Here is a 140238-nt window from a genome sequence, read left to right as displayed (position 1 = left end):
CCCCTCACGCCAGCCTCCAGGCGCACCACAAGGAAGAGTTCTGGAGGCTAGATTCGGAGACCAGCTTCCTTATTGCTCACGGGGCTGTGTGGCGCCCCCTGGCCAGCCTCTCTGTCCCTGATCTGTTCCCGCTGACCCTTCTTCTGCTGTGGCCCATAGAAGTCTCTTTCTGAAGTCCCTCCCCTGGGCCGACCGCGGCCAGGTCGAGGTCCAGGCTCCTTAGCTGCCCATCAGACTTGTCAGGAATGGTCCCTCCTCTCCTCCAGCGTCTCCAACGCCTCCCCAGTCTCTATGACCCCAGCTTGGCATCCTGGGGAGCTGGCCGAATCCCAGGTTCCCTTTCTCTGGCTGCCCAGGAAACAACATTCTTTCTGAACCCTAGTGTTTGCTGCAGTGGAAACCGTTCCTTTTCAATCTAAGTTTCCTCTGCTTCAGATCCACCCAGGCCCCCCTGGTTCCTCCCAGAACACAAGTTCTCTCAGTCCCAGAACCTGGGCAGCCAGAGCGACCCTGCTCTACCCAACAGCAGTGGCCTAGGTGCTTGTCCATCCATCCTAAGAGCTCCTTTCTCCTGCTCAGATATAAATAAAAACATCTCCACCCCCACTCCACATTCACAGGAGACCAGCATCACTCCGAATCTCCCAAGATTCCCCGGGGGGGAGGGTTGTAGCCCCATGGTTATGTCGGCTTTGATCTCTTGGGTCCACTGAATTCATAATCTCTCTCCCAATTGCCTCCTACGGCTAATCCCTTCTCTCTAACCTGCTTCAGCTCAAGGGAACAGATACTTTCCTCGATTTCCCCCAAACATCATTCACATAAGACAGTTGTATGTAGAGGAGTTATTTTTCTCTTTCTTGGTGATTTTTTTAAAAAATGTTCACACTCACAAAACAAAACAAGATCTTGCTTTTTTCTTCCCAACTTATTTAGCTGATTTCATGTATTTTTGACAGGTTCATCATGTTTCCGGCAGTTATAAATATTTTCCCCTCTGGCTTCAGTCCCTGACACTACATTTCTGGGCCGTGACTCACCCTAAGTTGTCCCACAGCTGGGGCTTGAATCCAGCCTTTTTTCTTCAAACTAATATCCCCCTAACCGACCCCAGGTCCCCAAAAAACCCAGGCCAGAAAACATGAAACTATAAAATATGGTATCTAATGGAAAGGTCATGAGCAAACAGGGCAGCTGACTGGGGCTCTCACCCGCCCCCTCAGCTGAGCAGGTATCCGAGGTCTTGCTTCCAGGAGGAGAGATGCACACCCTGGAGCAGCCACATTTCTCCCTTCAGGCTTTCCTATAACCAAGGCATGTCCAAAGACAGCTGACTGACAACACCATCAGGAGCAGGGGACAAGACAAAGCCTGCCCCCTCCCCCAAGAGGCAGACAGAGCCCTGAACTTAGCCCTGTGCCAAGCCCACACCCCAAACCACCTTCAAAACCATCTGGCCCACAGACAACAAGCGTTCATCCTCTGGGGTTTCATTTCCAGCTCCACACCAGAAGTTTCTAGAGAATTTCCCTCTTGTACACACATACATTCATGCAACACACACTTGTCTTTTTTTTTTTTTTAAATAAAGAACTCAAAATGCTTCCAAGTCCCAAGAAAGAAATCTCCATTTTTGGAGAAGAAAATAAAACAAAAAGGCAAGTTTTTTGGGGTACACTTTGGGGTAGCTCTGTTGACCTTAGTTTTCTAAATAAAAATCCAGGTTTGACAAAGTTTTAGTGCCTCTTCCAGGTGTGAGAGGCAGCCTTAGAAGCCAGATTTGTTATTTGGGGAACAAGTCTATGATGAATAGGACTGGGCCTTCTAAGAACAAGGTGTTCGATGATCTTCTCCATCGGGGGCCCCTTCATAAGGGTTCTGAAAAGTCCTGCAGTAGGAAAACATTCAACTCTGAAAACCGAGGGCTTCTCCAACTTATTTTGGCACTTATTCTTTAAAAAAAAATTTTTTTTTACTGTTGCAAAATATATGTAACATAATATTTGTCATTTTGACCCTTTCTTTAAGTTCACAATTCAGTGGCATTAAATAAATATACGCACAATGTTGTATAAGCATCACCGCGATCTGTATCCCAAACTTTGTCGTCATCCGCAACAAAAACCCTTCCCCCCGCCCCCGGCCCCTGATAGGCTCTATTCTACTTTCTGTCTCTATGAATGTGCCCATTCTAGGGACCTCACGTAAGTGAAATGTACGGTACTTGTCCTTCCCTATTGGGCTTATTTCACTAAGCATACTGTTTTCAAGATCTGTCCGTGTTGCAGCATGTACCAGAACTTTATTCCCTTTTATGGCCAAATGATATTCTATTGTTTGTATATACTACATTTTGTTTATTCATTCTTCTATTGATGGAGCACACTTAATCTTTATTTCATACCCTTATCTCTCATGGGACACTAAGGGGGTTCCTTGGAACACAGTTTGGTGACTGCTGGTATATGGAGCCACTAGAATGTTTGGATTTGGGAATGGGCCAGGACTTTCTTACCCACATGGTTGCCCCAGGCACTGCCAGAGGGGCTCTGGTCTGCTCAGTCTCCAAACTCAAAGCGGAGCTGAAGCCCCGAGAGGCGAAGCTGTCTGGAAAGTACCTTGGAGGGGTGGTCTGTGGTTAGCGCTTGGGGAAATGAGGGAGAGCCTTGCTCTCCATCCCTCAAAGGACACATGGCCCTGCTGTGCTGTGGGGACCCACTGGGATGACTGACAGCTCAGTGTTGGTGACATCTGTCAGGGCTGCCTTCCCTGGCTTTGATGATAGGCCTGGACAGGAGCCAAGATTGAGGGGAGCAGTTGCCTGAGAGGCCCCGGCCCCTTCTTGGCAGCCTCACAGGTGCGCCCTGTCCTGTTCCTTCAGGGAGCTGGACGAACTGTTCTGAACCACAGCCCCTCCCGGCCCCTCCCTGTCAGCACTTTCCACAGAGACCTCTCTCCAGCCGCAGACATGCTGGGCTCGCTCTCCCTTTCAGAGGGTCTTCAAGGCAGCTCTCTCCTCCCCTGGGAATGGGAACGGGTCTGGGAAAGGCAAGTGAGGCAGCACCCAGAGTTGAGTCCGCAGGAAGAACATGGGCCCCTCCAGGAACCCAGAGGCCTGGAGTCCAGCTTGGCCTGAGCTCTGACTCCATGAGTCGCCTCTCTTGAGTACAAGTAGCCGGTGGCCCTGTGGCCTCCAGGGTCCCTCACAGCGCTGTCCGACCAGGGTCCCAAACTGAATGGGTTCTGCCTGTCTGCTGGAGGTCATGGCTCAGATGACAACACCCTACACTGCGAGGAGCTGGGAGTCCTGCCTTGGTCTTGCTAGAACAGCTGTATTTCTCCTCCTGAGAGATGATCTGTTAAACCAGAGAATTATTTGAAGGAGCAAAGCCCTTCCAGAGCTGTGAAACAGATCAAAAAAGCAACAGCATCTTTAGAGAAAATTACAAATAAACGAGCGTTCATCCTTCTAATTTGGGTACTCACCTCCCCAGCCCCGCGCCCCCAAGTGAAGGCCCTTCACCCTTGGTCCAAACTCCCCATGGCTTGGGCCTGCCAGGACACCTCCTTTCCCCTCACGACACTGGTGCTTGCCTCTCCCTCTATGTTCCTGGCTCGGTCGTGGGCTCCAGGAGGGCAGGGAGCGGGTCCGGCTGTCTTCCCGGGGCAGGACAGCTCTCAGGACCTGAGGCCTTAACAGAAAGCACTGCTGCTCTGGGATGGGAGGGCTCCTTGGGGTTCTTTGCCCTGGTGAGGGGGGCTGCAAGGGGAGCCCAGAGGGTCCTGCGCATCCCACTCCAGCCTGCAGGTTGTCCTGCAGAGCCCAGCAGAGGTTCAGGTGAGGGAGGAAAGCATCAAGGAAGATGAGTGTTCTCGGTGTGCAACGAATAAGAAGCCCTAGCCACAGGGAGCACGCAGTGAGGGGAACCAGTGCCTACTGAGCTTCTCCAGCCCAAAGCCTCTCAGAGGATTGGCGTGAACTAGCCTCAGCCACAGGACGCGTGAGGGGTGTGTGTTCGTCTTTACCAGGGCCTGTGTGCACCTGCCTCCCAGGCCCTGAGCCCACCTTGGGACCTGCATTCTCACAGAGCTCCATCTTCCTCTCCCACCTGAGCCAGTCTGTTCTCAGAATGCCTTCTCCCCTGCTCACAGAGCCCAGCCCTGCCAGGAGAGGCCTGCCTCTCTCGGTTCTTCTCTGTCCTCTGTGGGAGCCCACTGTGCCTCTCCTGGGTACTGTTTGCCCTTTCCCAGCCTGGTTTCCTCTAGGTATGGGTTTTGGGGGCAGCTTCAACTCCATGAGTCGCCTCTCTTGAGTACAAGTAGCCAGTGGCTCTGTGGTGTCCAAGGTCCCTTGTGTCCCCACCCCAGGCACCTCCTGGCATGCAAGTCATCACGGGTACCAGGGGCCCTGACACTGGTGCTCAGCCCTGCTGCTCGCTCCTGTGTGGCCCAGGGCACATCACTCCTCTCTGAGCCTCAGTTTTCATCCACAAAATATGTGGTTGGAGGACATGATGACTAAAGCTGCTTCCAGCTACATAATTCTATCGCCCTAGAAGGTATCAGTCAACACCAGGCTGAGGTAAAAATCTACTTAAATTAAAAAAGAAAAAATCTACCTAAGTTCTATTCTAAATTCACCGTTTTAAGCCTGCCTGCCCCACCAGGCATCCCCCACCGTAGGAAGGAAGAGGCATTTCATTCCATCTACTTTTCTCACTCAGGACTGGCCTTGGCTGGCCTGTCCTCTCCCCTGGCCCTCTGGGTCCCTCCCAAGGCTGCGGCCTTCCTCCGGCCCGATCCTCAGTCCTCAGTCAGGGGCTCATTTCCTCCCCTGGGCCTGAGCACTTTCCCAAGGAGCCAGTGCCTGTTCCTGCTGCCTGGACACTTCCCCAGAGGCAGGGCGTGGGTCAGCGTGGCAGGCACCGGCCTGCTCTAGATGATACTTCATTAACACAGAGATCTGCTTTCTTCTGGCCCTGGGTGAGAGGCACCTCGTCAGGCGCTCAAGGACACAGCGGTGTGGTCCATTGCTGCCTGGAGAAGCCCAGCTGCCTCCAAGGCCTGCACCACCTGCCCCAGTTACCAACCTGACCTCACGGCCCACTCCTCTCCTCTCTAGTTCTTTGATAAACCAGCCCAGCCTGCCTCCGGGCCTTTGCACCAGCTGTTCCCCCACCCTGGAATGCTCTACTCCAGAATAGCCGCATGACTTGTATGCTCATCTTCTTCAGTTCTTTGATCAGATGCCACCCACTCAGTGAGGCCTTCCCCTATTACGCTATTTCAAACTGCAGCCCACCCACACTGCACTGCCCCTGGCATTCTCGGTCTTCTTCCCTGTTTTATTTTTCTCCCCAGTACTCTTCACTGACTGACATGCTATGTCTTATAAATGTATCTGTTTGCTTATTGATTTTTTTCCTCCCTCTGAAAGGTCAACTCCATGGGATCAGGGATTTTTGTTTGTTTTATTCAATGTATCCCTAGTGTCTAGAACAGTGCCTGGCACATAGTAGTAGAACAACAAATGACTTGGGAGCGTTAGCAGATGTCCTTGCACATATATCACATATATCTTCATGTTCTGGGCTTTTTACTTCTGCAGAGTAAATCCTGGAAGTGAGGTTGTTATGTCAAATGCACAGAGTGTGGAGTACTTTTAATTGTAACAAACAACTTTAGATTATTTTCCCAAGGGGTTGTAGCAAGTCATGCCCATTTCCCTGCCTGTGCTGGATGTCGTATGACATTTGAATTCTTGCCAACGTGCTAGGGAGGGGGAAGGCATCTCATTGTTTTAATTTTCATTTTCCCAACTAATTAGAGAAGGCTGTGTTTCTTATTTATTGACTACTTGAATTTTTCTTATTTCTGTTATCTTGTTCATAACCTTTACTCATTTTTTGGTGTTGCTTGGGGGGGAGTGGGGGAAAGGTTTACCTTTTCCAATGAGTTTTTAGAGGGAATCCTCGTTTCTTTAAAAAAAAAAAAATCCCAGATAATTCTGACACTTATGAAGGTTCTAGGGCTATTGCCCTAGAGTGAGTATCCTCCTGATTTGCCACAGGGGTCCCCTGGGGGTTTTAGAATTAAAGATTTTTTTTCTTGTTTGTTCTGCATATTTTCTACAATCCACTGTTGTTACTTCAAAAAAAGACTAAAAACAATCATAGGAAAGTCCTTGTGCTGTCATGCCAAGTAGAAAAAGTATTTACAATTAAGATGTACGTTTTCTTTTAAGATTTTGTTTATTTGACACAGAGAGAGAGAGAGAGTGCGTGCACACAGGCAAGTGGAGCGGCAGAGGGAGAGGGAGAGGCAGGTTCTCCGCTGAGCAGGGACCCCAACAAGGGGCTCGATCACAGGACTCTGGGATCATAACCTGAGCCGAAGGCAGATACTTAACCGATTGAGCCACCCAGGCGCCCCTATACACATTTTAAAAAAGATTTTATTTATTTATGAGAAAGAGTGCGTGAGCAGGGGGAGGGGCAGAGGGAGAGGGAAAGCAGGCTCCCAGCTGAGCAGAGAGCCTGACACAGAGCTCGATCCCAGGACCCTGGGATCACTACCTGAGCCAAAGGCAGACCCTTAACCAACTGAGCCACCCAGGCGCCCCTAGGATGTACTTTTTGATGACAGTTAAATAAAAAGGCTCTCTCTATGTAGAAACTCTAGCAGTGAATCAGCCGAAATGAAAAGGAGGGAGGATTATGGATAATTTTTCCCTATGACGGGAGGCAGGGAAGAGGTGATGGTGAATCCTTAGTGGAAAAGGATAAGCTGTTGCAATGACGTCACTCAGTCCACAACACTCTCTGCTGTACCTTGGCAGACATCACTAATCAATCACTTCAGTTGTTTCACTGAGGTCCAGATTCGGTCTTAGAATCTTTCTCAACCTGGTAGGCCAGGAGCTACCGGCCCCAGATCAGAGTTGGCTGGCAAGATTTAACCCATTCATCCATTCTTGTCTAGGCAGGAGGCCATGCAGTCAGCACCAGCCCTGCAGAGGCCTCTCATGCTCCCCAGTTGGCTGCTTCTGCCCAGAAGGGGCCCCTAGGGCTTTACAACCTGCACTGGCCCCCATCACCGGTACCTAGCATCATTTTCTGGAATCCCTTTTCCTCTGGACCCTGGGACTTGTTGGAACTGGGAACACTGTCCTCAGCTTGGATGCTAGGATTGTGACTTCGTCCAGACCCTGGCACTTCCCCTCGGGTACCACACCTTGGTTGCTCCCACGATTGGTCTGACTCTCTGGCCTCTGATGTCTGTTCTCATGATTCCTGGCCTGCCCCCGACTCTACCCCATGGTTTCTGCTATGATTCCCTGTGTCCACTGGCACATCCTGACTATCTAAACAGGCTCTTAACCCTGCCGGCCTCTCCTTCTTGTTCTGCACTTGACTTGCCTCGGAGCCGACAGTTTCACCAAGACTCACTGCAGGATGCCCAAATTCCTCACTGACCCTCCTCCTCTAGACCAGGTAGGATGATTAGAAAGGATTGGAGGAAATATTTTTTACAGCTTTTTCTGTTTGGGGAAAAACACTAAATGATCTAGAAAAACTACATAAAAATGTGTGGGAAAAGTTGGCAGTAATTTAACCACCTGGAGATAAGCACGGCTATTGAGCAGGCAAACACCTTTCCCAGTCACCTCTCCACCTCCACACCCGCCGAGATATGTGTATATAAATCGTCTTAAATGGGATCATGCTATTATTCAACCTGTGTTTTTCACTCATCCATATGTCATGAACATCATAAAGGATGCCACTGATGAAAAACATGCTTTCCCTCTCCTAGAATGTAAATTATATTCCACCGGATTCTTTTTTTCACCTGGCACATCTGCATTTTTGCTTCTTTTGAGGCAGAAAATTAATTTATGTCCCATTTCTTTCCCATAGTAATAGACCATCACTTTCTAGTTGGGTGTACAGCCACTACAATAAAGACAATACGTCTTTATACAGTCTCCCCCTGGACTATGTGTGGTCATGTGACTGAGTTCTAGCCAATGGGGTACGAGCTGAAGAAGTATACCTACAACTTCCCAGATGTGTCCTGTGGTGGTTTTATATATGTCCACAAATTCTTTGATGCTCTTTATTCCGTGAAGGTGAAGCCTAATTCCCCTCTCCTTAAGTGTACGCTGTACTTTGTGACTTGCTGCGAATGAACAGCATGTGGCAGAAGTCATTGTATGTGACCTGCAAGATTAGGACAGAAGAGGCAGTTGGCTTCCTCCTTGCTCTGTCTTGTGATAACCACCCTGGGGAGGCCAACCGCCAGGTCAGGAGGACAATCAAGAAGCCCTATGGAGAGGCCCATGTGGCGAGGAACTGAGGCTTCCTGCCGACAGCCACACGGGTGAGCCTTTTTGGAAACACATCCTGAAGCTTCAAGCTAGCCCTCAGATGACTGCTGTCCTGGTTGATATCTTGACGGCAATCTCTGAATTCCTGACTAATGGAAACTGAGATGATAAAAACTGTTTATTGTTTTAAGCAACTAAGTTTTAGGAGAATTTGCTATGCAGCAGTAAGCACCCAGTATATACCCTTAAGAGGACGGGCAGGTCTTCCCTTCCTCTTTACCCTCTCTCTGGATGGAAGGTGGATGTGTGGAGTGCCATCCTGGATCTTGCAAATGAGAGCAACATGCTGGGGATGGAGGAGCAACAACATGGATGGGGTCTGGGCCCTCGACGGCTTCGAAGAGCAGAGTCAGCATAACAACTCACTTGTCTATCTGAGAGGGAAATCAATAGCTGTAATAATACAGCCAGACCTTCCCAGTGTTGGGCCTCCTGGTGTGTGTAAATGAGTTCCAGGTGTGTGAAGCTACTGACGCCTCCATCCCTGGGCCAGTGGCCTCTGCACACCAGCAACCTTGTTCTTTTACACCACTGAGCTATATAATTGTTATCATTTTCTGTGTGTGCCATAATGGAAATAAAATTTGGGAAGCTTTGGATCTCTGTGACAACAGCCAAACTTTATCCTAACAAAGACACTCTGCAAAGTGAGATGTCACTCAGTATGTTTAACATGCATTCTCCGTAATAAGGCCCCATGGGTAGTCATGCCCTGAAGTGTTCTGTCACACCTTGGCAGGTGAGGCTGGTGGGTGTTGCAGGTGGTCAGGCTTTCCCTGGGTCCAAGGGGCCCACCGCCTTGGCGGTCGCTCACCCTGTCTGGGCAGAGGGCCAACTCTGCAAACAACAGGAACGACCTGTCTTTGCCAGCCTCAGAGAATCACTTTCCGGCTGCCTTTGATTCTGGCTCTCTTCCTCCTGACCGCATCCGTTCCCCAAGATCCCTTTTCTTCTTGGGCTCTGCCCACATCAGGAACAGAGGTGGCGGCAGATCTGAGGTGGACCTGCTCCTTCTCATATACTATTTCATGTCATTTCTCCCTGATGACGGTCATGGGTCACACATCCTGACAGAATCAGCCTCATTTGGACAGATCCTTTTTTTTTTTTTAAGATTTTATTTTTTTAGAGAGAGATAGAGAGTGCAAGGCGGGGGGGGGGGGGGCAGAAGGAAAGGGGGAGAGAGAATCCCAAGCATGGAGCTGCGCTGAGCATGGAGCCTGACATGGGGCTCATCCCAGGACCCTGACATCATGACCTGAGCTGAAATCAAGAGTCAGACACAACCTACTGAGCCACCCAGGTGCCCCAATTCAGACAGAATTCTGTTAAGAGGGAGGGGACTGGGGCTTTCCTGATTTCACCTACTCGGAACAGCAGAATCTCAATTTTAGTAGCTAGGTAAGGTTCACCTGCCCCAGGTAACCAGCTAAAGGGTCTTCCCCTGTGTTTAAACTAAGGACTATAGGAAGTCAACAAAAGGATTTGTTTTAGGATGAATGACCTCATGTTGTGAAGTGAAAACCATATACATCTTATGGTATTGCTTATGCAAACATAAACTCAAATCTACATGACTGTATGGCATTCTGGGGTCACTGCCCAGCGGGTCCTCACTCATGACTGATGGGAACTCCAAGCAGTGTGACCAGGAAAGGGTGCTGGTTTGGCCCTGGTGAGCTCCTCTCCAGCCAAGCCCTGCTGCTCCCTTAGGCCATTTCCACCCTCTCTCTCTATTGCTGCTCTTGAGACTGGGTCTTTTCTTGTTTCAGGGCCCTTATTTTCTGATTAGTTTCAGGACCTGCCAAGGCGATTGCATACCATTGGCTTAGGGCCATAGAAGTTTGTTTTTTTCCCCTTCTTTTTTGGGAGATTTTTTTTTTTATTAGTGTGGTAAAATACACATCACATAAAAATTTACCATGTCAATTATTTTTTTAAAAAGATTTTTATTTATTTGAGAGAGAGAGAGATAGAGAGTGAGAGAGGGAACACAAGCAGGGGGAGTGGGAGAGGGAGAAGCAGGCTTCACGCCGACCAGGGAGCCCAATGCAGGGCTCGATCCCAGGACCCTGGGATCATGACCCGAGTCGAAGGCAGATGCTTAAACCCAGGCACCCCTATGTCAATCATTTTTAATTGTACAATTCAGGGGTATTAAGTACCCTCACAGTGTTGTATAGCCATCACCAATCTCCATCTCCAGAACTTTTTTATCACTTCAAATTGAAACTCTGAACCCATTCAACACTAACTCCCCATTTTCCCTTCCCCCAGCCCCTGGTAACTCTATTCTACTTTCTGCCTCTATGAATTGCCTATTCTAGGTACCTTAGATAAGTGGAATCATACTGAACTTGTCCTTTTGTGTCTGGCTGATGTCACTCGGCATAATGATTTCTATGTTGTAGCGTGTGTTCAAGTTCCATTCCTGCTTATGGCTGAGGATTAAGTTTCTAATCAACACCAAGTTTTGATGTTTCCAATACAGTCTGCAAAATTCCCACAGACATTTATTAAACCTGGAATTGTCTTCTCTCTTTCCAGCATCTTTGTTCTCTTTATTCTCTACATGGCGTCTGACATCTGGTAGTGTCTGGGCAAGGTGTTTCATTCGGTTCTCTTGGATGAGAAGAGGTGTTCCTAGGTTGGAGGTCTATGCTGGGAACAGATGTCCTGTGGCGTGGCACCAACAGAACACATGAGAAGCCTCTCTCTTGGGTGACAGCTCAGGAATACTCGCCATCACATACCACACCCACGTTCTGTGAGCCTGTGTAGCATCATGCTTTGGTGTGTTCAATGTGGCTTCATGTTTCTTATTTGATTTAATCCAAACCCCATGATGTAGGCTGGGTGTCAGCAACCCCTTTTTACTCCGAGGAGACTAAGGCCCAGGGAGGTGATGGTTCTTGCCTCCCCAGGAGGTCAGTGGCTTCCTTGAGACTGGACAAAGGCACTCAAGTCCAGGAATTCTATTACCTCATGGGGCATCTCGAAGGCAGCAAAAGTTTTAGCCTCCCTTTCTCTTGCATAATCCTTCCTCCTCCTGCCTTGCGGGGTTTGGATGGAGTGACAGGGTTAGGAAAGCATGAAGAAAGAAGGAAGAATAAACACTGGCCCTTCCCATTCATTCCTCAGCTTGTAGCAAACCCAGCTTTTTTTTGTGCTCCCGTTAGGACTGAGTCTGGCGCCCTCAAGAGGCAAGGGCGGGAAGGTGGCAAACGCGTCTGTGTCACCTCCTGGGGACTCAGGGCTGAAACCATGGGGCTGGGAGCCTTCTCCTTACTTGTGTGGCCTTCCTACAGGAAATGCCAGTAACTACAGCCGATGTGAGGATAAATGATTCATGCAGTGGTTCAAATATGACGAGAAGCAAAGGGAATGCTGTGAAAAATCTCTCCTGTCACCAACACCCACTTCCTTCCTTAGGGGCATCAGTGTTTTGTACTTTTCTCTATCTTTCCTGAAGAATGTTACATGTACATGCGAGTACGTATATGCATGTATACACACATATCGATGTCTGCATGGATGTGTGTGCATGTGTGTATATATGCATATTCTTGCCTGCTTCCTTTCCCCCCCCTTTAATATATAATAGTAATAGCAATAAGCATATAGTAAGTGCTTACCAAGCACTGAGGACTGTTCTAAGAACTTGATATGTATTAATTGTCTTAAATCATTTAATCCTCACCACAACCCCATGATGTAACATTATTTTTTCAACACTGCTCATAATAAAAACCATGCAAATTAAAACAACACTGAGATACTGCTTTTAATCCATTGTGCTATTAAAGATCAAAAAGCTTGCTAACACACCATGTGGGGAAGGGTGTGGGAAAACTGACAGTCCATAGATTGTTGGCGAGTAATTTAGCAATATCTATCAAAATTATAAGGGTACATGACTTTGAGCTGGCAATTCCACTTCTAGAAATTTTCCCTACAGATATACTTCACAAGACACTGAATAACTTGGGCACAAATTACTCATGCAACATTGTTTGTGATAGCAAAAGTTTGGGGGGAAAATGCACATCAGTTGAGACTGGCTAAATAATTATGGTATATTAACATCCATTCATTGGAATATTAGGCAGTTATTTTTAAAATGAGCCAACTTTTTATGCACAGAAGTGGGATACTCTTCAAGATGGAGAGTGTCTTAGTCCTTTTGGGTTGCTATAACAAGATACCAAAAGCTGGGTAGCTTATAAATATACAACAGAGATCTATTTCTCACTGTTCTAGAGGCTGGGACGTTCAAGAGCAAGATGCTGGCAGATTCGCCCCCTGGTGCGAGACTGCTTACCCGTTCATGGATGGCACTCTTTTCCCTGTGTTCTCACATAGCATAAGGGGTGTGAGATCTGTCTGGAATCTCTTTTAGAAGGTCAGTGATTCTATTCATGAGGATTCCACCCTCATGATTGAGTCACCTCACAAAGGCGCCACCTGTAAATACCATCACGTTGGCAATTAGGTTTCAAAATGTGAAGTTTGAGGGGACAAAATCATGCAGCCTAGAGAAGAAAGGTAGTGCAAGATAACGGTTAAGAATCCAGACTGAAGTCAGGCACCCTTGCTTTCTATTCTGGCTCTGCTCCTTGTCAACTGTGCAAACCTGGACTATTACTTAACTTCTCTATACTTCTGGTTTCCCCATCTGAAAAATGGGGCTTGTAATAACACCTTGTAATACTCCCCACCAACCCAAGGACAGGCAAGAAATAAAGGCCCATGCGTATACGCCATTGGGATTTTTGTGGATATTTGTTACACAGCACATAGCTAACTGATACAAGCACATAGTAGGTACTCAATAAATATCACTTAAAAGGAAACTGAGTAAGCCCTTTCCTTATAATGAGGAACTTCACAAGTTACCTGAAGAGTGGCTCCAAATAGAGCCCAAAGAGGAAACTCAAGGTTACTATCCAAAGTATAACCAAAGGCACTGGGGTTTTATTTATTGAACAGCCTATTTTTGGAGTCCTAGCTATGCTGGAAGCTGGCCCTTGTCGTCAGAGCTCACGATCTTGGGAAGGAAAGATTTGTAAACAAGTAATTACAAGGTAAAGTGTCACTTGCTGTCACGAAGATGTGCAGAGAGTGCAGGGGAGGGAGCAGGCCTATCAGCCCATGGTGGACGGTGGACGTGGTGTGACAGAGCTGGGCTAGAAGATGGGGATAGTGCCTAGTGAGAAGGATGGGGATTTAGAGCTACAGAGGTAAGCTGAACTCAAGGTGGGAAGGGCCTTGAGGACTTGGGAAAGGATCTGAATGCCATTCTTAAGGTCTGAGGGAAACTAATAGGATTTTGGGCAGCAGAGTGCCATGTTCAGGTTTGTGTTTTGGGGAGATAACTCTGGAGTTGATGTGGAAGATGCCAAAGGCTCCTGCTGCAGAGCTCAGGATGTGGGGCTGCTTAAATCATCCCTCCTGCTGCAGGTCGGAATTGATCTAGGGACAGCTTCTGGGGACGGGATTGATCTGGGGGCCATACAACCCCAGACGGGGAAAGAGGAGAAGTACAGGATAATCAGGAAAAGTCATTTCCTCTAACTCCCCTGCTAGAGATTGTACCAGTTAGGAAGGCATTTGGCCACAAGTAGCTGGAAACCTGGTTATAGAGGTTTAAATGCACAGGGGAGTCTTTCTCTCCTCACAAGGAATCAGGAGGTGGTGGTTGTAACGTTGCAGTCTTAACTCAACAGCTCTGAGATTCTTTTGGCCTCTTCCTCGTGGTTGGCACAACTTTAGATATCATGCCCACAATCAAGAGGAAATGAACACAGAGAGATGGACAGAGAGGGGACACACCAGCTGAATCTGTCTCTTTATCAGGAAAGCAGAAGCTTTACTTGACTTGATGTACACACACACGTGCATGGGTGCACACTGTCACCTATGTCTTCTGGTCCAATCCTGGTTGCAAGGGGACTGGGAATAGAGGAATAAGATTGTCATGCCTGCCTTAGACCAGCCATGGATTCTGTGCTTGGGGCTAGGTGTGTTTCTTTTTTCTTTTTTTTAAGATTTTATTTATTTACTTCAGAGACAGAGAGAGAGAAAGAGCAAGCAGGGGGAGGGGCAGAGAGAGAGGGAGAAGCAGACTCCCCACCGAGCAGGGAGCCCGATGCGGAACTCGGTCCCGGGATCGCGGGATCATGACCTGAGCTGAAGGCAGATGCTTAACCAACTGAGCCACCCAGGCGCCCCTAGGTGCGTTTCTATCTCCAACAAATTGAGTTTAGCAAGGAAGAAGGAAAAGTGGATGTTGGTAAACAAAGGCAGAGTCTGCTACAGGGACTCAGGCACGTCCTCAAGACATAGCCTAAAATGATATTTTCTTTTGTTCCTTTTTTCTTTTTCCCTGAAATGGAACCTCTCACAGGTGACAGGGCAAGGGTTCAGAACCCCTGCCTTGTGGACTGGGCACTGTCAAGTCGTCTTTGTCCCCCGCTCCCATTCCAGGCCCTCACCTCAGTGGGGCCCAGTTTGTCCTCATCGCCCTTCGAAGCAGATCCAGTCCCTGTGTTGGGGGGAGTGACCCGTGTTGCGCAGAATGGGGATGGCTCCATGGGTTGCTGGGAGCACCACTGCTGAATTTCCTGAGGGCCTTTCCCGAGCCCAGATGAAGCAGGTGCTGGAGTCTGATGTTTTAGTAGCAGAGAGGGCTCCTAGAGAGCCATAAACTCTCTTGCTGGTTTCCCCTTATAACAAGCACATAGTGTACTTACCCTGGGTGAGGGGACATGGATTCTTCTAAAGTCCAATTTGGTGGCTGTATCGGTCAGGAGGGGCTGAGTCATCCTGTGGTAACTAATAGGCTTAAAGTGTGATGGCTTAAACACATCGTTTATTTCTTGTTCATTCTAAATATCTGCATGAATCCACTGGGGCCTCCATTCCATTTCTCCCCACTCTGGGACGCAGGCTGATGGAGTGGCTGCCATTTTGAACTTAGTGGTTGCTGGGACAGAGAGAAAGAAAAGATCTGGAAGGTCTTACAGCAACATTTAAATGCTCCAATTTGGGAGAGACTCCTACAATTTCTACTCACAGCTCCCTGGTGAGGACAAATCACCTGGCCCCACCCAACCACAGAGGGGCCCAAAGGTGTGATGCTGCCATGTGCCTGGAAGAGAGATAGCAGGAAATGTTTAGTGAGCAGCATTCATGATGACTACAGTAATTTTGGGAAAGTTGCCTAATTTCTCCAGGTCTCCTTTATTTCATCTAAAAGTAGTGTTTCTAAGGCAAAAACTGGGTATGGTCCAAGTAGCTCTTTTAATCCCTTTTGCCACTGGATATCCATAGGCAGAAAAACAAAACAAAACAAAACAAAACAAAAGAACCTCAACTTAACCCCACACCTTATACAGAAATTAACTCAAAAATGGATCATAGACTTAACTGGGCTTGAACACAAACTATAAAACTTGAAAAACATAGGATCTAGGCCTATGCATGATCCACAAAAGGAAACATTGATAAACTGGACCTCAATAAAATGAAAAACTTTTGCTCTGCAGAAGATCCCATTGAGAATGTGGAAGACAATTTACACAGAGCTCCACATGATAAAATTGCAAAGAGCCATGCACACAAATAAATACATGTATATCTGGTGAAAATCCAAGTACATTCTAAAGATTGTACCACTGTAGGTTTCCTGGGTTTGATATCCTACTACGGTAATGCATGACCTTCACCCTGGGGGAGATTGGGCGAAAGGTGCATGGCACCTCCCCACACATGTCTTTGCACCTTCCTGAGAATCTGTAATAATTGCAAAATAAGACTTAAAAAACATCTCTTCAGCCACCCATAAAGAAATGTGCTTTAGGAGCCATATTATCCATAACATCTATGTATTTAAAAACCACTCGTTCATCTACAAGATGCTCCCAATATGGTGGGACGGAAGTGTCATTGTTGGGAATGCACGACAGAGCCACCTGAATCATTCCTGCTACCATTCCTTTCTCCCTGTCTCTTTGTTTTACGGCGTTCACTGGTCTACAGCTTTTTATGGGAAACCCTTGGGGCCAGGAAGTTTTTAAGGTTTTTTTCGAGGGGTTTAGATAAGTAATATAGTGCTGTGACATTTCTCATGTAACTCCCCACCCGTGGGGTGGGGGGGCGGCCTCCCTTAACCAAGCACACACATCAATATTCATGAATGCGTTGTATGAACTTTCCCAGAAAATGGGATACACACAGACTAAGATTGTCAAGTGTCAGTTCAAGTCACCAAGGAGCCTGTTCAGGTCCAATTTAGCCCCAGACATGACATACCCTGAGAGGGCACACACGTTTGGCCAGAACTTTGGGCCTTGGGACCCACAGAGCAGCAACAGTGGCTGCTGTGACTTCTCCACGTGTGCAGCCCTTTGTGACCTGGACTGTGTCCGCAGAGGCCGCTGTGCTCAGGGTGTGCGTGACCCCGCCCCCGAAGGTCCATGGCCAGTGCCCGAGTGTGCGGGCCCTCCCGTGCCTCTGCGTGGCCCTGAGACGCACGCCTGTCCTTACAGACCGGTCGTGCAGGTCACAGCCACTGGAGGAGAGGCCCCCTTGCCTGCTTCCCCGGGCGGCTCACAAGCTCCTCAGACGGCTGGAGCTGGAGCCCGGGCTGGCGGGGGTCTGCGAGCGAGCCTGCCGGTGCCTTCTTACAGACGACAGAGTGGAGGCCCAGAGAGGGTGAGGGACTGGTGTAGACTCACACAGCTAGCCAGGGAACCGAGACGGGGAGGGGGGGGAATTCAGACAGGGCAGAGGTGCTGGGGGCATGTTTAAAAGCTGGGACTAGACAAGCCTCCCACCCCGGCTACAGACCTCAGAACAGCCCGCTAGCAAAGGGAGCACCCCCGCCCCAATGACGTTTGAGAGGTTCCCCCCCATCGCACACTTCCAGGTGTGGGGGGAGTGTGGAGGGTGGGAGAAAGGGTCACTCAGTCACGCCTGGCGTCCCGTTAGTGCACCCCGTCCCCAGGGGTGCTGGTGGGCGCTGCTGGCCCAGGTGGGGTGGCCTGACCGTGGGTGTAGGCACCCCCTGCCACCCCAGGCGCCCCTCTCCCCCCCGCGGACGCCCCGTCCCTGTGTGGGCTGCTTTGACTCCGTGCCCGAGCTGAGCTTAGGCAAACCACGCCGCACTGGACGCCATTCAAGCTTTTACAGGCCCTCAAATTGGGGCTGGAGCCGGAGAGGAAATACTAAAATCCTGTGTGCGCAACTTCTGTCTGTGCGTGCCGGGCTCCAGGAGCATCGGGCGCACGGGGGACACATTTGGACTGTTTAAGGGCTCCGCTCCTTTTGCCGCTCTGTTTTTAATGGGATCACGGATGTGTCGCCCAAACCCAGGGCTCCGGGGCGTGGGCCTGGGGAGGGGGCTGCAGGCCCAGTGAGCTGCTGAAGGACGGATCGTTGGGTGTGGGACTGCCTCTGTCTCCCACCCCCAGGCGCCAGCACACAGAACTGGGTGCAGAATCCCTGTGATCCCTAAGCCACACATGCTCATGGCCCAGGCCCCTGGCCCCTCGGGCCCAGCAGACTGGTGCTGCTTAGAGGGCCTTCGGAATCAGACAGGCCTGGTGGGGGAAGCCAGCTCAGCACTTTGCAGCTCCCGGACAATTGGCCAGGGCCTCCCTTTCTGCATCTGTAGGATGGGCGCAGTAGTGGTCAGCTTCCTCAGGTTTCCTGTGAAGACTCAAGAGAGGACGGTGATAGGGAAACAGCCCAGAGTCTGGCACATCATAGGTGCTCACTAAATGGTAGCCCTTGTTATTATTTGTGTGAAGTAATAGTAATAGCGCCATTAAGATCCAGGCAAACGCTAAATGCTACGTACAGTTTACATTTTGTGGGGGAGAAACTAGAACCTCAAGGAAATGCATGACCTTCCTAAGGTCACACAGCCAGCGGTTGCTGGGTCAGGATTTGAACCCAGGCAGTCTGTTTCAGAGTCTTAGGTGCTTAGCTATCCCTCTCTGCCTATGGCGTCCTCTGCCTGGCACGAAGCTCCCCACACTTGGGCCCCAGCCCACCCGCCCAGTGTCACCCCTGCCAAGGGCTCTCAAGCACCTCTCCTGCTGCTGCCCAGTCATCTCCCGGGGTTCTGAACCAGGGCTCCCCCCCCAGCTCGCAGCCCAGGCTCAGCTCTTCCTAGTGCAAAGCTCTGTCTGCTGCCTGGCCCTCCCACCAGAGAGATCCGCTCCCTCTCTGAGCTGCCCCAACACTACCCCCACCCCTAACATGTGCACCTTCACGTCTCCCACCCCTTGACCTTGGGCCACTTTGGTGTGTGGATGTGTTTGTTCTCCTTGTTTTTGTCCCTCATTAAGATCCCTGCAGGTCTGGCCCAGACTCTTGGGCAAAGCAGGGTCTCCCATTTGGGGAAATTGAATTTTTACTGATGGCAACTCTGAGCTGATGGGTGACATCACACCGGTGTCCTATGTGAGGGAAACAGAAGAGGGGCCCAAGCCCACTTGCTTTGGGGAGGTGAGGGACAAGGTGGGCATCAGCCCCATCTTTCTGGCATCTGCTACCAGACCAAGAAACATCCAGGACGGTGAGAGTGTGGTCTGGCTCCCCTGTCCACAGGGGTTTGTAGGGCCCTGCCCACCCCTGCCTCTACCCCCCCCTTAATTGTCCTGTCATTGGGCGTCTCAGGAGCCCTGCTCAGTCTCAGGTAAGGACAGATGCCTCAGGGGTCCGAGCTCCTTCTGGCTGGGCTCCCCCAAACAAGCAGCCCACAAAGGGCATCTGTTCTCCAGCCTGTCCCCAGCTTGAGCCAAGCTGGCCTGCACCTGCCTGGTGGGGCTTCCGGACTTCTGCGAGTGCCCCTGCCCTGCTTCCCCCAAAACAGCCTGAACCCCCAGTGCCCACACTCAAGAGGCTCCACAGTGTTGTGGAGATAGCATGGCTTTGGAATCTGGAGGCTGGGTTTCAGTCCCAGCACGGTGGTTCCATGAAGTCTTGGGCATGCCCTTTAGTCTCTCCTGAGCCCCAGTTTCCCCGTAGGAGTGATAGCATCTGTCTCATTTCCTTGGTATTAGGTGGCATGAGAGGTGTGAGAGGACCTGGCACACAGCGGGAGCAGAAGTGTTGGTTGTTTAAGTAGGAGTCACACCACTGGGGTGACCTGGACCCTCCAGGTGGTCTGGGAGCCCAGCTGGAGGGGATGACCCGGTGACCCGGCCCCCCCATGAGAAGGCAGGAGTTGGTCCTGGGGAGAACCGTGGCCCCTGCAGGACTCACAGCTGAGTGCTCCCTCCTCCCACAGAGAGTGGAAGGGGTGGTTTTTGCCCTGAGTACCTCTCAGCTTTGACCCTTAGGGGTGGTGTCCGTGTACAGGTGGAAGCTGCTGCAAGTCTGGGGGTGCCACGGGTGCCATGTGGGGACCCCCGCAGAGGCCTGGCAGAGCTGCAGTGGTGCCCTGTGAGTGCAGACTGGCTTGTGACCACACATGAGCCACCCCAAGGGCTTCCAAACAGGGCACAGTGCTCAGGGGCTGAGGATCTGCAGGTGGGAGAACCTGGGTGCCTATCACCTTCTGCCTACAGGCTGGTGAGGCCCGAGGGTCCGGGCGTCTGCACCGCTCCTCTGAGAGGGGGATGGATGCCGGACGCCACATCCTGCTCATACAGCCCTGAGAGCCGGCGGAGCACGGTCTGCGTGGCGCGACACTGCCCTCTGCTGGCCATGCTGGGCTGCCACCGGCGTCTCGGGGCCAGCGCCAGGGGGACGTAATGCCCGCGTGAGCGGCGCCTCCGCAGCCCCGCAGGTGGGAGGCCTGGGAGAAAGCCTGGTAGGTGGGAAGCTCATTCCCATTCTACAAATGAGGAAACTAAGGGTTGGAGAAGTGGAGCAGTGGAGCTCAGGAGTCCACAGCTATTGAATGGCTGAGCCAGACCCATCCGTCAGCGCTCTTCCTCCTACTCCTGCGAGACTCATCTTGTGTGAATGTAACAGAACTCGGGCATGCTGGAAAGACCACTCTTTATTCATTATTATTTCATTAAAATCAAATTATTTATTATTTGTTTCATTAAAACCAAATTAGATCTGACTCCACCTCTGCCAGGACTACAGAAAAATGCATTCTTCCTTGCTTTTGGAAATGGAAGTGGGGCCCCTCCTCCCCAGGCCTGGGCAAGAAGCTGGAGCCTGACATGATGCTAGAAATAGGAGTAGGGTGGGGAGGTTTAAAATCTGTGTGTCAGGACCGCTGTGGAAAGCTTCATGTGGAAGCCTCAGGGAGGCTCTGTCGCTTCCCTGCCAAGGTTGGCAGTCCTGGAGCTCGGGCCCGTGCTCACTCCGCCCCCTGCTGCCCTACACAGCCAGCCCTGCCACCTGACGTCCTGTTCCCTCCATGGGGTGGGGGTGGGGGCTCATATCCTGGCCACGGGATTCTCCCAAACCACCTCTTTCTCCTCTCCCCAACTCCCACCCAATCCCCTTAAATTGCTCAAGATCCTGAAAATAAAAGTGGGAAAGGCAGGTTGAATAGGGGAGAGGAAAAATCTATCAAGAGCAAAGAGCAAATGATTATCTCAAGACAAGTGCCTGCTTCACTAAAATCAGCTGGGTAGTAACATACGCCTATGGGAAAAAGCTATGTCCTTGGAGTGACCTTCATGCTGCAGCTGAAGCCAACAGGACATGACTGGAACAGTGAGTTGGTTGGTTGAATCCAGTCGGAGAAGTGTGTGTGGGGGAGTTGAGCACGGGGAATGGTGCATGCGGACTCCTCAATGAAAACAATAAAAATGAAAAAAGAGGTTATGGGAAAGTGGGTGAGGGCCTGAACGTCTAGAGAACATGGGTTGCAAAGCCAGTGCTGTCTGAAAGGAATAAATATGGGGATGCGGAAGCAAATGAAATTTTTACAACCAAACTGTCACGTTAAGTTTAGGAGTAACCGGTGCATAGTTGTTTCTTTAAAATATTGTAATAGTTATGAGAATCTTGCATATAAAGACTGACGTATTAGCCTGATGCTTCCAGGTTTAGATGTGTGATAAATATAGGCCTGTGATTTTAAGTTGGAAGGGGAATGAAAACTTGACTTTATTTTTTGTGAATACTAACAGGATTTTAAAGAAAACTGGTGTTTCACTATGTTAATACATTTTAATTTTTCTTTCTTTTCTTTCACTATGTTAATACACTTTATTTCTTAGGCATATAAGACTTTATTACTTGCTTGTTAGAGTCGTTAGTTTGCTTTGTTAGGCAACTGCAGTGCTTACGAAGGAAATGTAATATATTAAATTTATAAATGCAGTTCAGAGTGTTTAGAGGAATTTAATTAAGTTTACAGATGATCTCTAAAGGGAGCTTAGGGTCTTCAAGTTGAGTTAATAGATCATTAATCAAAAAAAAATTGAAGGTCACTGTTCTTATCTTGCCATTTTTATAAACAGAATAACAAGATTTATAAACTGAACATAACAGCTTAAGGATAACTAGGTTATTTCTATTTTAACGAAAGGAACATTAATTTAAAACCTAAGTAACTGTAAGTAGTCTTTTCTGGACTGCCCTCCAACATAAAAAAAATAATTCACTGTGACAGCTATTCATACTAATAGCTAACGTTTATGGAGTGCTTTACACTGATTTTCTCATTTAATCTTCCATTCCAGATGGGAGACTCTGGGAGGGCAGGAATTTGCTCAAGGCCACGCATTTAGGAAGTAGTACAAGATGGACGTGAGTTGGCTCTTTGAGTCCAGAGACTACATGATTAGCCACAGTGTTGGATGATCTCTCGGGCCCGGGTTTCTAGGATTTGCACTGAGCTCCCTGGAGAACGGGCTTGCTCTCCCTAACTGATACCAGTGAATGTTGTCTTGTCAGCACCTGCCCCTGCCCAGCCACTTCAGTGCTCACCAGAAATGGGGAAGGGACTTCTGAATGCTCGGATTTGAACCCCAAAGTACCATTTGTAGATATTCGTGTCCTCCAACACACACATTCTGATACCAGTCAAGGCCTCGTGACCAGTTCCGGGCATGAAGTATGGGAGCTTGCATATTTTCTTCCTCATATACATTCGACATTTTCCCTCTTGTCTTTCCCCTAATGTTTTATATAAGAAGTGCTGGTGGTGTTTCACATTACAATATGGTTTCCAGGTAACAAAGTTCAGGTGGGATGGGTGACTGAATTAGAAGAGGAATTGACCTTGCCCAGAGAAGGAGGCTGTGGCTAGTGGGACTTGGTGTCTAATATTTTGCGGACAGAGGGAGCACGTCCTTATTTGTATGAGTAATGGTTGCATCCTTTATCGATTTACCATGAGCATTAGGGATAATGTTTGTGAAGTGCCTAGCCCAGTACTCGGTAGAGATTTTAATGGCTGATAGGCACAGTTTCAGTACTATTCCATCTGCCTGATCTTATAAACCACCAAAATGCCTGGAAATTCTGACTGGTTGGCATTTCTTTTAGGTTCCTGGACCCAATTTCAACACTGGGTGGGTGGAGGGGTTCCTCCCACATGACACGAGGCAATTCTCAGACACCAAGAACACAACTCAATTCCAACACCTTCTCTCCGGAGACTGCATCCGATTCCACCGGTTAAGGGCTCAGTCCCACAAGACTGCCCTCCACCCCCCACTTCAGATGCCAGGCACAGGCCCCAGCTGTTACCAGTGCTTTTGACCAAACTGCCACAGACTGGAGGTCCCAAAAACCTCCTCACCAGGTTCTCTTAATTTGGGGGCTAGAGTGGCTCACAGAACACGGGGCAACACATTGGCCAGTTTATTAAAGGATGTGATAGAGCATACAAACCAACAGCCAGAGGAAGAGATGCAGAAGGCAAGGTATGGATAAAGGGTGCAGAGCTTCCATGCCCTTCCAGGACAGCTAACAGTGCCAGTCTCCACCTGTTCACCAACCCAGAAGCTCTCTGAACCCTGCATCTGGCATCTGAATGACCAAATATATATTTTCTATAAATCACTCTATCACAGCATCCAACCTGCACACTGAAAATAAGGTGCCCAGAGCCCTCTCATTCTTATGCCCCAGGATCTGTCCGAGTCTGTAAACCCTCTTTCAGAAGGTCGTGTGTGAACACCAAGGCTGTTGTCTGTCCCTGGTACTGGGGCCACTGACCCAGGGTCCCCTCAGAAACTTCTTCCTTCTTCTCTGTCCCTATTTCTAGCCCATCTTTAGTTTCCATACTCAAAGGGCAATCTCTTTCCTCTCCATCATACACAGATGAAGACATTTCATCTACATACGTTCCCAGGGGTAACTGGGAAGGGGCTGTCTACACTTTCACACCTATTTAACTCCTTCTGGCTCAAAAAAGTAAATCTGGGGAACCCCTGTTTCCGCTCCAACATGTAAAGAGCCTGGAAATTTTCATTCCCATCCTAACACGAAAAAAGCTGAACAAACTGACAGGTCAAGGAGGCAGAAAATCAGTAACTAGATAGTTGAACTGAACAGCACTGTCCATTGTCTGGATCTTTGACACTTAAGAGGATATTTCATCCAACATGAGCAGAATGCACATTCTACTCAAGCTCACACCGAACATTCACCAACGGTTTGTGTCCCCTCCCTGAAATTCATATAGGGAAGCCCTAATTCCCAGTGTGGCTAAATCTGGAGATGGGGCCTCTAAGGAAGTAATTAAGGTTGATGATAATAATGATGAGGCCCTGATCTGATACAATTAGTGTCCTTATGAGAAGAGACGTCATGCGAGCACACAGCAAGAAGGAAGACCTTGGGAGGCCAAGGGGAGAGCCCACACCAGACACCTACCCTGCTGGTCTTGGACTTCCAGTCTCCAGAAATGTGAGAAAATAGATTTCTGTTGTTGAAGTCACTCAGTCTATGGTATTCTGTTATAGCAGCCCGAGCAGACTAAGACCCCAAGGGAGATCACAGTCTGGGCAATAAAACACACATTAACAAATGTTAAAAAATAGAAACCATACAAAGTACAGTGGAATTGGAAAAAGCCAGTACAAGTGAGGGCCCTGGACCCTAAATTCCACTGACTTAAGGCAAATCTCCTTCTGATGGTGACCCCAGTTCAAGCAGGCCAGGTCAGCCTCCCTGTGCATGGCTGTCCTTGGCAAACCTCTCTCCCTCTCTCTTTCTCATTCTCAGTGTGTGTGTGTGTGTGTGTGTGTGTGTGTGTGTGTGTGTGTGTGTGTGTGTGAGTGACTATGCTCCGGGACATGAGAAGGACATTCTGTAGCTATGAGGATCTGATGAGGCAGCTGAGCCAGGCTTCAGGGTCCAGCCAGGTCTGTTGCTGGATTTGGTGGCTGGGTAACAGAGATTTCTGTAGCTCCCCGCCCCCCATCATCCCAATTCTAGGCCACCATTAATCTAATTTTGTCCCTATAGATTTGCCTATTCTACCCATTTCATATAAACTGAGTCATATAATATATGGTCCTTTTAGACTGGCTTCTCTTAGTATGTTTTCAAGGTCTATCCATGTTGCATCACTACCTCAGACCTCATTCTTTTTTGTGGCTAAATAATATTCCAACATATGGATATGCCGCGTGTTATTCATCTATTTGTTAGTTGCTAGAATCTGGGTTGTTTCCATGTCGTGGCTAATATGAATAATGCTGCTGTGAACGTCCACATGCGAGTTTTGTGTGGACCCATATTTTCATTTCTCTTGGGTATGCATGTGGAATGAAATTGCTGGGTCATATGATAACTCTCTGTGTAACAATCTGAGGAACTGCCAGACTGTTTTCCAAAGTGGCTGCACCATTTAATATTTACACCAGCCATGTATGAGGGCTCCAATTTATCTGCATCCTTGCCAATACTCATTATTATCTTTGTAATAATAATAATTTTAAATTTTATTATTTTTATTATTACAGTCATCCTCGTGGCGTGAAGAGGCATCTCATCATGGTTTTGATTTGCATTTTTCTGATGGCTAATGCTATTGAGCATCTCTTTGTATGCTTATTGGCCATTTGTATATCCTCTATGGAGAAATGTCTATTCAGATCCTTTGCCCTTTTTAAAATTGGGCTATTTGTCTTTTTGTGACCAAGTTGTAATCATTCTTTACATATTCTAGATATAAGTCCATTATTGAATATATATTTGTAAAAATGTTCTCCTATCCTGTGGGTTGTCTTCTCACTTTCTTGACAGTGTTCTTTGAAACACAAGTTAGTTTATGATTATATCCAATTTATCCTTTTTTTTTTCTTTTGTTGCTCATGCTCTTGATGTCTTATCTAAGAAGCCAATGCCAAATCCAAGGTCAAAAAGACTTACCCTCGTGTTTTCTCCTACAAGTTTTATTGTTTTAGCTCTTATGTTTAGTCCATTGATCCGTTTTGAGTGAGTTTTGTGTATAGTGTGAGGTAAGGCTCCAACTTCAGTCTTCGGCGTATGGAAATCTAGTTGTCTATCTTCTGCCCAGTTGTTCTATCCAAGATTGAAAGCGGGGTCTTGAAGTCTATTATTATTGAATTGTCAATTTCTCCCCTCAATTCTGTCAGCCTGCCATGAAACCTCATCACAGAATGGGTGAGCTGGGGTGAGGACGATTGCGGCCCCGGTATCCTTGGCCTGTCACGCCTAGGGTCCAGCCTCCATCCTATGGCTAGGGGCTGGGTAGAAGAAAGGAAGCCCCAACCTCTTGGCTACACTCGCTTCTTTAATTTAAAGTTGAAGGGGACGAGAAATGCTGATAGCCTGTCCCTACTGGTGAGATAAAATAGCTCTTAATCAGCTGCTGAGGGGAGAAGAAGCCTGTCTTCTTGGCCACACCAGCTGAAATGGAGCTTCCATCAGGTGGAGACGGTTAGGGGTGGGGAAGGAGGAAGAGGGTGGTGGCTCAAATACTCGCTGTTTTTACCGAGTGTTAGCAGATTTTCTTGAAAAAAATCTTTCTTCATTTGCTATATGTTCTTAGGATAATTTCCAGACACTTAAACTTTTTAAAAACAATTTTAGCTGCTTTGCTTGTGTCACTGGGGAGGGGCTCTGTGCAGCTCCCCATGCTTTCAGCTTGGAAGTAGAACCAAACTTTTTTTAAACATATAAAGAATTCTTGTGAAATTATTAGAAAAAAATGAACATGCCCCACAGAAAAATGTGCAAAGAGCAACAGGCAATTTACTTTAGAAAAAATACAAATAGCCAATTAGAAAAATATTGAGCCTCTCTAGCAGTCAAAGATATTCAATTCAAAGTAACACATTGTTTTTTTAATCATATTGTCAAAAAAGAGAACAATACTCAGGATTATCAAGGCCATGTGTAGACAGACACTTTCCCACATGGTTGAGGGGAGTATAAATTAGGGTGACTCTTTTGGAGAGCAGTTTGACAGTACACACCAGGATTTTTTTTAAAACATGTGTCCCTTTGACTTAGTGATCCTATTACAAGGAATTTACCCAAGGAAATTACCTAACAAGAATTCAAATATATATTATTTATAATATTAAAATTAAAACAACTTAATTGTCCTTCCTGGAGAGGGTGGTTTAATAAATTATGGTGTATTCAAACATAGCTATAAAAAGGATGAGGTAGATCCATATGAATTAACATTATTAAAGGTGGGGAAGATTATTACAGAGAAGTATGGCTTATATAATTCCATCTGTAAAATCTAATCTACCTATAATCATTTATGTATGCACATGCATAGAAAAAATTACCCTGGAGAACATATCTTAAACTCTTAACGGGGCATACCTCTGGATGGGAACGTGGTTGATTTTAATTTTTAAATTTTTGTCTTTCTGTGAGTATGTATGTTAAAATGGATCTCCAGTGGACATGTGTTATTTGTACCATAAAGAAAAAACCCAAGTTGGGTTTTTTACTGATGGCAGGCGAAGGAGTCAGGGGCTGTAGGTAGGCAGAGATCCGCAGATCAGGAATGTGTCAAGGCAGTGTGGGCTCTGCAGGGTCTGTAGGAGCTCCATTGCCTCCCAGAACCTCACTCTTCTAAACCATCCATTTAACAAATGACAAAGTTGGTTGTAAGAGACACCGCAGAGGGACAATCCACCTGGCCTGCCAACAGCTGGACAGGACTGAGTCATGGCACCTGTGAGGTCCTGCCTGTCAGTAAGCTGATCAGTGGAAGAAGAGCTTCAGTGTCAGGACAACATTTTCAGCCCTCGAGTCTGAGGTCCAGGATAGCCTGGTAGCCAGGGAGGAGGTAACATCCTGAAGAAGGAGGACATACTGGAGGCTTGGTAGGGAGGTCCCCCTGCAGACCTGGGAATGGAATAAAAAGAGGTAGCATCAGATCTATGGGAATGGATGATCTTGCAGGAAGAGATCAGTGAGAAAGGGAGAGGAAAGAGGATGGAGGGCAAAAGCATGGGAGGAGGTGGGGGAGCCCGAGAAGTGGTGAGAGAGAGCAGGAAGAGGGGTAGCGCCCCGACAGCCAACGGGGCAGGGGAGCCAGCAGGCCAGACTTCTGAGTACTGGGCTCCACCCTTTGTCCCCGGGGGCCGTCTGGAAGCTCCGCGTCGAGAGCTGTGCACACACCTCATGGACACTAGGCGGCGCTGTGGTCCACTCTAATGCCACACCTTTACAGTGGCAGTTTTCTTTTCATTAAAGAGAAATTAATGTGTTCTGGGGGCCCGCCAATGCCCTGTTTAACAGATGAGAAGGCCAGAGAGGGGCTGTGACTTGCCCCAAGGCATATGCGGGTGTTGTAGCAAAGGTAGGCTTACCTCCCAGCCTCCTGGTTCCTATCCCAGGCTCTCTCCAGTCACACCCCAGAAACAGATCTAGAAAAGTGGCTGGCAGAATCCTGGGTCATGAGGCTCACCAGGCGCAGAGCTCCAGCACCACCCACTTTTCAGTCTTGCTCATGGTGAAGTCACTTCCCCTGGTTTTCCCATCCTTTCTGTTTCCGGTACCCCACCCCCCACACCCCTCATCCTCTTTCCCCTGCGGCCACAGGGATGTTTCTCAATGTCAGTTGGATCAAGTCACTCCCATTAACACACTTGGTGGCTCCAAAATGCTCGTTTACCTTGACGTTCGTCTTAGTCTGGCCTCTGGAAGCTGTCTGACAAAGTTGTGTTGGGTCCCTTCCATATCTTGGCAAATCCTTTCCCTCTGCCAGGAACTCTCTTCCCCGCCCGTCCTCTCATTCTGCTCATCATGGCTTTGGCCTCAGGTTGACTTTCCCTGACATTCTCTCATCCCGTCCATGGTGCCCTTGCCCTTTGCTTCAACACATACCTTTATCATTTACTTCTTTAAGAAGTTTTCCCCTCTTGGGGCGCCTGGGTGGCTCAGTCGGTTAAGCGGCTGCCTTCGGCTCAGGTCATGATCCTGGAGTCCCGGGATCGAGCCCCGCATCAGGCTCCCTGCTCAGCGGAGAGCCTGCTCCTCCCTCTCCCTCTGTCTGCCGCTCTGCCTACTTGTGCTCTCTCTCTCTCTGTTAAATAAATAAATATCTTTAAAAAAAAAAAAAAGAAGGTTTCCCCTCTAAACGGAACTCCAAAGCTGTAGGACAAGGTCCATTTGGTTTGCAGCCTGTCCATCAGGGTCCAGCCATGGCTCTTGGAAGGCTATAGACATGAAGGTGGCCGTGGTGGCAGAGCGGGCGAGGAGCTGGGGCCTGATGGCACAGGGCAGTATCTTTAGGACACTGCTGCTCCGTACTAAGATACAGCTGGAATGTCCGTCAGGCATGGTGCACAGAGTAGCAACTGTTTCAGCGTTTGAACAAATGGTGTTCAGGACAGAATGGTCAGCCAGAGCTACAGAACTGAACGCCTGACACAAGGGCCATCCACTGTTCGTTTCACTTCCATATTCTAAGACCTGGTATATTTTAGTGTGTTTGAAAATAAAGCAACCACTGGATTCTATTTCAGTTGCAAGTTTTGGAAAATGTGGGGGTGTATCTGGAGCAGGTAGGTCTCAGCATGGCCTCTGTTCTGACCTGGTCTGAGCTCTCCCAGAGTGGGACCAATGGACCCTGGAGCCAGACAGTGACAAAATGTCACAAAGCTGATGGTGGACAAGCACCCCACCATGCCATTCCTGTGGATACACCAACTTTGGGCTGTTTGTTCATAGGATGAACTCTTCAAAATATTTCCCTCTCCTTGCTCTCTTGTAACAAAGTTGCATCAGTGGGTCTTAATAGAGGTTTTGTATTTCTCCAAGGCATAGGCAGGACTGCCAAATGGCTACTTGAATACAAGTTTGTGACAGAAAGGAGGTCATGTCTCCACTACGTGAAGACTTCAAAAAGGCTAAAGAAATGAAAAAATTATTGAAATAAGCTTTTCTTCTGTTTCATATTTCAATTTTAAATAATACTTAAAATCTTATTTTAGGAGTGTTCAAAACTAGACAATAAAAACTGGACCGTCCTTTGTTCCTGCAGGAAATTATGACATCTGACAAGTAGAAACAAGGTGGTTGTCTTTGCTCCTTGCCCCTGGCCAGAATCTCTTTGATTGTCAGCTCAATTTGCTCTCTTCCTGAAAAGGGAAGATTCTTTCTAGTTGGAGGAAAGCCAAATCATTGTTGAATACAGGACATAAGCAGTGGGTGGGGATGGACAGAAAGAAGGGAGTGGGAAGAAAATCAGGACTGGCTCTTTAATGGAGAGAGGCCCGGGGAAGATTCTGGAGAGACTTTGATATAGCTGCAGGCTGAGATGGAAGCGGTCAGAAGTCACCCCTTCTAAAAGTGGCTTCAAACATCCTGGGATATACACTTTAAGAAACACAAAATAGGTCTCTAGGAGTAAGTATTTAAAACAATAACTATGGTGATTATATTGTCCAAAGTAAGAATCAGGACATTTGACCTGCTAACTGGACAGGACAGCAGGACTTCCTACCCCTTCCAGATGAAGGGTGCCCAGTCGGCGTGCATGAACCCTACAGGAGATGCTCGTCTGTGAAGCCATGGGGTGTACTGGCTATTTCCTCACTCCCTGTCAGTCTTCCGAGGCACTAGTGGTGGCTGGGTGGGGACAGTGGGTGAGGTCAGCAAGAAGATGGGGGCCTGTCCCTTCTGACCTCTCCTCAGCTCTCCCCCAGGGTTTGCAGTGCACCTGTGTTCTTAAACTTAGGTCAAGTGACGTAGATGAGCCACAGGCAAAAGGTGGGGAGGGAAAGGCCACTACTGTGACATTCCACTCAACCTTCCATTTTAGGACAGCACTCTTCGTTTAGACTAGAATCTAATTTTGCTTGCTTGGTGTGTGTGCGTGCGTGCGTGCTTATTTTGAATCTCACTCACTCTTCATACTAAACATCACACTGGAAGAGCAAACCACTCCAGCGCAAAGCCTCCGTCAGAACACCTTTTGTTCACCATTATTTTAAAAGCAAGAGTACATAACTCAAAATGATCAGATCTTTTGTAATTATGTCTTTTAAAAGTAGTCTATCGTGTAAATGATGTATAGCAAGAGAAAAAAATGGCAGACAAGTATGTACATACATACAACAGAGGTAGATCATCTTGGCTTCCAAATTCCATATAATAAACTATGACTGCCTTGACTACAAAACAGAGAAACTTTGCCACAGGACCTTCCCTATTACAGTCTGAAACACCAACCCCTATATCCACACTTTGATACACTTTGGCAGGTCTTTTGTGTTCTAAGCACCCAAATTCAATGCGTGTTGCGGGGGTGGGGGTTTCCCCACACCTCCAACAAGCAATGCTCTGACACCCACAGGGTGTGCGAGAATTCAACTCAAGTCTGACACCATTCACTGGAAGATAGACTCGGATCCCAGAGGTCTTGAGGGTTCAGTCCTACAAGCACCCTCCCTACTTGTGACACCAGTCCCAAGCTCAGATTGTTACCTGGGCTTCCGCCTTACTGGCTACAGATTGGAGGTTCCAGTGAACCCCTCCAACTCAGGATGCAAATCGTCAAGCCCCAGTGGTTATCTGTACTTCTGACCGACCGGCTAATAAATCAGAGATCCCCAAGGGCCCCTCCTCAGGTTGACTCATTCGTTAGAGTGCTTCACAGAACTCAAACATTTTACTTACCAGATGGCTCGTTTATTATAAAAGGATAGAACTCAGGAAGAGCCAGATGAGATGCAGAGATGCATGGGGCAGGGTATGGGTACAGGGCTGGGAGCTTCCATGTCCTCTCTAAGTGAGCTACTCTCCCCAATTTCCATGTGTTTGTCAGCTCAGAAGCTATGTGAACCCCATCCTTTTGGGGTTTTGTGGAGGCTTCATTACATAGGCACAGTTGATTAAGTCATTGGCCATTGGTGAATGATTCCAACCTTCAGCCCCTCTCTTCCCCAGAGGTCAGGGGGTGGGACTGAAATCACTTGGTTAGGTCCTCTGGTGACCCCGTCTTCAGGTGCTTTCCAAAAGGGATCTCATTACCATAACACAAAACATCTTTTTTTGTTTGTTTTTTAAAAGATTTTATTTATTTGACAGCGAGACAGCGAGAGAGGGAACACAAGCAGTGGGAGAGGGAGAAGCAGGCCCCCCACTGGAGCAGGGACTCCGATGCGGGGCTCGATCCCAGGACCCTGGGATCATGACCTGAGCCGAAGGCAGGCACTTAACGACCGAGCCACCCAGGCGCCCCAACACAAAACATCTTAATCATTCTCAACACTTGGGAAATTCCAAGGGTCTGGGGAGTTCTGTGTCAGAAACGGAGATGAAGATATCCATATACTTCCTATGATAAATCCCAACAACACAGCAGGTCTTTGAAAAGATAAGGCACACACTTATTTTGGAAGCTACAGCGATAAGTTGGTTTTCCACAATGTATGGATATGTATATAGCCACTAAACAGGCCTGTTCAGCTTCTGGCGTGTTAAGATTCATTTAAGTCACTAAGACAATGACATATAGAAAAAGTGATTGTGTTCATTTCCTGCTTTAGTTACCTGTGTTCTGTAATAGGCAAGGCCTTGTTATAGGAGCTACCAATGGAATAAAGTACAAAATCTTGTCACTAGAGAGTTCATCCCTTAATTACAGAGGTCCTCTCGAATTCTCATTGCTCTGGGGGATTTTTCTTCCCACCCCAAATGAGCCAGCCTGGTATCTTGATGTTACCAGTCCATTCAAAATGACTTTTGCATTTGATTACTGTCCTTACTCGCCCCAACTGGCCCTCACTGCCATGCTGTCATCACCTGTCACATTCATGCTACCGCCTGGGAGTGTAGCGTGGTCTTTCCTATCAAGGACCTAACCAACATTTTAAATGAACTCATCATTTTAAATATCAGTTTTTCTTGGAACCAATTTTCTTCAAGAAGTCAAAAAACTAAGTCAGGTAACAGGAGAGTGGAAACATATTACTTCTAGAAATTACAAATTTCTGGTGTATATATAATCCGTTACAAGCATTGCTTCTGTGGCGTATCTGGTGAATATTTGTTCGGTGTCTTTGATGTCCGCACTGACAATTCACTTCCTTCCATTTCCAGGCCCACAGAAGGCTGGCATGGCTACACCTGCAGTGTCTTGGGTCCGCGGCCTGACGCCAGCTCAAAACCTGACAGCCCACTTCTTCCCCCAGAGAAAATTTGTCAACTTGTCTCCCTTCCTACATGTTTCATTGACACAGCTCACTGGAGAGATCTGCTTTTAAAAAAGAGCCAAATTTCCTAGCATGTTATTTACTTTTGGTCCACCATAGCCCTCTAAAGATGATGCTTTTCTTCTCTGCTCAATGGGTTGAAATTTAATATTGGGAATTGGTCAAATCGAATCGTTTCGATAATGAAAGCTGAACTACCAAGACTGCAATTTCCTTTGTGGGGGACGTTAATTTCTAGTCCATAAATATGAGCGTACATTTAGACTAGTTCTCCTGCCCAATTTATTTGAGTCTTATATTGGGTGTTTGTTGTAGGTAAATGCAAATACCATGTTTTGAGTGCACAAATCCATGCTGTCTACTATGACCTTGGGAAGTGGGGAAGGACAGAGACAGATGTGTGTTCCGGTGCTCTGTGTACTGGAACCCGCTTCCCTTTGTCCTTTGTGCTACAGTCTGAGAGCCAAGTGTGTGGTCATCTGGGCATGCCCTCACGGAGGGTCAGTGCCTGGGGAGAGGGCATTGGTCCCATGGCAGGAAACACAGGGTCCTTTGTTTGAGAGAAGCATTTTGTTACCGTGTGTGAATGGAAGGAAGGCCGGGTGTCACACGGTTCCTTACTAAAAGCTCACTGGATTCCAAGGGCAATTGTGCTAACTCACAGGAACTAGTCTTTTTCTTCCGGCTCAGTGGACTTTACTGAAGTGTCCCAAAGAAAAGATGAAAAGGTAGTCCACACTTGGATGCCGGAAACCCGCCAAGGAGGAGAATAAGTTGCCATTTCTTAATTTTCCTACGATGCTGGTCTAAAAGGGTCTCCTGAGACAGTAACAAGGCCAAGTCAACAGTCCCTTTGATAATCAAGTCCCAAAGCACTGGAGTTGGAATACAGCTACAACAAAGTGGTCCTTAGTTTTAGAAATCTTCAATAACCTGAGGAGACTGGGGCGTGACCACCTTTTTTTCTTTTACAACTGAGCCTGTCTGCCACGCAAACCACACTGACCATCGATGGCCAAGAGCTCATCCCCCTTCAACACAAGCAGTTGAGTCAAAAAGCTGGTCTGACAACTTAACTAATGGGCCCAACAAGTGATGACACCCTCCAAATTTGTGAAAACATGCATCGTCAATGCCTTATTGATACACTCTTGGGAAAGGAAAAACCCCGTGCAACACAAAAGAAGCCATGAGGAAGGGAAGGGGACACCTAGGGTACATGAAGTTGTCTAGAAGATGCCAGTTCAGCTTTGCCTAAAAATATGACACACATCATCAGAAGATATTCATCCAGTTCCCAAGCATTTTCCTAAGGCCGGCCCAGGTTTCTGGAGACAATCTGCTCTCTGTAGGACAGAAAAAGAAGAAGAAGAAGAAGAAGAAAAAAAAAAAACCCAAACCATACAACTCACTGAAATTTTCTGTGGCCCAAAGTTCCGGTAAGATGTAGGTTACAATACAGAATGCGTAGTTGTCCTCGGTTGCCTCAAAAGCAAGGACCACGGCCACGTAAGAGGGATGTGCATGTGCCTACAAAGCTCTACACATTTGGAGGGGCGACATGAAGCCTCTTACTGGAGATCCACCTGTGACATCAGAAGCACCTAGAGGTGTGTTCCCCAAAGAGCGAGTGTGTGGGGGGTCAAGTAAGGGAGGAGTAACTCCAAAGCCCAGGAGCCACTTCTAACAAATAGCTGCCAAAGTGCTCAAAGTTCTTGAAGACGGTCTCTGATCAACTCTGACCAGCTGGGTGGACTCCATAAAATGGTTTTGAAAAAAGTACACCTTTTTATGCACTTCGAGCACTTACTCTCTGCTAGGAATTCAAAGGCGAGAGGCCTGGAAAAAGCAATGTAAGGGGACCAGGCCTGACATGGGCTGGACACTGCCAGGTGCTGGGCCTTGAGCCACATATTTCCCAGTGGCCCAGCAGGGCAGCAGCACCTGAGTCCACGTGAGCCCATGGGGAAGTTGTCTAAGGAAGTTCCAAACCCTGGCTTCGGTCAAATTGTTAAAAAAAATAAAAAAAAAATTCAGATTTCAAGTAGCCCCTGAAGGACAAGGGGCTGAAGGTGGGTGGTGTAGGGCTGGCCTTCCCTGAGTCACAGGACAACCGTGGACCATCTTCCCGAGTCTCAAGTTTCAACGCCAAGTCATTTAGCCGGTGAGCATTTCTAAGCATTTTCTCTTAAACAGCACTTTATAAAAGAGAAAGCAAAATCCATAGAAAATGCGAAGTCACCAATCCAGAGAAGTACTATTTGGTGATGCCGGCGACTCTGAGCTTGACCCCAGTGCCCCGGAGATCCAAGGGCCCTGTGTGCACTCTGTGACAGGCTCCCTGACTCGTGTGCTGGGAGGGGGCGGAGGCCAAAGACATCAGAGCGGGCTGGGGGTCAGAGCTGCAGGGGACCGGGACCGCAGAAGTGGCGAGCACAGGTGAGAACCGGACAGGGCGGGAAGGGAGCAAAGTGGCTGCCCAGCCTCTGATGACAAAGACTAGAGCAGTTAAGAGACAGAAGCTGGAACAAGCCTGTGTTCCAGAAGGAAGTCACTGACACTTGACGTCTCTCGAAGAGTCCCGAGCTGTCTGGGGTGCGGCCCCTGGCAGGACGAGGCACCCCCCACGCTGTGGCTCACTGCCGGCATCCCCCACTGAAGTCTCCACCTAGCAGCATCCAAGGACATTCCAGGGAGATTACAGACTTTTTTTTAAGTGCTCAAATTAAGTAGACTATGAGAGCTCCTCAAAAGCTTTTGTTTTTTTTGACCAGCACACTGCCTGGTACACATTGCCAGGTAGGCATTAAAAAAAATTTCTTTTTAAATAGGCAATTTATAATACTGGGAGGATTTTATTTCAATGTTTCGGAAAACGTGACTATTATTGGAAAGGGTTTGTACTTCTACAACTCTGGAGATCGGAGAGTGTGTCCTCATTTTTATAAACCACCTCAGGCAGAGGAACACCTCCGATTAGGTAAATTTAAGTGCTTTGGAAGGGCAGTGAAAAAACTCAAGAAATTCAAGAATTGTCATCATTTCAGGGGAGAGAGTGGCTTCTGCAGCCCAGGGTGGCTTCATATATTCAGAGGACACAGGAAATGTCTTCTGTGTCCCTCCCCGGCCAGGGACAGCCAGGACGGGTCCCCTGGTTGATGGCTGCGAGGCTGGCAGAAGGCAGACCAACAGAGAGGGGCCGGGAACTTCTCCGACCAGCCCAGGCCACACGCAGCCGCACGGCCGACCCAGTACCCGTGGTGTGGCTACTGAGTACGTTATCCCGGAAGCTCCTCGGACATATGTCCCGCCCAACAGTGACAAGGAACCAGAATCTGGCATTCAGGGCTCTCATCGAAGGAGTGACCTCCATTCTCCTTCCACTCAATTACCTGGTATTCTCTGTGCTAAGTAGACATGGACAGAGTTTTTATAAATTAAATGACGTTCTGAAAATACAATAAAACATCATCACATACAAGTCTCTTTGAAAAGTCTTTCCAATTCAATTCTCAAAATTATCTTACAAAAATGTTGTGCAAAAACACTGACCTCAAATAAATAGGGGGGACAAAGTGGGAAGAGCGAAACTTGTTTTTCGTTTTTTAAATTAAAAGTTAAAAACACCAGCTGCACTTCAAAGGATTTGCAGGATGTAATGCATCAAGAAGGCTGTGAAAACCAGCCTTCAGAGTCAGAGTTGCATTGTCAGATGAGGTTGCTCTGTGTTCAGAATTCACAATGGATGCCTCCGCTGAGATCCTTCACCACACCCTCTTTGACCAGCTTGAGGAGGAACCTGGTCTCCGTTGTCACATTATGCATGGTCTGAAAGTTCATGGCAGCCATGCAGAGATTGTCGAAGTAATGCAAAGGTGTTTTGGGTTGATTGAGGTCATATCCAAAGCCTGCCAAGCTGACTTCATCACACAGATGTGTGGCTAAGACAACAGCAATGACACCAATGGTGGGCACGTTCTGAAAAAGAGGAAAAGACAAAACAAGGCTTAGCACCACTCACTGCTTTCTAAGTGCTACACATGCTCTGCTAAGTCACAGACGCTTGCCCTGGGCGCTGCGATGTTATACACCGCGTAGTTTTATGGGTCACAGAATTCCTGAAGTCTGAATCTAGACTCCAAAACAGGGTCTGTGATGTGAAAACCTCTTAACACACTTGGCAGGTCCTCTTACACCAAATGAGAAGGTGTTCTTTGTAAAACTTCTACCTCCTGGTCCTATACGTGATGACCAGAACTGCAAAGCAAGTCCATTTCCTTTCTTACACAACAGAAGTCTATAAGGTCTGCCCTGGAATTAGGAAAATCCCCAGGACCTTCCACCATCGCTCTTGGGACCTGCTTCTGGAGGCCGGCCCCTCCTTGCTGGCTCCCGGGGACAGTGTCGGCCTGAGAAGAGAGCACCCTCCGCTCCCACCAGCGAAGACCATGTTCACTTCTCACCTGAACTGCATCCCACCGCGGACCCTCATTTGCTTTTCTGGCAAATAATGCTTCCAGGCCATTTTCACACGTACGCTGCTATACCAGTTTCTGCCCACCCTCTGTGTGAGCAATTTTTAGGCCCAAATTAAGAGTTTCCACATTTGTTCCTTCTAAAATGTATCCTACTGACTGTGGCCTAAGGTGCCAAATGTCTGAACCGTTCTGGATTCTGATGATATCACCACTCCCTCCCTCGTGTCCGCTATCTCGCCACTTGCAAATCTGGAATCATGCTTTCTGGATCTCTGTCCCAGTCTTGAGCAAAAACAGCACACAGGGCAGAGAGAAATACAGAAAGACCTACAGTGGTCTAAGCACTCCCTGAAGGCCCCTGCTGATCTACTAATGACATTCTGTTATACAGTTTTTTATGTGTAAATGTGCCATTTTTCATCCTACTTGAGTCTGTGGCTTCCAGAAACAACTCTCTTTGTCTGTCAACTTGAACAACAGTGAACCCTTCAGAGTTGACAGTTTAAGTGGATTAAGGAACCTCTACAGAACTCATTTGTTCAAAGCCACCTATGCTCCTTGATGTGTGGCATCTGTGTCACTCATCACTCGGTAAAAAGAAACTCAACAGTTACTGAAGACAAGAGAAATTAACCCAAAGAAAGATTTCTGCCTGTTCAGCCACAGGACCCAAAGAGTGTCCTGTCTTACCTGCAGCCAGCTCCGTACCTAGCATATCGGGAAGACTCAGTGTTTACAGAAGGAGTACAAGAAATCAGCTGCGCATAGGGGCAATGTATGGAGAGAAACTCAGCAGCTATGAAAAACTGCTCAGAGCATGCTATCTCCAGAACACATCCCCTAAGATCACACCTCCTCAACTACCAGACTTCCCTCTCCGCTGGAAGGACGTGTCACCAGGCCTTCCTGACAACAAAATCCCAGTTTACTGTTTATTTCCAAGCTTTGCCCTAGGCATCTCTAGACACGCATTTTTACTTTTAAATAAAAACGGAATGGTATACATGCTCGGTAACTTGATTTTCTTGTTTATTACATTATGGAGGTGTTTCCATATCCATTTGTTTTCCTTCATCCTTTAACAGTCACAAAATACTGCATCAGCTTTATGTAATATGTTTAAATCATCCCCTAATGAGAAATGTTTAGGCCGTTTTTAAGTCCTTTGTTATTAACATTATGGTAAACATCCTAGAATAGCCACCTTTGCAGATTTCTCTTTTCTCTCTCTCTCTTTTTTAAAGATTTTATTTTTAACTAATCTCTACACCCGACGTGGGGCTCAAACTCACAATCCCAAGATCAGGAGTCACAAGCTCCACCACTTGAGCCAGCCAGGTGCCCCTCTAATTTTCTTATGATAAAATTTTTAGAGTAAAATTGCTGGGTCAAGACTATTCACATCCACATTTAAAGCTGATATATATACTGCCAAACTACCCTCCAACTTATAATTCTACCTGTATTCCTGCCAGGCAAGGACATTATCAAGCCTTTAAATCTCTGCTAAGGAAACAGGAAAAAATGTCATTGTGGCTCTAATTTACTTTTGATTATTGGTGAAGTTGAACATTTTATCATGTATTCCTTGGCTGTATTAATTTCTTCTTTTGTGAAATGTCTGTTCATATCTTTTCCCCATTTTTTTTTTATTGGCCCATCTTTTCTTTTTGATTTAGTAAGATCTCCTTATACTTTAGGAGTATTTGCTATTATATATATGATAAAATTTCCCCTGCTTATTTTGTATTCTAACTTTGTTTCTGATATCTTTTGCTGTTCAGTAACTTCATATTTTATGTAATTAAATCTGCTAATTTTTTATAAAGGTTACTTTTTAAATAAGAATCTACCTACAGGGCGCCTGGGTGGCTCAGTTGGTTAAGCGTCTGCCTTCGGCTCAGGTCATGATCTCAGGGTCCTGGGATCCAGTCCTGCATTGGGCTCCCTGCTCCGCGGGGAGCCTGCTTCTCCCTCTGCCTCTGTCCTCTTCTCTGTTCATGCTCTCTCTCTCAAATAAATAAATAAAATCTTAAACAAAAAGTTTGATTCATTGGGCAAACGGAAGAACCTGCTAATCTGCCTACTGGTTACTGGTTAACCATATCTAAGACTCTAATAACTCAATGTTTGTAAACTGTGACCCTGACAAGCTCCAGGTATATGCTAGGCAGTATCTCATGCCCCCAGTGTGAGCAGCACCCCACCCCCATTTCTAAATTCCTGGCTTTCCTTTATATATGGAGATTTTGCTTAAAAGTTTAAGAATGTGGTGCCTGGGTAGCGCAGGTGGTTTAGCATCCAACTCTTGATCTGAGCTCAGGTCTTGATCTCAGGGTCATGAGTTCAAGCCCCACATTAAAAAAAAAAAAAAAAAGTTTAAGGATGATTTCCACTGCTTTTAAAAAAGTTATCTTTAAAGACACAGGCTTAGCTATTCGGCTCATAAAGAAACTGATAATAAAGGCATCACCACCCTCCTGGTGTTGGCACAGGGTTTGCAGGTAAAGAATTTCTATTGCAGTGAACGAACTAGAGAGAGCACAAAGGTTCTCAAGTTAGGCTACAAAATAAAATCACCCAGGGGACTTTGAAAATCCCAATATATAGACCACAGCAGAGAACAATTAAATAGAAAGTTTGGGATGGGACCCAAGGGTCAACTGAAAAGCACTGCTCTAGGGGGCGAACTTTACTTACCATCACCTATAAAGTGATGATAAATGTCAAGTCTGACCTGAGTGGCCCACTGAGTTAAAAATGTAAAGAACTTTCCAGACCACCAAAGTGCCTTTCACTCTGGAGTCCCAGAGTCAGAATACTTTAAATAATATCTCAGTGACCTAAATGTTAACATGTGGACTACACAAAAGAGATAAGTCACCAGGGGAAAAGCCAAGTAAACAATGAGGAGCCCTGAAATCAAGATGCAGAACAGCAAACACGCACGGGGCCTGTAATCAGTGACTACATTTCTACACTGGGAGATGCTTCTGGGGATACAGCTGAGCCTAAGTGAAATTTGTACAGAGATCTCCCTTCCAACACGGAGAAGAACAGTTAACTTTCAATTACAACAAAAATACCTTATCTCGGCCCCAGAACCTTGACTGGGGCTCTGAGTATTGAAGGATGTCAAAGGCAGTCTCTTTGATAATAACTGGATTCAAAATCCTGAAGTGTTTTGGCTGTAGTGGGATTTTTTCCGCCACCTGCTTCCAAAAGAAGAGCCGCACCCAAAATGGCTAAGGGAAGAAAGCAAGCAATCATTAGGCGGACTGAATAAAGTTATCATGCCATCAGAAGGCAGGAACGTGCACACCTGCTAAGCAGCCCAGAGCCGTGGGCACGACCCCAAATGGGCTGGGGTACTGCAGTCACTGAGATCAATGCCAGTCCGATGCCCCAGCTCAGAGTAGCAACCCCAAAGGACCTAACTTATGAAGGTGGCACTGGACAAGAAGAGGAACGGCAGAACCAGCTCTGGTTTGTTTGGGGAAGAAATTCCCCAGGGAATGACCTGAGAGGGGAAGCCTTTCTAAGACCGAAAGGCATCACTTGTCCCCGGGGAAGACCAGGCGAACAGATCCGATTTAAGGGTATTAAGGGCCATGAGTGCCCCACTTGGATCAGGCCCTCCCCCTGCATCCTCCCTCCACTGACTTGCTCTAGTTCCTAGTCCTGTGAAGTCTCCTGGTAACCAACTGTAAGTCATTTCCTATGTGCTTCATCTTCCAACTAGACCAACTTCTACCCAATGGAAAATCCAGATCATGATAAGCTATACAGAATCAGGCTTTGCAGACAGAAATTCTCCATCAGATGGTGCTTATGTGAAAAGTCTAATATATCCTATTAATTTTGCAGACAACTAGCTTTTATGTGTGTCTATAAACGTTGACAGTTGACCTCTGAAATTTATTTCAGCATAATGGGTGGGGCCATAAAGTAGTATGATCAATTATTACAACAAACAAAAGGGAGTTCATGAGGGCCATTTCCTCAACATCTGCCCCTCTGGAATTCTGTGAATTTACTCCAACAAGGGGACTGCCAGCAGAGCATTTTTAGACAATCTCTTGGGGAATATTCCTCAGAGGTTTTATATATATATTCTTTTAAAAATCCTCAATAATGGTTTATATTCATCCAAGTAAGTCTAATTTCTGGATTAGCCAAAAGATATGTAAATTCAAGCCTGGTGAATAAGGTAGGTGATCAGTAATAACAATTTTGGTCCAAAACCTGATATTCTCATTAAGTAATGATTGCAATTAATCTTAAATTCTGAAAGTCATTCCCAACAAGGAATACTGATAGTTTCTACAAAGGCAGTAGCTATTTGAAAGACTACACAGGGGGCGCCTGGGTGGCTCAGTTGTTAAGCATCTGCCTTCAGCTCAGGTCATGATCCCAGTGTCCTGGGATCAAGCCCTGCATCAGGCTCCCTGCTCAGCGGGAAGTCTGCTTCTCCCTCTCCCACTCCCCCTGCTTGTGTTCCCTCTCTCGCTGTGTCTCTGTCAAAAAAATGAATAAAATCTTTAAAAAAAAAAAAAAAAAAGACAACACAAAAGTACAATTGACCCTTGAATAATGTGGGGGTTAGGGGCACCATCATCCCCTCCCCGAGTAACTGAAATCCACAGATAACTTCTGACTCCCCAAAAACATAACTACTAATAGCCTACTGCTGACCAGAGGCCTTACCGATAATATAAACAGTTAACACATTATTTTGTATATGTATTATATGTTGTATTCTTACAATAAAGCAAGCTAGAGAAAGGAAAACGTTATTAAGAAAATCATAAGGAACAGAAAATACCTTTACAGTACTGCACTGTATTTATCAAAAACAATCTGCGTACAAGTGGACCCATGCAGTTCAAACCCATGTTGTTCAGGGGTCAACCGTATACATTCCACTGTGTTTGTTTAAAAATAAAAGTCTGTAATTACAGTTAGAGACCCCTCCACTTTTTACGAAGGAACACTGGAGAGCTGAATTTCTAGTGCTTACCAGGGTTTCATTTTTTACCATTGCTTGAAGCCAGTTGAAGTCAACACTCTTAAATAAAACAGCAACAAACAAGTCATTGGAATAATATTCAAGGTCAGACAGTGGCGCGCCCTCTGGATAAGTCATCCTGATAGTAGTTTTATTACCAACATGCTCGGAATATCCCTCAACTGGTGCACTGTTTAACCTATTTAAATAAAAAGGACAAAGATGAATTGACAAAGCAAACCATCAACTACTGTATCACATCATACAAGATCTCTTTGTTGTGTCCCACACACGTTTATAGGGCTGGGAGTAAGCTGTGGGTTGGGAGTAAGGCCTCCCTCCCGGCAACCTCAAGTCCCCAAGGGACGCCCACACCTCCTCTCTGAATGTCAAGCAATTCCATCCAGTCCTACCATTTTAAGCCAACCCAAACATTATACTTCGGGCTTTCTCTGGGCATCAGTAATGTTTCCTCGAAAGCTTCCCGCTGTGCTCAGATATTAGGAGATCTTGCCAGAATTTCAGAAAGGTAATCAGAAAGGAAACCAGGAAACCAGGGCGAGGCAGACACAAACCACAATTATACTGACAGGGTTGGGACCAAGGAGGGCACTCGGCCCAGGTGCATCCTTAAAGCAAGGACTTGGGACACTTAAAACTGTTAGACCAACAAAGGCTCTTACCAGCGTGGTTGTTTTAGGGCAGATTCTAAGAACTCTTCTGAAAGCACTACCACTCACCCAGTTAAGAGTTTCGTAACCTCAAAGTCTGTTTGGTCCTTCCCCTATATTACCACACCTCTATCTCGGGTTTCTTCTCTATTCCACTGCCACTTCTAGATCTGATACCTACCCCTGGATTATCAAAAGATAATTATTACACATGACAACCAAATGCAAGGCGTGCCCCTGAGGCAGTTATCCACCCCCCCTTTCTTTTCTTTTTCAAAATAAAGGACATTATCAGGGTTGTTGGTGAAATCTGGATAAGGACTAGATAGGGCCTATATTTTCTCAGTGTTCATTTCCTAGTTCTGCACAATGTTCTGTGGTTCTACAGTTCTAGAACAGAATGTCCTTGTTCTTGGGAAATGCACACTGACTTATTTAAGGGTAAAGGGGCTTGATATTTGCAACTAACTATCAAAGGGTTCAGAAAAGAATAATCGTATATATAAAGAGAAAAACATAAAGCAATGTAATAAAGTTGGAGAATCTGGGGGAAGGGTGAATGGGCGGTTCTTTGTACTATTCTTGCAACTTTTCTGTTAAATTTGGAATTGTTCCAAACCTAAAAGTTACCCCCCAAAAGCTTCTTAACTGATATTCTCCCTCATCATCAGGCTAAGCCACCATTCCTCTGTCCCCAGCACTCAGTGGCCTCCCAGTGGCCATGCTCCCCAGTCTGGTGATCTGCAGGCCACCACTGGGCATCAGGCCACCTTGCAGCCCCTTCCCCACTCTCCCAGCCCCACTCTCCTTGTAGTGAGCAAAATGGAATCTCTCCTGTGAGGCAGGGGCCTGAGTCAAGCAATGACGCAAGCACGTAAGGTACTGCAGCTAGGAGAGACCAGCATCAGCTGACCCCCAGAATTGATAACAAGCAGAACCAGAGGAGGTCTGCGGGGGCCCAAGACCAATAAAATCCCTTTAAAAGGGGAAGGATTTTGGCAGCAAACTGTTAGACTCCTCAGACCTGACCCCTCTATGTCTGACCACTTGTAAAAGGCAACTGCCGCCGAAGGCTCTGCCCAAATGATCTCCGAGCAGAACCGAGAGGCTTCGCTGCTGGAACATCAGAAGCAGGAAGTGCTGAGAGCTGACGCGGACCAGACCGAGGCTTTATCTCAACTGCACCCCACAGACTGACTTCGCGTTTGGTTCGTTCACTTCCTGCACCCTTCTGTTAGCTTGTTTGTTGTGTGGTTTGTCTTCTCTCCTGCTTTGTGTGCTGTGTAAGAAGCCAAGTTTAACCACATGTGAATTATCATCGAGTCTGGAATCGTGAACCTGCTTTCTAATCATGATTAACTTTGCTTTGTGACTGAATAAAGCTGACACTGGGGAAAGACACACTCATGTGTGTGCCTCCAGAGCGTGCTCCTGACACTCCTGCAATAGGGCAGGGCTCCACACCCGAGATCTCCCTGCCTGCCTCCTCCCTGGAGCGCCCAATGCCACTGTTCGGCAAGGCCCCCCTTCTCTCCCACCACCTCTCCTCTGGCCCAGAGTGCGCACTGTTGGCACCCCTGGTTTCTCTCCGCTCCTCTTCCTGTATCAGTCACGTGCCGTTAGATGGGCACGGGGCCCCGTCTGCCTGCGCACACATCTTTCAGCTGCTCACACGGGGCCAGGGCTTAGATTCGGAAAGCCTCCGACCCTGCATTTGGACTGCTGGCATCTGGCCTGGACCCGGGGCCCTCTAGGGCCTCAACGTCTTCACTGGTGACACCAACAGAGATGGCTTCCCGGAGGAATGAGAACCTCTAAAGCACGTGACACAGTGTCTGGCACATGGAAAGCATCCAGTGAAAGGCAGTGGTTATAGCCTCCTTCACCCCAACCTTTACAGTCCTCATAGCCCAACCCCACTCCTACTCCTTCACCTTGTACCATTCCTGCTTTCTGGCCACTAGGGCCTACAGCACCCCTTTTACCTTTAAACTAGGCTCTTAACCTGTTTCTTCTATCTCTTGGCTCTTACAAAAATCTGGTTCTTTCCTACAAACCCCTTACGCCCCCCGCCCCCTCCTCCTGAGCCCCCACCTTCCTACACATTCTCCAAAAATAGGTGCTAACATTTATTGAGCAATTACCCCAAGCCCGGCACTAAATGTTTTACGCTAAGTTCTAAGGGCTTTACATCTGTGAACTCATTTTGTCTTCACGGTAAGCCGAGAAGATGCGTACTGTGACTGCCTCCAGATGAGGAAACGGAGGCACAGGAGAGTTAGGAAATTTGCCTGAGATCGCAGCGACTGGGGACAAAGGCATTATGTGAACACATCACGTTTAGGCTCAAAATATCTGAAATGGATCTTGTCATCCTCCCTCACTAACCTGAGATTTTCCCCAACTACTCCCATTTCTGACAGCAGTTCCATTAACGTCTGAGACCCCCAGACTAGAAATCCTGGTGTCCTCCGACGTTAACTGTCAGGCTGTCAGAAAGTCCTGTAATTTACTTTCTCAGTATACCTCTTGGAAACACATTAGTCTCCATTTCCACTTTCTCCGCCTCTGAGGTCCCCACACACTGCATGCACTGACCACAACCTCAAAACCCAGTCCCCAGCTCTAGCCTCTCCTGCCTTCAGTCAAACTCACACACTCCTGCTGAACAAATGTGATGGAAGACCCAGCACGTGCTGTACTCCTGGTTCTGCACTTCCTTCTGATAGGGAGAATTGATTAAAATGCCTAAAGAGCCTTAAAAACAATCGAATATCTTTAAGCCAACAATTCTAAGGATTCTTAGAATTATTTCCAAGGAAATAATCAGAGATAAAGTCATAAGTATGAGATATGCAAGGCATTTTCACAATAACAAAGAAACTGAAAAATTCAAAATATCCAGCAATAGGAGGACACTATAGAAATCACTTATGATACTCTCATTTAAAGGACTGCTAAGCACTTGGAAGAGTTAATTTTCCAAGAAATATTTAATGGCCTCAGAAACTGTTCATAATATTATGTTCAAAAAGCAAAACACTTGATAAGAATATAAATGCACTCATTAGTATGTGTATAGAACAAAAGTGGAAAAAACACAGCAAATTAATAGCAGTTGGTTATCTGGGCTCCGAGGGGTTATTTTCTTCCTTACATTTTTCTGTATTTTTTTAATCTTCAAGAATGAACATATTTTGCTTTTATAAGGAAAATAATTTTTAGCCAGTGAAACCAAAAAGAATCTAGGATGAGTGGAGTTCAGGCTGTGTGTGTCCTAGATCCCCGCCGGCCCTGTCTTGTGGGACGCATCCACACCTAGCCCTGCTCCCGGAAGCCAGGCATCCCACCAACTCACTGCCCCCCCAACACCGCGTGTGCCTCTTGGTCCTGCCTAGCTCAGGCTTCCTCCTGAATCTAGCCAGCCTTCCAAACCTCACCTCCTCTGCAATTAGGGTCAGTGTGGCACAGTTTGGGGCATCCAATCATTTCGTGTTTTTGTTCCAACATCTCAAGCAGTAAGCCCCCTGCAGGCACTCACTCCCCGTGTCCCTCGCTGCTGCTGGTTCAACGAGGACCAACAGCAGTGAGGTAAACTCTGGAGGTGAACCCATGTACCTTATCACAACATCGAACTGGTTCAGGGCATGGCCCAGCACCAGTCCGTGGAGTATTCCACCGCTTCCGATAACCACACAACGCCTACAGCTCTTGGCTCTCAAGTGTTCAGGCAGGTCATGCTCAGGCAGTATTTCCAAGAGGGTCTGGACTTGACTGGAGAACTTCCGGAATCCAAAAGGAGGATCGTACTTGTACTCGGCTTCCTTCACTTCGGGGGCCTCCTTCACGAAAGGCGGTAAGTCCGGGTTGTACCTGTGCTCAAACAACTGCGTCATCAACTTCTTCGCAAACTTGGGTCGGCACTCCTTTTGCAAGACTTGCTGAGCATATTTCTGAGCTCGCTGGAATGAAATCACACCAATCTGAGTTGGAGAAACTCTCAGGCATTAGAAATATCCTCTTACAGACGACACTGTGTCCTGTGATGTCTGACAGAGCTCCCTGTTGAGTCCTGTCTTTCAGCATAAAATGTCTGCTTTTTTAGAGCTAACTCATGCTCAGAAACGTAAAGAAATAACCAGGGAGATAAACTCAACAAGAATATTTACTTCATTATACAAGGAAAGCATGTCTTTGTACCCCCACCTCCTACCCCTAGCCTAAGGTTGTTCTCCAAATAAATTTGGGGTGAGATATGTACTTTGAAGTCGCTCACATTTTATAAAACCCATCACATGCTACCACATGGATGAACCTGAGAACACTGTACTAAGTGAAATACGCCAGTCACAAAAGGACTGTCTGACTGCACTTACGTAAAGTCTCTAAAGTACTAAAATTCATAGAAACAGGAAGTAGAATGGTGGTTGTCAGGGACTGGGCAGGGCAGGGACAAATGGGGAGATGCTGTTTAATGGGTCCAGAGTTTCGGTTCTGCAAGATGTAAAAGTGCTAGAAATCTGTTTCACAGCAATGTGAATACACTTAACAGGGCCAAACTGCATATTAAAATATAGTTGAGATGGTAAGTTTTATGTGTTTTGCTTTTTTTTTTTTTACCATAATTTAATAAAATTTCGTATTTCAGGTTCTTATCTAGCAGGATGAGAAACAGGCTGATTTATCAGTTGGGCAATGAGCTTCATAGAGTCTGGAATGCAAGTTATTCTAAATGTAATCAGGCACAATGTCATGTCAACATAGGAGTGGCCTTGGTTTTGCATACGATTTTCCCTGCACATTAATGCTTTGCCTCCACAAGGAACGGCCACTGTAGGCCAAGTACAGTGGTCCAGCTGAATGCAGCGCCCCTCGGAGGGACACGGTCCAAAGGCCCACTTGCCCCAGGCTTCCTCCTGGCTCAGTGTGGCCAGATGCTGCTCACAACCGCTTGGCCAGCAGTTCTCCCTCATCGTTGTGCTTTCTGCCCCGATCGCCACACTCAGCACCGCTGGCCCTGCCTTCCCCGTCCTCCCACCAGGCTATCTTCGCACACGCGCACGTACCCATGCATGCGTGTCTGTGTGGATGAAGTCCCAGAGTTCCTGCGGTATTTATTTTTAGGACTGAATGTGTCTTTTAAACCATGTCTACACTACAGTGAGAATTATTATTGTTACATATTATTTTAAATGTACGCCCCAACTATGTTTTTCCTCAAAGTTTTATTATTTTTATGGTCTGGTTTTTGAATAATGAATATTTTTGTAGGAAAACACCTATCTTATTATAGCAGAAGGCCCCCTGCTCCTCCCTTTTTAAGTTACAGCTTCAAAGAGTTATCAGTACCTGGTAAGAGCACACTGTCTGCATCTTGAGGACGTGGCTCCGTTTCTGAAAAGAGGAACCGATACTCTCTGAGCACAGATGAGGCTGCAGACACCATACACAGTCACAGTCTTGGTCTCCCGTCACCGAATCTCCCACACTTTAAAATATGGCCATTAGTCTCTTCACTTTGTGGGCTCAAGGGGGCATAACCAGTTAGAGGGCTGAGCTGGCGTGCTAACCCAGTCTGATGACTTCCCGAACGCCTAAAACCACAGCCTCTGTCTACACAGAGCAGCACACAAACACCACCACAGAGAACAAGAGTTTAAATACGAACCGGTATCTTCGTGAGAGATCAGTGGGAAAGCCCCGCAAGGACCAGTCGTGACCCTGAGCAGCACCAGAACGGAAGGCCTGCCAAGCCCATGTCACTCTGCAGCCCGCAGAGACTCACTGCCCCGTCAGTGGGGGCAGGGTGAGCAGACAGGCCACCCACACCACACACGTCTGCCCCAGACCCGAGGGCTGAAGGTTATGAACAGCAAGTCGTATAGAACAAGAGGTTGAATCTTTCGCTATAGAACGACATGTCAAGCATCTGGTGTTGCAGATCTCCTAGGACAGAAATGAACGTCTGAGAAGTGCCCGGAGGAACCCAGAGCAGCTTCGGGATCGATGCATGACTGGAAAGACAAGTAGGTGATTGAGCCAGAAACCTGGGCTCAGCTCTCCTGGGCTGCCAAATTTCCTCTTTAGAAGTTTCACTTGGAAGGAGGGAAATTTCATTCCATTTCCATTCTGGCAAAGAGCTCCATTTCAGGCTTCAAACTTAATTTTCTAGGCTGGGAGCAGAGCACAAGGCTTAGTAATCACCCTCTGACCATGACTCTCTCACAGCGAGGTGCAATACATCGATCCGGGGGAACGAGTGTTTGAAACACCACTGGAACCATCTACGGCGACAGCAATTCCTTTTCTCCTTCTGTTTCACCTCATTTAGAGACATGTAACAAGCCCTGAGAAAGCCCCGGGGAGCGTTTCTTCTAACCAGAAGCTGGTCCAGCCTCTCCCCTGACTCCTCCATGCCTTGAAAGCCTGGGGAGGAGAAGCTCGCCTCGCGGAGCCATGACAAAGAAAGGACTGTGACCCTTCTCTTCCCCCTGCTGCAGAAAGCTCCAACGCTGGAAGCCGAAGCAGGCCGGAGAGGAAGGACACGGAGGGGTCTGGGTGGCATCCATCCAGGGTGAGGGCCACGGGGGAGCAGAGAACCAGAGACTCTTGCAAAGATACAGGAACTCCCATTTCTCTCAAACCAAGGCATGGAAACGAGGGCTTCGGTTTTTACAAGCCTTCCAGGCTGAGCTTTCTGGCTGCCCACAACTAAGAATAAACAGACAGCTGGTAGTTCCAATTGTCAGTGAGGTGGCCGTTTGACATGGGAAACCACCATGTGACAATTCACTGAAGGGTGTTTAAAAAAACCCAAGTAATTCTCCTCGGCAAAGTCTCCACTTTCGTTTCTACTGCATAACTTTTAGGACAGTACTTCTCAGAAATATAAGTAAATGGCATAATTCTTCGTAAAAGGCAACGTTCTCTTTTCCTTCTTTAAATACAGGACAGGGCACTGCACTGAGGCTGAGGCAGAGTTTGGGGGCTGGAACTAACCAAACCGGGGTGGGCGCCCGACTCAGCCACAGGCCACGTGAACGGAGGGCATGAGTTAGGTCTGTGAAAGGCCGCTCCTGCTCTCCTCCTCACGGGCCCATTCTGTCGCCCCCCACATTCTGCACTGTGCCCGAGACGTCACGTGAAGAATGGATACCATCACAGAACAGCGACCGCGGGCAAAGCTACTGCCACCCCGAACTCACGTTCAAGTTAACCATCCGGAACCTTCCCCTGGCTACCAGCGGGGCAAAATCTGAATAACCAAGTCATAGAAAGAACACCACAGTAACAACTCAAGCAGTCAGGGGCGGCCGGGGACTGGTGGCTGAGGGTGGGGACAGACTACAACGGGTGAGGGAACTCACTTGGGTGAAGGACGGAATGTTCTAAAATTGGACTGGGGTGATGGGGGTGTAACTGTAAATGCACGGATGCTATCAAACTGTATGCTTAGAAGGAGTAAATCTTATGGTGCGTATACTTTGTCGTGGTAAATGGTTAGGAAAAAACAATCAGAAGACCTGGATGCTGCATCCAGTTCTAGATCTATTAACCAGCAGTGTAGCCTTGACTAAAGCATCCAGCCCTAGGTCAAAGCTTCAGTTCCCTCATCTCTGACATTCGAGGATGGTCTGGGGCAAAGGGCTGGTGCCGAGGACAGGAAAGAACTGGTCTAGAGGTACAGGCACCTGGACTAAAAACTCAGCCCAGGTCGCTCTGCTTACCTTGGCTACGTGAGTGTAGATCTGCAGAGTCAGAGGGAAGTAAATTTGGCCATAATTAACTACACTGCATAAAATGCAGTCCCCTGGGTGGTATGCGGTTTTTAGCTGAGAAGAGAGAGGGCCTAGTTCAAACTGTTGCGACCACGTGGCCCAAACCTAAACTGACAGGAATGTGCCCTCGCCTCTCTTCCAACATCTTTTAAATGCAATTTCACATCTGAAATGCGCTTTCAAAGTATCTAGATCCTGGCAGAGACCACTGTTAGTCTTTTTAAAGAAATGGCACATTAGGGGGCATCTTTAAATAGAAAAGACAAAATCCACAACCACCACGGCCACACTTCTGCTACTGTATTAACACAGGCCGGGTCCAGCACAACCAGACAATGCTCAGACTCCCACAGGGTCAGCAGGGTCCCCCTAACATGGCAAGCTGCTGAATATCCTCAGCAGAGCTAACAGGGCCTCATGGCTTTGAGGCCCTCTTCTGCTAACCTACATCCACAACAATTCAGATCTGTCTACACGCTCTTGGTGATAAAGACCAATCTCCACCAACAGCCTGGAGACAGGGTCTTCTTTGAAGAGAGCTCAAACCACCTCACAGCCATTCAGAACACCAGGACCACACCGGCCAGCTTCTGTGGCCGTTTCCTCTACTCTGGGGACTTGAGAGAGAGTTTCTGATTTTGCTTTAATGAAACATGACCAGATATCAAATTTGGGACCTGGTGAGTGTGGCATTCAAGGCCTTTCCCTCTTTGGTCCTGGCTCATTTTCAGTCTTCCATCCTGCTGTTCCCCACCCCAATCCTCAGTGATATCCAACTCTCGATGTACGCCTAGTTTGCAAAGCCCTGGAGGGCACATGCTTTCTGCACACACTGCTCCCTTGGCCTGGAATGAAGCAGGACAACCTGTCAGGACCACTGTGAAAAGTGGGGCATTCTGACAGTGTCAACAGTGTGAAAAAGCTATAAAAAAAGTCTCAAGTAAAAAGATAAAAAGCACCCCTAATTCCACCGCGGTTACAGCAGACTTTCATTTTCTGCTTTATTCATTTCTGAGCTGACCAAGGCTTTCACAAACACGTTTGACTTGTATCACTACCCCCTGATTCTTTCCTCTTTCTCTACAAACTACAGGGGACTTTCGACTTTATTCCTTTCTGTATCATCTGGTTTTGCACTTACTTTTGTGACTGGAAAAAATAATAATCTTTTAGACATCTTTTAGAATTGGGTTGATGTGGCAGTCACTGTGGGCTGCCTACTGGGTCTCCATTTCCCCGCTCCTTCTTAGGGAACTGTAGTTTTGTGCAGGAAGCTAACAGCCCTGCTCCAGGCGGGCAGTGGGGCCTAGAAGGCTGACCTTGCCCATCAGATACTCCCATCCCCCTTGTCAGGGACTGGTTAGGAATCCTCACTGCAACCAATCAGGGCAGGGCACTGGCAGCCCTGAGAGACTGTTATTGGTCCCACAGTGAACTTAGGTTTTGAAACTGGCGCCATCAGCCTAAATGGAGGACTCCTATTTCATGGTTTAGGGGAAAGGGGATGGCGAGATTCTTTTTTTTTCCTGTCTACTATCCACTGGTGGATATGAGGAGAGTTGAACAGAAACTATCTGACCTATTCCTTGAAGGGATATTAAACTTAATGTACATTACTGAAAATACTCAAAGAATTGCCTGTTATTTAACTGTGGCTTTTCTATTCAATCGGAGTTCAGAGATGAGACACCACACCATGGTTCAGTAATATCTCCCCTCCCTCTGGAGTTGAATATACCTAGGTACATATTCATTAACACAAAATGTTAGCACACAATCCCCATCTCCCAAGGGCTTGCTGAAAGGACAAGTGGGAAAGAGTTAAAATATTGCAGGGTTAAGTGTTAGGATTAAGGTATGAAGGCGCTTCTAGAAGACAGAGTAGGATGATCAGAGAAGGCTTCTTAGAAAAGGTAACTTCTGAGCTGAGAGTTGATGTAAAAGATAAGGAGCAGAGAGGCCAAGGGAGGGAAGGGCTCCAGGCAGTGAAGTTAGAAAGAATAGAGCAAACATAGGGGAAAGTCTTTTCAACAAATCGTGCCAGGAAAACTGGATACCACTTTCTAAAGAAAAAGGCTGGACCCCAACCTCCCACCACATACAAAAACTAACTCAAAATAAATTAAAGGCCTACAGTTAAGAGCTAAAACTATAAAACTCTCAGAAGAAAACACAGGCTTAGGCAATGATTTCTTAGATATGACATCAAAAGCACAAGGAACAAAGAGGAAAAAGAGATAAACTGGACTTCACCAAAATTAGAAAATTTTGTGCTTAAAAAAAAAAGAAAAACTTTTGTGCTGAAAACGACACCATCAAGAAAGTGAAAAGACAATTCACAAAATGGGTGAAAATACTCGCAAGCCATATATCTGATTAAGGGACCAGTAGCCAGAATATATGGAGAACTATTACAACTCAGTAATATGAAGACAAATAGCCAAATGAAAAACTGGACAAAGAACTTGAATAGACATTTCTCCTTAGAAGACATACAAATGGCCAATGAGCACACACAAAAAGAGGCTCATCATTAGTTACCAGGGAAATACAAATGAAAACCATAATGAGGAAGAAAGAAAGAAGCTCGACCAAGGGGTTGTGAAGGGATTTAGTGCCGGGTACCAGCAGCGCTGGGCGGCAACAGGAGGCTGAAGAGCCTGGCGGGAATGAAGGCACAAAGAGTCCCACAGGCCAGACTCAGAAGTCTGGATTTTCTAAAGGTAACGGGAACAAATCAGAGTTTGAAACCAGGACGCACCGTACTGGATTCAATTTTTGGAAATACTACTACCACCATAGTGGGGCATGCCTGGATGCAGAAAGGCGGGTAAGGAGACATGAAACTGGGGCAACGGGTGGGAGCAGAGGAACTGGAGCATTATTCCTGCTCCCAGAATCCCAGAAACTATTTTTATAAACACCATCCTTGTTTTCAAATAACTTCTATTTTGGATGAGACAACAAAACACTTAGGTAAACTACTGTATCAGATGGAGTTTCAAAGTACGGTTGAGGTGCAGCGTCGAAGGCACTGAGTTGGGGACCAGCACTGAGAGCAGGGAAGAAACCAGCCTATCCTTTCCAGCCCGGTACTGGTAAAATTACAGACAACCACACTTTCGGGCCTGGAAGGGATCAGAAAAGCCCTTGCGCCACCAACTGTCTGATGCCTAAATTCTATCTACAGGACCAAACAGTTACCCTGGCTTTGCTTCAAGAGCTCCAGAGATGCGCCAGATTGATCCCATTAATGCGGCCCATTAATCCCATCTTCTGATGCCCGGGACCATCACCTCCTTCTCCTTTCAGCTGGGCTGCCTTCCCTGGATCCACACGTCCGTCACTAAGGCCACCTGGGTGGAGCTGCCCCTCCCAGAGGCCCGCAGCTGCCACATGCCCTGCACCAGGCCTTCTGTCCTTCCAGCTACGCAAACATTCCCATCCCTTCCAAGGTTCCTCGGGGACATGGTCTTGAGTCTCTTCTCTGGTCATCCTCAGAAGTCACTGGGACTCCTTGGGGAACCTTCCAGAGTAATAGCTGTAATGATCAGAGCACTTGTGAGCCCTGCAGGGACGGGCAGACCATCCCTGGGCTATTAATGTCGCTTACGGGAAACAGTTATAGGCAGCCACGGCACAGGCCGATGCAGACGGCGCTGGCCAGGCCCTAAACCCGCAAAGCTGATTTTACCCCCGGTGTTATTACAGCACATCTCCTCCATCTTGTGCTTGTGAAATGGTGGGCTGGACCCTGGCACGCCAGAGCTCCTGTCTCTCCTCAATTAGCCTGGTCTCAAGAGCGATTATCTCTGCAGTCGGTCAGATGGTCCATAGTGTGACTAACTAGATGGGCAGGAGAAAGAGGCCACAAAGAGAATGCAGACAAGCACAGTGAAGAAGCAAAGGCAAGAGTTCAGGGCCGTCGGGACGTTTGCAAGGCCAGCCAGGGCGGGAGGCGGGAGGCCCGAGCAGAGGCACGGGACATGTCCTGCTCCACCAGCATGGAGGAGCTGAGGCCGGCGGAATGAAAAGAGTCAGCCAGCCTCCGGGGACGGCCCCGCACGGGAAGGAAGGCTCTGGGAGACACAACGGTTCTGCAGGGGCCACGCTGCGCATGCGTTATTTATACTCCCTTCACTTTCTTCTACCTGCCTGTCTCACAGAAGAGGGGAGGCTGATTCGCAGGACATACAGATTGAAGAAAAAATACACGTGACGAAAAACGACTAGAAAAGGAGCTCCATGCACGTTATCTTATTCAACTCTTGAGGACCGCCCTGTCACACAGATGTTGTCTGTATTTCAGCGCTGGGAAAACTGGGACTCAAAACAATTAAGAAACCCGCCCAAGGTCTCGTCTTTGACTAAGTGGCCTTTAGACTTGAATCTAGGTCAGAAATTTAAGGTCCCTCCTCTCTGCATCAGCCGACCTGTAACTCCTGGCTCCTTCTGTGGCCCTCCCCTACCCGGGCAGGGAGCGGGCAGCAGGGGCTCGGACTCGAGACCACGCTACTGAGTCCAAGCCCCGACTCTACCGCTGCCTAGTGAGGGTGACCTTATACAGGCCACTTAATCTCCCTGTCCTTCCATCGCCTCAGCTGGGAGGTAATGACAGTTCCAGCTATGAGAGTTAAATGCGTTTATAGTGCTGAAGCACTTCTAGAATAGTTACACAGTATACATTAAACTAGATTAACTAAACTAGATGTGAACTTGGGCAAGCAGCTTAACCTCCCAGCCTTCATCGGTCAGAGGGAGAGAATACTGGGCTATCTCCCCGTCGTGATGATAATAATGTGCCCATACATGTTGGTCACCATTATTTGCCATGCTACCTGACTTCAAATCATCTCTTCTTTCATCCAGGACGGAACGTTATTGGATCATCTAACCACTCAGATAATCCGTGAAATTAGCATTTAATAGGTCAACTGATTTAGAAAAATAAATACAAATTGAAAGGAAAAAGCTTGAAATACAGTGTGAAATCATTAAAATGAAAAATAAGAATGACGTGACACTAAAAGAACTTGCCCCTGTTCTAAGGACACGTATGCTGGTAACATCACAGCAAGCTAGCCCCACGGTGGTGCCTAGAGTGGGTCAAGTGCAACTCACCTCCCCCCAGTGACTTCGGTACATGAGGGAAGAATACTGTGGGGTGGGTGGGTTGGTTATTTGTTTTGCTGGGAGGGGGGAGGGGTTGTCTCTGATTTTGGAGTGCCTAAGATGAAGTGTTTTCTTTCTGTTTATAACTTTCCTGAGGACTCATTTATAACCCTTTAGAGATGATATTTCTGTTTAAGTATAAGCTTGGAAATATTTTAATTTAAACCACACCAATGGCATATCTAACCTTTACACGGTCCGGGTCCACATAATGCATTTTTTTCATGTCACATTCTTCAGTAGTATAATTTAACTTGAGAATATAAAGAATCCACACTCCAAACACAAGCAATGTACACCTGGAAAAAAAATCAATTAGGTATAATGATGCAGTTATGTGATAATCAAGAGAAATCATGTGAAATAAGGGAAAACCTACCCCAGCTTCAGTTTGCCTGCCAGGTAACATGAAAGTACAGCCTTTAAGGGGACCTTTGTGGCTGACTTAAGGCACCATTTCTTACTTTCCTGACAAGAAAAATTAGTCATTTACGACTATCTTTGTTATAAGTGAATACAGAGAAAACATTTTTCTGCAAAGGCACCCTAATAAAATATGAACCACAATGCAGACCACTGGACTTTACAAAACCAAGTAATAGCTTTTGAGCTACAGAATCTCAGCTTCAATTTTTTGCCACTTTAAAATACTGCCAGGGGCGCCTGGGTGGCTCAGTCATTAAGCGTCTGCCTTTGGCTCAGGTCATGATCCCAGGGTCCTGGGATCGAGCCCCGCATCGGGCTCCCTGCTCCGCGGGAAGCCTGCTTCTCCCTCCCCAACTCCCCCTGCTTATGTTCCCTCTCTCGCTGTGTCTCTCTCTGTCAAATAAATAAATAAAATCTTTAAAAAAAAAAATACTGTCAGTCTTGGAGCGCCTGGGTGGCTCAGTCAGTTAAGCATCTGCCTTCGGCTCAGGTCATGATCCCAGGTTCCTGGAATCGAGCCCCGCATCGGGCTCCCTGCTCAGCAGGAGGCCTGCTTCTCCCTCTCCCACTCCCCCTGCTTGTGTTCCCTCTCTCACTGTCTCTCTCTGTGAAATAAATAAATAAAATCTTTAAAAAAAATAAATAAAATAAAATAAAATACTGTCAGTCTTTCAAATACTGTATGATTCCACTTATACAAAGCACATCATCAGAAATCACAGAGACAAAAAGTAGAATGGGGGCTGCCAGGGGCCAGGCGAGGGGAGGGAGTCAGAGTTTAATGGGTAGAGAGTGTCGGTTCTACAAGATGCAAAGAGTTCTGGAGGGGGATGGTGTGATGGTTGCCTAACAAGGTGAATGTATTTGCTATCACTGAACTGTATATTTAGAAATGGTTAAGATGGTAAATACTATGTTATGGCTATTTTACCACAATAAAACAAATGGGGGAAAAATACTGGGAGGCCTTAAAAAAATAAGAAAACAAAATAAATAATCTACTCATTATTGCCTCTAAAGATTCAACCCAGAAATGAGGCTAACTGAGGTGAAACAGAACCACCAGTCACCCTTAAGACCATCTACAAAAACTGCTTTTAAAGATCCCACAAACTCCTATTATTATATAGTTTAAAATACACACATGCACCCACATACACACACAGGATTAAAGAATTGAGTCTAGTTCTGGTTCTAGAAATTTCGTTTTTTTAAAAAGATTATTTATTTATTTATTTATTTAGAGAGTGGGAGCGCAAGCGGAGTGGGAGAGAATCTCAAGCAGACTCCCCACTACTGAGCATGAAGCCTGATGGGGTTCAATCCCATAATCCACAAGATCACAACCTGAGAAGAAATCAAGAGTCAGACACCCAACCAACTGAGCCACCCAAGTACCCCTGGAAACCTCATTTTTAATAAGCTAAGTGATACTGATAAACTAAAAGTAAAAAAAAAAAGTTTAAACCTAAGTTTAGGAACCGTTGTTTTAAATAATTTGTGTTACTGAAAAGAGTTAAGGAATAACCTTAATGGGAAAATGATCCCTTTTCTAAAGGAAGGGACAGTTTAAAAAACACAGCATCTAGCACAATATACTATACACAATAGATGCTAAATATTTCTTAATATTTAAGGATGATGCAAGAAAGTATTGCTAGGAAGTGTTTTCAAGACTTCTTGATTCTTCTTTCAATAGGCTCTCCCGTGAAAACCTGGACAAGCAGGGGGTGAGTAACACACACACATACACACATACACACACACACACAATTTCTTATGTACACAGGACTGGTAATATTGGTTACCTTTCAGTGGGGGGCAGGAAAGAGAGGATATTTTACTGAGTACTTTTAATATCTTCTGAATTTTAAATCTTGTGAATATAGTATTACCTATTCTTCTCCCCAGCCCCCCAAAAAGGCATTACATTTGGTGCATATAATTCCCTTATCTTGATTACGAACAAACAGGGAAGGAAGGAAGGAAGGAAGGAAGGAAGGAAGGAAGAACAGTGTGTTAAAAGCAGGCCCGGTACCTCGAGCACTGAGGACACTGCACTGGAATGCCTGGTCACGACTCTGTCATGCCCATACTATGCGCAGCGTGGGCCCAGGTTGACCTCGTTCACTGCCATGGGCCGGCATCCCACACAGTGCTGGGCATACCAGGTCTCAGTAAATATTGGTTGATGACAAAAGGAGATGGAAAATATTAATGTACATTTCCTTTCTCTACCTTCCTCTTTCTACACCCCCTAAATTAGGGGTATTTTCAAAAGGGTGATTTTCTTTTTTGTTTCTCTTTTTTAAAATATTTTATTTATTTATTTGAGAGAGCACGAGCAGGGGGTGGGGGGGCAAGGGCAGAGGGAGAAGGGGAGGGAGAAGCAGGCCTTCTCTGAGGTGGAGCTCGATGCCAGGACCCTACAATCATGACCTGAGCTGAAGGCAGACACTTAACTGACTGAGCCACCCAGGCGCCCCAAAAGGGTGATTTTCAACTTGGTTTGGCTGCTACCAAATGCAACTGCCAAGTCCCGCCCTTAACAATTCTACCACTTATTAGGACATGAGGGTGACCTGGCTAAAACACCTATCATCTTTTTTAGTGTTCAATATTTAAGGCTCTTCAAAAGCCTGTAGGGCACTTTAATTAACCGTATTTTTAGATGAACTTGAAATGGCTAAGGGGAAAAGCCCCCTTTTGTTACGTAATGGCAGGGAGCACTGTGCACGTAAGAGCCACTCTCTCAGGCGCTGAGGCTCAGGAACAGAGCCTGGGCGCTCCCTGGCTGGCGCTGCCCTCTCAAGAAGTACAGCCTGATGCATAAACCCAGACGTCTGTGTATGGAACCTGCACTTGAATGTGCCTTTATATGACCTTTGGACCAAGTACGAGAGCCATCCTTTGGGTACTACTGCATTCTTCTCCCAGCTCCCCACACCTGACCCAGCCAGGCAGATCATAAGGCCCGAGGGCTCATACTTACTTTAGGATGTCTTTTAGCAACAAGTTGGGTCTTCTCATCTTGTTTTGAGCTCGGGTGTACCATTGCACAGAGGGTCTTGAGCGGTCACTTCTCAGTTTCACACAGTTATACTCAGTGGGCATTGCTGTGAAGAGAGGAAGAAGCCGGAGCAGGGAAAGGAGGGAGAGTCAAGCAGGTGATGTTTATAAAAAGCCTTTAGGGGGCACATCCATAGCATGGAATACTACCCAGCAACAAAAAAGAATGAACCAGTGATACACTCAACAACCTGAATGAATCTAAGGCAACTATGCTGAGCCAATACTAAAAGTTTACATGTTATATGATACCAGGTATATAACATTCTTGCAATGTCAAAATTATAGAAATGGAGAACAGATGAGTAGTTGTCAGGAGTTATGAAGGAGTGGGCTGAGTGTGGCTGGATCCTTGTGATGATGTAAATATTCTGTGTCTTGACTGTATCCCCATCAATATCCTAGCTGTGATAGTATACTATGGTTTTGCAAGATGCTGCCAGTGGGGGAAACTGAGTAAGGGGTACATGGGATCTCTCTGTATTATTTTTTACAACTGCACATGAAACTACAGTTATCACCAAATAAGAAGTCTGATGTTTTTCAAGAGCCTTTACCTTTTAGAGGTGCACACGAAATATTTACAGATGAAACAGGAGAAATGAGATCAGCTTCAAAAAAGTCAGGAAGGGGATAAGAGTGCACGTGGGGGAATGGATAGAGCAACACTAGCTTTAAACTGATTCAGTGTCAAAGCTGGGCACTGAGTACATGGGGCTCTTTATACCATATTCCCAATATTCTCATGCTTTTGTACATTTGAAGTTTTCCATAATTAAAAAAAGTTTAAAGAGGAAGTGTTACATTAAAAACAGAACAAAAGTGTTACACTAAGAAAAAAAGAAAAAAATGGCAATTTTAAAAGATATTTTTCTTTAAAAATTATATGTTCTTGAGTATACTTGCTTCCTTATTGTTTTGAATTAATTGTATTCTCAAGTTTTCAATTTCTAAATAACATTCTACAGGGTACTACAGTAGAAATCGGTATGTCTACCCCTGCGTAAGTTTCCCCCTTCCTTGCAACTTGGTAAAACGCTGGGTTTTTAGCTAGGTGCGTGGCCTCCCAGCATAAAGACTACATTTCCCAGCCTCCCTTGGAACTACGTATGGCCTCATGACTAAGTTCTAGCCAATGGGATATGAGCAAAAGTGACTTGTACAACTTCCAGAGTGTATGCCTTGGCATACACCTTTACCCCTTTTCCTGCTGGCTGAAATACTGACACATGAGGAGCCACTCTGGACCACACAGAGAGCACACCACCAAGGGATGGTGGAGCAACAGCAGAGATGGGGCCTGGGTCCCCAGACAACCCAAGGACAGAGCTGCCATTCACCTTGGACTGCCTGCCTCTGGGCTGTCAGAAGATGGAGAAATAAACTTCTATCTTGCTTAAGCAATTGTTAATTAAAAGTGAAGTCATAGCTCAGCTAATCTAGGCACTATTATAGTATGCTATTATGATAGATTTATATATTAAGAAACAATATCTTTACTATAGTCTTTCAGCCAAGAGGCAGTTATATGTCATTATACGCTTTATTTCCATTAAAGTGTCATTTCCTTTGAAAAAAATCTTTTATCAAATTGATGTTCAAGTAGTTAATGTTTTTGCTACTGGAAACAATCCCTCCCTCCACTCCAGTTCTAACTGTGTAGCAAGAATTTTCCTAGATATGTATCCTTCTGAATAGTTTCAAAAAGACAGTACCAAGGACCTCACCAGTAAACCCTTGCTGAAGAACAACTGAGACCTGCAAGTTTTCAAACACCGCAACTTTGGGGTTACTTAAACGCATGGCCAGCCAAGTGGTGGGAACCAGCAGGCTCCCTGTAACCAGTACATATATAAAACAGACGTTTCTAAGATGTCGGTGTTTTTACAACCAGAATGACATGCAATTCACCCCGAGGCGGACCCCCAGCAAACACAGTGACTGTGGTGTCAGAGAGGAGCCCCTCTCCACCTCTGCCTGTCTCTGCTGCACTGGACAGCGCCGACCCCGCAGGCCGTCCCCGCAGGCCGTCCCCACAGGCCATAAGCCTATGAACTTCCTTTCCCCCACTGCCCACCCACTTCCTGCTGAGCTGTCACTGTGGGACTTCCTGGTAGAAGACAGGAGAAAGACAGGAGGAAAGAAGCAGGCTTTCCGGTCCCGATTCAGCACAGCCCCCAGCAGGGGTGGTGACAGTCACAGGCAAGAGAGGGTGACTACATGTGACTCCAGCGGCATCGGTGGGCATCTAGCATCCCCGGTTTCCACTCCAGAGAAGTGATGGCACCTCCAACAGCTTTGTGACAAGTACAAGCCTCAGCCCAGGATGATAGAAACTTCCTGATCTCTGGCTAACACTTCTACACCTCTTTTACAGATTTTAATTAATTAATTAATTAATTAATTTATTTGAGAGCGAGAGAGAGCAGGTGGAGGGGCAGAGGGAGAGGGACACTCTCAAGCAGACTCCAAGCTGAGTGTTGAGCCCAATGAGGGGCTCGATCTCACAACCCTGAGCTCACGACCTGAGCCGAAATCAAGAGTTGGGATGCTTAACCAACTGAGCCACGAAGGCGCCCCTGGCTAACACTTATCACTTTGGCATCTTCAGGCCTGCTGACGTCTTTGCGATCAATCCCCTGCATAAAAGCCCTCCTTGCCGGAAGCATCTCCGTGGTTTCTGGTTTCCTGCTGGGCACTGATTGGTCTATCAGATGATGCTCTCCTGCCACTTTCAGGAAAGTAGGATTGTTCAAGGAAAGGAGGGGCTCTGGGGGTGACGGAGTCTACCATCCTGAAATCCTTCCTGTTCTCACTATCACTGACATACAATCCATTCAAATGCTTAAAAACAAAAATAGCTGTTTTGGTTTTTTTTCTAACCACACTGGAGAGGATCTCAGGAGAGGGAGTATGAGAACACAGAATCTACAGCCCAACACCTGGGCTCAGCTCCTCTCTCTACCAGTGGGAAAGCTTTGGGCAAGTCACTATAACTCCTGCAAGCTCAGTTTCCTCATCTGTAAAATGGGGGTAGTCATATAACCTACCCCATAGGATTCACATAGGGAAAGTGGTTGCACATCACAAGCACTATGTACCTGCTGGTTGTCGCTACTATTATCACATACAAAGGGAACTTACAGGCGCCCAGTCTCATCTGACAGGATTCATCTATTGGGGCTTTAAGGCTCTCGTGTCTTTTGGTCAACCTCACTTCCAGACACAGGTTTGACTCTAGCCTTATCATGGAGTAGTGCTTTCTTCCGTCCATCCCATTTCCCTTCCATGTGTCTCTGGAGAAGCAACATCCTCCTGAAGCCCCTCACACACTCCCCCAGGGTCAGGTCCTGGCCAGTATCCTCTCTCTCCCCCACCCCCTTCCTCAACCTGCAGAACCTCTAAATGCTCAGGGTTCACTGGCCTCTCACTGTCCCTGCTCCCTGTGATGGCCAAGCCGCTCCCAGCCTGTCTACCTTCCTTCACTCCATCTGCACACCATGCCTGGGATACCTTGCAACCACATTTCCTCTAAAACCTCTTGAACCTTCCCTTAAACTCCCACACGCACATCTTATGACTCCAGGGTCCTGGTCTCCACCACCAGCACAATCTTCTCTCCCACAAATACTCACCACAAGGCTTCACCATCTGCCTTTCACTCATTGCCTCAAGGGAGAGACCCCCCCAAGCCCCTCTCTCTGTGCAGACCTCTCACCTAAGCTCAGACTATGCGTCCGACAACCTGCCTGCTATCTTCACCTCAGACAACATTAAGAAGCAGGACCTGGCACTTTCCTCTATTCCTTACATTATTTGGAAGCTGTGCCATCCATGCAGCCATCCAAGCTGAAAACCTCTGTGACAGAGGTTTCCAACTCAGGCTTCTAACTTTCATTCCCAGTCCTGGTCAATCTCCAGGGTCTCTCGATCATACCTTCCTGAACTTCTCATGCCTATTGACATTCCTCCAGTAGTCAAGTCCCTGGACTCCCTGTCTTGATTCTGCCTCCTCAAAGCCATCTTTCTAAAAAAAAAAAACGTATCCTGTTTAACGGTTTCCAGCTCATCTCAGGTTTTATGACTCCAGGTGACAAACCTGTCACACTCTGGCCACAAAAAAGTACTGTTAGAAGCCCAGATGTGCCAGATTATTACCTCAGTGCCTTTGCACATGATGGAATTCCAATGTGAACCCCAACAATCTGCCTGGTGAACCACTTTTCATCCTTAAACCCTTCTCCTCTGTGAAGATAATTTTTCAACACCATGGCCATCCCTGGACACTTCCCCATCTTTGTTGATTGCAATGAGCTGACGTTGTCTGTGTATATTTTAGGTCTCCTCTATCATTCTGCAAGCACCTGGAGGATGAGCTGCAGGGCCAGAATTTTGTTCATCTTTGTATCCCCAACGCCTAGGACAGGGCCTGGCACACAGCAGGTCCTGAGGAAACATCTCGCATTGAGTGGAATGTGCGTTGCATGCCTGTGACCTGTCTTCAAACAAGATAAACATCCTCCAAAAATGTTATTTTCCCCAAAAACACCTAAGATAAAAACTGAAAGTTAAGGGGCACCTGGGTGGCTCAGTCGTTGGGCGTCTGCCTTCAGCTCAGGTCGTGATCCCAGGGTCCTGGGATCGAGCCCCACTCCCTGCTCGGCGGAAAGCCTGCTTCTCCCTCTCCCACTCCTCCTGCTTGCGCTCTCTCTCTCGCTGTGTCTCTCTGTCAAATAAATAAATAAAATCTTTAAAAAACAAAAAACAAATAAAAAAACCCCTGAAAATTAACAGAAATTATAATAGCAAAGAATAAAGTATAAGCTCCACTGAAGCATCTACAATGTGCAACAACAGGAATCTGTTGGTAAATGATCACTGTGAGTCATCACTGGCAGAATCTGTGGCATCTGTGACCACAGCCTCAGCATTACCTGGGGGCAAGTGTGAAATGCAGAGTCTCAGGCCCCCCCAGATCTGCTAAATCAAGGGATTCGTATGAACATTAAAGTTTGGGAAGCACTAGCTTGAAGTATCGGGTATATACACTGACACAAAGATACTGTAAGAAAAAAAGTAGTTTTATAAAAATAAAATACAGTCCCATCTGTATAGAGATATACACAGAATCATGTTCTAGGATGTTTCCATTCGAGGTAAGAGAATCTGACTTCCCACCAAGTTTTATTAAATCCTCCTACTTGAGCTTGGAAGGTATTTTTTTTTTTTTTAAAGATTTTATTTATTTATTTGACAGAGAGAGACATAGCGAGAGAGGGAACACAAGCAGGGGGAGAGGGAGAAGCAGGCTTCCCGCTGAGCAGGGAGTCCGATGCGGGGCTCGATCAGGATCCTGGGATCATGACCTGAGCCGAAGGCAGACGCCCAACGACTGAGCCACCCAGGCGCCCCAGGAAGGTATTCTTCTGATTTACAAGAGACCATTCAGATTCCATGCCCCTCACCATCACAAAAGGACAGCCAACCTGATTCATCTTCACAAACGTACAGCTGATATACAGTTAGGTAGGTGGCCTTGAGATGCTCCCTCAGAGAGCCAGTTTCTACTCTTGTTTAGCTCTGCAACATCCACACTGTTCATTCACTTCCTTTGTCTTTAATGTTCTATTCGGTGGAGGATGGGTTGCATTTAAAGGTTCAGTTACACAAACATTAAGCCATGGGCATGTTTTGTTAACAACTGCATAACTGTGCACCATTAATCCTAAAAGTAACTATACTTTTAGCTAGCAAAACGATCAGAATGCAGGAGAAGATTGTTTATATACCCATAAGTTTATATAGGTCTAAAGACACTTAGAAGGAAGCACACCCATATGTTACCAACAATTGTGAGTAAGCTCACTTTTCATTTTGCATTCTTCTTATACTCCCTGAATTCTGGCATTACTACTTTTATTTCTGAAAGCTTAAAGACATTTTCATGGGGGGAGGCTCCTTACCCATGATGAAAAGAAATCTGAGGACCACTTAAACAAAAAATATTCTTAGAAACCCTGAAGCATCTCTTTAGTGTGTTAGGAACAATATCTCCTAAATAAAGCAGTTAAAGGCGAAAAAGTCGAAATGAAGTTACTGTATTTGGGGGGAAATATTCTTAGGAACCCTGAAGCATCTCTAGTGTGTGAGGAAAAATATCTCATAAATAAAGCAGTTAAAGGCAAAAAAGTTGAAACGAAGTTACTGTGTTTGGGGGAAGTCTGCTGAGCTGGAAAAAATATATATTTATGGAGAAGCAAAATGAAGAACGTTGACAACTCAGCAAGTCCAGTCTGTCTGAGGAGCAGACACTGAGCTCCCCCTGCCATTCGATGTATGGAACCTCATGCCCAGCTCGACTTGAACTTGAAATGATGAACTTCAAAAAACTGCTGAGTGAAATCAATGGATGAACAAAGGGTGACAGAGGCCCTCCTAGAACTTCAGAGGGCTCGCGCTCATCTGCTCTGGCCTGGCACTGCGGCCTTGGCTGGAGAAGGAGGGTGTCGCAAACATTCCCCCCCCACCCCTGCCACCAACTTGGCACGCACACACAGACCGCATTCACTTTGGTGATCTGGACCCTCCACTCCATTCAACTCATTTACCTAATGTGAAGAATGCTTAGTTTAGAATTAAAAAACCACTACAGATATGCCTTACTTGCCAAAACCGCCTATATGGAGATTCCTATATGCATGCTTAATTTTGTCTTTATAACAATCACTATCGTGAGACCTGTTATCTATAAAGTCTTTCCTTTTTAATAAAATTCGTCTCTTGTCCCCCCAACCAGAATATAGATGGCATGGGGGCAGGGGTCTTCACTTCTCTCACCACTGAATTCACAGTGCCGAGGATGATAAGAGAGGCACATGATAGGCATCTAGTGCATAGTTGTGGAATAAATACTCAGTTTCTTATGAGAGTTTCAGAAGTGATGGTGGTTTCGGGCATTCCTCCCAGGCCTTTTGTTGGCAGGCCATCACCAACGGCTTGCTTATCTTCTTCCATCCCACGGCACCCTCCTGTCCTCGGCACCACCGAGCAGGACATGATGAACTGCCAAATTACCTACAGAGACAATTACTGGTACAAGAGTGGACAGGGCATTAATATTCACTGGGAGTAAAGCCTACACAGGATATCACTAAATCCTAACAACACCTACTTCGCTGGACTGCTATGCATTTAATCTGCCGAAGGTCATGCGTGGAGAAGTAAGGGGCTGAGAATTCCAACCCACATCTATTCACCTCCCAGTCCATGCCCTTCCACCTGGGGGTGCTTAGGAACGGCCGATATGCATGTACGTGAAGGGTCTTTTGTTTCTAATAATGAAGGCTTGACAAGGCACAGATTGTTAGAAACAAAAATCTGAACCTGAGAAAGCAGGGAGTAAGCCAACGTAGCTGGAGTGGGCTGCCTGGGAAGGCGAACAGGGAAGCTTCGATGTGAATATGGCAGCTGAAAGAACATGCGTGGTAAGGCGGGAGGTCTCTGAGAGCAGAGGTCTCTCCTTCACAGCAGGAGAGAAGGAACACCAGTCTGCTGCCTGCGAGGCTGCCCGCCCAGGGCAGAGAGGCAGGGTACTGGATGCTCACTGCTGCCCAGATGGAAAGGGAGCCTGAGGCCTGCCCTGGTGAGGAGCAGGAGGGAGGGACAGGACAGAGATCTACTGAGAAATGATGAAAAGAAGACTATCAGCAACAAGACGTGAGCAAACGGAAAGCTGCATCCCAGTTCTGGAAAGACAGGTTCGGAAGTCAATTTTTGTAGTTTTGTGATGATGTGATTAATATGAGATGATAAAGAACTGGACAGAGATGCCCAGGAGGCGGTTGGAAGTATGGCTTGAGGCTCAACAGAACATCCAGCCCATCAGCCAGCCCTGCCCACCAGGTCCAAGAGAGCTAAGCCCTAAGGCATCCACAGTATGAAATAAATGAACTTCTCCTGTAACCAGACTGGTACGAGTTATATACCATCCAGTGAAAGTTGAGAAAATAGTCCCTCAAATTGTGTTTGGGGTTTTGTGTTTTAGATGAAGACTTCTACTTGATAAAGGAGAACAGAAGACAAGGCAGGAAGCCTGCGCTCGGGGAGAAGCCAGCTTTGGGATACGCGGATGCCGGACATGTCATGGTGCCCAGCAGAAGGCACAGCACGAGCAGAGAGCGTGGCAAAGGGGAGCTGGCTGGGGAGGGAAGAGGTACGCTGTGGACAGAAGAAATGGAATTAGCAAAGCACAGAGGCCCGGATAATTTGGGGAACAGCAAACGACTGGGTACAGCTGAAAAAGTATGGCATGGGATGGGTGCAGGGGTGCAGGCAGGAGGTAAGGCAATATCGTGGTCCTGCTGGACGTCCCAGGGCCGGTGCCGTATCTGGGCTGTGGGTGCTGGCTGCCAACAGCACACATCAGGCCCCGCTCTGCAGATCTGCCCAACAGCTGACTGAGGAGGTACAAAAGGCTAGCCCTCTGGCCTCTAGGTGGGATCATCCCGGGAAAACAATTTAAGCTCCAGCGTTCCCTCAGGGATCAGCTTTGCGCAGCTCCTTTCCCTGCCTCCCTCCCTTCCCCTACCCCAACCTGGCACCCTTTCTCCTGGCAGCCCCCTCAATGAACCAGGGGCCCCTGATGTCTTGTTTCAGGCTCTGCTTCTACCGAACCCGATCTAAGACAGGCCATTAGGTCAGCAGGTCAATGTATGGAAGATCACAGACGGTCACGGACGATCACAAGAGGCCCTTGAGGACTTTATTCAGGAGGGGTCAAGAAACGGGCAGGAGAATCACAGGGAAAGCAGCAGGGATAGCAGAAGAGCGGGGGGAGAGGCTGAGATGTGAGGCTGCTGGGGAGCCAGCACAGGGTTCGCAGCCGCAGGTCCCGTGTGCCGCGGCAAAGACAGCGGCAGCCGGGGGCCGGGTGGGCGGCGGACAGGAAGGGCTTGGGCTGCAGCACCGACAGGCCTTGGGATGGATCAGAGGTGCTTAGCACACAGGAAGCGAGACAGTTCAAGTGACAGAGAAGATGGTGGAGTGCTCTGGAGAGAGAGGGCACACGGATGGAAGCTTTGGAGTCACTAAGATCAGGTTGGCCTTGCCGAGTCCCAAAGTCCTGTGGGCCCTCAGGTTGATAAGTGCTGGGGACAGATGAAAACCCAGGCTTGGGGCTGTTGGGGGGAATCTCACCTGGACTATCAGTCAGGGAGTGCCCTTGGCTGCAGGTAGCAGAAACCTGGGTATCATGGCTTTTAGCCAAGTGGGGGTTTCTTTTTCTCACGGAACAGCAAGTCCAGGGGCAAGCAGGCCAGGGCTGGTGTGGTGGCTCTGGTATGCCACCAATGTCCCCAGCTCCCACCAGCCTCTCTTCCTCCAGCCTCAGTACATGGCCAACCTCCGCCCCACAGTCCAGGCAGGAAGCAGAAGAGAGATGAGATGGAAAGGAAGGGGAAGCACCTATATCAGGAGAGGGAAAACTTCCAGAAACGGACAGGCCTCCATGTAGATCTCTCTGGCCGGATGACAGCACATGGCTACCCCCAGCTGCAGAGTTAGCCAGGAACTTTGGACAAGCTGGCCTGGATACTTCCCCAAACAAGATCAGGGTTCTGTCGGTAAGGAAGGAAAGGGGGGATCTGCAGTAGTCAACAGTAGGATGTGCCACGACTGAGATAAGGTCCTGGGGCATCTGGATAAAGGTAGTAGTTAAGACTGCTCTAAAGAGATAAGATCCCCAAGGGGAAGAACAAAGTGCAGGGCCATCTTCACCCCAGGAAGCCCACCTTCAAGGGGCTGGGGAGGAAAGGAAGAAGCACAGGAGGGGCCACTGGAAATCAGAAAAGGAAATATTAAGCAAAAATCAGTAACTCTGATGTGACAAAACCATGCCTGGGTTCAGCACAGTCTGAAATTCCAATTATTTAAGAAAGCAGCATGCTAGCTCCAACGCAAAATGCATTTTAAATTGCTTTACCCTAAACAAGTAACATGGGTGCCTGCACCAAAAAGGGTGATTTCTAAAGGTCCATTTCATTGATTCTGTAGGAATGCAGAGATGGCCTGACGGACTGAGTCTGGAATGAGTCCCCACCTTCTAGAAACCCAAGGTCAAGGGAAGTGATAACAGGAATGTATCCAAAGCGGTATGGGGAGGGCCATGGGAGCAAGGAGACTGTTCAGACAGACACAGACACGATTTAGTCACAGAGCTGACTCCCTAGGCCAGCTGGCCAAGGCCCATCTGTGGGCACAGGACAAACATGGCAGGGCTGGGGGCCAGAAGCTGGGGAGCTGTGGGTCCAAGTGAAGTTCTCCACTCATCTTTCTCCTAACCTCACCCTCCAGGGAGAGGCAGCGGAGGGTAGGGGGGCAGTGTTTTAGCCAGAAAAGCTCAAGACTAGACCAGCCCAGGGCCTTACCTGTACCTTCCAGAGCTCTTGGTGACATGTCACCCCTCTCCTACTGATTCCAGAAGTCAATCTGTCCTCCTTGTCCACCCAAGCAGACAGTCCAGGTGGCTAATTCCAAACTAGTTCTAGCTGTGGAACTCTTGGTGTGTAGGAAAGCTCACTTAGAATCCGAAGACATAACACACATAGGCACGCAACTGGGGGCGCCTGGGTGGTCAGCTGGAGGAGCGTCTAACTCTTGGTTTTGGCTCAGGTTATGATCTTAGGATCATGGGGTTGAGCCCCATGTCGGGCTCCATGCCCAGTGGGGAGCCTGCTTGCGATTCTCTCTCCCTCTCCCTCTCCCTCTGCCCCTCCCTCTCACACGCTCTATCAAATATATAAATAAATCTTAAAAAAAAAAAAAGAGGCATGCAATTGATCTTTTGCAAGGTTTCTCTACCTCAGAACTACTGACATCTGGGACTGGGTAATTCTTTGATGTAGAAGACAATCTCATGTAGGGCGTCTCGTGTAGGATGTTCAGTAGCATCCCTGGTCCTCCCCCTCCCCCAGCTGTGACAACCAAAGCTGTCCCCAGACGTTGCCCAAAGTCCCCCCAGGTGGGGGGGGGGCAAAACTGCCCCCAGCTTTATCCACTGGAATAAAATTATTGTCTATATTAAAATTCCAAACATCTCCACATTTCTAAAGTATTAAGGGTTATTAAACTCACTGCAAAAACTGAAAACTCAAGACTGTGGACTACAAATTGAAGATACTTGAGTTTCAGTATGTAGTCTTCTTAATTTTGGTTTTGGGGGCTTGGCCTGAAGAAACCTGATTCATCAAGGTAAATGGCCGTGTTCTCACCTGTACAACGTGCCAGCCAACAGACAGGCACAGGCCTGCATTCACAGAGCAGGGAGGGCAGAGCACCAGCCTGCAGGAGGGAGCTCTTAGGTGTGTATGGGGATGGAAAGCGCGCACTCCTTCCTGGATCCAAGTGACCCACGCAGAGCACCTTTAACCACCCCACTCCACTCCCACCACTGAAGGGGGGACACTCTCTGCACGGTCCTTTCCTGTTTCTACTGGGCAGCCAGTGTCTTACTTGTCTTTTAGGAACATGAAATTTCACTCATGATTTCAAAACCACAAAGGAAGTGCGGGTTTGAGCTCTGCTGCTGAGACCACACCCAATCATCTCCCGTCTTCTAGATTTGTGCAACTGTACTTATCAGTGCCTTCCACCAGGTGAGAACACAGAGGGATGGTTCTCTATGAAACAGGAAGGGGTTCTCACCAGACACAGGATCTGCCAGTGTCTTGATCTTGGACTCCCTCACCTCCAGAACTGAGAAATGAATGTCTATTGTTTAAGTAAATAGTAATAAATAAATAAATCATCAATGCCTCCCCACTGCCCTGGCTAGTGGTTCTGCAAGCTAACCAGGCCCAAGAACCACTGGAGGGCGCCGTGAAGGATGCAGAGTCCCAGACCTCACCCCCAGAATGTCCCACCTGGTAGGACCAAGGAAGGATGCCAAATGTGCATTTTAAGCAAGTTCCCTGGAGTTATGTGGGTGTGACACTTTGAGAAACTCTGCAGCAAGTGCCTCATAGCTGTAATTAACAACAGATTAAGGCTACATCTTTAGCCTAAAGATTTTCAGATCCTTCTACAAACTGTGCAGTTATATGAGAACCTGTCTTCTGAAATGAAAAATAAAAGTGTTGCTCCATGAATGCAGTCCACGCTCTACTAATTTTGACCACCAACCAAAATGCAAGCACGTCAGTGATTCTGAGGTAGGTAGGCTTTTTAAATCTCCTGCTAATCAACCAGTATTCCTCTAAGGTTGAGAGTACATAGTTACTGTCATTCAATTGCTGGCTTTTTATATGTTTAAAATCGCTAAAGCAGGGGCACCTGGATGGCTCAGTCGTTAAGTGGCTGCCTTTGGCTCAGGTCATGATCCCAGGGTCCTGGGATTGAGTCCCGCATCCGGCTCCCTGCTCAGCGGGGAGTCTGCTTCTCCCTCTGCCTGCGGCTCCCCCTGCTTGTGCCCTCTCTCTCTCAAATAAATGAATACAATCTTTTTTTTTTTTTAAAGTGCTAAGGCAATTAATTCTGAGTCCTTGGAATACATAAACATTCTCCAAAATTAGAACATGCCCAGGAACTACACATGGTATTTCTCCAAGATTTTACTGAAGTGACAAAGATGTCGACAGGGTAGCGCCTCTTGCAGGGTCAAATCCAGAGCCCTCTCCCCCTCCCCACCTCTCTCTCCCATTCCCCTCCTCCTCACTCCCCTTCAGCCTGGAGGCCTCCTGCTCCCACCCCCACCCCACCTTAGGATCTTCATTTGCCTCCGCCCCACCTCCAGGTGGCTCTCTTCTTCACCCTCTTTATTCTGGTCTTTGTTCAAAAGTGACCTTCCTTGTAAAATAGTGTTTCCACCCTGAGCCCTGTTATTCACTTCTGCTTTACTTCACAGCACTCATTACTACTCATACATATTTGCCTGTTATCTGCTCTTCCCACTAAATATAAGCTTCCTAGAAAAGGGGGCTCTGGCGATTCCATTCACTGCTATAACCTCAAGACCTACAACTGTACCTAGCACACAAAAGGCACTAAACCCTTGCTGAAGGCACCCAGGTCCCTGCAGAACAGCTAACCCAAAGTCACCATGGTCCTAACAAGAGGCAGACGTGAAAACCAGATCCTTCCCTGTGTCCAGATATCACAATCACTGGGCATTTGTGAAGTGTCCAGAGCATGCCTGATACACGGAGAATGGGGATGGGAATCACTGTGTGTGTGCTGGGGAAGGGATGATAGACCAAGTCAAATGACTGTCCCACCCATCACAGTGGGAAGTAAAAGGGGCAGCTGGATCAGTTTTGTTTTGTTTTTTAAGAGGAAAGGAAAGAGATAAAATAGTCAACAGTTTGGCAGTTTGATAATGGCCAAGTCACGCCTTTCAGGATGTTCGCTAATACATGAAAAGCAGGTTCAGATGAGAACATTTCTACTGCCTCTTCTTCCACTAAAATTTATGAGTTTCACCTACTTTTCAAAGTAAGAACAGGAAACATAAAACTTAGCTGATTCAATGGACCCTCATACATTATGACCATTTAGGAGAGAGAAATAGGAAGCTGGAATAAGTGGAGGGAAATGGATTGAAAAACAATAATAGAAAGGGAAAGAGAGAGTGGGGGGGACACAGAGTGGAGAAAATGGAATGGGGGCTGGGGGACAGGAAATTCTGGGAAAGGAGAGCTGGAAGGGAAAGACAGACAGCAAGGAGGAACAGAAGCTTCAGTGTTCTTATCATATTCTGTTCCCTGGGGCTGGACAGTTTCCCAGGAACTCCTCTCTGCAAATTCTGATACGCAGACCCACCCACACACCCTCCTCAGGCCCTAACTCAGAGCTCCCCTTCAGAATCCAAGCACTGCCCCTGCCTCCGGCCCCCCGCCCCCAGGACAGACTCCAGCCACAGCATAGGAGGTTGCCCTCAACGGCATAAAATGCAGTGGGGGCTGGAAAAGGACCCCCTCCTCACACAGAAATGCAGGATTTCTGCCAAAACATACAACCCAAGGATCTGTCAAGGCAGGAAGGAGGTCCATCTTTAACAGGCGGATGCCAAGGCCTTGGGCAAAGCACACCCTCTGAGGGCCCAGTGCCTTATTTGCTGGCAAGCGCTAGACCAAAGCATCTTGGTGAAGTGTGCTGATCTCATGCATCAACACTCTCCACCATGTTTAAAATATATTTCTGAAGTTACATTCTGCCTGGGAAGCCTCTTCTCCAGGACAGTGGGAGGTGGGAGCAGGAGTGAAGTCTAAACCAAGTTAAATGGGGAGCCTGGGTGGCTCAGTTGGTTAAGCAACTGCTTTCGGCCCAGGTCATGATCCTGGAGTCCCGGGATCGAGTCCCACATCAGGCTCCCTGCTCGGCGGGGAGTCTGCTTCTCCCTCTGACCCTCTTCCCTCTCGTGCTCTCTATCTCTCATTCTCTCTCTCTCAAATAAATAAATAAAATCTTTAAACCAAGTTAAATGCGTGGACCAGCGCTGGTGGCGGACTAGCTACCTGAGGACCACCGGCCCGAGTGAAGTCTCTGGAACAGGAGCAGCAGATTCCGGCAGAAAGCAAGCCTCCTGTCAGGCGAAGCTGCTCTATTAATGCTCGTCCACCCTGTTTTCCACGGATGCCGGGGGGGGGGGGGGCCAAGCCAATGGTGAAGAGAGCTCAGTGTGGTGGAAAATGACTTCATTAATGACCACGGAAAGGGGAGCCCCTGAAAAGCCCCCATGTGCCTTCTGTTGCTAAACAGGCCACAGCATGATGACCTGCAGGCTTCCGAATTTTTAAACTCTATTTTTCAACATAACCTCAAACTGACAGAAAGATTGCAGGAACAATACAAAAAATTCCCATATACCTTTCACCCAGACTCCCCAACTGTTAACAACCTACCATATTTGCTCTCTGTCATCCTATATAATACAAGAGAATATGCACGTTACCTTTTTAACTATTTGAAAGGAGTTGAAAACATGACATATTCCCCCCCCACCAAATATTTTAGTATTTCCTAAAGACGGGGATATTCCCCTTATATAACCTCAATGTAATGATAAAAATCAGGAAATTGTTGTTGCTTCAATACCATCTAAAGACCTGATACAAACTTCTTGAGTAGTTTGAGTATTGAGTAGACCACCAATAATGGTCTTAGAGCAAAAAGCATTCGCACGTGGCATTTGGCTGTCATATCTTTTCAACTTCCCTTACCCTGAAATAGTTGCTTTATCTTTCATGACCTTGGCATTTTTTGAAAAGTACAGGCCAGTTCTTTTGTAGGATGGCCCTCAGTTGAGATTTGTCTACTTCATGATTCGATTGAAGTTATACATTTTTGGCCGAAATATCACAGATTAATGCTGGGCTCCTCTCAATGCATTTTCTCAACGGGCATACGATGTTGATCTGTCCCGCTGATGGTGATGTTAAATTTGATCAATTGGTTGAAGTGGTGGAAGGCAGGTTTCTCCACTGTCAAGTTACTATCTTTTCTTTGTAATTAATAAATAACTTGATGGATGACACTTAGAGACAAAGTAAATACCCCCCTTCCTCATCAAATACCTATTTCAGCACCCACTGGTGGATTCTTGCCCCAGTAAAGGTAAAATCCTGTGTGAGGACAAATAAGGTCAAACTTCAGGGAAAAAACTAGGGCTGGTTGAAGCAGTGATTCATGAGCAAGAATTAGCATGTGAGACTTAATTCAAATAACCCTGGGTTAAGTTCACTCTTAGCAATTAAGGAGAAAAAACAAAAACACTGCTAGATTTACTTTTGAGAATATAGGTGAGTGTCCATGAGCATGCTAGTCTCTCTCCTGGTGAGCCACGCCTGCTGGAAACTCAGCCCTTCGATTCACAAGGTGTCCGGTGGCAGCAAAAAGAGACACCCACGTCCAGAGAGCTGACGGCCAGAGTCATCCCCACCCCAAGGCCTGATTCTCTGGCAGCAATGCCGAGGGGCTCATCTCAGTGATTTGACGCGTGGTGCGGCATGGCGCAGGGAGGTATATCTGGAAATGAACACCCCAACTCTCTACTGCCTTAGATGAGCCACAGTCAGGTTTAGGAACTCTGACTTGGCTTATTCAAGAAGTATTTTTTTTATAGCTCTATTATCACAAGGTGAGAAACTTCAGAAATTCTTTAACAGCAGAAAGAACATTTTGAAATCACGTCCTGGTTATTATACTACAACCTGGTGATATCCACTGTTAACATTCTGGTCTATCTTCCATCAGTCTTTGCTCTTGGCATATGTATATTTTTACCAGGACATGGATCAAGCTGTCTACACCAGCCTTCTTCAAGCTGGGTTCCACTAGAGAATTAGGCCCAACAGAAAAGGATCTGAATACCTGTTTTCTCAATTCTCCCAAGGACAGTCTATAACTAGAATCATTCCAGAAGCATAGAAGAGAAGTTAATTCATTACCTATGATGGTTGCCTTAGAATAATAGGGCTCAATTCTCCCAGAGCCCAGTTGCAGAGGGCTGGTGTGTACTGTTGGATAATTTGCTTTATTTCCCTAATAATCCTTTAAATAAACATTTAAATAAAGCACCAGGCACTGGGGATATAAAGATAAATATGGCACCGCCCCTTTCTTCTTTAAATGAATAATCCAGCCAGAAAAGCAAAAATACCTTAATACCCCAAACACCAAATAGCGCCATGACAGAGGGGCAGCCAGGAACCGTCACCTCCATCACAGACAGCAGGGAGGCTTCCCTGGGGAGGTAATGGGCAAACGAGTCCCTAAAAAGACAGGCAAGACTTCAGAGGAGACAGAAGAGAGGAAGAGGCATTCCAGATGGAAAGAAGGCCATGCCAAAATGCCCAGAGAGGCAGTCTCAGGCCCCATCACAGGGGACCTGGAGAGTAGCAGAAGACAGGGATGAGAAGGAACCAGGCCCTCCAAGTGGGCCCCAAGGGGGAGGCGCCAGGCGGCCCTAAGTGGTTCTGGAGCTGGGGTGGCCAGCTCACACTGGGATGAAGGAAGCTAAGGGAAAGGTCACGGAGGTTGCTGCAGCTGGGGGTGATGCCCCGAGCCAGAGCAGGGGCAGTGAGAAGGAGGCTGATCACGAGACGTGGAGGAAGATGCCACAGGGAACTTGGCGACCGAGCCAGCAGGGGCTGTTCCTCTAGCGCCCAGCCAGCTGAGACCCAGCCTGCATGAACAAACTCAGGCCAGTAATGGGAAGGAAAAAAGCAAAGCCCACGCAAGAGGGCGCCACACAGCGCCACCATTCCACCATTCTCTGAGATGATTTAATGGCGGGGGTGGGGGTACCCCTCAGAGGAGGAGGCCAGAGGGAATGAGACATGACACTGGAGTAAACGGAGGAAAACTGTTCATAGAACAGCCCCTCCTTTTTGGGTCCCTCCAGGCTCTAAGAAAACACCTTACATAATAGCTTTCCAGTGGGGGGCGCCTATGGCAGCAAATTATACATGCAGAATACACTCCCAGAGAACAAGTCTGTGGCAGCCCCATGAATACCACAAACAAAGCAAAACCTAGAAGCTACCTTTTTAAAAAAGATTTTATTTATTTATTTGAGAGAGCGCGCAAGAGAGAGCACAAGTGGGAGGGGAGGGGCAGAGAGAGAGGGACAAGCAGACCCCCTGCTGGGCAGGGAGCCTGGGATCATGACCTGAGCCAAAGGCAAACGCTTAACTGAATGAGCCACCCAGGTGCCCCTAGAAACTACCTTTTTAACGGAAGATCTCCCTCTTGATTGAAAGAAAATAAAAGTAGTTGGACTGAATAAGAAATAGGAGAAAATGAAAATCAGGGGAATTGACAGTTAACAAAAGCAACTCTGGCACCCAACATAAACAGGCTCCAACATGGGGACCTACCCCCAAACCTGAGTAAAGTGAGAGACACAGGGTATGAGATGATGGGAAAGTGTGCGTGCAAGCTCTACAAGAACCAAGATCCTCCCCCATCCCCAGAAAGACACAAAATGGTCGGATTCCTAACTCCCGGCATTATGAAGAGACATCACCAAACCAGACCTGAGCAATACTCCTCAGGGACCCGCTGTGAGTAGGGAAGGGAAGGTGAAGGATTTGACAGGCAGTTCACGCAATAATTCAGAATTCGATAAGCCTCACTGTCCTAGGAGAAGCAGACTAGTCACATACAACCCAAATCAGAAGGCGGGAATGACCCTAGAAAAGGAACTGGAGGGACCACAACTGGAACCCGAAGCTTGGCAGGCCCTGGCAGTTTTGAGACTGAAGGAGTGGAAACAATCCCATAGAAGGAAAAGGAAAGTTTTGTTTGGACCACTTTAAGCTCAGAACAAGTGAAGTATGTTTGAACTCTTAAAACCAACAAAACAAATTTAGGTCTGTAAGAGGCATGGCTAAAACAGAGAATTTCCTTTTACACCCCATACACACCTCTTTTACTCTTTGCTCCAAATATTTGGGAAGCCATTATTTGGGCAGGCCCCTAAGGAGGCACACTACCACTCACATAAGCAGTTTTAATCAGGCTTGGAGTATGGGCCTGGGGCTACAGCACTAGCAACACGGACACAGTGTCTTCTCCAGAGGCTCTAACAATCTTATTTTAAAAATCAGACAAGTAGCTCTACCACCAGTGTCATTATTTTCATAGTATTTCTTTCAGATTTATTCTACATGGGACATGAGGGCTGTGCTACAAGATGTCTTAGATTTGGGGGGGGGGGTGTCTGGGAAGGGGTTAGAAAAGGTCCTCCCAGGAAGGAAGGGGCAGGACTTGGTGGATGTGGGCAGGGACAGCAGGCACCGAGTGGAAAACTTCTCATGGAGTGTCTGAAGGTCCAGCCCAGGAAGGAATAATGTACCAACAGAAGCTGGAAAAAAGAAGCAGGCCATGACATGGCAGGTTGGAATTTTATCCCAAGATAAAAGGAACAACAGGGTGGGGGTGGGGGGCAGGGAGTTAACTGGAATTGGATTTTGGAGAGACCTCTCTTGACGTCAGACTGGAGATGGGGAAGTCCTCTTGTGCCCCGAGACCAGTTAGGAGGCTGCGGTGGAGACTCAGGGGAGTGATGATGGTGTGCCCGGGAACGCACCAACCTGGACAGGGAACAGAGCCATCTCAGCCACCACAGCTGACCTTCTCAAGAATGGTGACAGGAGCTGTTCTCAGGCATGGGAGGGATGCATCTGCCTCCTTACCACCTCCAGGTCAGACGGCCTGAGTCAGAATGCCCCCTAGACACTTCCTCTAGGTTCTGTCCCCTATAGTTTCTTAGTTTCTTAACTTCTCTGAGCCTCAAAATCCTCATTTGTAAAATGGGGATAATGATGACACCAAACTCACACGGCTTTTGTGAAAGTTAAGTGAGTTGACAGATATAAATAAATGTGACATACATATATGAAACATGTCTAGAACAGGTGAGGATAAAGTGAGTCAGGGCAGCATTTATCTTTTTTTCTGTCCCTATCTATGTGTTGTAGCATGTGGGTTTGCTGGGAGGGGGGTGAGTTTAACAAGATTTTCACGAAGGGCACACTCCCTCTTTGCCAACCAAAAAACACTGCTAGATTCCTATGATCCTATTATTTGCTTGGCAGACAACTGAACCTCACCACCAGAGTTAGCTCTGGTTAGCTCTGCCCCCTTTATCAAGACAAATCAGCTCAGTGTTTACAGGCTAAGATGCAGAGCTGTGCTGTCCAACACAGTTGCCACTAGCCACATGTGGCCATTAAGTGCTCCAAATGTGGCCACACCAAATCAAGATGTGCCCTATATAAGTAAGATACACACCGGGCTTTGAAGACTTAGTATGAACAAAAGAATTGAAATAACTCATTGACAATTTTTATATTGATTTCATAATATAGTGGACATACTGAGTTAACTAAAATATATTATTAAAATTAATTTCAGGGGCACCTGGGTGGTTCAGTCGGTTAAGCGTCTGCCTTCAGCTCAGATCATGATCCCAGCGTCCTGGGACAGAGCCCCGCATCAGGCTCCCTGCTCAGCAGGGAGTCTGCTTCTCCCTCTGAACCTCCCCCTTCTCATGCTCTCTCTCTTTCTCATTCTCTAATAAATAAATAAAATCTTATTTAAAAAATTAAATTTATTTCATGGGGTGCCGCTCAACTGATTAATTGTCCAACTCTTGATATCAGCTCAGGTCTTGATCTCAGGGTCATGAGTTCAAGCCCTGAGCTATGCTCCATGCTAGGCGTGGCGCCTACTTAAAAAAAAAATATTAATTTCACCTGTTTTTTTAAAGTTTCCTTTTTTATATTTCATTGGATCTACTTTAAAAAATTTTTTTTTATTTGACAGAGCGAGACAGAGCATAAGCACAGAGAGTGTAATGAAGGAGAAGCAGGCCCCGATGCAGGGTTCAATCCCAGGACCCCAGGATCATGAACTGAGTGGAAGGTAGACACTTAACCAACTGAGCCACCCAGGCACCCCTCATTGGATCTGTTTTAATTGTTATGCTCCTAACTTCTTACTTTAGCTAATTAAATCATTACTTTTTGACGTTTTTCTTGTTAATATGAGCAATTAAGACTGTATATTTCCTCCTAAATATCAAGTTAGTTGCACCTCACAAGTTTTTTTAAGTGTACAACTCATCCTACAAGTTTGGACATATATGTTTATTATTATTACTTATCTTTCAAATCTAAATATTTTCAAACTGAAATTTTCAAATTTTTCAAAGTATCTTTTAAAACGGATATAATTTAGTTGCATTATGTTCAGAGAACTTGGTCTGTATGATACTGATTCTTTTAAATATGTTAGGACTTACCTCATGACCAGGTATATACTCAAAGTATAATCTTCACTCACTGGGACCATGTTTTCTATATAATCAGTGTGATCAAGCTTATTGTTTGTTGGAATAATCGCTTATTTGTTTTCAGTCAGCTTGTTCTATCAGTTACTCAAAGATGTATGCTAAAATCTCCCACTATGGTGGCAGATTTGTCTACTTTTTTTATCCTTCTGTTACTTTTTACTTTATATAGTTTGAAGCTGTGTTATTAGGTGCATAAGAGTTTAGAAATTCTTATATTATTCAGAAATTGAAACTCTGATGTACTGTTTCTTTTTAATTTTTTAAATGTAGCTACTAGAAAATTTTAAATTATGTGTGGCTTGGATTATCTTTCCACTGGACAGCACTGGTCTAGAGAAAGGATAAGCAAGGAGCCTGCACCAACCACCAAGTCCTGGAAGACTAAGGACTTGAATGCAGAAAATAACAAGCAAAGAGAGAAGAGTGTTGGTAGACCTGTTAAAGTACCATACTCTGTCTTTCTCTCTTGCTGCTGGAGTCTAGATAGGAAAGGAGACCAAGATGCTTGTGAAAAGCCAAAAGGAGGTGAAGAACAAGACAGAAGAGAATAAAAAAGCAGAAGCTGAGAAAAGGTGGCCAGGGAAGAAGGAATTCTACACATACAATAGAACAACTATTTCTGGTCTGAATTCAATACATTTAAGCCTTTAATTATGAAAATGACACTTAGTATTAAAAACAGCCTTAATGTTCAAAAGGCAGAACTATTATTCCACTAAAGTAGAGCTTTTTTATTTGTTATCTTTATCAATTTTCTCTTTGAATTAATCAAGTCATATCATATGATACTTAACTATTATGATTCCAAATACTAAAAACTTGAAGGGAAAAAATGGATTTATAGGTTATAGGAGTTGGTGAGCCATCCAATAACTTAATCCTGGATATTTTTTCCATGCCGGAAGAAGAGAACAAAAATATCTTGTATGGCCTCAAAAGACCAACCAAGAAATGGGCTTCTCCTCTAGGATGTGGGGGAATTCCAGAAATACAGAAATCCAGAAGTACAGAGACGGAAGGTCAGAGAAGTAGAAACAAGTACAGAAAGTACAATATTACAAAAGCATAGGGAGAAGAGGTTCCCAGAAGTGTTTGCAGCAGGGAGGCTGAGAGCTGAGATAAGGTAAAGCAGTTTGGCCGGAGAAATTCTTCCCTGACAACATTGTTCTTGGGTTCCCCACGGCTCAGCCTGTCCTGCTGCCTGACTCAGGGGTGACTGGGGCATGGAGGTGACTGCACTTGCCAAGAGCATATGGGGCATAGCCAGGTAGAAACAGATCACGACTCCCGGTGGGGACTCCTGCCTGTGTCCTTGGTGAAAAGTCAATGTTGCACTCATCAGCTAATAGAAGGGTGTACTAACACTATACTAATAAAAAGGAACCACTAATTACCATTTAATAACCATATTGATCACTATACTAATAACAATGTAATTACTCAGATATTAGAATAAAATAGCTTTGCCTGCAGCTCCCAAAGCTGAGTATACACACATCCATGACCCCTTTATCACACACCTATTATACCCCCATCAGGAATGTATGCCAAAGATAGATCAGAGAACAGTCACAACGGCCTTACGTGTGATAGATAGCCAAATGCTGGAAACAGCCCAAATGTCCATCAACAGTGCACAGTAAGTACGTGACGTATTATTCACCCAATGACCAAAATCAGCCAGGAGAGTGAGCACACTACAACGAGAGGCAGCGTCATGAGTGAATATCAGAAACCTTACTCATGAGGAAAGATGGTAGACACTGCGGGATCCTTGGTCAGGCACGGGTTATCCTCGGGGAGGTAGGGACTGGAAGGGAGCACATGGGGAGCTCCTGCCTCTTGATCTGAGTGCATGGCTGTGTTCAGCTTGGAGAATTTGTGAACAGTGCACTTATAGTATGTCGACTTTTCTATTGTGTATGAGGAAGGGAAGGAAGGGAAGGAAGGAAGGAAGGAAGGAAGAAGGAAGGAAGCAAGCAAGCAAGCAAGCAAGCAAGCAAGCTCTCCAGGTCAGATAAGCCTCATAGTGTCCTTGGACCCATCTAACCTCATTTGTCTCTCACTCTCTTATACAACTTCCTTGCCCCGCCCCCCCCGCCCCCCTGCATGTGTGCTTAAGCTGGGTCTCTCTCCTTGGGGAGTCCACATGTCACCACCCATATTTATGGCTTCTCCCCCGCCCCCCCCCGGCTGGTGATCTGTGCCCCCCTCGCCATTTTGAATACCTTTGCTAACTTAGGCCATTCACGCTGATCCAGCCCTAGCTTCTTTCTCAGCAGTCAGGAAGTTTGTACCATCATTGTGTATCTTCCCAGCGGTTTTATTCTGCCAACACTGCCCAGCTAAACTAAAGACACAGAGCATGCCCTCTGGGAAGGATTTCAACCCTCCATAGGCAGTTCAGATTAAATCATTCCTCAGGAGCTAGAACGGTGTGGAAGATGAACCTTGATCCTTCCCAGGAACTGCTGGGACACACTCCCAGGAACTGCCAAGACACACCCCTCTGCCCCACCCCCAGCACCTGGATGGACTCCCACAGAGAACTGGGAACCTCTTTTTATTGTCTGTTTACCTCCCAGGAGCCAACCTGCTAGATACATTCCCCTCACTGCTGCCAAACAGCATGCGGCTACCTTGGCAGTCTGTGCCAAAATCATAAGCATTTTCAAAATAGGTAGTCATAAACGTAAGTTTTTGGAATTTATGCCTATCAGCCCTCTCACTCTTCCATTAACCCCCTTACACCTTCCCAGCTCACCCATTTCTTTTCTGGCCTGAGGAAGAAATGGCTACTGATCATAACTAAGGTTCATTTCATTTTACAAAAGCAGCAGCATTCACACAATGGACAGACACGAAAAAATCCTCATGACATCCTGGTTATACGGCTCTGGCAGCTCACAGCCGTCTCCTGTCCAAGCACTGGCTGGAATTTAGGTGATCCCGGCCCTAAGACCAGAAATGTAAGACATTCTTCTAAGCTGTCAAGCTTTCCGGATTACACAAGTGAAACCACAACCCATCATGTTTTTGGGTCTGTGCTCCTTCACTCAACAGATATGGATTCCTCTTCCAGTTTCAGGACACGCATCCCACTATGGAAGAGAACTAGCAGTTATAAACCAAGAGGAGAGCGAAGCTAAATAACAGAGGGCAGGAGATGAGTCTCCGTCCTCTTTGTAACCCCAGCACCCAGCTCCCTGCTTGGCACCACGAGCAGGCAAGCCAAGTGTGCCAGATTGAAACGCAGCACATAAACTGTTCTCTCTTTTAGAAGAACGATACCTAATTAAGCAAAGGCCACGAACACGAATTAAGACATGAGGACATAAAATTCGTTTTTCAAGTCATCTACTGATTTTCAGGACTCTCTTCACTGGTAAACACATTCTCTGATGAGAACCACTGAACCAGAGGCCTGGAAGAGACCACAGCCATCAGCAGCTCAAGCCTCCAGTAGAGACCGGGAAACAGAGCCCCACATGGGGACCAGCGTCGGCCAAGGTCACCCAGCTGGTGTGGGGTAGGGACAAGATCCCGCCTCCCCCTATTTGCCAGGCTCCTCTGAGAGATGCCCTCGGAAAACCTTACGTTACTTACACACTAACGGCGTATAATGAATGCATGCCCACGTCAAGTCACCGCTTACAATTCAGAGGAAAGCAAAGGGTCACCAAAATGTGTCTCTCCCGTAGGGCTGACTGCAGAGAGGGGGCAAGCAAGGTCACAGGCGAATTTCTACCTGCAGACGCCACACATCGCGCCTTTCCGAAGGATGCGATGGGCAGTTTGGGACCTGCTAGTTACCCTGCAAAGGGTCCCCCAATCCCGTTCCAGGGAAATGAGTTAACTCGGCTCCGCTGGCTAGGAAGCTTCCAGCAATGAATTAAACCCCGAGCCGCTGAGGGAAGCCGGGGGAGAAAGGGCCACTGCGGCTGTACCCGACATCGTGGCGGTTCACCCCTGAGCCTCCACCACGTCCACACTGGCGCGGCGCCCCCCGCCCCTTCCACGGGGCCCCCGGCCACGACGCTCAGCCTGCGCCCCCGCGAGGCGCGTCTAGGGGCGCCGTGCCCTGGGCGCTGCCCGCGGGGGCAGGGGCGGAGCCGCCAGGCCCAGCTAGGCAGGGGCAGGGACTGATCGCCGCCGCCGCCCCCAGCCCGCGGGCCCCGCTACGCCGAGACGGGGGCTGCGCCACTTACCTCGGCCGGCAGGTGCCGCCGCCACCGCCTCGGTTCGCAGCTGCAGTGGACGCCGCTCCGCGCCGCCCGCCGCCTTCGTCCGCATGCTAAGGAGGGGGCGCCGGCCGGCCGCCAATCCCGGGCCCCACGCCCCCGCCCGTCCCCGGCGCCGCGCTCGCGCCCATTCAGCACCAGACCGTCCGCTCCCCCGCGCGGATGCGGAGGAGGGACGTGGGGGCGGGACCGGCAGTCACGAGGACAGGAGAGACCAATCGGAGCTCGCGGGGGGGGTGTCCCGCTGCCGCCCCGCCCGCTGGACGCGCGACTCCCTCCACCCAGGGCGGTTGGGGGAGGTGGGCGTCCCCAGCAGGACGTTGCCCAGCTGCTGGCCTGGGAGGAGCTAGGGTGTCGGGCACCCACAGTCACTTGAACTCTGCGTGCGGTTAGCTGGTGAAGACACGAAAGGTACAGCTGGAATGATTGTAGGCTTTTACTGCGCGTAGGACTGGTACTTGCGGAGCCGGTGAATGGAGGGGCTTTACGTAGTCACGTGCTTCACTTGCTAGCACAACCCCCCAGGCCGACCAGGGTTCAGAGTTCCTGGGGCCCTGAGACCTCGAGAACTGCACGAGGGCAGCCTGGGCGTGTGTCTGGGGACTGGCAAAACATCTTTATGTTGTTCCACGTGTCCGAGAAGAAGGAAATAGTGATTACCCCCTAGTATCATAGATGGGTAATTGAGACCGAGAGAGCAGAAGTGAGTTACCCTAAATCACTGGGGCATTTGGTGGCAGAGCAAGGATCAGAACCTGCGCTTGGAGTGCCCCTTTCCATACCTCAGGAGTCTCCCTTGGTTCTGGAGAGGAAATGTCATACAATTTTTTAAGTCATAAGTATTAGTGAATCTCCAAATTCAAAAATTAAAGGGAGTTTAAAGCACTGGTATGTTATTTCTTTAACACAGCTGAATGTGTATAATGCGCCTGCGACATTTCTGTGCCTTAGGACTTGTTGACTCCTCGGTGAGCTCAGCGAAATTGGTCTGCCTTCAGAATGTCCTTTCAGGTACAGGGCATCGCGGTCATGTGCCGGTGATACCGGTTCCGCTTTAAAAAGGAAGATCCTAGACACTGAGCCAAATGTATTTACGTCAACTGAGAGTTTTGTCTCTCTTTTTTGCAATAGATTGCACAGCTCCCAACAGAGTTTGGAAATGTCTGTGTTCTTTCCCCGGTGGGGGCAGGGGTGCTGGAAAAAATGTATTTTTTTCGCTTCTGACCTTTGTTACCTGTAACAACAGGTTACAGGTAACCTGTAATTAATTCTGTAATTACAAAATTACAGAATTTTGTAATTCTTTGTAACTCCCTTTAATTTTTGAATTTGGAGATTCACTAATATTTATGACTTAAAAATTGTATGACATTTCCTCTCCAGAACCAAGGGAGACTCCTGAGGTATGGAAAGGGGCACTCCAAGCGCAGGTTCTGATCCTTGCTCTGCCACCAAATGCCCCTGTAACAAAGGTCAGAAGCGAAATCTTGGAAAGGAAAAGGTGGGGGTGGAGGGGGGACTCTGCCGTCATACTTTCCAAAGGGATTTGCCATAAAAATGTTTCCAGGTTATTCTAAGGTGAGGACACGGGAGCATTTTGAAAATATTGGAGGAAAAGCTGTCACTGAGAGATCTAAATCTAGTGGATTGGCCAAGGTTGCCCAAGCAGAGCAGCTGCGCGTGGGGTGGGGGGGGATGGGATGGTAATGACAGCTGCAGGGAGAATGCTGAGCACCTCACCACTTCTCTCTTGGAGACCAGCCCAAGGCCAGCCAGCTTGATCAGACACTCTTTACCTCTCTTTGCCTCAGCTGCTCTTCCCCTTTCTCCCAGATACTCCTGTCGATAAAATGCCTTGAAAGCATTATGGCTGACGTAAAGATCAGGGTATCCTGGCTTGGAAGAGTGGGTGTAAGGTGGGTGTGAGAAAGAAAGAGAGCTTGAAACTGCCTCCTGCCCTAGCCTAACAGGACGGCTGTTAAGCTTACCCTGCACCCACTACTTCATTCACCCCGTTCACATTTGGTGGGAAGAGAAGTTGACAAGCCCCTGCCCTAAAGCATCCTTTTTACTAGCTGCAGAGCCATCCTCAGCTACTGTTCTGCATTGAGCTAGAGATCCTCCAACTGTTGATTAGGATCAACCACTAGATCTCAAAGCCTTACCTGGAATCTCTTCAAGTCATTGGCTGGTCTCAGAAAAAGCTCAGGACCCTGACGAGCAAAGTGGCCAAACTGTAAGTCCGGGACAGCTACCATGATTTTGTAATTCTTTAGTTCCTTGTGTTCATTACTTAGGTCATTCTGATAGCTGGCATTGTGGTTGCCCCCAACATCCACTCCCTCTCCCCTCCCCTGTGATGCAACATATGGTTTAGGTAAATTTGCCCCACTCTTAACTCTATGAGTGAGCTCTGATTGGTCTAGGTCAGAGGTTCTCAAAGTATGGTCCATGAACCCCTAGGGGGTCCCTGAGGACCTTTCAGGGAATCTCTGAAGTCAAAATTATTTCATAATTATCTAAGACATAATTTACCTTTCTCATTGATGGTGCAGAGGTGAAGGTGTGCAAAACTACTGGTACCTTCGCAAATCAACTTGGTGGCACTGAACTGTACTAATACCCTTCACCATCACACTCATGGTAAAAAAGTATATATATATATATATATATTTTTTAATATATTCAGTCTTTTTTTTTTAAAGATTTTATTTATTCATTTGAGAGAAACAATGAGAGAGAGAGAGCACATGAGAGAGGGGAGGGTCAGAGGGAGAAGCAGACTCCCTGCTGAGCAGGGAGCCCGATGCGGGACTCGATCCCAGGACTCCAGGATCATGACCTGAGCCGAAGGCAGTCGCTCAACCGACTGAGCCACCCAGGCGCCCTATATTTTTTTAATTTAAAAAAATGCAGTTTCATTTAAGAATATTACTAAGTTTATTAAAATCTCAACTGTTAAGCATGTATCTTTTTAGTATTTTATATGACAAAATGGAAAATGCATATAAAACCCTTCTGCTGGGAACTGAAGCATGGTGGTTGTCCAGGGGAAAGCTCTGGTGTAGCTGCAAGCTGAACTAGCTGGTTTTGTGACGGGTCGGGGTCATGGAGCACCATTTTTACTTGAGAAAGCACCTGACAAATTATGGTTATTTGGTAGACATTTTCTTGACAATCAATTAAGTGAGCCTGTCTCTTCAAGGACAACGATGGCCTACTGGTTGCCAATGATGAAAAAATTCCAGCTTTCAAAAGAAATTTAGAATTTTGGAAGAGTTTATGGGGACATAAACCATAAAACATAAACCATGGGACAGCTTCTCAATATTTAAGGACTTTTCTGATGGGACTGATGGTGATGTTAACCAATATGATTTGGGGATAATGGATCATGTGTGATGCGCCAACACTTGGAAGACCTGCATTTACTCAGTGAATCAAGGTTTTCCAGATGACTAATGCGTGATGTTACAAAATCACACATGGGTTAAAGATTAATTTTAAATGCAAGGCAGACAATGGACTTAAACCATATGAAAAGTTCATAGATAAGGTTTCAGATTCCACAGTGCAACAAGCCTTTAAGATATGACCTCTTGTAGAGTTTTCGTATAGTACCAAAGAAGAATATCCACAATTATCTTAAAAACCTGTTAAAATACTCCTCCCTTTTCCAATTACATATGGATGTGAAGCAGATTTTCTTCCTGTTCTTGAACCAAACGATTTGCAACAGATTGAATACAGAAGCAGATATGAAAATCCAGCTGTCTTCTATTAAACCAGATTTAAAGAGACTTGCAAATTAAAAAGTAGGAAAAAAAGCCATTCTTCTCACCGTCTTTTTGTTTTGGAAAACATAGTTATTTTGGAGGGGATATTAATGCCTTTTAAAACGTAGTTACTTTTAAATTAACTTGTTATAACATGTAAATTTATTATTTTTTATTATTTTATTAATTTTATTTTTTTAAGATTTTATTTATTTACTTGAGAGAGAGAGTGAGTGAGAGAGAGAGAGAGAGAGAAGGAGCAGGGGGAGGGGCAAATGGAGAAGCAGACTCCCCACTGAGCGGGGGTCCTGGGGACTCTGGGATCATGACCTGAGCCAAAGGCAGACACTTAACAGACTGAGCCACCCACGTGCCCTATTTTATTAATTTTAATAAATTTAACTTATAGTTTGGCAAATATCAATCGATTAAACCTCCATTGAAAAGATTCTTTGGGATCCTCAGTAAGTTTTAGGAGTGTAAAGGGTCCTAAGACTAGAGCTTGAGACCTGCTGGTCTGAGCCACCCATCCTCCTTGCCACTAGGATTGATTCATGGGTGGCCGTAGGAATGAGATTGACCCAGTCAGAGGAGATCTCCAATGTATGGGATGTGGGAGAGAGATGCTCTCATCTCTAGCTATACAGGAGTCAGGCAGTAGGTAGCCTCGGAAGCTGCTGCTAAGGCAGTCATTTTAGACTACAAGAAGGACTTACCTTAGAAGAGAATAATGCTGAGGGAAGTCAGACGGAAGTTAGAAAGAAACCATTCTCTTGGGGCGCCTGGGTGGCTCAGTCATTAAGCGTCTGCCTTTGTCTCAGGTCATGGCCCCGGGGTCCTGGGATCGAGTCCCGCATCGGGCTCCCTGATTTGTGGGAAGCCTGCTTCTCCCTCTCCCTCTCCCACTCCCCCTGCTTGTGTTCCCTCTCTTGCTGTGTCTCTCTCTGTCAAATAAATAAATAAAATCTTAAAAAAAAAAAAGAAACCATTCTCATTATGACATTTTTGAGCCACTAGATCAAACCAGCCCTGCAGCCCATCCTACCTCTATATACTCCAGGTTTATGAGTCAGTGGAGGCAACCTCAGGCGCCCCCTTGATGTTTTGTGTACCTGTTTCTGAGTATTTTCTATCTCAATAGGGGCCTAAGGCCTCAGGATAGTATACTTTCTAGGGTTTATTCATTCAGCTTTTTCATCATGTCATCAACGTAAGGTAGCTTCTGAAGGGAAGCTGGAAGGCAGAGCAGAGGCTGGGAGGAAAGGGACCTAGCACAGACAACTGGGGTCAAAAGTGCCAACAATACTTATGAGAACAATAAGGAACAGTGGCATATGATCTTGCATAGCCAAGTTAAAGCAGAGTTTTACTTTCTTTTGCTGTTATGTGTTTCTCAAATTGGACAACATGAGCATGCATTGCTCTTTTAAGGAAAAAAAATAGAACTATTTTATTATTTATTGAAAAGCCCTTGAAAAGGGCACCAGCTTAGAGAGCAGATTGGCATCAGGATATGGCAAGAGAAATCTTGGGCTAAAATTGCTAGCAGGAAGAAGGATCTGTAAGGGATGCAGCTAGGCCCGGAAGACAAACTTCCTTTCATTTACAGCTTTGCCAACAGCCAACCTCAAAGATTCAAGGGGATGAGCAAGAATCCCCAAGGGTTAAGGAATCATTAATTATGCCTCCATCAAAGTGGCTGGAATATTTGCAGTTGAGAGAGAGAGAGACCAATGTGAAGATTAGGTCAACACTAAAAAAGGCTTGGATACCACATTAAGTGAAAACAAAAAACAGGACACAGATTGATGCAAACTTCTATCATGTGGCCAAAAACAAGAAGAAAACTTGGAAAAAGAAAACAGTTGTGGTGTTAGGGTGGTAGGATCTTGAGTAATCTTTTTTTCCTTTGTAAGAGATGTCCTTTCATGTTGTTATAATGTTGTTTTTTACAATAAATAAGACTGAAGGGAGTCATTGGTTCCAATTACTGAGGTCTCAGAGGCTTTTCCAGATGGCCTGTTTCTTTGCGCCTGCCAAATGGCTCTCATCTGACACCAAGACAGAAGCCGTGCCTTCCCTAGGGCCTGGCATCTTCGAAGCTGTTAGGGGTGATGCTGTTGTGACTATTTTGTAGGTGGCCAGAAGGAAAGGAGGGAAGGCAGCTGTAGCAGCCAAGACTGAGGCTGTATGGGAGGCAAGGGGGGCGGGGGCCGGGGGTCAGCCATCCCTCACCCTCTACCAGTGTCTCGTCGGGTTTCCCTGCAGGTACTGTCTTTGTGTTTTTCTCCTGGCGAGCTTCACCTCCCGTTCTACTCCCATCCTCATCCTCCTGAAGTGCTGTCCCCCGCTCAGTCCCCAGGGGCTGGAGCAAACTACAGCCAACAGAACAGACCGTCTGCTGCCCTGAAGCACAAAGGAAGTCAATCCCTTGAGGTTTTTCTAGGATTGTTTCCTGTGAGCAATCACGGGGAAAAAGCAGGAGTGAAACAAAGGAGGGAAACATCAGGGGAAGGCTGTCTGTTGACAGAGGGCAGCTTGGATTGAGGAAACTGTTCCACACAGACTGAATCCTTTTAGAAATTGCAAGCCCCATATTCAGGCACATCCGCAGGCCCTCTTTCCATCCTTCCTTCACCCATAGATTCATTGCACAAACATTTACCGAGGGCCTCTCATGTGCCAGGTAAGCCACCAAGTGCTGTACAAAAACTGTTTCATTTTATCTTCACAACCCCCCTTTGCGGTAGGGTCTTCTTATCCCCATATCTTATCTAAGGAAGTTGAGGCTTGAGAAACTTAGGGACATGCAGTAAACTGCCAAAGGTCACATGGCTAAGAAGTAGCAAAGCCAGGATTGGAACTTGGGCCATCAGACACCAGAGTTCACCTAAGGCACAGTCCTTTCTCGAAAGGTCAAATGGTCTAACCGAAGAGAAAGACACTTTAAAACAAATGAACAAGCGAAACCAGTAACACAATGAGATATAACAGAAGGACTATTCACAAAGAGTCATGAGAGCATGGCATGGGGGGTGGGGGGGGTGGAGACAGGACTGGAACTGCCTCAGAGCTGCTCAAGGGACAACTGAATCTGGCTTTGAAGGATGAGGTGGGTATATTGGTAGGTATATTAGTTCGGGCTGTGTTCATTTTTCTATTGCTGTGTCAAAAATCACCACAAATTTAGCAGATTAAAACAGCACAAATCTACAGCCTCACAGTTTGAGTCCAGGTCCAGTGTAACCGAATTCTCTGCCCAGGGTCTCAGGTGACGGTGGAAATCAAGGTGTCAGCCAGGGCTGCAGTTCTCAAGTGGGCTCAGGGTGCTCACTCAAGCTCACCGGGTTTTGGCAGAATTTATTTCCTTGCCATTACAGGAGTGAAGTCCTCGGGGTTGCTTTGCAAGCTGTCAGCCAAGGACCACCCTCAGCTCCTAGGGGCTGCCCAGGGGTTCTTGCCGTGTGGCCCCATAGAAAGTTCACAACATAGATGGTTGCTTTCTTCCAGGCTAGCCAGAGAACAGCTATATGACTTTTTCTTCTACTACCAATTGGACAAAACTTTCTATTTTTAAAAAACCTTGTGTGATTAAGTCAGACCCACTCACCCAGATAATATCCTTAAGATCAACTGATTTAGGACATTAATTACACCTGCTAAATCTCTTCCCAGCAGCATTAGTGTTCGAGTGAATAACTGGGAGAAAATGTGCATCCACCAGAGGCTAGAGATTTGGGGCACCATCTTAGAATTCTGCCTACCACGGTAAGATTTAGCAAATGGAGAAGATGAGGAAGATCAATCTAGGAGGAGGGTACAGGGTGAGCAAGGATTCTGGGAGACTGCTGGAAAACGATAGAAAAGTTAGTGCCATGTTTCCAACAAACATGGAAGAGTAGATTCTGGAGAAATCCACCAAGTCAAAAATCCCTAAGATCCTGGGGAAACTATTAAAAGCCTGTTTTTACATACAGCAAGGCTGAGCTGGCAAGAATGGGAGGAAATCCCTCAGAGGCAAGTGTGAACCCGGAGAAGTGAGCAGGAGCCAGACTTTGTTGTGGAGCCCCTGTTAATTCTGGCCAAATGGGCTAGAAAGAGGACAAACTTAGACTGAAGTGGGATATGAGAGTAGACTGGAAATCCTTATGAATACCCAGAACCTTCAAAAGATAGAAACTTTAGTGGATATTGTCAGATCTTGCTCCCCAAGGGAAACAGTGGCCTACACACCATAGACCATTACTTGCCTTAAGATATCTGATTTTATTTTATTTCATTTTTATTTTATTTATTTGAGAGAGAGTGTGTGCACAAGAAGGGGTAGCAGCAGAGGGAGAGGGAGAAGCAGACTCCCCGCTGAATAAGGAGCCCGATGTGGGGCTCCATCCCAGGACCCTGGGATCATGACCTGAGCCGAAGGCAGACACTTAACCGACTGAGCCGCCCAGGCACCCCAAGATACCCGATTTTAGTTCAGAATGGAGCCAAAAGAAAAACAAAAGTTTCCCCTGAGAATTTCTAATCAAAAGCCTGTCCTTATGCATGTTTGGGGCTGGAATTCAAACCCTCTTTGTGATCAAAAACCTTTTAAAATGATCGTACGTTCTCAGGGTCCTGGGATCCAGCCCCATGTTCTGCAGTCAGGCTCCGCACTCAGCCGGGAATCTGCTTGAGATTCTCCCCCCTCCCTCCCCCTGCTCGTGCTCACTCACACCCTCTGTCTGTCTCTCTCTCTCTCTGTCTAAAATAATTAAATCTTTATAAATAAATAAATAAATAGATAAGCAAGTCGTCTTGCAAAATCAAGGGCAAAATAAAAGCATTTTCTGACAACAAAAATTGATGGACATACCCTAAGTAGTGGAACTTCCAAGGGATATGCATTAGAGAGAAAGACAATGATCTTGGAAGGTCTGAGATGTCAGAAGTAGAATATGAATCAAAGGCACAAGTGAAAGAGTTAAAAAGTGAAACTTGATTCTGAGAAAACCAGCTGGATGCACAACACCGTGGAAATCATTCATGAGCACCCTGAGATTGGGAGGAAAACGTGTAGGGGAGCAATGGGAGATGAGACTGGGACCAGGATTTGAGCCGCTTACCAGCCGAAGGTGTTTAGACTTTATTCTCCTGGCAGGAGGAAGATACTGAGTTTTATTATTATTATTATTAAAAGATAAGATGCCTGGGAGCAGGACCCAGGGAGGGGGGCTGGGCGTGGGACAATAGGAAGTGGGGACGAGAGGAGGGAACTCCACAGCTGGAAAGCCCTATCTAAGGGGACAGTCACTGCTCAGGTCTGGCCCACCGCTGCCATGTGACCGTTGAGCACCCTGTGTTGCCAGATCTTTGGTTTTCCAGAGAGGCTATAATCTGAGGTTTTGGTCGGTTTTGGTTTTCTCAGTTTTTAAAATAAAGCCACAAATTCAAGTTTTTGAGAAAATTGCATCACGAATGAACATGTATGGTGAAACAAAACTTTCACATGGAGGGCCTGAGGGTTTGTGACATTTGGACTAATAAAAGTGATGATGTGAAAACACTGATTTGGTGGAGTGTGCAAGGTCGGCTTGCAAGGCTATTCCCGGCTCTGCTGCCTCTTCAAAACTTATCTTGCTTGGTCAGGTTTGGTTTCATTTCTTTACTCAACGATGCTCTCATATTACCAACAAAGCTGTTAAGTCCTTACAGGTGGGCGTCTTATCTTCTCTGAACACACCACAGGATAGAGCACACTGCCTGGCTGTCAGAGGGTAGGGCAGACAACCTGGTGAGAAATTTAGCTCCCTTCTTCTCACTCCCCTAAGTCTCGTCCTCAAAGAATTAGGGGTATTGTCTCCTCCCTTCAGCCGCTCAGGGTTGCTCTACCCTAGGGATTTGGGTTTCCCTTGCCCAACCTCTAGTGAATGGCCTCCTAAAGAAGGTGAGACCTATGCCCAATTCCCCTAAAATGCCCTTGGATGTAAAGAACCTTCTATAGGAATGCCTGAAGATGGCCAAGTGCTGACCACTAAAGGCCACAACTGGGCAGGAAGCTGGAGGTCCTGTGGTAGAGACCATGGCTGGCCTGTGTGTGATGAGGGCCTCTCCATGGGCCCTGGAGCAGCAGATGTCCAGAACCAGACATAGAGGTAAGTGGTAACCAAAAAACAGAGGAGGACCCTAACCTACTTTCCTGGTACCATATAAGGTCTAGAGTTCTTCTACCATCACCTGGGAGAAGAAGGGACACTCCCAACAGTGGCTAATGTCAGTCATCTAGTCAACCAGACACAAGCAGATTTAGAAAACAATTGGCACTGTTGTGCCAATCCTGTGGGCACCTGTGAAATGTTTGTAGATGGCAGGAGCTCTACCAGCAATGGAAGTTGAGGGAGGTGGGAGAGGGGAGTTGGTAGAAATGGGAGAAGTGACCAAGCCTTGGATCACCAGAAACATGTCACCACCTCTGCTCATCCCAGAGGGGCACTCATCCTTTGTGATCATTTTCCTAGAGTCAACAAGGAAAAATCATAGCTTTTCCATTTTATATACACTTAAAATAATGATTTTTTTTTTTAATGAAGGGTAAGAGACCTACCAAAAAGTTCCAAAATCTTCAATGCAAAGCTCAGTGAATTATCTCTAAATGAACAGACCATGTCAAAAACTGGTCAAAAAACAGAACATTGCCTACCTTCCCAAAGCCTGCCTTGTGGCTCCTTCTGGTCACCACCCTCCCCTTCCTCCTGTGATGGCAGCCACTCTTGTGACTGCCAGCCCTTAGATTTTTTTCAGCCCGTTTTCAAATTTTACATAAAAGAAATCCTGCAGTGTGGACTCTGTGTCTGGTTCCTTCTGCTCACATCGAGTTTGGGAGTTGCATCTATGTTGCTGCATACAGCTTTACTTTGTTCATTTCCATTGTTGCATAGTATGGAAATACCCCAATTTATAAAATCCCCTTGATGGACATTTGGGTTGTTTCAAGTCGGAGACTATAACAAAGAGTGCTGCTGTGAATGTTCTTGCTCGTGTCTGTTGGTGGCTTAGGGTTTGTTTTTAAACCTCCGAGAGAAGGCAAAGAGCAATCTTAAAAGAGTAGTGGAATGATGGGGAGTCCTGGGTTCATCTCACCATAATTACTCATGATTATAACATTTTACTGAACTAAAATGATCTGAAAATACCCTGTGACAGTTCCCAGCATTTTCCTTGTACTCGGTATAGCTACATGTAGACACTTAAAAACTCAAAAAGAGTCAGAAATGGAAGCAATCCTCTCTATCACCCAGCCCAAATTTCCCAAACTTCAGTTTTACAAAGGCGGTCTTTGTGATTTTTGCGATATTCTTGTACCACCTGGACTATCACTTCATATTTTTCTTTCAACTGTCTAATTTTTAACATTTAAAGATCCACTCTTGGGGCGCCTGGATGACTCAGTCGGTTAAGCATCTGACTTCCACTCAGGTCATGATCTCAGGGTCCCCCGCTCATTGGGGAGTCTGCTTGTCCCTCTCCCTCTGCCTCTCCCCCTGCTTGTGCACGCTCTCTATCTTTCTCTCAAATAAATTAATTAAAATAAAATAAAGATCCACTCTTGCCTTATCCTAAGAAATAACAGCTATGAGCTCATAGCTTTGATGGGTGGCTACGTTGCTTTTATTATACACTAAAACAAACATGTAACTATTCAAATACATTTGTCAGTCGGCTACCTGTGTGAGATATTCTCTGTTGCCTCCTTCTGGTCCATTGCTTCCCCTGTTCTGTCTGGAAGCTGACCTCCACGGACTGCCTCCATCAGCTCCCTTGCCCTCTGCCTTTGCATGTGTTCAGCTGAGAGGCACTGAAGCGGGGCTAGAAGTCAGGGCATGTCTCCCTAGCCCAGCTGGTTGTTGGCTCCATTCTCTATCAGAGTCTATAGGTCTGGCCGGGCAGCCGTCTCTACAGTGAATAATGTTACCTCCTTGCCTCTCCAGATGTTGCAATTCCCTGGCATTTTACCATTTCTTGGCTCCCTTTTGTGCCCATCCCTTTATAAACAATCCCTTCCTCAGCCTTCTTCAACTTCCCCTTTCATGCGGCCATCTGTTTCCGGCTAGGAGGGACGTGCTATCAAGCACTACCAATGGTAGGCATGCAGTCCTTGTTCTGTACAGGTGCTAGCTGAGACCCAGGAGGGAGCTCATGAATCCAAGCTCCCCCCGCCGCTGCGCTGAGTGCCGGAGCTGGGAATGATCTCCCTGGTTCAATGGGTTTTTCACAGTGGATGCTGCTCCTCAGGGGAGAGACTGGTCAGTTCTGCTAACAGTGCCCAGGTGTTCAATACTGCAAGTCCTCTTTCTAATCCTCTCTCTTCCCCTCTCTTCCCTGTCATCATCTTTTTTTTTTTTTTTAACTGTGCCCCAGACCGAACCGGATCTCAGCTCCCTTATCTCTTCCCTCCCCTAACCTAATACTGCTAATACGGCATGCATCAGCCCTCCCAGCACCCATACCTTTGTTCAGACATACCTGCAGCTCACTTCTCTCCTTTGATCATGAATCCCTCCCAGGGAAGGCCCAAAGGCCTGACCCAAACATCTCTTCCTCTATGAGCCCGCTGTGGAAACTTTTCCCCTCTGTCCAGAAATAATCATTGCCTCCCCTATTCTCCCATAGCTCTACCTTAGCACTGGCCCAAGTGGTAACGAGCTGTATGTGTGTTTTTCCTTGACGACACCGCAGTCCCTTCTCTGAACGATCATGCTGAGCCCCTTGGAATGATCAAGCACCCAGCCCCGAGCCTGACCCAAACCCTTCACAGTGCTATGTTGAATTAAATTGCATTCATTAGGCCATTAAGAACATTAAAGCATGAAAGATGTTCTAAGAGGTCACAGATGAATTCCTACCCTACTAACTTGTAACGATTACTTATTTTAAAATGGTACGTTGAGGGTCTGAGTTGAGGGTGGAATCAGGGGTGCCTCCCCCAGTCTCTTATTCTTCCCCTGCTGGAAAGGGGTGAGGAAATGGCCATCTAGTTTCATTATGGGTCATGGGTCCTCCAGCTGAGGTCCTTAGATGAGCAGCATCGGACCCATACACTGCGGAGTGAGTGTGCAGGCACTGTGTGCATGAGAGGGAACAGAAGGGGGATGGGGCTCAGAGTGCTCTTTGAATGACCGAAGGCGCCCAGCTCCAAAGAGCACTTGGACTTCGAACATAAAGGAGGGCTTCCTGATCTCCAGTGTCTGAGGTCAAGTTAAAGCTCCTGGGAATTATAAAGTGTCCCTTCTCTTGGGTTTTTCCTCTGTGCATGGATCTCCCATGGGGGAAGGGATGTGCATGGATCCTCCTTGCAGAAAGGTAGCTTTGGCCTCAAGAGGCAGCTTATCTGGGATCTAGGCATTTGAATGTAGAATTATGACCATGTCCTTTTTCTTTCAGACATAGTTCTTGTGAGCAGCTGTCCAGGGCCTGAGCTTGGGAGGCAAGTCTGTTGTAGAGAGCATCCAGCCACACTATACCAAGAGGGGCCTCCATGTTTACCACTGATGATGGGCTCACCCGTAGGTAAGTCAATTCCCAGCTCTGAGCACCTCAGGGACCTTGAACTGTGAGCTAGGGTGGTCGCATGCTGTCAGGATGGGGTTCTCCAAAGGGGCCAAGATCTTACCCAGTGATCTTACCTCTTGGGAAAGCTGGAGGTTGGCTTTCCAGGGCAGGCTCCCCCCAGGAGAGCAAAGAATTAGGATGGAGCGCTGGGTGTGGGATTGATGGGTGGCCTGGGGCTTATTGCTCACTATTCTCTTCTCTTTATTCTGTCCCACCCAGAGCTGAGGGAAGAGGCCTTGACAATGGACAGAATTTAGGGGATCCTGACCTTGGCTTCAAACCCTAGCCAGTGGCGGTGTACCCAGAGGAGCTCCCTAGCTCTTGTTCTCTCTCGGGTTCTCTGGATACCCTCCCCACTGCACCTTACCCTGGGATACTGCCCCACACCTGGGCCGTCACAGTCCCCTCCCCGCCATGCACACTGAGGACAGGGCCCCAAACTGGACATCGGGAGCCCTGGGTGCGAGTCTCGCTTCTGCCAACAGCAACCACTGTGTATTCTTGGGCAAGTCCCTTAACCTCTCTGGGTCTTGATTCCCTCAGCTGTAAGAGGGAGATAATAATCCTGTAAGGCCCTCGGTGTTACTCTTGAGGATCAAGATAATGAGTGTGAAAATCTTTCAGTTACTCCAAATGTGATTAGCATTTATTATTATTTATCCTGGAAACTCTTCCTTCCTCGGGGCCCTGCTAAGTGAACCAAAGTGTGAATGGTTAATAATGAACTTTTAGTTTCTCCTTCCAGACAGTTATTTGCACTTATAACCAAGATGTTCCATGCCTGCCTTCAGAGGAAAGAGTAGGGAATAAATTCGAGGTTCGCAGGCATGCTGGCGAAGAGCATCCTCCCAGCGGGAGGTCCTGCTTCCTTCACTGGATACTCTGCTGGCATCACCATCTCTCCTCATGAAAGGATGGACATTGGTATCTACGTCAGGGAAGTCTTTGTGTAGAAGGCTGAGGGGAGAAGAATGTCCAAGGACAAACACTTGCTGGTGAACCCAACTTCACAAACGGCCTTCATTGGTCACACTCGCTTGGTACCCAGCTGATGTGTCCATGAGACTGTTCTCAGCCGAACACACCACAGCATTGGGAAAGGGAAAGAATTCTTTCCCTGAATTCCTGTGTTACGCTGGTGAAGGGAGAGAAGACTGCCAAAAATTTTATAATGTTTGAAGACCCCTGTCCTGGTGCAGGTATTTGTCTGTATTCGGATAGGTTGGTGGCTGCTTTCTCTCTTGCTCAACACTTCCTCCTGCATTCCATCCACATTCTTGTTTCCCATCCAAAGGCCTCCACTCCTTTTCCAGCAATTTCTGTTCCCTAGGCCCCCATCTCCTCCTCCCGTGAATACGGACCCAGGTTCATCTGAGACTTTCCCTGTTGACTTTGGCGCAGCCCCCCATTGCCTCTCCCAGAGTCTGGTTCATAAATTCATTCTTCCATCAGTCTAACTCAATCCTAGACGTCACCTTCCTGTTTCCCAGCTCCCCTCAGGCTCCTCATTATCTACCGAATTAACTTCCATCCTCTAAGACTGGCCTTGGAGGCTGTCCTCCCCCTAGTCCCCAGGGAAGCTGCTGGTACAGACCTGGGCTGGCCACACTGTTTCCCCAGGTTGGCACAGCCTGTTCAGGGTATAGAGCCCCAGAAAGAGGCATTTGACCCCAGATATTGGCCCATTGTTCCTGCTGGCCTCGGTGCTCTCTCAGGCACCTGCTAGGCCCAGCCAGCCTTTTGGACCTCATCTACTTTTCCCTTACTCCTGCCTGCCCTGCTCCCTGGCCCAGTGCCCTACCCACGCCTCTCTTAAAAACCTCTCCATAGCCTGTCTCTATACATTTGTTATACCATTCCTTCCACCCAAAGTTCTTTAATTTACCCCTCACAGTGCCCCCCTGCCCCAGCCCCGCAGCCCATCTGAGTGGCACTTCCTCATCAGCCAAGGGAGCATGGATGGAGCACGCTCATATGGTAGGGGATCTGGACCGGCTGTTTACCACGGGACCCAAGCTGCTAGCCGTGTCTTTAGATTTTTCCTCTTGGGCTGCTCAGACTCCCCAGAGAGGAATCTTCCAGGCTCTTGCCTGGAGGGTGGGGTCAGGCTGCGTGTGTGTTTAAGAACCAAGCGGCAAGAAGGGCCGGGAGTCCTTAAGTTTAAAAATCAATAACATCAGTCCTTGATCCTTCTGTTTTCCATGCTGTATGCCGCACTTAGAGCCCCCCATCCTGAGACCCACTCTTACCCTCTCATGGGAGGAAAACCACAGACTTCTGCTGGGGCAAGACAGGGACAGGCACCCAGCCGGAAGGAGTCAGAGCCTGCCTCAAGGGACCTAGAGACTGCCTCCCAAGTGCAAACACTGCTGGCAGTGTGTTCAAAGTAATTTACATATATAAGCATATATTTACATATTCACATACTTAAGTTTACCCCTCAAACCACACTTCTCCCAGCTCTCTGCACTTAACCCCACCCGTCTGAGTCTGACCTTCTGACCCCCTGACCACTGGTCCTAAGCTCCTGGGGCTCCCACTTTCTCCTTTTGAGGAGCCTGTGGAATGAAATGTTCATCCTAGCTTTCTCCAGGTCAGGCTTGGAATTGGGCTCAAAAGTCTGCCTGGTCCGTTATTCCTCATCTGTTTGCTTTCCTACTTCCAAAATGTTAGTGCTGCTGTCTCCTCATAAAATCCTTTCCTGAGAAACATCACTGCATGTACATTCGTGGGCTAACCGATGTTGATGCATCTGGAGAGAGTTGTCCACCCACCTGACCTGCCACAGCCAACTCGGCGCCCTGACTTTGAGACCCTCCCAGACTTTTCCCCGTGGGCCTCTTCATTTGGCTGGTCCTGATCTATAACCCTTATAATAAAACCAAAGTTGTAAGTCTAGCACCTTTCTGAGTTCGGTGCATTATGCCAGTAAACATGCTCACAGGGGGAGTGGGAACCCCCAAATCTGTAGCCAGTTGATCAAAGCGTGGGTGGCCTGGGGACCCCTGAACTTGTGTCTGGCATGTGAAGCCAGGGCCGTGTCGCTGGAGACCGTCCTTCACCCGTGTAGTGTGCACTAACTCAGGGCAATTAGCTTCAGAACTGCATTGCAGTCCTGCCCATACAGCCAGGTGCTGGGGATGAAGAGGTCACAGAGGGCCAAGTGAAGCTTTCCGGACTTCACCTGCCCTTGCAACCAGGGCCTTCTCCCTCCACGGCCAACCTCATATGTAATGGACTATGCGAGTTTCCCCAGGCCTGATAGGTACAAATGAGGTTGTTTTCATGACCTTACTTCTCAGCTTCTTCCCTACATCCAGCCCTGCAAAGTGCCCGTGCCCATGGGAATTTCTGGGGGTGCCTGGGTGGCTCAGGTTTGTTCATGAACAAGTCTGGTCTGCTCTTTCCGAGGTCTGCTGGACACTGCTGCTTCCCCGGGGTGACACCATTTTGGATATATTCTGCTTGCCTGTCCGGATGAGTTGTATCATCCAGGCCATTTTGTCCTGGCTTTGGGTCAGGTTCAGCCCATGGTAGGCACTGGAGGCAGGGGTTGGAGGAGCGTGAGGTCAGGGTATTTATTCCCTGCTCCCTCCCTGCAGGGAGTTGGCTGATTCTCCTAAGAAAGTCTACAGCTGGCGCACTGGGGCGCCTGGGTGGCTCAGTGGGTTAAGCCACTGCTTTCGCTGCCTTTAGCTCAGGTCACGATCTCAGGGTCCTGTGATCAAGCCCCATGTGGGGCTCCCTGCTCAGTGGGGAGCCTGCTTCTCCCTCTGCCCCGCCCCCTGCTTGTGTGCACACACGCTCTCTCTCTCTCTCAAATAAATAAATAAATTCTTAAAAAAAAAAAGAGAGAGAGAGACTACAGCTCTTATCAGGTGGCCCATATGCTAACCACTCCCTCACTCGTCCCCTGGCTGGGAGGAGGTAAAAGCTTCACCACCCCTTGTGGGTTTCCCTCTCCACTGCCCACAGCGTTGTAAATGGTCCTTCTCAAGCTCTCCTCAGATGGCCACATTGAGAGGCCATTTGCTTCCTGTTGAGACCCTGACCACACAGCACAGACATCACTGCTGTTTCCACTGGATACACATCCTCAGAACCACCCCTTTCCCCAGGGACATCACCAATGATCCTACGGCGTCCTATTAAAAAGCAGAGCTGCCCTCATGCCAGCAGTGCACAGCTGCCTCTGGCAATGCGGGAGGGACCACCTCTCCCTGTTCTCTGTCCCTCTGCAACAGGGTCTCAGAGAGGTACTACTCGTGGCCCCAGTGGTTTCTAGCATTTTGAGGGAAACAGTTCCTTCTGTTCGACACGCATGAGGCTGAGGGAGGAGTCCCAAGAGTGGGAGGTGCTGAGTTGGAAGGAGCCAGGGCGCCATGCTCTCACAGACAGGGGCTGCATTCGGGCTGGGGGCTGGAGCCGGGGGCTGGCTGCGCCGCTAAATGGCTGTGTGACCTTGGACAAGTCATTCTCACTTTCAGGTAGGTTTCCTCTCCCATATCACAGGTGTTGGACTCGGTAATTCTCAAACTGCTCTGGGTCCCCAGCTTCCCTTTGGCCAGAATAGCTCTTGTCTATTTTTAGAATCTGGGCTTTTGTGAAGATTTCCTTTAAAGTATGATTCCATCGCTTTAAAACTGTTGGAAAACAGCTGGCCTAGAAGGTTCTAAGGTCCCTTCCAGTCTCAACATTTTTGAACATAAAATCACCCTTGTCTTCCTCAGCATTATGCCAGGGAGGGTCTGGTTCCAAGATTTAATGGGAAACTAATGATTAAAGGCCCATCTCCTGCCAGGCTCTCTGCCATGGCAAATCTACCATGACTGGGTAAATGGTTTTGCTCCCTCCCCATCCATCCTCAGCACCTTCTCACTTACTTCTCATTTACTTCTGCCACTATTCCCAGGCAAGGAAAACGAAAGGGGAATTTTAAATCAGTTGCATAAAATGCAAACCAGCCCGGTGAACAAAAATGTGAAAAAAGATGGGAGCTTTAACAGATTGACCTCAGGAGCCTTGCAAAGCCTTGGTCCATGGCGGTGGAAGCTGGCAGCCCCTCAGTAGTCTGTCCCAGACATTTGGTGCTAGAGAGGATTATAGAGCAGTGATTAATAGTTTGGGCTCTGGGGTCAAAGGGATATGAGTCAAATTCCGGTGCCACCTTTAACTCATTGATTGATCTTGACCAAGTTACTTAACCATGCTGAACCTTTTCTCATAATCTGTAAAATCAGAGTAATAATAATAATATCTACTTTATAGAATCGTCATGAAGATTAAGTGTGAGATAATACATGGGTGATGTTTAGCACAGTGCCTGGTACATAGAAAGTATCCAAGAAATCAGCTATTTATGGTTATTGTCATTAGACTATTTCTCTTGGCTTCCAGGAAGCGCAGAGGGCAGATCTCAATCAAGTGTTTAGCTGAGAACCCTCCTAAGCATCATTCTCTCCCCCTCCGCTCCCATGTCATAGCTTCTTAACATGGTTATGACTTATCGAATTCTTAGTATATGGCAGAACTTAGAGACACTACCCAACACCTAGCACAGTGCTGGAAATACTATCGATAACTCTATATATGATGGTAGAATAATCGAATGATCTTATTCAATACTCCCAGCAACCCTGAGAAGTAGGTATCATTGTCTCAATTAGAGAAGACATATTTTTGTCATAATTGTGCAGCATGTGAGGCTGCTTCCTGATTGTGGGGCATCTGCTCTTGCAAGAGGGTCCCACTCTGCATGCTGGGACAGTGGAAAACTCCCCTTGACCTTTGGCAGCAGAAGCATGGACATATGAACTAAAGACAGCCAATCAGATACTCCCCTGAGACTTTTAAATCCAGACTGAACAATGTAATCAGAATCCCTTCTGGTGGGGCTGACCGCTAGGGCACCCAGTGGCCTGTGGCTTCGGTGGCCCCAGGGCCAGCAATGACAGTGGCCCCGGCAGCGGGCCCAGGGCCCAGCTACCTGCAATTCATTTTGAAAGGGGGGAGAAGTATTGTAAATGACATTATATGATGTTAGTTTCGCAAGAAAGTTTCTACATCTTGCCGGCCTTTCCCTTTCTTTCTGTAGATTGTGAGTTTCTTTATCATTCAATCCACTTCCCTCACTCCCAAGGGACTCCCCTCTCAGGACACTTGCCCTCCATCTCCTCGGCAGGTGTCCAGATGGCTCTGATTGCCTCTAAGAAGATGAAGCAACACCTCTCCAGCTTTTCTACTCCCCCCCCCACCCCCACCCCATCCTCCTCTGCCCACTTTATGCTCAAACTACAACAACTCAGGGCAGTTGGTGCTGTTCTCTTTTGCAGATGAAAACCCCAGGAGGAGTCTTTCTGTCACACATAGATGTGCTGGGGTTGAGAGCTGCCTCATACATTTTTCTTAAGGAAAAAAGGCCTTTGGGCAAACTGACATCGGTTGGCTTTTGTTGATTTCTTTTTCATTCCCTTCTTGAACTCCTCCTTTGAACCAGGCATGTGGTAGACTCCATGGGGGATCCCGAGGAAAAAACACATGTACGTAAATAAGAAAAAGATTATTGGGCTTGGAATTAGGACACCTGGGACGGAACCCTGGTGTGGTCGCTCCCTATCTGCCAGAACTTGGCTAGGTTCCCTTACCTCTCTGAGCTTCAGTCTCCTTCTCTATGAAATGTGCCCATCCACACACATATTCTATGGGTTGCTGGGAAGCTTAAAGAAGAGGGCATTTAAGCACTCATCAAAATCGCCGGTTCATGGGAGACATCCCATAGATGTGTGTTTCTGTCCATTGAAAGCACCCCCCCGATGACGGAGCCCTAAAGGAAGATGCTCCATGTCTCCAGTCACCCTAAGTTGGGGGGAGGGGGCAGGAGCTTTTGAGAGTCAGGGCACCTGGCAACGTGGGAAAAACCACTTGCAATTGTGTTAAATGTTGGTTTGCATGAGTCAAATATCTTTTTATGTTCTTGGCAAGAAAGCTTATAAAACAGAGCAGGGAGGGACCCTGAACAGCTAGCATCGTCAGCAGATGAGGGAGGGTGAGTGGAGGGAGGAGGGTGCTTGGAGAGAAGGGGCTAGAAAGAAGAGCTGAAGACAGCCATGACCCATGACTGAATGTTGTCTAAATAGTCCTTGAGTCCAGTTTCCCCGTGGCCTTAAGGTGTGTGTGTGTGGTGCGGGGGGGGGGGGGTGCAAACACACTGGAAAGATGATGTGGACCCCATGGGTGCTGGTGTCAGGACCTAAGTCCCAGTCTTGTGTCGAACATTGATGAGGTGAATGAACTGGGAGGGCCACCTAAGCTCTCTGAGCCTTTGCTTCCTGTATGGTGATGAAGGGGACAACACTAGTACTTGCCTCACTGTGGTATAAACAGTTAACAGGCGGTTGATTTTTTTTAACAGTTTATTGAGATATAGTTCACATACTATAAAATTCACATCTACCTGGCTCCATATTTTCCTCGGACCAGCACTACAAGGGTGTGTTCTTTTCATGTCAAATAGCAGGAGCTGAGGAAGCTGAGCAGAGATACATGATGCCTCTTGGGGCCTCTTGGGTCATTCCTGCCCACACTCCACTGACCACAAAGCCAGTCACACGGCTATGCCGACATCAGTGGCAAGAGGTAGGATGCTCGTGCTAATGGGAAGTGCTGCAAAGTCACATGGCAAAGGGTGTGACTATAAAATTCTACTGCCAGAAGGATCTGAAAACTGGTGAACAATGACATGTCCTATGACAGAGGACAAGAAATGCCTAGACATGCAGGATGGGTGGGTTTTGGTCTCCCAGGACTTCCCAGGAGCCCACTGATGCTGCTTTTTCTTTCTTTCTTTCTTTCTTTCTTTCTTTCTTTCTTTCTTTCTTTCTTTCTTTCTTTCTTTCTTTCTTTCTTTTTTCTTTCTTTCTTTCCTTCTTTCTTTCTTTTTCTCTCTTTTTTTTAAAGATTTTATTTATTTGACAGAGAGAGACACAGCCAAAGAGGGAACACAAGCAGGGGGAGTGGGAGAGGGAGAAGCAGGCTTCCTGCTGAGCAGGGAGCCCGATGCAGGGCTCGATTCCAGGACCCTGGGATCATGACCTGAGCCGAAGGCAGACACTTAATGACTGAGCCACCCAGGGCGCCCTGATGCTGCTTTTCTTACGACGACCAGCTTCTGCTCTAGCTTCCTGCTCCTGAGGGCCCCACTTTCAGGTGGGGGACTGTGCTAGCCCAGCCTCTCACATAAGCTTTCTAGACCACAGTTCCTAGTTCCTGGCTCACCAGCTACCCTGTAGCCACTTCCTCTGAGCTTCTGCCAGGAGAAGCAGGCCTTTCAAGAGGCTCAGGTCTCCTTCAGGTGCAACAGGCTGCGGTCAGACCCCTTTGCTTCCATTTCCAGGGGTCCAGCCGACTTCAGACCCCTTTCTTCTGTTCAGTCTCTCAAAGACAACTTTCTCATGCTGCTTTCCTGCACAATAGGGCCCAATGATACAACTGGCAGAGAGCAAAAACCCACATAGCCAGGCCCTCAATTCACAGAAAAGTCTGTTTATCTTTCCTGGGGTAAGACGGAGGCTCCAACAGTGAAAATTCAGAACTCAGATTAGATTTTCAAAGGATGACCTTTCCATAGTTGACATTCTCAATAAATGTCCCTGCAAAATTGCAATTGATTGAGGTTAAAGCAAAATCCTGAAAGGTTTGGTCAACATTTTGGTGTAAAGAACCTTCTGGGCACTCCAGTATTGCCAGTCTGCTTAGTTTTCTTCCATTAGTAATGTGAATAAGCATTTCCTTGGGTACAGCCCAGAGTTAGTACCAATAATGAAAACTATGCCGAAGCTGGTTGAGTGAGGAGCTGGTTAAAATGGCTTTCTTCACTAAGAGCTGTTGTCTCTCTGTCACCACCTTTTCTCCCCATGGAGATTGTTTCATTGTGGTCTTTGCAGGCTGATTTCTAAACATCCCTCCTTTCAGGAAGGTGACAGAAAACAAGCCGCAAGTGCCTTATAAAGTTAAAGATTCACCTACCTTATAACCCAGGAATTCTACTCCGGGGCATTTTTACTTCAGCAAATGAAACTTTTACCCGCCTCCGACAAAGATTTGTACATCAGTGTTCATAGCAGCTTTATTCTTTAAAAACAACAACAACAACAGCAACAACAAAGATTTATTTATTTATTTATTTGAGGAGGGGTGGGGCAGAGGGAGCAGGAGAGAGAATCTCAAGCAGACTGCCCGACACCAGGCTCGATCCCATGACCCTGAGATCATGACCTGAGCTGAAACCAAGTGTCGGATGCTTAATGGACTGAGCCACCCAGGCGCCCCAGCCGCTTTACTCTTAATAGACAAAAACTGGGAGAACCCAAATGTCTATCAACAGCTGAGTGGATAAACAGACTGTGGAATATACATACAATGGAAAACTCCTCTGCAGTAAAAAGGAAGGACAGCCAAAATATGTGACAACACAGATGAATCTCACAGATATTATGCCGCGTGAAGGAAACCAGACACAGAAGACTATCTACTGCATAATTCCAGTATTATAACACTGTTTTAGTCGGTCCAGGCTGCTCTAGCAGAATATAGACTGGGTGACTTACAACAACAGAAATTTATTTCTCACAGTTCTGGAGGCTGGGAAGCCCAAGATCCAAGCGCCAGCAGATTCCGTGTCTGGTGAGAGCCTGTATCCTGATTCGGAGACAGTCATCTTCTTGCACCTTCATAGCCCAGGCCCTCAGAAAGGCACAGACACACAGGACACAGGGGTGTGCATCTCTCTGGGATTCATTTTATAAGAGCACTAATCCCACTCATGAGGGCTTCACTTCCTGAAGTCCCCACATCCTAATACTCTGACACCAGGGGTTAAAGTTTTAACATACGAATTTTGAAGGACACAAACATTAAGTCCTCCCAGACACTCTGGAAAAGAGAAAACCAACCAATGATGATAGAAGTCAGAACAGGTGGAATGGATTGGAACAGGGCAATAAGGAACTTTCTAGGTGATAGAAATGTTTTATATCTTCATTGGTGTGGTAGTTCTATTGTGTATATATCTAGTTGTTAAAACTCATCAAACTCCATTGTTAGATTTAAGCATTTCTTGTATGTAAATTATACCTCAATAAAAAATATTTTTTAAAAAATCAGGCTATTTCCTCAAGTCTTCTATGAGAAAACTTAGGAGATCCATGTTCTAGACATTAATGGGGACATTGGTGACCTTAGAGCTGGAAAGGTGGTTGGCAACATGGGGTCAACAGCCAACTGGCCACATTTTCACTTTGTATCATCACTTAATCATTTATGAAGAACAATTTCTGAAAATGGAGTATGAGGCCCGTCCAATTAGGTTCTTAAAATAATTTTGCAAGCGGATCTCAGGTTCTGCTCAGTAAACTCTAAACGTCATGACAGGTGGCTTTTATGTCAAGGTCCCATGATGCTCCCTTGCTAAGGAGCAGGGCTTGTCCAAGCCCTCTGACCTCGGGCCTGAAGAGCCTGTGACGTATGGGTCAGATAGAGCACCTCTCCGGCCCAAGGGGAAACATGACTTTCTGAAGATTCCTCAGAGTTGGAGAATTCTGGTCGCGGGGGTGGTAGGAGCTCTGGACTAGGGGCCGGCATGCCTGCAGTGAGATTTTGCTCTTCCAATAACCTGCCCCGGCCAGTAAGTACATCCACATAGGAACCTGCTGACATTCAACCAGAGAGAAACAGTGCTGTGACCTTGGACAAGGCTTTTGTAGCTTCTCCTCTAATCTCTCCAGGGCCTCGGGACTCCTAGAACAGGACGTCTGTTAGGACTCTGCCTTGACCCAAATCCTTTCTAATCCCCACACTGCTGTCCCTGCCAGGAAAGGCAAACATCTCCCTTGTGCTGCAGGTCTGGCTTTGTTTGATGTGGCCTGGGACTGAACCAGGCCATGCCTTTTCCCCACTTTTTCAACTAGACAAGCTTTTTAAACACAGAGCTATACTGGAAAACACACACACACACACACACACACACACACACACACACAATGCAAGGGAAGCACATCTACACACCCACGTGGTACCGAGCAGCCATTCATAAATTCGTTCTCCACCAAGGATGTACGGAGCCCCTATGTGCCAGGCGCCATGCTGACCCTCAGGATAGGGCAGTGAATAAGATTACCACCTAGCGCACAGAGCTCCCTGCTAACACAGTGCTCACGGGCAGACAGAGAAGTCAGAAGGCAATTCCGATAGAGTGGCCCATCCCACCACAGAGGAAGTGCAGCAAGAGTGTAGAGTGGGGACACTGATTCAGACTCAGAGGATTCAGGAAGTGCTTGCCCAAGGGGCCTGTGTTCTAAGCTGAGACTCTTAACAATAAGGTGTTCAAGTAAAGAAGGATGGGGAAGAAGGTATCTTAGAAAAAGGAACAGCGTGTGCCAAGACCCAGAGGCAAAGGAGAAACTGGTTCATTCAAAGAGTGAAAAGGAATGTCTCCTATTGGACGCTTAGAGCAGAAGGGAGAAGGGGAGGGAAGCCCCTCAGCTGACAGGTTTCCAAAGGCAGCAGAGTGAGTAAGGCAAGAGCACGGGCTCTGGGGTAAGGCCGCCTGGAATGAATCTTGGCTCTACCACTCCTAGTTGTGTGACCTTGGAAAAGTCATATGGCCTTCTCTACCTCAGTAGAATCATCGTAGCACTTACCTCTGAAGGTGGAGGGAGACAGATATTGCAGGTAGCTGAGAACTACTTGCCATGTGATGTGTTCATTCACATCAACCCTGGTAGAGCTCCTAAACCCCTCCAGCAAGTCAGGAGCGGTTCCAGAATAGGGAGCAGGCTATAATTACAGTGGGTCAACCAGCTGTTACCCTTAAAAGAAAGGCTCAATATCAAATAAAAATGAAATCTGGCATCTTAATCACTGGGATAACCACAGTTCTCTCTCAAATAGCATTTTAAAAATTGCAATGTAGGGGATGCCTGGCTGGCTCTGTCAGTGGAGCGTGCTACCCTTGAACTCGGGATTGTAAGTTCGAGCCCCGTGTTGGATGTAGGGCTTACTTAAAAAAATAAAAATAAATCTTTAAAAACTGAAAAATAAATGAAAATTGCAATGTCATGTTCACACATTTGCTTTGTTGAAGTCTTAAAACTTACCCTGTGTAGGAGGCAGAATGTCCTCCTTTTTACAGAAAATGAAACGGAGGCTTCTCGCCTGGAAAGCCTGGGGCCTGGAAGAGACCAGCTTTTCTCACCCTTCCATCCTACATGGCCTGGTAAGCCTGACCCTTTCCCCCTGCAGCCACACCCCTGTGCCAAGCCCAATAGGACAGCAGTCCCCGCTTTCTGGGCATGCACTCACCACCATGCACACACACGCACACTGGCCCTCAGGGCTCATCAGCCACCTGGGATGTTCCCGAGTTGCTGAGACATGGGTGTGTGGGGCTGGATGTGTGACAACTACAACCCACGTCTTCTCTTTAAGGGTGTCCCGGACAGTTAGCCTGGCCCTGCCCTGACCCCATCTCAGCTTCCAGCACTCCCCCACCTATGTCTGGGACATGTCACTCTCCGATCTCAGCAGTCTTCTCAAAGAACAATAGTGTTGGCACAGTTCGTACCCTGCTGGACTGATACATGGGTGTGGGATTCTTTCATATGTTAGTTTTATCTCCCACCTTAAGCCCCTTGGGGTGGTGAATTCCATCTTCTGTTTTTTGGGTGTATACCAGGCTCCCCGTCTAGTGCCAGGCTCGTAGTTGTTCCTCAATAACTACTTGCTAATCACGCATTTGTAATGGGTAAATACACACTTAATGGGTATGTGTCCCTATACTGTGCTGTCAAGGGAATGTGGTTAGTCATCAGAAGGTTGCTTGGGAACAGTGCAAAATAGGCAAAAGGAGTTGGCCTTGAGCCATTATTTCATAGTCTTGGTCAAGGATGGGTTAGTAAAAGGAGAATTTATCCTGAGGATATAAGGCAACCTCTGGGAACACACCTGTGAAAGCCAGGGCTCCCGGGACCTGATGGAGGAAGGCAGGCCTTCTTCCACTTCCTTCTTCCAATTCTTCCCTCCTGTCTTTCTTCATCTTTGTTTCTCTTAGCTTTTCCTGCTGGCTTTTGATATCTCCTGCTTCAAAATAACCCATTGCTTCGGGTTACCATGTTACCAAAACCAGCTTCACCTCTCCAGGGTCTTACAAGTCTAGTGGCCCACAAAACTGCAGTGGTTTCTGTGTCTCTTACTGTAAATGCGTGAGAGAGTCGAATTGGCTCAGCTTGGATCCGTTCTTCCCTCTGCTCCAATCAGTTGTTGTAGGCGGGGGGTGGGGGTGGGGGGTGGATTACACATGGTAAAAATAGCCATTCACATAGGAACTGATTCATATAAAATTGTTCGCATTCGATCTGTGGACACGAGGCACGGTCTGGAAGGAATTACTAATATGTTAAGGGAAAGCGGAGAATTCAAGTGATTGCTACTTTTGTCTATATTTTCTGCATTGCTTGAATCTACATTATTATCTGTTTTCATAATCAGAAATTTGATAAAGCTAGGTCTTTTGTCTTTTTTAAAAATAAACTTAATTTTAGAATAGTTTTACAGAAACTAGAAAAGATAGTACGGTGTTCCCATACATCCCACCCCCAGTTTCCCCCTAGTATTAACATTTGACATTAGCGCGGTACACTTGTCACGATTCATGAACCAATACTGATGCATTATGTTAACCAAAATCCATGCTTTATTCAGATTCCTTCAGTTTTTACTGAATGCTCCACCTCCTTGAGGATAAACTGTCTACATTAACTGTAGGGTTCTTCTGCATGGGGGATTTCTCTCTTGTCTTCCATTTATTTATTTATTCAATTGTTTAGTTTTATCATTGATAGTCATTGATAGTCATTGCCTCCTTTGAGTTATAATCCCATGTTACTTTAATTCTTCTGTTGCTCAAAATAATTTGTTCTGGTTTGGGCCATTGGGAGCTCTTTGAGTTGGCTCCAGAGCCTCTGAGACATATTCCCATCAAGGTGGGTCTGTATTATGCGTGTGTGGCTTTCTTTTTAAAGCACTTCTTTACCTTCTGGCATACTCTGGGTACTCCAGCTTCATCTTGCATCTTCCCCGCTCCAATCCTAGAATCAATCTCTCCTCCAAGGAGCCCTGCTTCCTTTCATTGGAAGATGGTATTAGAAGCCAAGGTCTATGCACTAGGTGCATAGGTAAAGTGTGCACATAGTAAAGTGAAGTCGAGTCAGCAGCCACGGTGGCAGACAAGGAAGCCCCATGGCAGAAGGAGGGTCCCCATGAGAAGGGTGGGCAGGGTTAGGGACTGTCCCTGGGAGAAGGGCCCACTGGGGCTCAGTCAACACAGGAGACTTGCAGAATAAGAACAGTTAGCCTGGCCCTGCCCTGACCCCATCTCAGGGTTCCTTCTGAGTGGTCAGTGGGCTAGGAGAGGAGGGAGGATCCCTCTCCTTCCCTCTAGACTCCAGGGCCACTGTGGGTGATCCTGTTCAGGGCCCGACAGCCCCCAGGTCCTGCTCATTCTGATGTCCTAGGTCAGATCTTGTTTGGCAACACCTTTGGGGTAATGTCCAGGCCCGTGTACGTGGTGGCTACTGGGCACTCTCTGGCTGCCAGGCAGCACTTTCAGACCGGTCCAGACTTGAGGAAATTCTGGCCCAGGAGCCTTGAAGAGGCTTTCAGCACAAAGCCTGGGAGGCAGCGCTCCTTCTCGCAGCATCCCCTGCAGTGGAGCTGGGGCACAGGACCAGGTGGCTTGCTGACACGCACATCCCGGCCAGGTGGGGAGCTGATCTGGGGGGGGCGTGCAAAGGAGAGGTGCAAGCTGACACCTGCTGAGCCCTGCCTGCCTGCGGGTTGTTCACAGAGCTGGCTTGGGGAGCCAATGTTGGCTGCACTCAGAAATAGGATTTACTTATATGGGCCATGATTGTGCTTTTAAAAAATTATTCCTAGTTTATCTGAAATTAAACCCCTACTAGGCATATTGTATTTTATCTGACAGCCAGAAGGAGGAAACTGGCCTAAGGACTGTCTCAAGCCACAGCAAGATCAGGGGAGACTGTGCCCCCCAGAGTGTCCTTTCCTAAATCACCTATCATGTCATCTCTTATCTAGATTTTTTTTTTGCCTGAAATCTTGAAAATATACAACATAAACTTCTCCAGCTGATAAAAAACAATTGGAAGTACCATCATTTGATTTGTCCCAAGGTAGAATTAGGGACACTAACTGTGTCATGTACTCTCGGTCCCAAGCACAAGACTGGGAGCTCACTGCCAGAGTGACTTCCAAAGGGCAACATCCAAGGCTCTGAGGCATGCACATCAAAGAGTTTGGAAAAGCGAAAGAGGGCTCTTGAAGAGAGAATCAGGAGCTGGTCTACCACGCTGAGCAGAGGAAGAACAGGAAAGATGAGAAAGTAGCAAATGGTCTGGGACAACAGGGAAGTATGGATGACACGGGCCAACACTCAGCTAGATTTTTACCCTTCCTACAGTACATGCTGCTCAGTGGTAAGATGACCCCTCTCCTAGCCCCATCTAAATGACATTATTGAGACAGCTGATAACTTTTCCTGATTAATCATGCCTCTCTCAAAGGAAAGCAAGACATGAGAGCGGACATGGCAAACACGGCATGGAGCAATTAGTGGTAACTGTACCCTCTCCCATTGGCTTAAGACACTGCGTCAGAATCATTGTTGGCATTCCACTCTGTCGTTACTGATCCAGATAAAACCCCTATTCCATTCCTGCTTTACAGCTGCTTGTCGCATTCCTATCTACTGCCCCGAACCCTGAACAGTACTGGGAGACTCCTCAAGTCAAATGGACCTGTATTTGTGAGGATTTTTATTATCTTTTTTTTTCCTCTCTCGAACTAGTCAAGTGGGCTTGACACTGCTGAGCAAGTTTGCAAGTTGTTTTATCCTATTCCCTCTTCCCTGAAAGTGGAGCCCTGCGGGGAAGGCACCAGAGGGCTGCGACAGGTAACGGAGGCCCAGGAGTGATCCTAGGAGTGCTCCTTGTCTGCAGCCTGAATCACAATGCTGGAAGGTGAACAACAAGCTTGTGTTTGCAGGTCCAGCTTTTCTGAAAGTCAGAGGAAATGTTATTGTGGTCATTATCAATCACACTGGGGTATGCTGATCAGACTAAAATCCAACTTTGAAATGTTCCGTATTGTCATGCCTAGACTCTCTATCTAAATTGTTTCTGCTTTGTATTGTATACTTTATTTGCAGCGTACCTATCATTTGCTCTGAAAGCTTCACATCCACCTTTGATCTGAAGCGCTAGAGTTCTGGAGAAAATGAGGAAAGGAATTTTCAGGCCCAGTTTAGCACTGGGCCTGATGCGGAAAAGGTGTTCGGTAAATGGTAGCAATGTTCATTCTCTTACATTAATTTTTTACAAGTAAACATTTTCAAATATTGTACCTACACCAAAAGCGTTAGAAGAAACAGGTAGCAGTCACACTTGAGACTCCTGTAGAAAGATTTTTAAAAGAAATAATAATTCTGGGGCACCTGGGTGGCTCAGTCAGTTAAGCGGCTAACTCTTGGTTTCGGCTCAGGCCATGATCTCAAGGTTGTGAGATGTGGCCCCCCCGGTGGGCCCCACGCTCAGTGGGGAGTCTGCTTGAGATTCTCTCCCTCTCCCTCTGCCCCTCCCCCCACTCTTTCTCTCTCTCTAATAAATAAATAAATCTTTTTTTTTTCAAAAAAAAAAAGAAATAGCAATTATTGTCCAGAGTTTCTACCTTGGCACTTTTGATATTTTGGGCTGGATAATTCTTTGTTGTGGGGGGGGCTGTCCTTTGCATTGTAGGACATTTAGTGGCATCCCTGGCCTCCACCCACCACATGCAATTTGCACCCCCTTCTCAATTATGACAACTAAAAATGTCTTCAGATATTGCCAGATGTCCCCTGGGGAGCAGGAAGGTACAAAATCACCTACAGTTGAGAGCAACTGATCACTATCAAATCCTCTGTATGAATTGTAACAGAGGGGAACAAATTTTATGGTCAACCACAACTATCTTATAAAGGAAGAAATCTGTTATGAAATAGGCCTGTTTGTTCAGCTCTGGTCACCTGATAGGTTTGGATATTTCAGGTCAGCTTGGAGCTGAATTTGTCAGTAGGCAGCCATCCAGAAGTGATTATTCCCAGCAGAGATGCCGGAGAAGCCCTGCCAATGTAGAATACTCAGAAATGCTGGATATAATATTTCTTAAAACATCTTTTTAAATGTAGGGTTAAAGTAGTGGAAAGTAAGAGAAATCTTCAGAGGCCCTGATGAGAAAACCCGAATACAGAGAAGCAAATGCTGAAGTCAGGATTTACCCTGAAGATATCTGCCAATCCTTGGGGGACTAGAGTTGGGTTTTGATAGGTCTTGTGTACTGGGAACATGAGCCAAACTCCGGGTCTTATGTGGGATGGGAGGTAAGGTTAGCGACACTTTCCTCAAGCTCTGAAAAGTAATTCTCTCTTTTACTCTGAGAAGTAACACTCTCAATAGGTGAACTAGAAAAAATGCTCCAGCCCTCAAAGTACTGTCTAAGACTTGGCTCTAAATGAAATAGAAAAAAAAAAATCTCCTTTGCTAATTCTTTTTAAAAATATTTATCTATCTATCTATCTATCTATTTATGAGAGAGAGAGCATGAGCAGGAGGGACAGAGGGAGAGGGAGAGAGACTCTCAAGCAGAGTCTGCACTGAGTGGGGAGCCTGACACAGGGTTTGATCTCACAACCCTGAAATCACGACCTGAGCCAAAACCAGGAGTTGGACACTTAAACAACTGCGCCACCCAGGTGCCCCTCCTTTGCTAATTCTTAATCATAAGCCTGTTTACACGTATTTTAGGGGCTGAAATTTATACTTCTTATGTAACTCCAAACTCAAAGCTAAAAATTCAATGTAAATTTTGCACCAGTTTGGTAGTATCCTGTAGGCAACTGACAGAAGAAATATAAATCCTCCTGAGAAGAACAAAAACCAACCCCACACCTCAAAACATCCCCAAAGATAAAGCTTCAAGAAATATGAGACAAAACAAACAAATCAAAACATATTTTAGAGATAAAGTCACCATCAATTAGAGTCAGAAGAAACAACAAACTGCAGAATTAGACCCCCCCAACACAACAGATACAGAATGATTAGCTGTGTTATATAAAACGAATATGCTTACTATGTTTAAAGAAGTAAAAAGAAAAACCAGGCAGTGTTACAGAGAAGTTAGAATCTATCAAAATTGACCAAGCAGATAGGAAACAATGAAAGTGCCATTATTTGTAGATAACATATTTATGTATGTAGAAAATCCAAAGGAATCTTTGAACAAACCATCAGAATTAAATGAATTTATCAAGGATGAGGGATGCAAAGATAATATACCAAAATCAACTGTACCCAGGATAGCCAAAATAATCTTGAAAAAGAACAATGTTGGAGGTCTCGCACTTCTCAATTTTATTTTATTTTATTTTCTAAAGATTTTATTTATTTATTTGACAGAGAGAGACACAGCGAGAGAGGGAACACAAGCAGGGGGAGTGGGAGAGGGAGAAGCAGGCTTCCGGTGGAGCAGGGAGCCCGATGCGGGGTTCGATCCCAGGACCCTGGGACCATGACCTGAGCCAAAGGCAGATGCCCAACAACTGAGCCACCCAGGAGCCCCTCACACTTCTCAATTTTAAAACTTACTACAAAGATACAGTAGTCAAGACAGTGTGGTATTGGCACAAGGACAGACATATAGATCAATGGAATAGAATTAAAAGACCAGAAATAAATTCTCACAGTTAATGTCAATAGATTTTCAACAAGGGTGCTGAAGGAACTCAATGGGGAAACAATAATCTTTTCAGATAATTGGGTTGGGACAACTGGATATCTGCCTGGAGAAGAATCAAGATGGACCATATATACCATATACAGAGTAACTCAAAATGTATCAAAGACCTACATATCAGAGCTAAAACTATAAGGCTCTGAGAAGAAAACACAGGTGTAAATCTTTATGACCTTGAGTTAGATATGACGTTAAAAACACAAGCAACAAGAGAAAAAAATATGGGGTGCCTGAGTGGCTCAGTCATTAAGCGCCTGCCTTTGGCTCAGGTCATGATCCCAGGGTCCTGGGATCAAGCCCCACATTGGGCTCCCTGCTCGGCGGGAAGCCTGCTTCTCCTTCTCCCACTCCCCCTGCTTGTGTTCCCTCTCTCGCTGTCTCTCTCTGTCAAAAAATAAATAAAATCTCTAAAAAAAAGAGAGAAAAATATAAAAATTATACCTCAAAATTTCAAATTTGTGTGCCTCAAAGAACATAATCAAGAAAGTAAAAAGCCAATAATATAATTAGAGAAAATTTTTGCAACTAATATATTTGATAAAGGGTTGTATCTAGGATATATAAAGAGCTCCTACAGTTCAATAATAATATGACAAGTAACCCAAAATTCTTAAATGAGCAAATAAATCTGAATATACATTTCTCCAAAGAAGATATACAATGGCCAATAAGCACATGAAAAGATACTCAACATCATTAGCCATCAAGGAAATGTAAATCAATGCATGTATGTCCACCTAATTGATGACAAAGGTGAGACCTGCAAACAGTGGGGAAAGGAAAAGATATTCTTTTCTAGGGCAATTGAATAGCCAAAGGGACAAAATAAATCTTGACCTCTACCTCACAACATTCACAAATCAATTCTTGGTGGACTGTAGGTCTAGATGGAAACAATTTTTAAAAATCATTTATTTATTATTTTGGTGGGGAGGGGCAAAGGGAGAGAGAGAATCTTAAGCAGGTTCCACACCCAGTACAGAGCTCAATGCGGGACTCGATCTCACAACCCTGAGATCATGATCTGAGCTGAATTTAAGAGTCAGACTTTTAACCAACTGAACAAGCCAGGCACCATAAAAATCTTTTAGAATAGAACAAGGGGTAGGCAAATATTTCTTACCCTGAAACAAAAATAACTAATCATAAAGGGGAAAATGATAAACTGGACTACATTAAGATCAAAACCTTCTGTTCATAAAAAGGCACCATTAAAATGGTGAACGGCCAGCATGAACTAGAAGAAGATATTTACAATACAGGACTCACACAGTAGATACATCCTTCAGAGCCTCCTTAAGGAAAGTACCCACTGCTGAGCTGTGAAGAATGTGGTTAACTCACAACCTCCTACTGTGAGCTCCTTTAGGTCCATACCAACTTTCAATCCATGGACCATGCCAGTGGTCCTTGACCAATGATTAAGAAAGGCAATAATGACCAAGCATGTTTCCTGCAGAGTGTTCCCCAGCCAATGATAAGCAAGGTAGTGGTACAGGAGCCTAGATATTTCCACCCCCACTCCCGGTGAGACTCCTCTAATGGGTAGCCTTTGCTCCAGACCTCCCTGTTGGGCTGTCAGATACCTTCAGGTCTGCACTGTGGTCTAATGGCTTCCCTACCCAATCCCTCTTCCTTTCCTTTTCTTTCTTTTTCCTTTTCTTTCATAGGTGTTACTCCACATTAAGCCTTTCACACCTCTAACTCTACCTCAGTCTCCACTTCCCAGAGAACTCAGATCAGTTCAACTTGTATCTGGAATATATGAAAAGAACCACTACAAATTAATAAACAAAATTGCAGACAACACAATAGACAAACAGGCAATATACTTGAATAGGCATTTCATAAAAGAGAATATCCAAATGGCCAATAAATGAAAATGTTCTTATATTAGTTCCCTGGGAAGTCTACAACAAATTCCCACAACTTCCATGACTTAAAACAACAAAATTTATTTTCTTACAGTTCTGGAGGCTACAAGTCTGAAATTAAGGTATTGGTGAATCACCCTCCTTCTTGAGGATCTGGGAAAGGGGGGAATCCATTCCTTGCCTTTTCTGTTTCAAGCCCATGTTGTTCAAGTGTCAACGATATTTAAAGGGTTGAGAGGCAAGAAAACCACCAACCTAGAATTCTGTACCCTGCAAAATTATCCTTCAAAAATGAAGGAAAGGGCGCCTGGGTGGCTCAGTCGTTAAGCATCTGCCTTCGGCTCAGGTCATGATCCCAGGGTCCTGGGATCGAGTCCCACGTCGGGCTCCCTGCTCAGTGGGAAGCCTGCTTCTCCCTCTCCCACACTCCCTGCTTGTGTTCACTCTCTCACTGTCTCTCTCTCTGTTAAAAAATAAATTTAAAAAATCTTTAAAAAAAATGAAGGAAAAATAGACTTTCTCAGGCAAACAAAATTGAGGGGTTTTTTTGCCAATAGATTTATCTTGCAAGAAATGTTAAAAGAATTTCTTTAGAGAAAAGAAAATTAATATAAGTCAGAAACTTGGATCTACAAAAAGAATATTGAAAAAGCAATAAGTGAAGGTAAAATAAAAACTTTCACTTTTTAATTCTTAACTGATCTAACAGATAACAGTTCAAAATAATAATAGCAACCATACATTTAATTATGTATGTATATATATATGAAATGAATGACAGCAAAGATACAAGGGATGGGAAGGAAGACTTAGTATTAATTTATTATTATAAGGTTCTTACATTGTGTGTGAAGTATAGTGTTATTTGAAAGTGGGCTTGGATTAGTTGTAAATATATATTACAATCTCCAGGGAAACTACTAAAAAAAGTAAAAAAAAAAACAAAGAGCATAGCTGATATTTTAAGAAAGAAGAGAAAATAGAATCATATAAAATGTGTAATTAAAATTACAAAAGGCAGGAAAAAAGTGGAAGACAAAAATAGGAACAAAGAACAAGGGCAACAAAGAGAAAACAGTAGGAAATATGGTAAATATTGATCTGACTATATCAATAATCACTTTGGATGTCAATGGTCTAAGTGCACCAGTTAAAAGACAGAAAACATCAGAGTGTACCAAAAAAGAAGACCCAACAAATGTTATCTACAAGAAACCCACTTTAACTATAAAGACACATAAATTACAAGTGAATGGATGAAGAAAAATATACCACACGAACACTAATCAAAAGCAAGCAGGAGTAGCTCTATTAATTTCAGAGCAAGGAGAGTTATCAGAGATATATGGACATTACATAATGACAAAGTAGTTAAGTCCCCAAAAAGACATAACAACAATCCTTAATGGTCATACACCTAACAACAGAATGTCAAAATATGTGGGGCAATGAGTGATAGAACTGCAAGGAGAGATAGATGAATCCACTATTATAGTTGGAAACTTCAACATCCATCTATCAGAAATGGACCAGTGGGCAGAAAGTCAATAAGGACATAGTTGAATTCAATGACACCATCAATCAACTGGATATAACTGACATTTATAGACTACTTCATCCAACACACATTCCTTTAAAGTTCATATGGAACATTCACTAAGAGAGACCACATTCTGGGCCATAAAACACAACTTAAGAAATTTAAAAGAACAGGGGCACCTGGGTGGCTCAGTCAGTTAAACGTCTGGCTTCGGTTCAGGTCATGATCTTGGGGTCCTGGAATTGAGCCCCGCATTGGGCTTCTTGCTCAGTGGGGAGTCTGCTTCTCCCTCTGCCTCTTCCCACCTGACCCCCGCTCTTGCTCTCTCTCACTCACTTGCTCACTCTCTCTCTCAAATAAATAAATAAATAAATAAATAAGAAATGTAAAAGAATAGAAATTATATAAAGTCTGCTTTCAGACCATAATGGAATTAAACTAGAAATCAATAACAGAAAGATAACTGGAAAATCCCTCAAAGACATGGAGACTAAACAACACACTTCTAAATAACACATGGGTTGGGCACCTGGGTGGCTCAGTTGGTTAAGCGTCTGCCTTTGGCTCAGGTCATGATCTAAGGGTCCTGGGATTGAGTCCTGCGTCAGGCTCCTTGCTCAGTGGGGAGCCTGCTTCTCCCTCTCCTCCACTCTCCTGCTCTCTCTCACTCTCTCTCTCAAATAAATAAATAAAATCTTAAAAAAAAAAAACCACATGGGTCAAAAAAGAAATCTCAGGAGAAATGTAAAATTATTTTGAACTAAATGAAAATGAAGACACAATTTTTCAAAATTTGTGGGATGCAGCAAAAGCTGAGGGAAATTTATAGCACTGAAAGCATATATTAGAAAAGAAGAAAGATCTAAAATCAATGATTGAAGCTTCCACCTTAGGAAACAAGGAAAAAAAAGAGCAAATTACATCCAAATAAGCAGAAGAAAAGAGAAAAAAAATCAATAAATTGAGAACAAGAGATCAATGGAGAAAATCAACGAAACCAAAAACTGGTTGTTTGAAAAGACCACTAAAATTGATAAGCCTTTAACCGGGTTAACAAAGGAGAAAAGGAGAGAAGATGCAAGTTACTAACATTAGAAATGAAAGAGTTGACATCACTACAGATCCTTCAGACATTAAAAGGATAATAAAGGAATACTGTGAAAAACTTTATGCCCACAAATTTGGTAACCTAGATAAAATGTCTTTCCTTGAAAGACGCAATCGGTCAACACCTACACGGGTGTTATAGTATAGTGTGGTATAAAAGTAGACAGTCTGAATAGGCCTAAAGCCAGTAAATTAAATCAATAATTAATAGGATAATTAACAGAAAATACTAGGCCCAGATGAGTTCATTGGTGAATTCTACCAGACATTTAAGGAAGAAATATCAGTTCTATACAATCTCTTTCAGATTATAGAAGCAAAGGGAATTCTTCCTTAACTTATTCTATGAGGCCAGTATCACCCCAATACTAAAACCAGACAAAGACATTATAAGAAAAGAAGGCCACAGACCAATATCTCTCATAAACACAGATATAAAAATCCTCAACAAAATATTAGCAAATTGAATTTAACAATGTAGGAAAAAATATATATAACAACCAAGTGGGATTTATCTCAGGTGTGAAAGACTGGTTCAACATTTGAAAATCAGTTAATGTAATCCATCACAAGCTAAAGAAGAAAAATTACATGAGCATGTCAACAGATGTAGAAAAAGTGTTTGACAAAATCCAACATCCTCTCATGATAAAAACTCTCAGTAAACTAGGAATAGAGGAAAATGTCCACAATTTGATTTAAAAAAAAAAAAAAAGACCTCCAAGGTACCTCCAGCTAATGTCATACTTAATGGTGAGAAACTAGAAGGTTTCCCACTAGAATCAAGAACAAGGAAGTATGTCCCTTTTCACTACTCTTTTTCGACATTGTACTGGAAATCCTAATTGGTACAATAAGACAAGAAAAGGAAATAAAGGGTATACTGGTTGAGAAGGAAGAACTACAAGTGTCTTTGTTCACAGATAACATGATTGTCTATGTAGAAAATCTGAAAGAATAAAATTTAGCTGCAAACCTAAAACTGCTCTCAAGAAACTGGTGTTTTTAACAAATAGAGAGCAAAAATTAGAATGACAAGGAGAAATTGACGTATCCACCATCATAATAGGAGATTTTAACACATCTTTCTGTAATTTACAGACCAAGTAGATAAAAAATAAAAATAAAAATAAAATCTGTAAGACTACTGATGACTCGATCAACAAAAATAATGTTTGACTTACACAGAACTCTGCATTAATCAATTTAGGAAAAGATTCTTTTCAAGAATCCATGATATGTTTTACAAAAATCGGCCACATATTGATATGAAAAGCAAGTCTAAGCCAAGTTCAAAAAACTGGACATACAGATCACATACAGATTCATAGAGATCATGTTCTCAAACAGTGAAGTAATCACTAACAACAAAAAATATATACATTTGGAAATTAAAACATATAATCTAAACAACTCATGCCATGGTCAAAGGAAAACTAATGATCTGAGCCTCCAAACTTCCATGAGGTAAAACAGCTAATGAAAAATCTCTGTTGGTAGAATGACTGAAGAACCTTTAAGAAAAGAGGGTCCAATGCTGAATTTAAAGCTGCTTTTACTTCTTCAGCATTGTCTGTGTTAAGAGGACCTCTCTTAACTCATGCTCATATGTCAATCATGTTTGGCCTTGCTTGTGACAGGTCCATAACTGAACCAGTCACTATGGATAGACAGATGGAATCTTCTGATTGGCCATCCTGGGCTAGGTTCCACCTCTGTGAAAATGGAAATAGGGGTGGAAGTATTTTGACCCCTAGACCCTCTGAGACCACGTGGGGCCAGAAAAGAGGTTCCTCCTGGGAAAGAAGCTTGACAAACAAAATCACCCTTCTTCCCATAAATATAATTTTATAAAGACTTCTAAGTAGCATGATAAAATGACTCTATAAACAAAAACTATAAAACCAAAATCATGCTAGTTGCCACACTCAGTCCAAAGTTGAGGATTTCTGATGATGCATTTTCCCCTTTCATGAGGTTCCAAAGCAGCCTTTCATGGATTTGGCACCCTAGTGCCAAAAGATAAGTCTAACCCCCATCACCACCACCCCCGGCATACCCAAGACCCAATGACAAAGGGACAGCAGAAATACTGCCATAAGTTTCCCATTCAGCAATGAGGAGAAGGAAAAATCATACAAAGCAGCTCTGGTACATTCTATGTTCTGCAAGGTAGGAACAAAGACAGACCCAGGCAGTCTTCTGGGTCAGACAACCCAACCACCCCCTTCCTACTAATTGCAAAGAAACCCCTTGCTTTGGGATTTCCATGGCCACTTCTGAGTAAGGTGTAGGGAAGCCTCCCCATTTAATGGCCACTTCCTTTCAGAATAATTTTTGGGCCTCGGGCTGCTACGGGATTTATGCAGTCACACACCACTGTCCACCAAGCTTGAGATTTTCTGGATGTATAATATCCCCCGAATCCTAGTGAGAAGATGTTCTATTTGAGTTTACAAACTCTGTTAACTAGTAACAAACTCCAGAAGTCTATTCCTGGTCATGGTCTTTGAACTGGACTTTCCCTTAAGGTTTCTGACTCAGAGATAATCATGCCATGGGTCAAAGGCCATGACCATGACCAGGCGAAGTCCCAAGCACGACCCAAGTTTCTTTCTGTTTCCCAGCCCTTTGGCCTTGTGTTCAAATTGAAGGCTCCCTTCTAGACTTGAAGTGGGAAACAGCTAATCTGATACCTACCTCCAGTCTGCATCCCAGTGCCTGGTGGGAAAAGAGAATTTGACTCCAATTATGGGTAGATCTAGGGGTGGATCCAGCTATAGGTCTAGCTAGATCTTGAAGCTCAAATATACTCTCAAGGCTCTGTCTCTTCTCCCTTTTCAGCTCTGCTTACCTCTGCGTGGCCTTATACTAAATGAGGTTGTGTCCATATGATAGGAAAGATAGCCTCTGGAAACCTCAGATTCATGACCCTTTGAACTTAGCACATAACTAAGAGGATCTCTCTCCCCATATCAAACTGAGGCCCATCTTGAGTTACATAGCCAGGCCTGTAGTCATGTGGGTGGGGCATTTTGGCCAGCTTGAGTCACATACCCACATCACTGTGATGGGGGTAAAAGATGGGGCTGGGTACTATGAATGACAGATCTGTAGGGACTGTATGGAGTGGGGTGAAATGCTTCAAAGGAATGGATGTCAAAGACAAGAAAGGTCCACAATGGAGGGGCAAGAGAAAATAAAGGCCAAATGGTGGGATACAGCATGGGAAGTAACTCTGCACGAGTATTATAAGGGAACTCCAATCTGCCTCCAGGTTTCCTGGCGATCAAAGCCAAGAGGGAAACATGATCAGTGATGCAAACCAGATGCCAGCTGAGATCTCCAAACCCAGGGGAGGTCCCAAGCATGACCCAAGTTTCTTTCAGTTTCCCTGGAGGCTTACTTTCTCAAGGTTCTTGATCTCACAAGGGGGATCTGTTCTATACCATCTGGCTTCCAGATGCGAGGCTCACCTTTCTTTGGACGTCTGCAAAAGACTCCACTTACACGAAGTAGTTAGTGAAGATTTTTACAGGAAAACAGGATCGGATGGAAGGCAGTCTTCAAATATCCTGTGGCTCCTCAGATGGGTGGAACTGTGCTCCCCCCAAAACTTATGTGTTGAAGTCCTAACGCCCTAGTGCCTCAGAATGTGACTGTATTTGGAAATAGGCTTTTTAAAGGTGAAGTTCAAGTAAGGTGATTAGGTTGGCCCTAATCCAACATGACTGATGTCTTTATGAGAAGGGGGGATTAAGACACGGACATGCACAGAGGAAAGACTGTGGGGAGACACAGGGAGAAGGCGGCCACCTGCAAGCCAACCAGAGTGGCTTTAGAAGAAACCAACCCTGCCCACACCTTGATTTTGGACTTCCAGCCTCCAGAACCGAAGGAAAATACATTCATGTTGTGTAAGCCCCCCAGTCTGCGGTGCTCTGTTATGGCCGCCCCAGCAAGCAGCAAACGCCTGTGCCCCTGGCCTTCACCTCATTGGCCACCTCACAGACCCCCTTCTTACTCCTCCCCTGGCTCCTCTCCTCCTTCTCAGAAGTCAAATCCCCCTCTTTGGCTCAATCGTGTGCCTTACCCTGAGTTGCTTGACCTATAAAACCATCCAGTTCTTGGGCGTCTTACCCCCATGCTTTCAGCTTATCAAAATATTTTCCCAAACAAGGACTGTTGCCTACCTAAGAAGAATTCTGCTACCAGCAATTAAGACCAAAATACGTCCCCTCGTTTTAGCACTGTGCTTGTGATGAAGACAATCCCTGCATTAGACAAGGGTCCCTATGATCCTCACATAAGGGAAACTGAGTCAGGTTCAAGGCATCCACTACAACATGCCCACAATAAACCCAGGCATCTCAAATACATGGCCGAGGGCCAAGCACCCAAGGGGAGTGATAATGAAAGCAAGTGGAATACTTTGAGGGAAAGTCAGTATTCACAAAAAGGAGTCCAGGAGCATAGCCTTTATTAGTCTGACTCACTCAACTCTGAAGGAGGAGATATCCTGCCTATTCTCCAGGTAATTCTCTGTGAACGTTATTTCTCAAGGGTTAAGATTAGGGTTGGTGGCAGCAGTTCTAAAAACCTCACAAGGCCACAGCACGGCGGCATTCCTGCTGTAGATTATAGCAGATCTATATAATTTTAAATTCAACCAAACTGTTGATAAGGCAACAAACTATTATGGTGCCCATTTTACATTTGGGGAAATTGATGATCAGCTTGGTTCAGTAAGGTCAAGGTCAGAGCCAAAGTTTATGCCCTGGCCTATTTGATGCTGAAGCCTCAAAGCTTTTAAATTTAGTTCTTGATCTCATTCCTACTTAGTTGGAAAAGCATATATATTGTGGCTGAGAGCAGAGATTGGCTTCAAATCCTGGCTTTATTATTTAGTAGATTTTGTGTTACTTAACCATTCTGTGCTTTCGTTTCCATAATTGTAAAGTGAAGATTGTAATAATATTTTTCTCAGAGGGTTGCTGTGATTTTAACTGAGCTTTGAACACTGTCGTGTGGTAGGTAATCAATGCACTATAATCATTCTTCTCTAGTTAGAGCTTCTCACCTCTGTCTTACTTTCAGCAATGGATATGTAGTGAGCACCTACTTTGATGCTAAGCTCAGCCCCTGCCTTCAGGCTGCCTTAGCGGGTGGCAGGGGGATAGCTGAGTCAACAGCAGGGGCACCGTAACCCCAGCGTGGGCAGTGAGTACTATTATAGAGGCTGGGGCAGTGGGCTTCAGGAAACAAAACAGGGGAAAAGGTGCCCCGGATCTAGGAGAATGAGTAATGATTTTCCAGGAGAGGTGTCATCGTCAGGAGCTGGGGGTACGTGGTGGTAGGGGAATTAGAACCATTCCGAGCAGTTTATTGGAACCGAGGGTGTTTGGGGCTAGGGATGTGATGGCTGAGATCAGAGAGGCTTTTCAACTGCAGGGATGGCTCAGACTGGTGTTTTAAATAGTTCCGGCCAGCATGGGTGGCGGGGGGGGGGGGGGGTTGGTCAGTAGGATAAGGGAGGCAGGCTAGGCATCTATTGTCTAGAAAGATTGCATTCAGATCCCAACATGCTTGGGCACGAGTTCTTTGGAACTCATAGGCTGAGCGTGCCAGGCTGTGGTGAGGAGCAGGAAGGTTCCATCCTAGGCGGCTAGGCACAAGCTCCCGACTGGTTCTATCTGCCTCCCTTTACTCTGTGAGGGATGTAATGCTCTGGAAAGAGCCTCGAGGCTTCATGAGGCCTGAGGCTGGCATAAGTGAGAGAAGGATCAGATCATCTGACCCTGAGCTTTGGAGCCCAACTCAAGAGAGCTGAAAGAAATACGTAACTCTTCAGTGCCAGCAGTCCACCTGAGAGATGGCTGCCGTGCTACTGACAAGAGCAGGGAGTTTCCTACATTGCAGCCAGCATGGGTCCTCTCGAAGTTTCACTGGCCCCTCTGGTAGAATTAACTATCACAAGATCAACAAGAGCCTGGGCATGCACCTGCTCCTTTCCCTCAGCAGAAATGCTTTGTGACACCCAAGTAATACCAAAGAGCAAGAAGTTTTCAGACTCACCGTACACGTTGGTGTGGTAACGTTTCCAAGAAATCCTGCTGTTGGGGAAACAATCTAGTAAAAAGTTGCCAAATCAAAGAAAGGAAGGAAAAGAAGGGAGAGGAGGAGGCTTCATCCTCGGGAGTCAGAAGTGAGCAGCCAGCCCCCCCTCATCCTAAGCACACCCCCAGCCTGGCGCCTGGCCTTGGAGCCTCCCTGTCCGCTGGGCCTGACCCATCACGTCCCTGAAGGAGTCTCTGTCACCCTTTGCTGGCTAGCCTATGTCCCTGACCCAGCCTTCCTGCCGCTGAGTCTGCACTGCCCAGATCTGGTGTCTTCTCTCCAGCCGGGTAACCTGAGCCAACCTCCAGGGTCCCCCCGCCACCTTGGCCAGTGTCTGTGCACACTCCAGTGAACCCCACCCCCGTGTCACTCAGGTCATCCCTCTGGACACTGGGCATCAGTGAAGGCGAGCCTAGGGACACCATGTTACTTGGTAGACCTAGGGAAGTCCCTCTCCAAGGCTGGCTGTACAAATACAGCTGTTTATCACGAGTACCTTGCGGTGGTGGGTCCTTTCTCTCATGTCTTGTTTCTTTCCAAAGCGCCCAGCACAGAGCCAAGCACAGAGGAAACGTTTCGCGAATGCCATGGGAATGGAACTGTTTGCCACAGAGCACTAGCATCTTTTTTGGTAGAGTGTCTGCTCCACTTCTAGGGGGAGCCCTCTGCCGGGCAGTGGGGGGCTTGTGGTGGTGGTGGCTGGGCTCCAATGTGAGGGGTGAGCCCCAGGGCGTGTGATGAGAGCCAAGGCAGGGAAAGCAAACTTCTTCCTTGTTCTACTCCCTTCTACTCTCCCACGGGCACACTCTCCTGAGGTGCTTCCCTCCTGTTCCACAGAACACCTCTGAGGTTTCCCGGCCGACGTATCAGTTGTCCATCTGGACACGGGCAGGGAAATCCTGGTGTCCGGGGCCAGCGCTTCACTTCAGAGCCCAGATGGAAAATGCCAAGAGGAGCTCTAAGAAATGATTGCTGCTTCTTGTCTTCACTTTTGTGCCTGGTAGCCTGAGCCATGCGGGCCATCGTCTTCCCACCCCAGGTCATAGAGCGCCGCGCTGACTCTCTGTAAAGCCCTGTGGGAGGCAGCAGGTCCTAACGTCGAGCACCTACACAGGGCCTGGCTGCCCGGGGGGCTCTGTCGTCGCAAGGTTTCTCTCAGTCCCCACTGCTATCCGAGGTATTACCGCCTCCCTTTTAAGAGTGAGGAAAGGGGCCTGGAGAGGCCAGGGGCTTGCCCAATACCACACCAACAGAGCAGCCTTTGTGCTCCGGACTCAGTGCTCTTTCCACACAGGCACCACATGGGGGTCAGGAGGGGTGGGGCAACACAGGCTCACTGCCCTGTTGGCAGAAGGCTCCCTGGGCTGGAGTTAGAGGTGAGGAGATTCACGGCAGCCATTGTAAGCTTTGTCCATCCTTGGTCTTGAGGGAGGGTACGCAAAGCCTGTGGTGCTCTTGGCACAGGGCGAAGTGGAATACGGGGGGGGGGGGAGGGGAAGCGGTGTGGGGGAGACCCTGTCCTTGCCTTGGGGAGTTTAATTAGCTCCTGTTCTGCAGGGTGCCAGCAAAAGTGTGCATGAAGACTGAAAACCTAAAAGTAAACAGCTGTTCTGTTTGTACAGTTAAGAACTTGCAGAGGGGCAAGTTCTGGTTTTTCAACGTAGTTTCAGGTCAAGTACAATGATAACTCTCATTACTGCCTCCAGGTTAAATTCCACGGCTCCTTTTGCCCTAGAACAAAGCTCTGGCTTTCAGACTTCCTGAGGCCACCATAATGAAGGTCTTCTGTTTGCATTTTTTCCCCTTCTGTCTAAATTTGGGAGCTACTTCTGGCATGCCCGTCTCCTTGCTTAGATTCAACTCCTGATCCCTGGCACGGTGTCGGGGGTTTTCACCTACACGATCTTGTGAAATCCTCCCAGCCAGCCCGTAAGATTGGTTTCCTCTCTCAGAGTCAGAGATGAGGAAATTGAGTTTTCAAGTGGCTAAGTTGTGTGTCCCATGTCACCAGGCAGCAGGTGGAACCCGCAGTTCTAGCCACACGCTGACATGTGTGGACATGACCTAACCCATCCGAGGTCCAAAACTCTCGTAACCCACTCAAAGCATTCTCACTTGTCTTGTTTGTGTTTCTCTCACAGCCACCCCATAGCCTCAGCCACACCTTTCAAGTTATTCAGTTATTCATATGGCTGCATTCACCAGTCTGGGTCTCCTTTTTAAGGGCTGACCTTCCCCAACGTCCCTATACATCCTCTCAGGACAAGGAGTTTCATCACAGACTATGAAGGCTCTCTGAGGCTCTGTGAAGCAGGGTCTATTCCCTCTGCCTGAAACATGCCTCCCGCTGCACCAGCTCTTCCTCCTCCAGTGTACAGAAGTAGCTATAGATTTTGTTTATTCAACAGGTTTTCTCATCCCCAGTTTTCTGGTAACAGTGTTCTTCCTTTCCCCCCCCTTTTGGGAAACTTCCTCCCCTAATCTAATCCTCGACTGTCCAGCATGTTTCTCCTCCATCCCCTGGCAAAAGAGGAGAGATGTGTGACTGAGATTTGGTCAATCAAGGGAACCGATCCCTGTGACCATCATGGCTGGTTCAAGGATGAGCTTCTGACTGATCCAAGGATTACAATTTTTTCCTCTTCAGGCAATGGTACAATGAATATGCTGTATGGGTACTGACATCTGCTTTCATTTGTCCAATTATTCCCATGGGATAAATGCCTGGTTTGAAATTGCTGAGTGATATGTGTGTATGTTTTAAGTTCTTGTGAGGTTGCCCTCCAGAAAAGTTGGCCCAAATTTACACCATCCCAGCAAGATGGGAGAGTCGGTTCTGCACACCCCAGCAATAGCTGGTGGTGTCAATCTTTAAATATTTGCCCGTCTGAGAAGTGAGAACAGCTGTTGAAATCTGTTCCCAATCTTGGGCCTCTTTTTTGCGTCATGTTCCCACATGCCTGTCCCTATAGTTTACCTACCCGTGGCCTTGCTTCTAAATCTCTTGCCTGGTCCTTCATCCAACTTTATAGGTCTCCTTGTATCCTGCTCTTGCTCTACTAGACTGGAAAGAGTCTTTACCTTATACAGTTCCCTTTTCCCCCTAGCTCCTTGCAGGTGCTAAGAATAGTTTGGAACCCAATAATTATTTTTTGAATGAATGAATAAAAGATGAATGAATGAAAACCCTTCTATGATCCACCTGTTTTCTGTACAGTTCCCAGTGGTGCCATGTAGGTTGGGTCAGTGTTACCCTGAATAGATAGATAAATGCCCAAGAACCTCAGGTTTCAGAAATCCACCCTCAAACGCACACACTGATTCCATCTCTGAACTATGACTTATCTCCCCGTGAGCTCATATATCCAGTCTCTAAGTGGCACATTTATTTCAAGGAAGGGTCATACTCCTTTCAGAGCATTTCCACCATCCCAATCAACCCACCGACATTGCAGGATCAAGTTCAAGTTTCCATTTCTGTGCCCCTGAGTTCTGGCTATATGTGGAATCTGGAAAAATAATTAACATTTTTTGAGTGCTCACTCTTTGCCAGACTTTGTCCTGGGCATTTTATATACTTCATTAGTCACATTCTTCCTGGTCCCTGTGATGTCCACAGGCTCTTCTAAAGGGAATTTCCACTCCAGCCATTCCCAGAGGGAAGATGGGGTGCAGGAATAATTTGGCTGCTATGCTTTTTACCTCAACTTTTGTTCATCAGTCAAGTCCTGTCTTTAAAATTTAAGTCCTCCACATTTCTTATTAGGTCTAGCCTTGGCTGTTTAGTCTTTCTACGTGGAGTAAATGGGATTCCACCCCCCTTCTTTTTCGACGTTGTGAAATTGGCTAGGGTGCCTGGGTGGCTCAGTTGGTTGAGCGACTGCTTTCGGCTCAGGTCATGATCCTAGAGTCCCCGGATCGAGTCCCGCATCGGGCTCCCTGCTCAGCAGGGAGTCTGCTTCTCCCTCTGACCCTCTTCCCTCTCGTGCTCTCTCTCATTCTCTCTCTCTCAAGTGGATAAATAAAATCTTAAAAAAAAAAGAAATTGGCTATTGTTTGTTTATTAGAACATGATTTTTGTAAGTTGATTTTGTATTTGGCCACTTTTCTAAACCCTCTCACGTTTATGAGTTTTTAAGTGTGTTCTATTTGATTTTCTAAGTTGACAATATCTTTTAAGTAGTAAGTCTCGGACAAAGTAACGATTTTAACAGTGTTTGGAGATATAATTCACATACTATACAACTTACCCATTTAAAGGGCAAAATTTGATGGGTTTTTTTGGCATATTCACAGTTGTTCAACCATCATCACAATTAATTTTAAAACAATAAATGGCAATTTTTTAATTCCTTTTTTTTCTTCCTAATTGAATTGGTTAGGATCACCAGTAGTCTGGTCACTAGTAATAGTGATCATGGGCAACTTTGTTTCATTCCTGGTATTTCTAGAATGTCTGATTTTTCACCATTGAATAGGATGTTTGCTAACGGTTTTTGGTAGCTAGGCTTTATCAAGGTAAGAAAGTTCCCTTCTACTGCCAGCTTGCCAAGAATTTTATGTCCTTATTTAGAAATAGGCACACATTTTATCAGATCCATTTATCAAGGCATTTATTGTGAGGGGAATAATCTTTTCTGCCTTTTAATCTATTAATGTAGCAAATTAATAGATTCTCTCCTTAAAACCATCTTTGCAGTCTTCTATGTATAATCTTTTGAAAAGACCATTGGATTCAATTTGCTGATAGTTTACTTAGAATGTTGGGCCTTTAACTTTTTAGTGCAATTAGTCCATAGTTTCCCTTCCTTCTTTGTTGGTTTCTTTCCTTTTTTTATAATGTGCTGTGGTGAGCCAAGGTCAAACTTTTCTCAGTTGTTTCCAAGTACTGAGTAAGCAAGACTGAGGAAGGTGCATGCCTAGCTATTTCTGCTCAGTGCGGGACTCCTCTAATGGTCAGTCTCTGCTCTGGGGCTTCTCACTGGGTGGGCAAAGACTTGGTCAGATCTGCATCCTGGTCTGACAGCTTCCCCTGCCTAACCCGGCTGCCACTCTTTCCCTTGCACAAGTGTTTTTGCCCAAAAAACTGGGCTTCTAACTCTAGCTGGCTTCCCAGAGCCCCCATTAGACACATATGCCATCTTTCCAGCTTGGCATCTAGACTTGTAGACTTATGTTTCCTACACTCTGAAAGAATTTATGTACCACAGAGACAGTCAGGTCCTTGAAAATCAGATGTAATTCACCAATGAAGCCATCTGAGCCTGGTTTTGGTTTTTTGTTAAAGGGAAAGAACTTTGACAACAGTTCTGATCTCTTCTGTGTTTATTGGCCTATTCAGGTTTTCTGTCTCCTCTTAGACAAATTTTGGTAATTTGCATCTTCCTAGGAAATTCTGCATTTTGACCTAGATTTAAAAATTTTTTATTAACATTAATTTCTTTTTAGTAATTTTTAGAATGCTTTAAAATCTCAATAATTGTGTTTCCTTTTTCATTTCAAAAGTTAATTATTCTTTAAATTTTTATTCTTATATCTTATTTATGAAATTTAGTTAGATTTGTCTATAGCAATATGATCTTTTCAAAGATCAAGATTTTGTTTATTAAGTTTATTTTCGATGTGAGTGTTCCACTTCATTAAATTCTGTTAATTTTTATATTCCATCCACTTAATTTCTTTGGGTTTATTTTTGCTGATCTTTCATTCCAGCTTCTTGATTTTAATGCTTCCTTCATTTATTCTGAGTCCTTCTTATTTCTAATAAATTTCCCCTGACTCCACTTGGATCAGGTCCCATGTGTCCCTGGAAACACAGTCTCATTTTGGCTTATTTCTAGTTTATAATTTCCTTTTCAACACAAGAGTTACTTTAAAAGAGGCTTTAAAATTTCCAGTGAAAAGATTTTTATTTTGCTACTTTTTGTGTTTTGTTTTACTTTTGAATTTCTAATTTTATTGCATAGTGACCAAATAAGATTTGTATGCTTTCTGGAATTTATTGGGATTCTCTTTGTGGTCAAATACATGGCTAGTTTGTAAAAGGGCCATGGGTGTCTGGAAAAAATAAGTACTCTCTTTGTTGGGTACAATGTTTTATTTCTATATATTAGATACATTTCGGAACTCTATGGTGACATGCATTGAAGCATATGACTATCTTTTTAGTGGACTTTTATCAATATGAACTAATCCATGTTTGCTGGGATGCTTTTTATTTTATTTGTTTATTTTATTTGTTTATTTGAGAGAGCGAGAGTGAGAACATGAGCAGAGGGAGGGGCAGAAGGAGAAGGAGAAGCAGGCTCCCTGCTGAGCAGGGAGCCCAAGGTGGGGCTCAATCCCAGGACATTGGGATCATGACCTGAGCCAAAGGAAGATGTTTAACCGACTGAACCACCCAGGCGTCCCTATTTTATTTTTTAAAATTGTAGTAAATGACGCATAACTTAAAATTTGCCACTTTCACCATTTTTAAGTGTACAGTGCAGTGGTATTAAGTACATCACATTTGTTGTGCAACCATCACCACCATCTAGCCACAGAACTCTTTTTTTTTTTAAAGATTTTATTTATTTATTTAAGAGAGAGAATGAGATAGAGAGAGAGAGAGCATGAAAAGGGGGAGGGTCACAGGGAGAAGCAGACTTCCCGCTGAGCAGGGAGTCCGATGTGGGACTCGATCCCGGGACTCCAGGATCATGACCTGAGCCGAAGGCAGTCGCCCAACCGACTGAGCCACCCAGGCGCCCGCCACAGAACTCTTTTCATCTTGAGAACTGAAACTCTGTATATATTAAGTAACAACTCCCTCTTCCTCTCTCCTCCCAGCCCCAGGCAGCGGCCATTCGCCATTAGGCTTTCTGTCTCTATGAATCTGATTATTCTAGAATCCTCCTGTAAGTGGAATCATACAGTAGTCATCCCTTTGTGACTGGTTTATTTTGCATACATAATGTCCTCAAGTTTCATCTGTGTTGCTGCACGTGACAGAATTTCCTTCCCTTTCAAGAGTGAGCCATATTCTACTGTATGTACAGACTACCTTTTGTTGTTTATCTAATCATCTGCTGAGGGACACTTGAGCTGCTTTCCCATCAGCTACTGTGAATACTGCTATGAACATGGGTGTACAAACATCTCGAGTCCTTGTTTTCAGTTCTTTGGGGTATGTACCTAGAAGTGGAATTGCTGGATCATGTGGTAATCCTATTTTTAATTTTTTGGGGAACCACCATCTTGTTCTCCATAGTGGCTGCCCCATTTTACGTTCCCACTAGCACGAGCGGTCCAGTTTCTTCACATCCTTGCCAACACTTGTTGTTTTCTATTTTTTGCGTTTTGTTTATAGTAACTATCCTAATGGGTGTGATGTTGTTTAAATTGTTGTTTCTGGTTTTATAGTTATTATGTAACATATGATACCTATCTGTGTGGTATCTATTTCCTTCTGCCTTTATTTTTTTTCTTCAAGTTTTTATTTAAATTCCAGTTAGTTAACATACAGTGTGGTATTGGTTTCAGGAGCAGAATTTAGTGACTCATCACTTACGTGTAACACCCAGTGCTCATCACAAGTGCACTGCTTAATCCCCATCACCCATCTAGCCCATCCCCTGCCCACCTCATCCTCCTAAACTTCAGTTTGTTCTCGAGAGTTAAGAGTCTGTTTTATGGTTTGCTTCTCTCTCTCTCTTTTTCCCCCTGTGTTCATCTGTTTTGTTTTTTTCTACCTTCATTTTCAAACTTTGCGCATAATTTTCTTTTAGATATTCCTTTTGGAAATAAGATATAACTTAATTTTTTTCTTTTTATTAGCCTAAGCTGAATATCTAGGTCATGTAGTTGGCTAATTTAGCCTATTCATTGGTACTCTGATGACTTATACAACCAGATTTGTCCTTGTCACGTTGTTTGTATGTTCTCTATCATACTTTCTTCCTTTTTTCTATCTTCAGCTCTCTTTCTTCCATGCTTTTCTTATTGTGGGTTGGAAATTATACATTCTATGTCTATTCTTTTGGTGGTTACCATTAAATTTTTAAGACATAGTTAAACATAATTTTTTTAAAGCATTTTGAATTCATCTAGATCGAAAGTTAGCAAACTGTGGCCTGTGTGCCAAATCCAATCCACCATCCACCTTTGTACATCCTGCAGGTAAGAATAATTTTTATGCTTTTAATTAGTTGAAAAAAATCAAAAGAAGAATAGTATTTCATGACACATGAAACTTCCATAATTCAAATTTCAGCATCCATAAGGGAAGCTTTATTGGAACATAGCCACATTTTTTTTGCCTACACATCATCTAGAGCTATGATGGCAAAGGCTCTTTACTGAATAAATTGGCTCTTTACTGAATAAATTTGCTGATTTCTGGTCTAGATATATTTCTGCCCCCAAACAAGATGAGGATTAATATAGATATTAGTGCTTCCTTTGAATCTCCAAATCTTACTCCATACCACCCCTCTGTTGCATCTGGGATTTCACTTCTAGAAATCAGAAACAACCCAGATAAGCAAATTGTCATACATTGACACAATGGAATGCTACTCAGCAATAAGAAAAAAATGAACTGTTGAAACACACACATCTGAAAGCGTGATGCTAAGTGAAAGAAACTAAATGCAAAAGGCTACATACTGTATGATAATATTTATGTGACATTCTAGAGAAGACAAAACTGTAGTGATAGAAAGTAGATCTGTGCTTTCTAGGGGCCAAAGGTAAGGGAACGGTGATTGGCTTCAAAGAGGCATGAAGGAACTTTTGGGGTGATGAAAATATTTATATTATGATTGTGGTGGTGGTTACACAACTGTATACATGTGTCAGAATCAACCAAGTGTATACTTTGAATTGCCGTTGTATTGTATATGAATTTTACCTCAATAAAGCTAGTCTAAAAGCCTTTTCTGGGCAAAACTACCCTTTGGTGGGGCGGGGGGTGGAGAAATCTATGATGAGAAGGAGCAGGAGAGAACTTTATGAGGTGTTCTGTATCTTGATGGAGGGTTACTTTACACAATTTAATGCATTTAATGCATTTGTCAAAAATCAGCTATTATATGTTCAAAATTTGTGCCTTTCATTGGATGTAAATTTTACATCAAAGAAAATGTATCAAATATTTCAACTTTAGTTAATGATATGCATGCTTGAATATTTAGGAGGAAGTATACAGATGTCTGTAATCTACTTTGTAATATATAAAAAATAAGACAGATAAATGAATGACTCCGTGGATAGATATGTGATAAAGCCAGTAGAATAAAGTATTAATGGTAGAGTCTAGGTTGTGACTGTTCTTGAGAAAATTTAAATACCTGTTCTGCCTTTAAGGTATTTGTGTTGATACAAAGTAGTTGCATGTGGGACACATCTGGTCCCGGCCTTAATTATCTCATGTATAAAGAAATAAAAGCCAGGGAGAAGACGTGGCAGGACTGGTGTACTCACCTAATTTGAGCCAGCAGCGCACCTGGTCCTTCCTATTTTTAAGGTCCTGCTGTCCCTATTGATATTCCATAGAGTCCCTTTCTTTCTAAGCCCGAGAGAATTACAGGAGTCTAGTCTCCTGGGACCTGGTTTATGGCCGGAACCCTGGCAGTGTGAGAAACTTCTGGAATCCCACTTGGAAAATGGAAAAGTAGTAGAGTCCAGATACTTTAGCACTGGAGGGGCCTTAGACATCACTTTACAGATAAGGAAACAGGTCCAGACAGGGCATTGTGGTGTGATAGCAGAGCCAGTACTCCACCCCAGGTCTCCTTGCTTTCCAGCCCAATTTGGGTGGCAGCCAATCTGATGGTTTCCTGAGAGACACTGATTGTGGGAGGAGAGGAATCCCACAATTTATGAGGTAGTAGCAGCCTTATTATGAGGGGACCTGGGTTCAACCCCCTGGCTCTGCAAACTTGGGCAAGTTACTTCATCTCTTAGCTTGGCTTTCCTCAGGGGTGATAATATCTCCCTCCTGGGGGTGGCATGAGGTTTAAATGGAGCATTGTCTCTGGAGCAGTTAGCACGATGCCTGGACCCAGGAAGAGCTCATTCCACGGGAACCGTGTCACGGTCGTTCCTAGGACGTGCACTGTTCTGTGAGTCTGAGAAGCCAGACCTTGGCTCCGGTGCCCCACTTACTAGCTTTGACTGTAATCCTCACCACAATCCCCAGGGGAGGGGTCTTCTCCATATTTTACAAAGAAGGAAACCGATATGCATGTCCAACCACAAGTCTTCGGATCAGGATCAAACACAAATATTGTTTTCTGATAATCCTCTTGGCAGTTCTCAGCAAAATGACCATTCAGCCATCCATCTGTTTTTTTCCTCAAACTCCTTCAGCTTAAGGTGTTCAGTTGTGCCAAGGGAACATGTTTTGGGGTAACGTGTCCTGAGCCCCATCATATGCATCATCTGGGGGCTTGTCCGAAGATGATTTTGCTCTCCACCCCTCCACAAACTACTGAAACAGAATCTCTAGAGGCGGGGCCAAGGATCTGTTCCAGCAAGCTCTACAAAGTAGAGAAGTGTTGTGCTAAGGAACTGATAAGAGGGGATTGGTGGAGAGTCCCTTCGGATTTGATTAGACCTTGAGTGATCAGATTCAGGGCAGAGCACCTGTAGCATTGGATGTTGGCATTTCTGCTGTGTCTTTTTTAGGCTAGCATTTATGCTAATATTTTTTATGCTAACACTTGCTCTCCACACTATCATTGACTGATGTTTCACTTAAGACCTCTTCAAAGGTACTTGCAGAGTCTTGCTCTGAGAGTTTTCCCTTTTCATCTCGCTGGAGCTCACAAGGATTGAGTCATTTAATGAGGATTCTATCCTAGACTCAACAGCCCAGGGGATGGTTTGTGAGGCCTGATCCTCAATCACAGCCGTGGGCCGCCATGGCGGAGACCGTGTTTGGAGGAACCAACTAAAACTCCCTGACCACACAGGAAGCTACACAACGAACCGTGCGTTTGCTCAACAACAACCACCTCAATATGCTGTGGTCTAAAAACTCATCACATATTATCGAATGCACACTGGTAGAGCTCTCAAAGCCAAGTCTAGTCCACACAATGGCTTGCTGGAGGCAGATGGGGTTAGGGGAGTAGAAGAGTGACAACACAGGGAATTTTCTCATTCTCCTGGCCAGAACCAGCTCCCCTCATCTCTGTTTTATTTACACTTTCCCGTTACAGCTCCTGCTTCTTCTCATTGCCAGTTCAGATGACCTCCAACCTCCACCACCAGAGACAGAAACTACCCGGAGTCCAACCTGCAACTGGAAAACCGTTCTGGAGTTTGTGCATCTGGCAGTGACTATCTCATCTCTTAACCAAACTTGCTCCCTGGCAAGGAGAACCTTGCTCCAAATCTGGCCCTCTGCCCAGCAGGGTCCTGTGCCAGGGTGCGCCTGGCACGAGATTAAGTTATGTGACATAGTAATAGTAGAGTTGCATTTAATAAAAGCCAAAGTGTTTCTGAACACACATGTTGCAGGAGAAAAGAAGTTGGAGCTCTGTGGGGGAGCAGAGGCAGGGCCGGGGCTGGGTGTGGGGGCTGATGTCTCTTAGGACCAGAGGCCCAAGGTCTTAAGAGCTGTGTGGGCATCTTTGTTGGGTCTCTGAAAAAAACGGCCATTCATCCCACAAATGTTTATTGGCACTGTTCCAGACCCTGGGGCTATAAAGATGCGCACCAGAAATGGTGGAATATAAGGCAATGATGAGGAGGTGGGTTCCTGAAAATTATCCCTCATAAAAGATTAATTCTAAGTATTCTCACATTGGAGTTCTTAGCCTTCTTGTTTACATGCTTACTCATGTCCTTCCTTCATCCCCTCCCCTTCCTGTGTTCTTCCCTTTCTTTCTCTCTCTCTTTTTCTTTCTCCCTCCGTCCCTTCCTCCTTCCCTCCCTCCCATCCTTCCTCTTTCTAAGTAATGACAACTGTCTGCGGAAGATGCCTTAGCCTTAATTGACCTCAATCAGTACTAATTTGTATGTTTGTAAAGGTCACCCAAATACACTGGTGGAAAAAATAGGCAAAGAAATTTAAACACAGATTTAGTAAGTTTCCCTAGGGATATGACCTCACAACGAAAAGAATTGCATGTTTTAAAGGTCATTTTAAAATACAAGCTCTGGAGATAACAAATATATACCTACTGGGTAAACGGAGGAGAAAAATTGTCCCAGTATTATGTGGGGATAGATAATTGTGGTTTGGGGTAAAATTTCCAAGGTCAGCATCACATGTGGGTTCAGAAAGTACTGTATCTCGAACTTCTTAGGTGAAGTGGCAATGATGTGGGAACTGAATGAGAGGGGTTATTTCCCCAGGAGCCTCTGAAGCGGGGCTGCCCCCTTTCCAGCTCAGACTCAGGCCCTGGGGAGGGTCACTATCACACTCGCTCTTCATTGCTGCTTCCAAACCATTCTCCCTGCTTCCCTCGTAAAAAACCAGTGGGCTGGCTGACTCTCCCTTGGAATCTCATCAAGCTATCCACTGGTGCCCTCCTTGTTGAGGGCACCTGCTGACCCCAGGGCACCTCCTTTCATTCCTTAAGGACTTGGATTAATTCTCACTCTCCAGCACTGTTTTATCTCCAGCTTTATTTCTCGGTGATTTCAATATCCACACAGATCCTC

The 140238-nt window shown here is 46.2% G+C and overlaps 1 protein-coding gene and 2 long non-coding RNA genes across 11 annotated transcripts; 2 read left to right on the top strand and 1 right to left on the bottom strand.

Moving 5' to 3' along the window:
- Positions 1 to 35817: 35817 nt before the first annotated feature.
- ST3GAL5 (ST3 beta-galactoside alpha-2,3-sialyltransferase 5) lies at positions 35818 to 84830 on the bottom strand. Of its 7 annotated transcripts, XM_088026438.1 has the most exons (10): positions 84644 to 84830; positions 64164 to 64310; positions 59508 to 59631; positions 56277 to 56388; positions 48489 to 48533; positions 46758 to 47101; positions 42481 to 42667; positions 40547 to 40705; positions 39318 to 39471; positions 36892 to 36960 (listed from the first exon to the last, which is right to left on the bottom strand). In XM_088026438.1, exons 1-9 carry the CDS (start codon positions 84726 to 84728, stop codon positions 39361 to 39363), a joined length of 1314 nt encoding a protein of 437 aa, XP_087882564.1. In that variant the 5' UTR covers positions 84729 to 84830; the 3' UTR covers positions 36892 to 36960; positions 39318 to 39360. The 7 variants fall into 7 exon arrangements, with proteins under 7 accessions (XP_087882561.1, XP_087882565.1, XP_087882563.1 ...); XM_088026435.1 differs by lacking the exon at positions 39318 to 39471 and having other exon boundaries at positions 35818 to 36960; positions 84644 to 84825; XM_088026439.1 differs by lacking the exons at positions 39318 to 39471; positions 40547 to 40705 and having other exon boundaries at positions 35818 to 36960; positions 84644 to 84828.
- Positions 48752 to 50619, top strand: LOC114223484 (uncharacterized). The gene is made up of 2 exons (XR_003612156.2): positions 48752 to 49165; positions 49368 to 50619. It is a non-coding gene; the product is annotated as an uncharacterized LOC114223484 (long non-coding RNA).
- A 125-nt stretch (positions 84831 to 84955) lies between the features above and the next one.
- LOC114223485 (uncharacterized) lies at positions 84956 to 139369 on the top strand. Of its 3 annotated transcripts, XR_015768938.1 has the most exons (5): positions 84956 to 85087; positions 97873 to 97998; positions 98260 to 102527; positions 105554 to 105675; positions 138789 to 139369. It is a non-coding gene; the product is annotated as an uncharacterized LOC114223485 (long non-coding RNA). The 3 variants fall into 3 exon arrangements; XR_015768939.1 differs by lacking the exon at positions 105554 to 105675 and having other exon boundaries at positions 98786 to 102527; XR_015768937.1 differs by lacking the exon at positions 105554 to 105675.
- The last annotated feature ends 869 nt before the right edge of the window (positions 139370 to 140238 follow it).

This window comes from Eumetopias jubatus, unplaced genomic scaffold (assembly GCF_037043125.1).
Source record: "Eumetopias jubatus isolate StellerSeaLion01/CBP00866 unplaced genomic scaffold, mEumJub1_p1.0 scaffold_9, whole genome shotgun sequence".
In the NCBI taxonomy this organism is placed as follows: Eukaryota; Metazoa; Chordata; class Mammalia; order Carnivora; family Otariidae; genus Eumetopias; species Eumetopias jubatus.
The sequence above is the reverse complement of the archived record's forward strand: the minus strand, read 5'-3'. Positions and strand labels throughout refer to the sequence as shown.

What these genes read in the sequence shown, in the direction of transcription:
- ST3GAL5 (XM_088026435.1), bottom strand. Translation starts at nt 84,728, where the DNA reads ATGCGGACGAAGGCGGCGGGCGGCGCGGAGCGGCGTCCACTGCAGCTG. An exon ending in GGCGGCACCTGCCGGCCGAG is followed by an intron (nt 64,311 to 84,643) that starts GTAAGTGGCGCA and finishes TTTATTTGACAG; the next exon opens with AGAGACACAGCGAGAGAGAG. An exon ending in GGTTCTGGGGCCGAGATAAG is followed by an intron (nt 36,961 to 40,546) that starts GTATTTTTGTTG and finishes CCTCTTTTTCAG; the next exon opens with AACGTGCCCACCATTGGTGT.